The following is a 103,498-nucleotide window of genomic DNA, read 5'->3' on the forward strand; positions in this document are numbered from 1 at the left end:
AACTGTCCAACAATAGGACAATTTTCGGCTTGATGAGATGGGTCGGAGCAAAATGAGCATGCATTATGTGGTGTGTGTGTGTGTATATGAGATGCGGTTGCAGGAACAAAACCAAATGCAAGTAATTGATCTAACTTTCTAGATAAAGCATCAATTTTGGCATTTAAGTCCAAAGGTTGGGATACCTTATAGAGAGTTTGGCTCTTAGCGTTTGTCCTACAACCAAATGATGAATGGTGTAAAGAGTTTTCTGACAAATTTTAAAAAAGTATCAATGCATCATCCTCACTCTTTAACATAAACGTAACCCCACATGAGGCATCTACCATCTGTTTACGATGCTCAGTCAAGCCATCGTAGAAAACACTGTACTAATTACCACTTGGGAACAGCATGATGTAGACACTTTCGTAAAAGGTCATTCATCCTCTCCCAAGTTTCATGAAATGGTTCTCCCTCTATTTGCGAAAAGCCAGTTATGGCTTTCGTATTTGATTTGTTTTCCCTATGGTTTTAAAGAACTCATGTTGCATCTGAGCCCAAGAAGTAATGGAATTAGTCTTTAGGGAATTGAACAAATACTTAGCTTTATCTTTCAGAGAGAACGGAAATAGACGCATCCTTAAAACATTCTCTGAAAAATTACGCAACCTTATGGTGGAGCAGATTTCAATAAATTCATCTAAATGCTTATAAGGGTCCTCAGTACTAAGTTCGTAAAATAATGGAAGCATTTGAATAAATTCGGACTTAATTTCAAAATGAGCTATCGCAATGTCCGACAACTGAAGGCTTGAAGTAGGTATGTATGTCGAGGGAACATAGTGGTCCCTCAACAGCACAGGCTTTGGTTCTTCAGCCATTGGTGATTTAGAACGGGCTCTTAGACGTGAGTTATGTTTGGATCTACTTCGTCTAGAAATCCGCTATAAGTTTGGGTCGTATGGAAAAATAGGCAATGATAAGGAACGACGACCAAACATGCACCAACAAAATTTAATCTATGTATTCTAGGTACAGAAAAGAAATAAAATGAAAAAAAAAAAACTAACCGGTTCTGCAGTGAGACAGTGCAACAGCAGCTGGAGTGCTACTGCAGGAAAAGTCGCTCGATCGACTTTTTGGTCGATCAATCGATTCTTTGCAGAAAAGAAAAATGCAAGAAAAATGCATAAAAAATAATTCAAAAACAAAATTATATACTAAATATGAACAAGATAGTAAGAAATTAAATGTAGGTTCGGTCAAGAGGCAGCAGAAAAGCAATGCTGCTCAAAAACAGAAGTCGATTGATCGAAAATTTTAGTTCACTGAAATCGATCGATAGATCTTTTCTACAGAAACAGAATTCTGCAGAAAATAGACATAACCGAATTTAAACCCCAAAAACCGCAAAAACAATTTACAAATAGAAATAAAATCGCTTATGGACAGAATTTACAATATATACTAAATCAAACTAAATACAATCCTAAATTTCCCATAAACAATCGTTACAATCCACAGCAACGGCGCCAAAAATTGGCACGTGTCTCAACAACACGATACATGAATTTTAAATTTATAAGTTTTACCACTTCGCAATAGTACGAATCAATTGTACTATAGTAAAGGTTATCAAACCACATAGATTGGGGGGTTGTTTTGCGTAACAGGATATTCAAAGAGCGTATTTAATCTAACTTTGAAAATGAAAACAAACTAAAGGTTGTAGAATTGAAGCTACAACGAGTAAAATAAAGAAAAACAGAAAATTAAACAAACTTAAAAGAAAACTTAGGGTAATAATCTTATCAAATCCTCAATCAATGGAATGCTTCACGTTTATATGGATCTTCCTAATATGCATGATATGAGCGCGTAATGGGCGTTAACCATTACGACGACCTTGACATGAAAATATTTTAGTTAAGACGTAATGATAAAGTACCTAGTTTCACATCAATCACTTACCATGTAAAGATTTAAACTACAATGAAAAGCAATTATACTACCAAATTTGTAGGGGATTGATGCTCCCTAACTTACTACTCTATAAAACATCCTAATAAGCATACACAATACATAAAAACCCTAATTAGGTCACAATGATAAGATATCTAATTTTACACCGATCACATCACGTAAAAGTTACACTATAATTGAAAAACGATTTAGACTACCAACGGTGTGAAACAACCGATGCTCCCTAGCATACTCTATAAGGTGACACTAATAAGTAAACATACATCATGTCAAATAGCATCATTGCAAAAGACATCGTTTTCTTTCAAGAATGTTGATTTTACTCAAGAAATCTAAGAAAACTCATAGACAAGCAAATCATTTTTTCATGACTAATTAGATTGGAATATTGATAACAAAACCTTTTAGCATTAGTTTTGATATCCTCTAGTCTTATACAATTATCAAAAATTTATCAAGAAAATCCTAAGAACATCAAGAACACTCTATGGCTTTTGAAAAATATTTTGATCAAAACCCTAAGGTAAGATTTAGCTAGACATAATCAAACTAATTTAAGCATAAAAACAGTAAAGAAATAAGATCAAAATGAACTAAAAACAATATATTTAAAGTATGGAATTCGGATTACACAAAAGAAATAAAAAGAAAAGACAAACCTAAGTTAGAAAATGAAGAACAAAGAAGAAAATACAAAGGGAACAAACTCTCTGGATTTCGGTCCATAGAGTGGTATCTAAGGAATGGAAAAACACAACGAAATTAAATGATACACCTGAGAAAATATGAAACCCTCAAAAGGTGCATAAAATAAACCTAAATCCTAATTCCATATACATAGGAAATTGAATTTACAAAAATACTACAAGAGTTAATTCTAGCCAAGTATTCAGAGTTGGTCGCTATCCATTTCTGTCCATAGAACTCAACTCTTGATTTGGATCGCACAAAGATTTAGAAATATTTGGATCTTCTGGAAGATGCGAAGTCGATCGATCGATTGTATCATGTTCTAAGAATTGATCAATCGCATTTAGATCAATTGAAGTTGGGTCGACTGAAAGTTGATCGATCGAATTATTGGTTGTACAAATAATCGATCGATCGAAATGTCTTGGACGATTTTCATTTTTTCAGGATCAACCTTGAACTCTGAAAATGACTAAATTGCCCTTGATGTATTTTCATGTCTAATTTAAGTGTTTTGAACTAGATTTCAACTAAGACCTGCAAATAAGACATAACACAAAACTACAACAAAACGTTATATATACAACACAAACTAGGTCTAACAAATGCAAATTAAGGGGTCTTGAATCGAATATTTCAAGACTTATCACGAGCAACAAGAGCAAAGGTCTCCTCATAATCCACACCATACTCCTAAGTAAAACTTCTGGCCACAAGTCTAGCCTTATATCTGTCAACAGTACCATCAGAACAAGTCTTAATTTTGTAGACCCACTGACACCCAACAATAGACTTCCTTAGAGTCAAGTTAACCAAATCTCATGTATGATTATTGTGTAAAGCATCAAGTTCATCTTTTATCGCGTCCTGCCAAAAGCAATGAAACCAATGAAAGTTATAGAGATAGGATGGAAGAGGCTTTACCTGAGTGGAACGACGAAGACCACATGACGGGAGATGCGAAGACGGTGTGACACAAGATCATAACACCGATAGCCCTTTTGTTCCACCCCATACCCAATAAAGCAACATAATCGAGAACGAGGCTCATATGGTTGGAGTAAAACAAAACAGACAGATCAAAAGACACGAAGTTGATGATAAGTGGGAAAAGTGCCAAACAAGCGCTCGTGAGGGTGCAATTGGCAAGAACAGGTGTAGGCAACATGTTGATAGTGTATACATCCGTAAGAGTGCTTCACCCCAAAAAGAAGTATGAACCAAAGAGGAAAGAAGGAGCACGAACAGTGTCTAGAATGTGCCTAAGTTTATGTTCACTCTTCCGTTATGCTGAGAGATGACCGAACAAGACAAGTTAGGAGCAGTGTCATAGTGTTTTAAGATGTTTTGAAAAGCATGTTGAATATATTCTAAGGCATTATTACAACGAGATGCTTTAATGCGTTTTGAAAACTAGATCTCAACCATTTCTCAAAATTGTGATAAATATCAAATAATTCAAAATGTGACTTCATTAAAAACACCCAGGTGTAATGTGAATAATCGTCAACAAAAATCACAAAATAACATGAGCCACTCATACTAGGGACAGGGAAAGCCCCTAAACATCAGAATGAATTAAATCAAAAGAAGCAAATGCAATAGACTCACTATTACTGAAAGACAAAGGTGGTTGTTTCCCAGTTGACAAGAAATACAATCAAAAGAACTAGTGGAAACCAAACCTAATAAACCTTTAGACGCTAAAACTTGTACCTGAGACACAAATGCATGACCAAGACGCAAATGCTAAAGAGCAATAGATGGTGGCGATGAAGAAGCAACAACAGAGACCCTAGAGGTGGAAAAGTGTAAGGGTGAAATCTCAAACAGTTGCCCAACTCTATGTTCGGTCCCAAGTATTTGGTCCGTCTGAGGACCCTGCACATACACATTAGAGGAGTAAAAAACAAGTCTATACCCCAATTTACACAGTTGTCCAACATATAGAAAGTTAAAAGACAATTTAGGCATATGAAAAACATCATGAGCAGAAAGTGAATGTGTATGGACAGTGCCTATTATTTGAATAGTCATAGTAGAGCCATTAACTGTGTGAATTAATGAGGTATGTGGTGAAGGGGCAGAGGTGGTAAACTAAGAGACATAGGATGTCATGTGATTGCAGCAAGCAGAATCAAAAAGCCAATAGGAATATTTACCTAGCAAGACGGAGATGACAGAGGAAGATGCATTATCAGAACAGGAGAGGACTTGGTTGACAGTTGCCTTAAAGTTAGCTGGAGATAAGGTGAAAGTAGATCCTGAAGACTTGCCAGAGGTAGCAGTCGGAGAAGAAACACTCTCAGTATTGGTAACAGCTACAGCAGATACATTAGATTTGGCATTGTGTCAACATTTGTCAATGGTATGCCCATGGCAATGACAATACTAACAATAATTGTTGTTGCGATTCTTGGAAGGAGGTCCACGACCTGACTTGTCAAAGCGCTCGTGCGGAGAAGATGAAGCACCAAAGAAGTGAGCAGTTAATACTAGATGAGTAGGTTAAGTGTGCTGATAGCATATAGTATGCAATCTAGTATCATCTCGGACAAGATCACATACAGCTTTGTCCAAAGTGGGAAGAGGAGTGCGATGTAGAAGTTGCCCACAAACAGGCTTAAAATCATCACGCAGAGCAATTAAAAACTGATAAAGACGATGTTGATCTCTGCGTTCAGCATACATCTGAGCATCGGTATGATCATTCCAAGCAGGATTAGAAAGAGCCAGCTGGTCCCATAAGAATTGCATGCGAGTAAAAAAATCATTAATAGTCTGTTATGGTTCTTGCTTCAGACGATAAAGATCAAGAATAAGCTAGTACTCTCGAGAACCATCGGCAGAAAAGAGAAATCTCTCTAAACTACTGCTTTCTAGATGTGTCAATTGCTCACTGTAACCTCATTGTTTTTCCTCAGATATTTGGTTGCACAAAAAAGTAAAGGAAGCTGAAATCACCGAGCAGCTGATACGCAAGAAGAGAAAATACTTTGTGCAAATATTTTTTTTCTCTTTCTCGCTCCAATTCTCAATTCTTATGTGAAAGCGTTGAAACCATGGTGAGCCGAGAAATCTCTCTAAACTACTGCTTTCTAGATGTGCCAATTGCTCACTGTAAACTCATCGTTTTTCCTCAGGTGGTTGGTTGCACAGAAAGGGAAGGAATCTAAAATTACCGAGTAGCTAATCTCAATGGGTGTGTGATGCAAAAACCCAAAAGCTTCAAACGGCACGTGGTAGTGCATCAAAGGTCTGTTACATTCTGGATGTTTCTAGATAGCTCGGTGAAGGATCTATGGAATGGAGCTGCAACCAGGTTGATTGGCTGACTGTGGCGACGCAAGGTGGGACGACAGATTCTTCAGGCGGCACGTGGGGGAGTGTGATGTCTCTGATGAAGTTGATCTTGGCGGCTTTGACACGGTCGTCTCCCAAGGTATCGAGTGGTGTAGTCATCAGCTCGAGATGATGAATGGAAGAGGAAGCACCGAAGAGGACAAAGCGATGGGATTTGGCGAAAGCAAAGGCGGCGCCATAAAACTTATTAGAAGATGCTGGAAATAAAGATAAAGGTGATTCAGAATCTGTGCTTTGATACTATGTTGAGAATAAAGTTGTATATTAAATTACATAAAATACTGTACATGAGGGGCCTATATATATACACATTAATAACTAATGTGGGACAAGGTACATACATATATATAATATAATCTAATAGTGAAAATATCAGCAATTTCATCTTTGCTAGAGATGAACTAAATATTCAAAGCTTTAGCACCCACCATGTAATAACACTGATCCTCTTTTGAGGGTAGGATGATCTATTGCTATCTATGAGAATGATTTAAAATATATATATATATATATATATATATATATATATATATATATATATATATATGATTATGCTAAATATCTTATTATTTTATTAAATACTTGCTTTTACATTTAATAATTTTTATGTTAAGATTGAATGTCCCCTTACACTTAATATTTTATATTAATACTTTATACCCAATTTTTAATTTTACTTGTAAAAGCCCTAAGTGAGAAAATCCTAACCCTATAAACACCCCCTCTTAGCCGTCACTCCCCTTACTCACCTCACAAAATATTTTCCTACCAGTCGCCTCTTCCATTTCGTTAACCACTGCAGGTATACTCTTTTACCCTTTGTTCTTCTTTCTTCCATTTTCTTGACTTAGCCGTAGAACATATGCGTTGTCCCTTTTCATTGCTTTCTTTGTTTGTTTCCCTTTCTATTAATTAGAGTGTACTGTTTTATTTCTTCTTTTCTTTTCCTGTTGGATCTAATCCGTAGCAGCCCACAATCTTGTCCTTTCTTTCTTCTTCTCTCCCAGCCATGAGCATAGGAGTAGCCCTCATTTTTTCTTCTTCTTTTCTTGTGGACAGCATGGTCCCACGTCTTTGTCCTGCTTTTGCTTCTTCTCCCCTTTCTTTTGTTCCTCCTTTGATAGCAAGACATATCTAGCTCTTTTGTCCTTTACTCTTCCTTTCAAAAATTGAGAACTTGCTTATTTTTATTTTTATTAAATGTTTTACTTTTGTTGTTTTCTTCTTTCTTTTTGGCCTTTCATTCTACAGATCTACTACAGGCCGTGTGGTTATTGCATTGTCCTTTTTACTGTTCGTTTCTTCTCCTTGCTGATTAGCCGTGATCCTTGTTGGTCCTTGTTTCTTCTTTTGCTTTATGTGTCTTGTTTCTTCACTGTATAGGCGCACCCTCTATCTTTTTCTGCCCTTTTCAGTTTTTCTTGTCTGACGTAGGAGTGCTTACACTTAATTATTTCCCATCTTTCTCCTTTGCTTTTACTCTAGGTGGCAGGTAGTAGTACCTTGTTTCTTCTCCCTTATAACCTCCTAAAACCGATATTTGCTTTTATTTTTGTTGACTTGTCTCCTCAAGTCCTATTGCTTACTCCTCTTTTATGCCTTTGCTTGTCTTCTTTTAATTTAGTTACAGCATGTTTCCACCCTAGTTGGTTCATTTATGATTTCTTTTTCTTTTCTATTCTAGCTGCACAGGTTCGAATGTCCAATTTTTGTTGTTGGTTTTCTTTGTCTGTTCCTTTCTCCTCTAGCCGTGGTACAGCCCTCTTGGTGGCCTTGTCATTTGTCTATTTACTTTGTTTTTTGGTTGCCTTCAATCTGTTCCATACAGAGATAAAACAATTTTAATTTAAGTGTTTCAAACCATCTTGTAAATTGCTTAAAATCACGAAGTTTTAATAATTTATTTTGAACATATGTATAATTTGTGAAACCTAAGTTTATAAAAATTTACAGTTGCTAGCACTTATTAATACTTTATTTAATATATGTTATTGCGTGTACACAAAACGTAAATGGCTGGTATCGATAGGTCCTATTATATATTAATAAAATTACTTTAACAACTTATAATATTTCGGTAACTTATATTTATTTATATAACGAACTCTGCTTTTACAACACATGTAGCTCTTTCTTATTTTATGGGATAATTGTACTGTTGGTCCCTGTGGTATGCCATAATTATTTTTCACTCCCTATGGTTTAAAAAGTCCATGGGAGGTCCTTGTGCTATGCAATAATTACAAATCGATCTTTAGCGTCAAATTCTGTTAAATTTTTTAATAGATTCCGTCAAATGCCACGTCAGCGCCACGTGTTGCCAATAAGATGGCGACACGTGTTCATCTTAATAAAAAATATAAATTTATTAAAAAATAAATAAATAAACTTATTTTTTTAAAAAAAATTAAAATTAAAAAAAAAAACAAAAAAAAACAAAAAAAAAAAACAGCAAGGGGTGGCTGCGCGCCACCCCCATTGGCTGGGGGCGGCCAGGCCACCCCTTGCTTCACGTTTTTCTTTTTTTTGTTTTCTTTTTTTTTTTAAAAAAAAAAATAAGTATTTTTATTTATTTTTTAATAAATTTATTTTTTTTATTAAGATGGCCACGTGTCGCCATCTTATTGGCGACACGTGGTGCTGACGTGTATAGCTAACAGATTCCGTCAAAATGGTGGACGGAAAATCGACCCAGGGAGTAAAACGTAATTATTGCATAGCACAGGGACCTCCTATGAATTTTTTAAACCATAGGGAGTAAAAAATAATTATGGCATACCACAGGGACCAACGGTGCAATTATCCTTTATTTTATTAACCACATGAGACTTCATCAAATTATATGACTCCAATATAGAATGTTTCTTATGATATTTGCCTTTATTGAATCATATTTCTATTAATAAAAAAAAATGTCATTTCTTATTTAATGATTTAATTATTATACGGTTAATGTTGTTAAACGTACCCCGGGAATCCATTTTCAATAAGCTAGCAAGCGAACCGTAGTAGTGTCTGGACATTTTCTAGTGACGAGTATGCAGTATTAATTTGTTGGAACCTGTACTCAGGTGACTAGCTAGCTGTCAATGAATTTGTCTTAGCTGCTTTCGGAGAGGTAAGTAGATCATCTACCCCTTCTAAAATTGTTTCACGTCATGTTATTTCATCAATTATCCTTTAGCATAATTGTGAACAATTGTTTTATTTATGCATTGCAAATTTACCTTACGTACATAAAGATTTCTAAAGAGTGTTGAAATGAAAAGTTGTTTGTGGAAAAATGATACTTTTGAAATCCAAAATTTGTGGAGAAAAGTATTAGTATGAAATACATTCCAATATAGTAAATTATTTATTTTCTTAAAGTTCCCAATATGGGGAAATCACTTTTAGAAAGTGATGAAAAAAAAGAAAAGTATATAATTGTAAAACCCTTCTACACGTTGCCTCTAGATATACAAGAAAAGTGAAAGAATGAGAAAAGTTTTATGAGATAAATAAAGTGAAAAGTTTTGTGAGATAAGGGCACGTGTGTGTGGAGGAGATTATTTTGGCCCCAGAGATATTGACAGAGATTCACAGAGGATTAAGCTCGGTACCGTTGCTTAAGATGGAAGCGCACCCGCTGAAGAACGTTGAGAAGACGGTAATCCATCTCTATGTCATGCTAAGTGCACTTTGATTAATTAGCTGACGGGGTAGGCCTAGGGCCACACTTACCTGCCATGGTCACAGCAAAAACCGCGCAACCCTAAGTATACAGGGCGAAATAGTGTACATGGGCCCTATTATGAGAAATCAGTTTTTCGCATATATGAATAATTATATATTTCAAATGAAAGAATATGCTTTAACTTGGTTTTATTGAGGATTGTATTGCATTTAATTAGCGATATGAGATAAAGAAGTGTATGAAGGATTTTCAAGAAATTCAATTTTTGAAAAAGGGTTTTAAAGAATAAGGTTTATCTTGTTTAGGTAGTGATGTGTTAATTGTGCCTTGGAATACTACAAAAAATAAATTGTTAAGTAAAGGGTTTTAAAGAAAATGAATTTAACCCAACTATTTTCTGGTTAGGGATTTACTTACTGAGCCTTTCGGCTCATTCAGTTTTACTTTTGTTTTCAGGTGATCATGAGTTCAGTCTAGGAGGCCGGAATGGGGGCGAGGTTAATTATTAAGTCCATTTAAGCTGCATACGTTTTCATTTTTATAATAAGTGCATGGGCACGATTTCAGGATGGTTACTTTTAATAAAGAATGATCGTTATATTTTTGGTTTACAACAAAACTTTTCCGCATTTTATGAAGTTTAAAATTTGATGTTTTTATTCTTTCATGCATTTAGTATTGCATGTAGCAATTGCTTTGGTAAACCTGTGAAATCTTTGCGCCTCTGAGAGAGTAAATTGACAATCCTACCCTTTTTGGGCCGGGGTTGTTACACACCATATATCTAACAAAATGAAAATCAGCTTAACATGCTTCGTGCGAACTTGAAATACAAGGTTTGAAGAGGTAAGTTGCATTAATATTATCACACCAAAAGATAATAGGTTTCAAAATAGACACTGAATTCTTGTAGTAATGATTTTAACCAAGATAGTTTGGCTGCAATATTCACAAGGGACTTGTATTCCACTTCAATACTTGAAAGTGCCATTAGGGATTGTTTTCTACGGCTCAAAGATATGAGATTTCCTCCTAGAAAGACACAATAGCCATTAGTACATCGTCTATCATACCAAGAAACAACCCGATCAGCATTAGAAAATGCTTGCAATTGAGTATAATTGAATTGTTGGATTTGGACTCCAAAATGTGCTGTTTGTTTGAGATTCTCATAAACCGCTCAACACTTTGCTAGTGAATTAGAGAAGGCTTGTGTATAAATTGTGAGAGTTTGTTCAATGTTAAGCCAATATTAGGCCTAGTGAATTTAAGGCTGACAAAGCGAGTTGGTGCGTCGGGTTTGAGTTGGCCCACTTGACCTGCCATCTCGTTAGGGTCAACCAAAAACCAACATGTTTAGCTAAACGAGTCAAACTAATATACCCAAATATGACATGCTAATTTATCGAGTAACACGACACGACTAGCCCGTTTAGCTAATGGGTCGTGTCAGGTTGACTCCGTTTGACCTAAACTGTTTTTATTTTTTTTTCTTGTTCTTCTTTGTTTCTTCAATTCATTCCAACAATTTTATCAATTATTCTTCCAAAAAGTAGCTAAAAAACTTCACTTAAGAACAATATAAGAATCAACAAGCAACCCAGGAACTAAACTCTAAAACCAAACAAATTTACATTGATTAAACCCACCAAACTTGATGTTACATCACAAACATCTAATTCCTTTTTTTGGTGAAGCCTGACAATCTGGCCTATCATTTAGTATTATTCGTTTAGAATCTATGATTATTGATGCATAGTGATTGCATATTCACGTCAACAGACAAATGAGACTCGTTCTATGGAGTAATATGGGTGTGTGTGGAGACGTGTTATGATTGGGCAATGTTCCTCATTTTTTCTTCAACTTATAATTTTTTGATTTGTTTAGCTAGATGTGCATAGCCACTTCATCAATTCTAATATATGTAAAATACTCTACTCCATCACTTTTATTATTAACAACGAAAGTCAAATAATGTAGATGGACAATCATTATCATTCCATAAAGGGCATGAACTATTTCATCGATGAAACTCATGAAATGTGTGGATTTGAGATTTTGATAAGAGAGAGAGAATAAGAAAACTTTTAGGCTTTATGTTGTTTTTTTTTTAAGATCCGCGTTGACCCGAACTCGTTTAATATAAACCCAAACCATATAGCTTCGTGTTGTGTTTATCTCAAATTAGTAGGTCGTGCCAAAAATTGCTAGCTAGTGATAAATAAATACTAGAGAGCACCATTTATAGTTCTAACCAGAGTATGATCAGAAAATGATTCGCCATCAAAGGCATACAACTCAGTGGTGGCGGCCACGGGAGTAGGGACATGCTTTGCCTCCAACATCTTGGTGTGTTTCATTATATCAAAAATATACATTTTATGAGACGATATAACCCTATTTCAATGTGAGAGCACTTCAATGCCAAAAAAAAAAAAAAAAAAAAAAATCGAATAAAGGAGATGAAGCAATTCATCAATTGCTTCTAATTGTGAACTTGTGATGAGTATATTATCCACATATATGGGGATGTACATAGCGAACGACTTATAATTCTAAATGAATATTGAGGCATCCGACCGTGAGCACTTAAAACCAATATCAACTCATTTGGAGCTTGACCTTGAGAACAAAGCTCTTGGAGCCTTATCGGTGTCGGAAACGGAAACGGAAACGGAAACGGGCTCGTAATTTTTTTTTATTTTTTTTTTCCAATTTTGATTAGTTAAGATTTTTTGTAAAATCATATCAAAATTCATAAAATACCCATATTTTTTTAAAAAATAAAAATAAAAAATTTCAAAGGTTCAAACATGAGTATTTTTACAAATTCCGTTAAATCTTGAACAATGCTTAAATCATTGCATTTTTTTTTTAAAATCCTAACGAATGAGTGAAATTGAAAAAATTGAAAGATGAATACACTAAATTGAGATTTTTTTTTTTTTTTTTTTGTTTAGTGGTAATTGTAAAAACGCCGACAATTCAGAAGGAGTTAAGTGAAGTTTTCCCACAATTTTTTGGGCTTAAGGTTTGGGCCTTGTCAACCTTAGGTGATCGCATTGAGCCTATTTAAAATAGTGGGCCTGGCCGCCTGCTCGGCCCACTTTTCAACTCTTAATATTTTTGTTTGGGAAAACAAGAAATAATAGAAAAAAAAGAAAAATATTATTAAACAAAGCCTTTATGCCGGACCTTTAATTTTTTTTATGTTGGCCACTATCTTATTCTCCTCAATATTTTACTATATTTTCTCCATTTTAGTGTACTGTCTATGTTTTAACACGTGGGCTGTTTTATCATGCACAAATGCAGATATACATTGTCCAAAGCTTTATTGAAAGAAATGATTGCATGAACTCCACCATTAATACGGAATCAGGATATTCAAGAGCCTTTAGTGCATCACTTTGCAGGTAACGCTCCCAGCCTTCCAATTCCTCCATGTTCGAAGAGGATTAATTACCTTATTATAATTGTTCTACAGCACATGCCTATCAAATATTATAATAATCTTAATAAGGACATCTACATATTAGTGTCCAAAATGGCTCGACTATCCTCACATGTATATTTTTTTAACATGTTTTTGAAGTAGTTGAACTACCATTAAAATTGGGTGCTTTTCAAATATTCTAAAGAATATAATTATTATTATTATTATTTTTTAATTCAATTTAAAAGAATTTTCTGTCCATTCAATAAAGGTGAATTATTCTTTAAGCCCACGGAAAAAGGTTAATTATTTAAGTGACCATTCAATAAGCTGTAAAGGCCAACTCCGCAACAAATATTCGCCGCAGAAATGACATCTGGGTGACTGGGTCAAGCTCGAAAATTGCCGAACCCTCTCTTCGATCAAGATTGTCTGAAGTTGTAAGCAATTATATTTTGTAAAACTTTTCAATTTTTTATAATTATTTTGTAAATTAAACAATTCAGTTTTTATGAATTTAATATTTTATCTCATTTTAATATAATAATATTAAAATAATAAAATCCGCACTATTTAATTTAAAATAATAGTTTTCAATTGGCATACATTATTAAGATTGTTATCTGGCTTGAATTGCATGTTTCACGCATTTTCCATCTGTAAAAACAATACTCACCATTGTTTATGAGTACTTTTAACTCACAAAATAATTAAAATATCATTAAATTCGTCCTCTTTCTCAATTTTTTTTTTCTCCCACACAGCCCCTTCTCTTTGGTCGTCTTCCTTCTCTGCTGTTGGTGTTTTGGTTTTTTTCCACGGTTCCACCGGTTGATGGCTGATTGTGCTTGTTTCGATTTTCTGATATGTGGATTCATTTTTGGATTTCTGGGTTGATTTTCAGGTCCTTGGCTGGGTTGGTTTTGGGAAACGGGTTCGTGGGTATGCGGTGAAGATGGGTTTTGGTATGTGGGTCTTTGTGGGGAGTAGTCTGGTTGATATATAAGGGAAATGTGAGATCGTGGAGGATGCAATGAAGGTGTTTGATGGAACACCTGAAAGGCTGATGCTATAGGAAAAGAAAAATGCTTAAAAATGTGAAGGTTGGAAAAAGAATAAAAAAATTTATGAAAAAAAATATTTAAATAGAATAATGAAAGTGGAAGGTTAAATGGTGAAGGAGTGGTGAGTGCTTTAAAAAGTGAATGGGTAACATAAAGAAAAATAATTTTTAAATATTTTGTTTAGTAAAATTTGGTAAGATTAAAGTGTTGACATTAACTTTGTTTGTTAAAAGTCTCTTCTTTTGTTTCCTATATAAAATAAAAATATTAGCAAATAACTCAAAATATAAAATACTCATAAATTACTTAAAATTATTTTTATATTTATATTGCATAAAAAATTTAACAAAAATATAAAAAATATCCTCCACAACATATTTTGAAAAAAGGAAAACAAAAATGCAAAATCAGTCATGCGATTGCGATTAGCTTATTTTACAAATCACTCATTGTGATATAGAAATTAACTGAGAGGTTTTTGTGGTAGCGAAATTAACAAATTACTCATTGAAGTCAATTTCCATCCACTACTTGATAGAAACCGTTAGGTTGTCACTTCAGGTCCAATAAAAATGCGATACGTGTCACTCTTAATAATAATAAAAATTAATCTATTAAAAATAAAAACATAAAAAATTAAAAACTTAATTTTTTTTTTTTTTAGGGAAAAGTCTATATGCCTCCTCAAACTACCACCAAATTGGCAATGTCTTCTCAAACTTTCAATTGGGACAATGTCCCTCCAAACTACCAAAAAATTATCAGTGTACTCCAAGGCCAGCAAAAAAACAAAAATGACCTTACAAATTTTCAATAAAACAAAAATAGCCTTATAAATTCAAAAAAAAAGGAAAATATGAAAAATGTTTAAATTCTTTTTTAAAAAACAAAAATTTCAATTTAAAAAAAATGAAAAATTCTTAATTTTTCTTTTAATTTTTAAATTTGGCCACCCTTGATTTTTTTTTTTTTTTTTTTTTTTGTGTGTGTGTGTGTATATATATATATATATTTTAATTTTTAGTTTTTTAGTATTTTATTAAGGGTATTTTCTTCATCGGAGAAACATCGACAATTTTTAATTGTTTGAAGGATAAATTGTTTAAATTGAAAGTTTGAGAAATTCATTATCAATTGGATAGTAATTTAAGGAGATACGTGAACTTTGAGGGGTTTGGCCACCCTCTCCAGGGAAGGGAGTGGCTCACCAGCCACCCCCAAACCCCCCTCTTTTTTCTTGGTTAAATTTTTAATATATATATATATATATATATATATATTATTAAAAGTGCGTGTGTCGTGTTTTATTGAGTATGACATGGTAATCTAATAGTTTTTGGAGTACTTTGTCAATTTCACCTACCACATGGACTTTTTATTTAATTTTTATACTACATGGAATAATTTAAAAATTAGGCCAACTATATGGACCAATTTTACATTGATCTAAAAAAAAAAAAAAATTAATAATAAAAAAAAACTAAACCATTATATTAATTAATTTGGATTACTTGTAAGTTTGGACTTCGGCGTTCTAAAAAATAGCCTGGCGTCGTTGTTTGAACTTTGAACGATGGCATCATGTGCCATCTGTCTTATCACAAACCCGAATACGGACATCGAATGATGAAAACGCTATAAGAAGAAATCTGAAGCTACTTACAAAAGAAGAAGAAAAAAAAAAATAAAAAAATGAGCACACCTACTTACAAAAAAAAAAGAAAAAAAAGAAAAAGAGAAAAAAGCGCACGCCACCTGTTGGCTATTGCCACCAAATTTCCTCGGATGCTCTTCCAATCAATTGTGAATTGTGAATTGTCTGACTTCGACTCCCCAAAAAATCCAGTATTATTACTTTATATATAATAATAAAAAAAATCCAGTTTTATTGGAGCCATTTCATATCATCGTCCCGTTGACAACGATCTCCCAGACTCCCACCCCCCAACTTTCCTGCACACGTAACCACCTTACGCTAACCAAAAGCCGCGTGTTCTCTACGGCGCGTGGTATAGCACCCTCACACAAACTATTCATGTCGCCACAATTACCTCATTTTTTTCCTCAACAAGAACCCCCGTCTGAAGTTCCGAACTGGCCTGGTCACAAAGAGAAAAAACGAAACCCAGTCTAGACTTACAAGTCTCCACTACACCAACCGACCAACCAACCCAACCAACCTAACCGACCGGCCCAGCTGGCTGACCCACGGCTTTACCTTCTTTTCTCCGCCAAACTACAACTCCAACCACCGCCACCTCACCAACGCCTTTTGAATTTAGCGTGAGGGGGGTTCAGTGAATTATGGAATCCCCGCCACTCGCAGAGCCACAATCGCCACAACCTAGGGTTTCGGAGGACATGGAGGCGGTGCACACACCGGTGACGGAAGAGGACCTCTCCTCGGATCTCTGGGACTTCGGGGCCCTCCTGGACTTCACCGTAGACGAGCACTTCTCTATCTCCCTAGACCCCGATCACCCACCACCGCCTATAGCTCACGAGCCTCTTGAGCCTCCACAGGAGGAGGATCCGGGCGGTCCGGATTCCAACCGGATTCGAAAAAGGGATCCGAGGCTGATCTGCTCCAATTTCCTGGCGGGTCGGATCCCGTGCGCGTGCCCGGAGCTGGACGAGAAGATGGAGGCCGTGTCCCGGAAGAAGCGGGCCCGGACCACGACCCGGACGGCTCGGGGCTTGGCGCAGTGCCAGGTCCCCGGGTGCGAGGCCGATATCAGCGAACTCAAAGGGTATCACCGCCGGCACAGGGTCTGCCTGCGATGCGCGCACGCGAGCGCGGTCGTTCTCGAAGGAGAGACCAAGAGATATTGCCAGCAGTGTGGCAAGTAAGCTCGATTCTACGTGTTCTCTGAAATTTCAGATGGATTCTATGAGTCAAACCTGTGACTTTCTTTCTTCTTTATTTGTTAGAGTTTGTTTTGACGGAGTTAGATGCAAGAGTTGTGTTTAATGCGGCTTCAAGTTCGTTTTGGAAGTGAATCTTAGATTATAGTTATTAATTTGTCACTTTTATAGGCATTAGATGCACATTTATGGTCTGGTTCCTGCTTATGAAAGGGGTTGTGAACTTCGATGACGGTTTGTGCGTTTGTGTGAACTTGTGCATGTATATCGGAGCTATTTGAATCCAAGGTCAATTGTTTTAGTTGCTTATTTTTGAGTTGTGATGCTGCTTAAAGTGTTGTTTAATCGAGGAGATGCGAATGTGATTCACAAGTGAAACTTGTGTGAGATTCATTGGTTTTGTGTTTTTGGTGATGATACTTTCTGATTGGGTATGAAATGTATGCCAGGTTTCATGTGATATCGGATTTTGATGAAGGTAAACGTAGTTGTCGAAGAAAATTAGAGCGCCACAACAATAGACGGCGAAGAAAACCTGGTGATTCTAGAGCTGTAGTGTATAGTGAATCTCAAGGGGTTGTGCAGAACAAAGACGTCTCTTGTGATGGGGAAGCAGTACAAGGTATCGTAAATTTGAATGGATGGTACTAATTTTTGTATATGTGATGGACAGAGTATTTGTATCCATTTGTGGAGACTGAGCAGAGAAATTGCATATACCTCCTCGATAAAATGCTCACGGCTCTTATATATTTGTCTATGGTATAGATGGTTTATGCTTGAGCAGCCCAATAGCTGAAACGGAAGCAGTCTTGGAGTCTGAAGATGGACAAGTTACTACACTCTGCTCAGATCCTGGTTCCCAGAATATCCCTAGTGATACTGTTGCATCTTTAGCAGCCTCTGGCGAAACCCGAATGGATGGAGGAAAAGCTAATTCCAAAGGTTCTCCCTCTCCATTGTACCATGACAACAAGACTGCTTACTCATCTATGGTGGGTCTCCGCTGAATGTTATGGTAGCTGCATTGCCATTTTTCTTTTGTTCAAGTGATGAGATATCCTGGAGATATACTGATTCCGTATATGAATGTAGTGTCCAACAGGTCGGATCTCTTTCAAGCTTTATGATTGGAACCCAGCAGAATTCCCCAGAAGACTACGGCACCAAGTATTTAAAGCATTATTATGACAGTTTAGTAATTAAGAAGATAACAGTTCTGTTTGTGGTCAGATATGTGGGGAATTTATTAACATCTGTTCAAATGTATTTGCAGATATTCCAATGGTTGGCCAGTATGCCAGTTGAGTTAGAGGGGTATATTCGCCCTGGATGTACAATATTAACTGTCTTCATTACGATGCCAAAATTTATGTGGGCGAAGGTAGTGAATTACTGGATGTTTTTATTTATTTTTATTTTTTATTTTATGATCGTTTTTACAGTTATGATGAGGTAGCGTTGTTGACTAGACACATTTCTGTCACAGTTCCATATATTTATTCTGCTTGTTCATGTTGTCACTGGAGAATACAAGATAGATTACACTTGGTGTGATGCATTTGTCATAGACTATTCTGTGAGGTGATCATTAACTAATGAATCAAGAACATATAACTTTACACATTTTTCATAGACTGTCTTGTTAGGTACTCATTAATTAATGAAGATATAACTTTATATTTAATTTTCTTATTTGGACTCTCTGCATATGTTTTAACCATTAAAGCAGATACATATATTCATATACATTTTCTAATGGGTCATAAAATTCTGTCTGTTCTGTCAGTATGTTGCCCTTTATACACAGATTTACTTGTAAACCTTGAATTTCAACATTCCCAAACTGCCATATCTGTGGTAAAATATTTCTTAGCCTGAATAGTTGGTTCTGACATTTAAAGATTTTTCTGCAGGTAAGATTTAGATACAATTTTCTCCAAATTTAAGTAGATTGGCAAGGCCAATTTCTGAAGACATTGCTATAGTATGAACATGATTATGACTTTGATGGTTTGATCAATAGTTTATCTTCTACTGAATTCAGGGGCCTCATTCCCATTAGGATTCGGCTGACTTCATCTAATTTTGTGTTCAGTTATAAAGCCCAGATTTTTATTTGAATTGATTTGTGTGTACACGGTGATTGTGATAAACACACCTTGATACCCACAATCATATCCACACAGAGAGTTTTGTGAACGTTTGATCTTTGATCTCTCATCCTTATAGCTCGATCTTCTGTAAATAGTTTTGGTTTATGTTCTCCTGCTTGTCCTTCTTCCCTCTCCCCAAAGAAAAAAGAATCTTTCAAGTTTGAAGCTCTATCATTGCTCAAATTTATCAATTGTCATTTGGGGACTAACTTATGGTCCCGTTTACTTCTTAAACCAAACGTGCTGCTACCATTTTTTCTCATCAGCTTGACCATTAAAATGGGAGGCTTGATTTTGTCATGCACAATTCTTAAATGTTCTTTATATCATTTTTTGATATTACAGTATGATATGTCGTGTACTCATCCATCTTATGAAAATTCATATCCAACACAAAATAACATTATCAGGTGCCTTTTTCATTTATTGCTAGGGAAATATATTTCCTTCATCATGTGAAAACTAAATGTCTCATGCTACATGGATAAGGAAATTTATGTGCCCTATAATTGTTTGTAGTATTTAATTTTATTTGATCAATAAAAGTTTCTGTTCACAAGTTATATCAAGTACACTAACAGGACAATTTTGGTCAAGCTGTCACAAATTATTTCTACTTGTCTGTATAATTCTGTTCTTTTTCCATTAGACATTCCAATTATCAGCAAAATTTTATAAGATTAGAGCTAATGTTTCTTTAATGCATCCAACAGTTACTTGAAGATCCCATATCATATCTCAATGACTTTGTTGCCGCCCCTGGAAGAATGCTATCTGGAAGAGGCACAATACTCGTTTTTGTCAACGACATGATTTTTCGGGTTATGAAAGGTAAGTTGGAGCATATCATATCTCAATAACTTTGTTGTTGCCCCTGTGATGGATGAGGACCTGAGTTTCTAATTTTGACATGACAATGAAGGATTTGATATTTGACCATATGACAATTAAGTCCTTCCATCAAATTTTTCCTCATATTTCTAATGGTTGAAGTGCTAGCTGCCATCTTTTCCATGTAAGACCAATAAAATTGCATCACGTGTATTAAAACGAAATCATGCTATGTATGCCTGTAAATAATAATAAAAAACAAAAAAAAAAAGATGAAAAGAAAAGAAGAGAAGGGCGGAGGGGTGGCCACACGAGCCAGAATCGGATCCTCTCCATTTCAAATGAAATGGAGAAGAGCCGGTACATGGTTAGGATTTCTTTTAAAAAGATCGAAGGTGTAAAAACTGCCACGTCATCAAGCTACTGCTAACGACATCTAAAACTTTAATGTCAAATCCCTTGTTCCATTGCTCAGAAAAATAAAATAAAAAAATCCCTTCTATTCAAAGTTTCAAACCTAAATCCCCTCTTCCATACCCACTTCAACCGGCAGCCCTTTGTCCATGTTGGGTTGCTCCACCACCACCCCCTCTGTTGCTGGCTTTTGGTGTTCCTCGGCAATGATCAAAGAACAAGGAAGAAGGCTCTCTTTGTGTAAACTAGAAAAGTTAAGGGCTTAGAGATGAAAAATAATGAAATAAGGAAGCTTCTCCAAAAGAAAGAAAAGCTGTAGATTAAAAAGAATGTCAAAAGACAGGTCACCCCCTCTTTTCCTTCTGGCACTTGCAAAGAGAGATAAATGGCGAGAGAGAGTTTTAGGGTTGGGTTTTTGTTTTGGTCCCTCCAGATATAGATCGAGAGAGGAATCGTGAGAGAGAGAGAAATGCAAACAAAGAAGAAGCAGACTGTTTCTCTGTCGAGGAAGAAGCGATTTGATGTTAAAGTTTTAAATGCTGTTAGTATTTGCTTGATAACGTGGTAATTTTTACGCCTTGGATCTTTTTAAATATATCTGGACCGTCAACTGGCTCTTCTCCATTTCAAATGAAATGGAGAGGATCCGATTCCGCCCGAGCCACCCCTTCTGCTGGGAGGTGGCTGTGCAAGCGTCCCTCCACCTTTTTTTTCAGCCTTTTTTTTTTAATATAAAAAAAAAAAATTAATGGCATACGTGACATGATGACATCGCTTTTGATACGTGTGGCGAGATTTTATTGGTCTTACGTGGAGAAGATGTCAGCTGGCTGGCACTTCAATCTTTAAAAACTTGACGGAAAATTAACAGAATGGTCTATTTGTCACATGGTCAAAACTTATATCCTTAATTGTCAAAAATAGAAACTCAGGTCCTTATATCACAAGTCCAAAACTCACGGGGGTATGGGGCAATCTCTCTCTCTCTCTCTCAACTACTCATGGGCTCCTTCTTTCCTTTCTCTTTCATTTGCTTGCTTTCCCGTCTTGAATGACTCACAGAAGGCCATAAAAGTTGAGCTCTACACATGATTTCGCTAACCTAGCCAATTCTATTTTTCTTTCCTAGTTCTATTTTTAGGTGCAAATGGATTGAGGACTCGTTTATGTCTTCTTCTTCCTAGTTCCTTCTGGTGTGAGGTTGGCAGCCATCATCATTAGTGCATTTTGTTAAATGATGCACTCTAGACATTGGATGGAAGACTGACTTTTGATTTTCATGATTCAACTGGTTGTGTTGCATTGACTTGGTGCATGTTTCATGTATGGGATGTATTGGCATGTAATTGATGTATCTCTAAATTTAAGAATGTTTAGAAATGGTTGATTCATTTGAGGCTCCGCTTGTTTTGATGTAAAATATTTTGGAAAATGTTTTCTGCATTTGCCAGTGTTTGATGGAATCAAATATTGTTGGTCAAAGGGGAAGTTTATTGTGGTCGACAGAAATTTATACCTAAAGAGGCTGAAAACAGCTCACCTTTACTGATGCCTTTGTCATTTTTTTCTGGACCAAGCCTATGACCCTTCCCACCTCCCTCTCTCCCTCTCCCTCCTGCCCCTCGTGCTGCCGACACCAACCCCCTCCTCCATTTCACCACACCACCACCTTCCTCCCCCCTTAACTCCTGTGGCCACCACCACCACCATCCCTACCCTCACTCCTTTGCGCTGCCACCACCACCTCCTACCTCCCTCCACACTGCCAACTCCCCAACCTCTCCCATACTTTGCCCCCCAACCACTGTTCTTCAGTTTCTATATGGATTGATATGTTACAATTTGTTTGACGTTTTCAATATTTTCACCCTTTTAACATGAATTGAACATCTTAATGGGTATAGGTGAAACTTCTGTGATGAAAGTTAAGGTGAAGGTGCAAGCCCCAAGGATTCACTATGTTCATCCTATATGTTTTGAGGCTGGCAAGCCCCTGGAGTTTGTTGCTTGTGGAAGTAATTTGCTACAATCTAAATTTCGGTATGGCATTGGCAGCAGGGGGCTTTATATTTTATCCTAATTATTTATTTGCTCAATGGTTCATTGCTGTATTCGTTAATGGACAATTAGTATGGATAAATCTTTTCTTTCGGCGCTGGGGCATGGGATGTTTTCCATCTAGCCTCTCTGTCCCATAATGAGTGTTCTCAGTTGCTGAATGCACAATTTTTAAGGAAAATAAGCCATTTTAGACTTAACTTTCCAAATTTGCCCTTTTGCCAGTAGCAAAAAAAATAGATGTGATCCGCATCTCTTAAATATGTCAGGCCCAAGATGTGTATCTCCATGCTAATTTATGTACTTTTATACTTTTTTTGGAAGTGTTCCTATGAGTAAGAAAAAAATTATTGAACTCCTAAAGACAGACATGTTCGCTACAACTACAGGCTGAGGAATGAACAAGCCTAGCCTTCAAGTTCATTTAACAAATGATCCTGAGCCTGGGTTGTGTTGATCAGTTACAACCGAGACTTCAAGCTCAGCTTGAGATTAAGTTAAAACCATAGCTTTTTCTATATTATGGAGCCTGGCGAGCTGCCTAACAAGTGACCCTGAGCTGCTTAGCACATCTGCAGCTTCTAGTACAATTGGAAGAACATAATAAGTGATGCTCTTTGGACTCACTTTTTGATGTCATCCCTCTGTGTTTATTCGGTGTCATTTAGTTTTAACTTGCCATAATATGTATATATTTTAGTGGTAGTTGGTTTCCTTAACACTTGGGGTGATATTCTTGTTTAACTATTTGATTCACTTATTTTTTGTACTTCTATTCCTAACTGTAAAATGTATTTATTTAATAGAACATTGAATTTTGAGGCTTAAGGAGGTTTTGGTGTCAGGTTTCTTGTATCTTTTGCTGGAAAGTATCTTGCGCATGATTATTGTGTTGCGTCTCTGCATGGTAAGACTGAGGGGGATACTGCTTCTAGTTGTAACCATCAGATGTACAAGATATATGTTCCACAGACTGAACCAGCTCTTTTTGGCCCTGCCTTTGTTGAGGTAGGTGTTCTGGTTAACTTTTAGATTATTCCTTCCCCCCCTTTTGTCTGTATCTCATTTTATACAGATTGTCTTGTCCATACTGACATACTTTCGCGAAGACACATTTGATGTTTCATTAAGACTTGATAACACAAAAGTTGGTTTTTTCTTGCATTGTTTGTAACAAAAGTTACCGCCATGAAACTCCTTATCAAAGAAACTATCATTCTGGAGCATAGCAATTGTATATATGGTCCCGTCTGTATACTTTTACTGGATGTGTTATTTCTTGGATATATTCATGTGGTCGTATATTTTTAATTTTGAAAATGCTTTGGTTTTTCATGGGGTATATGTGAGTGATGTTTTGTGCATGTTGTGTAATCTTGTTATGGCATATGGAATTGTCTTAGTGTACACATGATTTGCTAGAAATCATCTCTCTCTGCATGGCGCTACTTAGAATAAATGCTTTGTGGAATTGCTTCTGCATCTGTAGTTAATTCGATGGTGAGGATTATTCTTGTCTTGGGACTTGGTACCAGCATTAACTATTTTGCACTATCACTTCCTGGTTGTTGTGGTAGCATCAGTACATGATTGTTGATCACCATAATCTGCAAATAAATGTAATAAACAGTTACAGAAAATGGTAGATTTATATTATTACAGATAAATTTTGTTGTCTACATGAACACTGCAAATCGTGATGGAATTTTCTTTTTAACTGGTAACATTTTTCTTTCCATAAATCTATTTTGTAGGTTGAGAATGAGTCTGGCTTATCGAACTTCATTCCAATACTAATCGGTGACAAAGACATTTGTGCTGAAATGGATATATTACAGCAGAGATTTTATGCATCTCATTTTCTGAAAGGATCAGAGATTCCAGATATTGGTTCTCTGTCAGACTCATTTGAGATTTCTGCAATGAGACGGTCAACGTTTTCTGAATTTCTTTTAGACGTAGCATGGTTACTTAAGGAGCCTGCATCAGAAAATTTTCAACAGTCTATCACTGCTTCACAGATTCAAAGATTTAATAGTCTTTTGAACTTTCTGATATGCTATGACTCGACCACGATTTTGCATAAACTGTTAGAGAAACTAAAGATTGTGATAAGCGACATGAAATTTAACAGCACGGTTAATGGCAGTGATGCTGATTTGAGTTTACTACAGAAACACATTGACATTGCGAGATGTATTCTTCATAAGAAATATAATAAAAGTGAAAGTTCAGTGCTGAAATCAGGATCTGCGTCAAGAGGGAATTCTGTTTCTGAAAGCTGCTCTCAAGATAATGTGCTCTCGGTTCCAATCAACAGCCAGGTGAGGACTAAACTTTTTTTTCTACCTCAGCTTTTGTTGATTGTGAATCTGGTTTGCAAGTTCAAGATTGAGGAGCTTATCTAATCTTCTTCATTTATTTTTCTTTGTTTATATATTTACTTGTTAATGCATGAACACCCACTGTTGTTTCATGGCATTTTATCCCTGACTATTTGGGTTTTCAATTTTTCCAGTCACACTCCTTGTGATTCTTGATTGTTTTAATCTGCTTCTTCTGTCTTAACAACCGTTACTCACTTGAACATAACATGTTATGGACTAATAAAATCATGTCACCTGTTAAAGTATTTATCTTTTTCTTTTTCTTTTTAGCACTATCTCATTATTTTAATTTATTAACATTTTAATGAAAAAAAATATAAGGAAAAAAAGAGAATTGGTGAAGACCGGCCTAGTAAATGCCACTGGTAGGGTAATTGATGCTAACTGGTGGTGGTGGAACTACCTTGACTGTACGAACAGGGAAAATCTCTTTGGCGAAACTCCATGCAACACAACACTACATAAAATCATCCAATGTGTCCTTATGGCAACAAATACTCTGCCCAAAAACCAGCTTCCTCCCTCTCTCTAAACATAAACATCCAAACTCAAATATGAAGCATTAGAGAAAGGCTTTGACAAGTGCTGGTGAAATCACCGACATAAAGTTCTCTGAGCCAAAAGTGGCAAAGCATCTCCTCAAAAAGCCCTTGCCCTTCTAACCTTTGTACTCTTGTCTTGCTACGACCAAAATTCTCGTTCTGATTTCTCAAACCACTGGTCATGTTTAACTGATTTTCCTCCCATTGCAATCTTCCTCTTTATCTCCAGGCCATATAGAAAGAGAATTGGGCTGTCTGTTGTTGACAGCAAGCCAATGGGGATGGGGTAAGGGGTAAGGGGCTGGTCCTCTGGCAGCGCGTTCTCTGGAGGTTCTCTCTCTAACCCCTTCCCTCTCTTTCAAACCCTTGTTATTTTTATTTTTTTTTAATATTCTCTATATTAATAAGATGTGAAAGTTTATTAGCTTGACTTGTGGAGTGATTTTATTGGTCCTTAAGTTCATGAGTAATGACTCTTACCAATATATGGACGGAATTAAGGACCTGATTAGAACAATCAGAAATGACTAGGGATGTGAATAAAAAAATTGAAATCAAAGGGATTGCAATAAAATACCATCAAACCACAAGGGCTGTATAAAAATTACAGCAGTGTGGTTAATAACTGGCTCAAATGGCACCTCCTTCCCCTTTAAGAACAGGTAGGAGGGTGAAGTTTGTATAACACTCATTGGGCGCATAACTTACCAACAAAAAATGTCACAATAGTGCGGTGACACATCTAGTAAACGAACATGTTAGTTTGGCATTTTTGATAGATGTTTTGATCTTGGGGAAAGGAAAAGGCATGGCCAATATGCTGCTTTATTTATGTATAAGAAGTAACCTTACAAGAAGCATAAGAAGTAAGAAGTAACCTTGTGGTATTAGTATAAGAAGTAACCTTAAAAGTCTCGGTTTATGTATGTTATCCGTCAGTATAAATATGCTGCTTTATTTTTTTTTTTTTGGCAATTTCCTTAAATGTTGAGCCTTTCTGGGACCAATAGCTTTTTTTTTTTAAATTCACTATTTCTGACTAGTTTAAGCTTTTTGGATAATTGGTGATTTAACATGGTATCAGAGCAGAGGTCTTAAATTTAAACCCTAACTCTGCAGTTTACCCAATTTCAGCTAAATATGATTGCAGCACATATGCTGTTGATCTTACGATATGCGTGTGTGTGTGTGTGTATATATATTGCTGTGGAAACCATTTTAAATCTCTTATTCTTGGCAAGAGATCTACAATCTATTTACGTATTAGAGCTTTCTAGTTATCTCATTTCACGATATCAGAAAACTTGAGATATCGTTCTATAATATCTGCTTTTCAGACCGGCATGTATTTATTTGCTCAAACAATTAATTGATATTTCATTTGCAGGATACGGGGATAAAATCAAATTCTAAGTTAGAAGAAGTGACATGCTCAACTTGTAGTGATAGAAGTGAAACTGTTCCCCTGTTGAATAGAGAGGTTATCATGAATGTTAACCATGTAAAGGAATGGCCAAGAAAGTCGTGTGGTGGCATTGTTTCTAGGACAATCTTCAGCTCTCGCCCTAGCGTATTTCTGATCTCCATTGCCACGGTTTGTCTAGGGATATGCGCCGTTCTTCTCCATCCTCACAAGGTTAGCGAATTTGCAGTATCCATTCGCAGATGTTTGTTTGACAGAATCTAGCAGTGGATTGAGCCAAAAAGAAAAGCGCTGCCGTTCATCTGTAAGTAATTATTGTACACCAACTCTAGATTAAGAAAAGCTGTTTAAAGCGTTGGCTTGTGATTGTACTCAACTCATTGCTTGAATTGGAAGCTTGATATTGGAGTGCTAATTGCCACTGCTGCATTGGTTAAAAATCCTTATCCTTTGCAAGGGCGGATTGGGGGTGGGAGACAGTGGGGTCAATTATGCCCTTTGAGAGTGAAGAAAGTTGGGAATAATGTAACATGTATCTTTCTTTTTTTTTTTTGATGGTTGCGAGCTAATGTGTAACATGTATCTAATAGTTAATTTATAGTTTTGAAATTCTTTTAGATTATCTTTCTGGTGCAATTTTGAATAGTTTAGTTATCAGTTCAATTTTTAATATATTGTAATGTTCAAATTTTGTTCTCCGACAATTCTTAGACTACTTATAATCGGGTTATATTAAACTAGTAAACATAGTTCGGATTTATTCTAAAGAAAGAACTTAAAAGGGTAAGTGTAAATGTCTAAGTAAACCTTTTCTTTTTTTCCCCTTAAAACGATTAATATCTCTCTCTCTCTCTCTCTCTCTCTCTCTCTCTCTCTCTTTTCTTCTTTTTTATTTTTTTATTTTATTTTTTATTTTTTAGGCAATATATGGGAAGAAGGATTACATGAACATATCCGGATTAAAAAGGGTTTTGGGTGGTCGACTTTGGTGGAAACCCAAAATAAGTGGGTGATGTAGGTTTATAAAGAGAGACTAACCCCCCAATGTCGAATCAGGTTTCCAAGGGTCGAGGAATAGATGATGGACTCTAACGTTCCAAGAAGAGCTATCCAAGTATTTTTATCAAAACGCTCTGTTTTCTTTCCCGAAGACAACCAAAGAATCCCCCATGGCTGCCAAGGAAGAGGAAGGGAAACCCACTCCCTCCTCCCCCTTACCCTCTTCTGCTCTCCTCCTTCTCTTCCCTCCCTTTCTCGCCTCTCTTGAGGCTTGAACTATCTCTTCGGAAGCCCTATCTATCTCTTTTGAGGTCTTATCCATCGCCTTTGCCAATTTATTGCTTTACACCAACTCTGTCGGGCCCTCTTCCACTGCCAACCGCTTAGATTCGCCGTTTCCATCCGCGGATCAGCCACTTCTTTTAAGTTTTTGGTTTTGTGGTTTTCAAACTCAGGTCTGTTAACTTCAAGAAGTTCTACCCTTAGACACGTCACTACATCTTGCCTCCTGTCGCCTCCTCTGCTCTCTTCTACCACTGCTATGGATCTCCTACACTGGTTTTCTCTCTTCCGGCCATTTTGTGCCGAAGCATGACCACCACGCGTCGGAGCGCGTCTTCCATGCGCCGATGCATGGTATCAAAGAAAGCAGCCTCAATGCTGGTCTTGCTGTGTTGCTTCTGTTTTTTTTTTCCTGGGTTTTTTGTTGTAGTATTGTTGTTCTTAAATTTTTGTATTTCTTTTTGTTTCCCTCTGTTGGCTCCAATTTTACATTCATCATTGTTTTCTCTAGTGTGGTGGTTTCCCTTAAGATACGCTGCTACGGTTGTTTCTTTGCTAGGTTACAATTTGGATTATTGGACCTTTCGAGGTTTGTAGCACTTCTTGTGCATTTTGGCTATGCTATTCCCGATGTGCATCGTCAAAGTGCCTTAATTGGCTCGTGCTAAAAATTTATAGGGCCGAGTCATTCATTTGATGCATTCCTTTGTATTTTTTGTTTACTTGCACTGATAAGGTTATTTCTTAGCTCTTTGTTGAGTTGCTCGGCCCTTTGTTGTTCTTTATTGAAATTCCTTTGTTGATGTACTTCAAAAAAAAAAAAAAAAAAAAAAAAAACCCTAGGAATTTCTTGAGGGGTTTAAAAGGTGAACAGAAAACTATTAGGTTCCACATCTTCAATTATGAGAGTTGTGAGGAACCTCCAAGCATGTTGCATGGTAGCCTTAACAGTGGATTTTGGTATGGGTTCAAGGGATATGATTTTGCCTTATATCGTTTTTAACCAAAATCCATTAAGCACAAAAGATATTTCTCTAAATAATGCTAACACCGGTGGAAATTGATATGCTACTCACCAAAACATATTAAGCAAAAGCAATCGACAATTGATTTTGCTTTACACACGACCCCATATTTTTATTTTTTATTTTATTTTATAAAAAAATTTGTAGGGGTGGCTGAAGATTTTCTTCTTAGAACAAATAATAAAGCTGTCAAAGATCTCTTTACTAATAAAAGGAATATTATTGAAGGAAGAAGATTAAAATGGTATAATACTAATTCAAATTATTCCTTTGAAGTTGAATTTATTAAAGATAGTAATAATTTTATTGCAGACTATCTTATCAGGTACCATTGTGAAGAACTGCTAAACATGCAGTCAAACAATATTAATTTTTATGCAAGAATCCATATTCTTAAACAATGAGATGGATATCTATATATAGCCAAAAAAAAAGCTCCAAAAGCAGCTAACGATCGAGCACCTAAACAAGGTGTATGTTGCGTTCAAAGGATTCCAACCAGGAATATTTACATCATGGAGATAATGGAAATTAATGGCTTTAAAGGTGCCCGTTAATACAAGACTTACAATAGGTTGGAGGAAGCTAAACAAGCTTTCTTTAACGGAACTGGATCCTCTCCGGTTGAGAGGAACTGGTTTCTGCATAACTAACTGTCTCTTCTCCGGTTAAAACTTAACTGGAGAGGATTTTGTTGCTTCTTTAACACTACGGAATTGACTAAACCCTCTAAGTGAGAGCCTAACATTCCACTCTTGAAAAGTCTAAACAAGACTATTTGAAAATTAAATATATTTATAATTCTAGAATCCTCAGAGACGTGTACAATGAACTCAATGGTGTTTGGAAATCTCAAAATTTAAATAAAAAATGGAGGTTCAGACAATATATGAGTTGTTTGACAGAAAAAATAGCTGACCAAACAGCAAAACTACAAAAATTTGCATCTCTGTATCAATCTTGTCAAATAGACAAATTGGGATGAGCCCAGCTGACATTTTCAAGAAATAAAAATAATTTCCTTTCTCTTTCTAATCTATTAGAAAATGAGCTTTTAGATCCAGAATTTTTAGGGAGGGCATATGTGTATTTTTTCCTAAATTTAATAAACTAAACATTGAATTGAATAAGATACTAAATAACAAAGTGATAAAGATTAGAGAGTAAAAATAGGGGAGTAATGTAAATAACCATATTTTTATCTTTTTAAAGTTGATGTGACTTTTAAAATCATTATTGAATCAAAATCTAATAATAATCTATGTCAAATCCAATAGTAATTTTAAAAGCTACATCAACTTTGGGGGATAAAAAAATGATACAAAGATGGTCCCTCCTCCCCAAGGTTTTATTAAACTGAATTGGGTTTCAACAGTCAATGGCCTGGATGGTTGGATAGGGTTGGGGATTGTGGCTCGTGATTGCCTTGGGAGATTTATGGGGGCTAGAAGCATTCCTTTTCAATTGCAGGTGGCTCCTAAGATGGCTGAGACAATGGTGGCCTATTATGTAGTCCAGTTTTGTCGAGAGGTTGGTTTTTTTGATGTTATTTTTTAGGGTGATGCTAGTCAAGTAGTCCAAGAGATCAATCAGAGTTCACCCAACTACACCATTGCCGGCCATTTTATTGAGAGTATTCAACAAGAAATTATTTTCTTTTGTGCTACAAAGTTTGTTCAAGAGCCTAGAGTTTGTAACATAGAGCTCATGAGTTAGCAAAATAGGCGATACGTAATAAGTTTGAGTGTGTTTGGTTGGAAGAAATTCCACCAAGTATTTTTTCCATTGTTTGAAGGGAGCTTTCCGGCCCCTAGATCTTGTATTGGGTCACTATTTTTCCCATTTTATATGCAAGATGTAGTTTCTGTTAAAAAGAAAAAGAAAAAGAAAAAACCTAATTACTTCAAGAATTTAATCTCTATTTATTGAGCCTTATCCTAACTTTGAACTTCAACTTTCTATTTGTACATCAAGAAAAGAACAAAGAAGAAATCATCATTAAAACAGTCTAACATGCGTGGACACCCACCAAGCTTTAACACCCATTGCCAAGTATTTTCTCAGCCGTTTGATCACAAACTTGGACTTTTACCCAAACTCCATGGCCAATTTAGCCCTCCTATCACGGCGAGACTATACGACGGTTTTTTTTTTTTTTTTTTTTTTTTTTTTTTTTTTTTTAAAAAAAGAAAATTATTAAGGGAAAGGGTTACAACTTAACCAAGAAAGATTGAAGTGAGTAATTATTATTATTATTATTATTATTATTATTATTATTATTATTATTATTATTATTATTTTTGGGTTAATTACGTTTTTGTCTCTTGAGTTTTGAAGGCTTTATTTTTTGCTTTATGTAGTTCATTTCGTATTGTAAATGGTACTTTGTTTATGGCTAAAGATGGAGATGATACATTCGTCCAAAAATTAATGGAAGTCTATGTCAACACCTTTAAGAAGCTAACACGTGTCCAATTCCTAATTAAAAATAAAAAAAATAAAAAAACTGAAAATGATAAAAACTTTAAAAAATTGAAAGCTTTAAAAAATTAAAAAAAAAAAATTGAAAAAAAAAAGAGGGGTAGCTCGAGCCATTCTGATGGCCTTTGTGGTGGTTCAGTCATCCATTCTTGCCAGATGGAGGTGGATCAGTCACCCACTTGACCAAATGAGTGTGTCTGAACCAATTCAAAAGGGTTTGGGGACGGTTTCTCAGGGACAGATTTAGGGGGAGCTGGTATAGACTATGGCCTCCCCTCAATTTTAAAAAAGAAAAAAAAAGGTAAAAAAAAATTATAAAGGTACACTGAATCCCTAGTTTCGACTATCCCATTTTGCCTCTTCTGGTCACCCCATTTGGCCTCTTGGATATATATATATATATATATTAACACTTTCTACAATTGTTATTTATTTTTCTTAGCACATGAATTATTACTTGGTCTTTGTCTCTGTGGTCCATGCTATGCTACAACTCATTAACACTTTCTACAATTGTTGTTTATTTTTCTTAGCACATGAATTATTACTTGGTCTTTGTCTCTGTGGTCCATGCTATGCTACAACTCATTAAGTTGGGTTGAGGCCTGAGCACATCAATAAAGTAGTGGATGACATGAAAATGTACATGAAACACGTGGAAAGAGGAGAAAAAAATAAAAAATAAAAAATCAAGGATCAATTATTATTCAGTGGAATCGGTACAATATGTGGTGGTTAGGTGTCTAGTTGAAGGAGTTTGGGATGAAAACAGATCCTTTCCATTTCACTTGAATTGAAGAGGAGTCGGTCACTTGTTTTATAAGAGGCCAAATTGTTGTTGGTCTCCAGTTGAAGGAGTTTGGGGCGGAAACGGATCCTCCTCATTTCACTTGAATTGGAGACAAGACCGGCTCCTCTCCATTTCAAGTGAAATGGAGAGGAACTTATTCCGTTTGAGACAAGCTAAGGGTGCGATACAAAGTTTTGTCGATGGTACAAATTATGAATAATTACATCATTGGTCCCTGAGGTTAGCCTAAATTACAAATCACTCCCTGTAGTTCAAAAAGTTCATGGAGAGTTCTTGTGGTAAACTATAATTACAAATCAGTCCCTGAACACGTTTTCCATCCACCAAGTTAATAGATTCCGTTAGTCAGTCACGTCACACACAATAGAAAGTCGACATGTGTTCATTACAATAAAAAAAATATAAATAAATAAAACAAAAAAATATATAGTTTTTTAAATATTTTTGTTTTATTTATTTATATTTTTATTAGATTTTGTATTTTGTTTATTGTAATGGACACGTGTCGGCTTCTTATTGGGTGTGACGTGGCTGACTAACAGAATCTGTTAACTTGGCGGATGAAAAACGTTTTCAATGACTGATTTATAATTATAGTTTACTATAAGAACCCTCCATAAACTTTTTAAACTACAATGATTGATTTATAATTTAAGCCAATCTCAGGGACCAATGGTGCAATTATCTATACAAATTATTGGACGTCGTGACACGTAGCACCCGTAGACAATCTTTTTGAACACCACTATCTTACATCTTACGGTCATGGTTGAGTACTCAAGACGTAACCATCTCACTCGCCCCTTATCTGCTTTTTCTAGTGCTTGTTTCTTAATTTTTCCTTCACTTTCGTCTTCTTGTTACACTCTCTCCTCTTTCTCTGATCTCTTCCTCTCACATATTCACCGATCAATCTGAACATATCAACTTGAAGTCGCTTTCACGACGGAAGCCGCGACTGATCACGACTGTCATTGCCACCATGCATATTTGTAGTGAGTTCAACTTGGTAACTTCACCATATCTCGTTGTTTTTACTTTTTTACTCATTGATTATTCCGTTTACTCAGGATGTTTGAGCTTTTTCTCGATCTCATGTTGTTGTTGGCGTTTATCTGTAAAAAATTCATAATGGTTTAGGATGCAGGTTTTAAAGCACTAGCAGCAGCTTTCCTAAATATTATTAATAAAAATACACATGAATCAGATTCCTTTATTGTTTTCTAAACTAAGAAAATACTAAGGGAACCAAAAGTTGTACTTTACATCTATCGAAGCAAAAATAGTTCCCTTGGCATTATTTTAATATAAAAAACTTTATCTTTCCTCTAGCATTTATTTGAAACAATATTTAAATAATTTTTTTTTCTTAACATTTAATTCAATAATATTTAATTGGTATAAGAAAATGATAAGAGAAGCTATTGTGAACTGCATTTAAATAGGGAAATAAAAAGTAGTTTAATTATTTAAATTGATGAAATATTTAAAAGAAGCTGCTAGTGCTCTTAGGAGTTATTTTTGGGTGCCCTGATACAGAGAGTTTGATGCTAGTTCGGATAGGCTGCTGCCTTAGCTTTTGGTGCTGGTGTTAGGCTTTCTATATTATTATGTTCTTTTTCATTAAAATATGTCAAAGGCTCCTAACATACATACTTTGGGTCATCACGAGTTGTCATGAGAGTAAGCTAATGGTACTATTTGGAGTATGTGCTTGGAATTAGATGAGCAAATTATTCGACGTAATTAAGTAATATGAACAATACTTATAGTTTCCTAGCTATAGACAGCCAACAAAAATTTTGTTTTCATCTGATCAATTATGCTATATCTATCTTAGAATATTAATTAAATAATTAAATCAATCATTTTTTTTATTTGTTTAACCTTTTAGGATATTTAGTATGATTTAATATGTTATTAGAGCAAAATGTCCAAAGTTTGAACTTTGTTTATGTTACCCCACCTCTAAGTTTAATTAAAATATTTTACATATTTGGCTTCACTTATTCATGCAGAGTTTGAGCCCACATATTAATTAAATAAAGTGAGAGTTTGAGTTCACATGTGATGATGAGTATTGAAATATTAATTAAATTATTAAATAGATTATTTTTTTATCAACTTAAGTTTTTGTGATAATCGGTAATTTGACCATTTACCTTTACAACAAGGAAATGACATGTTAATTTTCATGCACTTTTCCATTTTAAAATTCCTTGAATTGTTGTTTTGAGTTCCATTAGACCTTATGAATGTGTAATTCATGATATTTTGTTGAAGTGCAGATCAAAGAGTATACGGTGAGGCATAGAAACTATTAAACCAAGGACCATATTGTGTTTAGAAATATTTATAGGAGTCGGTAAAAAGATGGATCCCTCCAGTTCATCTGAATCTCAGGTATTTGTTAGTGCTAATAAGCCCGATCGCGAGCAAACAGAAACAAGCACTTGCATGGATTGTGATTCCTACAATGCTGCAGCAGAAGGCAAAATCAAGGTCTTTAAAGATATCATTGATCAACAGTCTCTTGACCTCCTACTAACCCCAAATAAAAATACAGTCCTCCATATTTACATCACATCCCTCAAATCAACAACCCTCATAGCAGGATCGGAATCAACAACCAACTTTATGGAAGAAATTCTTAAAATGTGTCCCTCATTGTTACTCCATATTTACATGAGATCCCTCAATTCTGGATCCAAATCACCAACTCCCATTGCAGGTTCGGAATCAACAACAACCCTCAATGTAGGATCGGAATCAACAACCAACTTTGTGGAAGAAATTCTTGAAATGTGTTCGCCGTTGTTACAACAAGCCAATGTCAAAGGTGAAACCCCATTGCACATTGCGGCAAGGTACGGGCATGATGACATAGTGGAAGTTCTAATCAAATATTGTGCCCAAACTCTCCATCAAGACCTTGAAGGTGAGATTGAACCAGTAAAGGAAATGCTCAGGACGACTAACAAAGAAAAAGACACGGCTTTGCACGAGGCTGTACGTTATAATCACCTTAAGGTTGTAAAATTGTTGATTGAAAAAGACCCAAATTTTTCATATTCTGCTAATGATGCTGGTGGGACTCCACTTTACATAACTGCCGAGAGAGGATTTGAAGATGTGGTGATCGAAATTTTAGACAAATACAAATCACCAATGCATGGGGCCCCCCTGGTAGGACGGCTTTGCATGCTGCCATAATAAGGAATCATGGAGGTACTACCTACTTATTTTAATGGTTTATTAATTTAGTAACGAGTAATGCAGCTTTAATTCTTTAAAGTTTATTATAATTTTTAAACAAAATTATGTGGTGGACCACGAATAATAATTTCATGAAAATAAGGACGCTTGATATGGGTGGTATGACAATTAACAATCTTCAATTCTTATAAGTTTCTAACTAAATTATAAATTAGATTGAGATTCAATTATGATCATAAAGTAGGACGCCTTTTCAATCTTCTAACAAGTACTCTTGCTTAATTGTGTTGTTACATTTAACATATTTTAATTATTTTAGGTATAACCACAAGAATTCTGGATAAAATTGAAGGTATAAGTAAAATAGCCGACGATGACGGTTGGACTCCGCTTCACTTGGCTACATACTTTGATCATTATAACGTAATAGATTTGTTGTTGGATAAAGATATAGACGTAGTATACATGAAAGACACAAAGGGAAGGACAGCTCTTCATATTGCAGCTCAATGTGGTTGGCTTGGTGTTGTGAAGAGCATTGTATCAAGGTGTCCAGATTTTTGTGAACTGGTTGATAACAGAAGTTGGAATCTACTCCATTTTGCTTTCAAAGGAATTGAAATAACTCCGTTCTTTTAGAGAGGATCATTGAAAATTCGTGTCTTGGCAACCTTTTGAATGAGAAGGATGGCGATGGGGATACACCTTTTCATTACTATTACAATTCTTTGGGATCAGCAAAGAATTTCGTTGGTCACGCTCGAGTCGACAAGATGGCTTTCAACAAAAAAAACCTCACAGCATGGGACATTGCTTTTGCTAATATTGGAAAATTCCCAAAAGAAAAGGTAACGCATAATTTTATTTTGCATTTGATAAAAAAATTTATGCCATTGTATAAAAAAAATAATGCCACATTATTCATAGATGGACACAAAAATGACACAAGAGTCAGCATGAAAACTGTAAAAGTGTAAAGGTTATAAGGTTAAATAATAATGCCATTGTATATTTAAACTTTCATATAAAAAATTATTTCAATAAAAAATGAGATATGTTTCATTTTCTTCTTTTTCTTTCTATCACTGGCTGCAAATATTTTTTTTCTTTTTCTTGTTTTAAATTCCAACTTTCTCTTTAAGCAATTTGAGTGATTTAATTTGATCACGGTTATAATATATATATATATATATATATATATATTTCTTACATGGCATGCGAATTACATGTTGGTCTTAGAAAATAAAAATCTATGAAAACAAATGACAATGTACGTTAATTAGGGGCTATAATAGTTTCTACTTTTTTTATTACTTTTTTATATGTATTAAATAACATGTTTCTGCATATTCTCATTTTCTATAATAACAGTAAGGGTATGGCCTCATTCACTACATGAACATTACAAAAGAATATATATATATATACCACATCAGCAATTAACGTTTTAAAACTCCAATTCAGCAACAAAATTACGATAAATAAGAAAGAAATTAAAATCTGACACATATAATTCAGCAACAAAATTCATACTTTGACAAAAAAAAATAAAAAAAAAAATTGAACGTGAGGCATATGAAAATCAATGGTAAATCATCATTAGAAAATTCAACCTAATAAAAAATCCATATTAACTCCCTTCTGAAATAAAAAATATTATACGATTTCTTTTTCTTACAAGCTATATAAAAAAATTCAAGAAAAATCTACATATCTCTTTCAAACTATTGTCACATTGTTAATGTCCCATCCAAATTATAAAAAAATATCAATATTGTTCCTCTAAATTAAGCTAGCAAAAAGATAGAAATGACATAATTTTTTTTTTTTTAAAAAAAAATATATGTAAATTTTTTAAAATTTTTATGAAGATTACTTTTGTCATTGGGGTAATGTTTTCAATTTTTTGTAGTTTGGGGGAGGACATTGAACATTGACAATAGAATAGTAATTAATGTTTAAAGGGGGTACGTCATATGTGGACTTTTTTTCTCTCCTTAAAATCCCTAATAATACCGATACAAATATTACACAGCAAGAAGAGATTTGGGAGAAATGTTCGTATCGACGACCTCAACGAGTAATAGCTTACGAAGATGATGATACCACAAAACTAGAGGAGTGGAAGAAGAAGGAGACGAGGGACAAAGAGAGGAGATCAATATTGAAGAATGCATCCGAAGCTCATTTGGTAGCAGGTGCACTCATTACAACCGTGACGTTTGCTGTATGTATTACGATGCCTAGGGGATTCGTGGGTAGTGGAGAAGGTTCATCACACCCAGGCTCTGCACTTCTTAGAAAAAATGCTGCTTTCATAGCATTCATTATTACAGATACCATATCCATGGTGTTGTCAAATTCTGCTTTCTTTATCCACCTATTGATGCCATTTCTTTTCAACAAGAATTACGATGAAGAATTCCAAACATATTTCAATGAAGAGCGTCGTGATAGTCTTCTCTATATGGCCTTCAGGTTCATTTTGAGGGCCATGATAGCAATGGTGCTGGCATTTGTGACGGGCACATATGTTGTGTTAGTGCCTTCCTTGGGTCTTGCCATTGCCAATTGTATCATTGGCTTAACCTTTTTCGCTATCCTCTTTTTTTTTTGTTTCGAAAATTTATTCGCTACCCCACTTTGGAAATCCTCCTTTTTTCACTTGGACAAAAAGATTGGAATTAAATATATGTAAAGAGTCATTTTAGGGGAATAACAGGCCAGTGAAAGTTTGTTTAGTTTTCTTTCATTTAATTTAATTTTTTTTCTCCGAATCTTTTAACCATAACTTTGCATATGTGGCATGATGATACACCTGGCAAATTCATACTGGACTTACATGAAGAAATGTCAATTGGCATTTCTACCGTTAAGGCCTCGTTTGGTTTGCGGATTAGACCCATGGAAAGGAATAACTATTCCTACTGAATAGCTATTCCTTTGTTTGGTTGTATATTATTTAAGGGAATAGTTATTCCCACGGAATAGCTATTCCCTTACGAAGAGGAATAGGTATTCCACTCAAAAAGGAGTGGAATACCTATTCCTTTCCTGTGGGAATAAATAAAATTCGTCTTTTGCCCAAAAACTCCAACTCTCTCAACATCCAAGTCTCTTATCCCTCTCTCTCTCTGTTTCTCAACTCAGGGTGTATTTCGATACGAAATTTTGAAAATAAAATATAATTCTAATTCTACTTTTTTCAAAAATAAATCATATTTTATTCAATTTTTTCAAAAACAAATCATATTTTATTCAACTTTTTATAAACAAATCATATTTTATTCAATTTTTTTTATTTTTTATTTTTCTAAAAAGTCAAATCTCAAAATTCGCAAACAGAATAAGAATTTAATTCTGATTTCAAAAATTCATTACTCAAATGCACCATCAATATCTCTCTCCATCTCTGCAATTATATTCTCATCCCCCTCTCTCTGTTTCTCAATCCAACTTAATTTGTTGTGGGTTAGTCTTTTTTTTTTTTTTTTCCTCCTATGATTTAGCCTACAGAATGCACTTAAACGTAGCAAAACGAGTACCTCTTAATATCGAATGTTTGTTGCTGAAAAACAAATAAAAAATAATAAAATAAAAAGGGCATTGCAGATGAATTTTTTTTTTTTTTTTTTTTTTTTTTCATATAAATCATTTTACTTTGTAAGCAAAGAATGAATGTTTGTTGCTGGAAAACAAATAAAAAAGAATAAAATAAAAAGGGCTTTGCAGATGATCTATTTTTTTTTCTTTTTATTTTTTTATGATGGTGATATGATGATTATGTGTGTGTGTGTGTGTTTTTTTTTTTTTTCCTTACAAATCATTTTGTAGCGTAATTGTATATGAAAAAAAAAAAAAAAAAAGCCATGAACTCTATGAAATTAAAAAAAAAAAAAAAAAACAAAACAAAAAAAAAAAAGGTCATAGTATGATTGTTTATGTTTCTAAAATAAAGAAAAAATGTCCTTAAGAATATAAATTATATTTTTATTATAAGGGTGTTTTAGGAAATTTGATTATAATATGATTCCATTCACCAATGTATTGCACTGTACCAAACAAAAAAATACATATGCAATGTTCTATTCCACCGTTACAACCAAACAAAAGAATAGGAATAGTTATTCCATTCCACCTTCATCTATTCCCAGGAATAGTTATTCCTTTTCCTAATGGAATAGACATTCCGCAAACCAAACGAGGCCTTAATTAAAATTTGGACAAAAAACATAACAAAATGACTTATTTGTTACTAAATTTTTTATCCTTTCAAAACTAAGAACATAGGCCCTATTTGTCTTACAATTAAAACTCATGTACTTTTAAGATAATTTCCTCTAGATTTATGGAACGAGCCGAGTTTTGCAACATAATATCTAGAATTAACATTCAATCCAAAAGTTACCTTTCAATATTGAGTTTTGAGAGGAATTAATAAATCTCGCTCATTGTATATTATTTTAAAAATAATAATGAAGAAACAACGATGACAAATAAGAATGGTTATAATAACAATACATACAACAAAACCAAAAACATGTAATTGAGGCATATATCATTATCACACATTGCTACTCCCTCTCCTAGGAGGCTTACACACACACACACAATTATATATGTGTATGGGCTTGTAAAATCTGTTGTTAAAGTCCCCAAGCAACTATCTATGGTAAGACCGGAGATGATAAAAGACTCACAGCAATGATAAGACCGTATCATGAGTTAGAGTCTTACGACATTTATCTATCTATCTACACTAATTAATGAAACTGTATAAAAAAAGTGTTAATAAGACTATGCATATGAATTCATCATACAGCATGTTATAGTATTGTGTATTGTTAGATGAATCATTATATCATTATATTGTGGGATGCAGTTGACTCACTGTTTTTACAGTACGACCACAATCACATGCGAGTTTTTGCAGGAAGAAAGGAAGAACGGAGTTACTAGGATTATTATGCTAGTATTTATGATTAAGGATAAAACCATTTGATATGTAATGATTTTATACGTATTGGTTTAAAACAAATGATTTTGTTATTAGTGCCGCATGTTGCACATATGTTATTGTTTTGAGTGTATTTATTATATTATAACATATGATTCGTATTTTAATACAATGGGTTAATTCGGCCAGCTTTGTTTTGTTATGTTCCCTAATTGTTAAGAAAAAAATATATATTCTGCTGCTAATATTTAACTTTGATAATGTTGTAATGTCACATAAAAATCAAAATTTTTACTTATGCATTTTTTGTAAAAGGCGAGGCATTACATGCTATATATGCAATGAGCATTAATTACTTGAAACATGTAAATATGAATTTATTAGCGTGTGTATATATATATATATTAATCATAAATTTTTTCATATGGTTTACTTGAGATTTTAACCCCTTGTCAAAAGAGTTGGCACTGTTTCATAGGACATGTAGTACAACATCGGTGCCCCAGATATTGCTACATACCATCCATCAAAAGTGGCCCGACCGAGTCTGACCACAAGTAATTCACACCACTAATGGTGTTTGTCCATAATGACAAACATTAATCAAACATGGATGTGTTTGTCACACTATAAACCATTTGTACTAAAGCAACTTTGAATTGTACTTGACCATAGAATAAAGTGCATATACCGTACCGATGCTCGTCATCCATATATGAAGATCCATCGTATATTGTACAATTATCCAAAATACAGTTGTCATAAGCAATTATAATTGTCTTAACAAAAAAGGTAAGACTCATAACATCAATCGTTCAAGTCATCATCACATTTTATTGGAAAACATCGCATTTGCATAATTTAAGAATTTATCCATTTCGTAAGCATTTAATAACCTTGATCGATCATCCACATTCTCGGACATCTTAACTCCACGACACTATAAGTCATGTAGTAGTATTATACATATCCTATTCTGACATCCTTAAACTTACTCATGGTACCCTAATCATGCAACGTAAACCTTAATCCATGCATTAATGCCCTAATTTACATTCTATATCTTTCGTCGATCGTTCGACTAGACCAAAATACATAAATAACCTAAAAATCCTATCCAAATCTATTACCCAACTTAATCACAACTCCTAATAATCCTAGAAGGTCTAACAAACATTATAAACATAGTATAATGTGCAAAACACAAATAAGCTTAATCATTTTCAAAAATATTTCTAACCCCATGACACTATAAGTCATATGGTAGTATTATACATATCCCATTTTGACATCCTTAAACTTACTCATGGTACCCTAATCATGCAACATAAACCTTAATCCATGCATTAATGCCCTAATTTACATTCTATATCTTTCGTCGATCGTTCGACTAGACCAAAATACATAAATAACCTAAAAATCCTATCCAAATCTATTACCCAACTTAATCACAACTCCTAATAATCCTAGAAGGTCTAACAAACATTATAAACATAGTATAATGTGTAAAACACAAATAAGCTTAATCATTTTCAAAAATATTTCTAACCCCACAACACTATAAGTCATATGGTAGTATTATACATATCCCATTTTGACATCCTTAAACTTACTCATGGTATCCTAATCATGCGACATAAACCTTAATCCATGCATTAATGCCCTAATCTACATTCTATATCTTTCGTCGATCGTTCGACTAGACCAAAATACATAAATAACCTAAAAATCCTATCCAAATCTATTACCCAACTTAATCACAACTCCTAATGATCCTAGAAGGTCTAACAAACATTATAAACATAGTATAATGTGCAAAATACAAACAAGCTTAATCCTTTTCAAAAATATTCCTAACCCATGCACAATTCAACATAAATCCTAATATAGTAAATCTAGATGTTTTAAATCCACAACATGCATGCAAAATCATGAAAACAGTAGCTTAACAATAACATAGAAAGCCAGTTTTGGGAATGGTCGAAATAGCAGCATATGCAAATAGCCAAAACACAACATAACGCATATTTTTTTTTCTTTTTTTTTTGATGAATAATAACACATAAATATTATTTTATACCGCATCAATTATTTTTGTAATATTTAGAGGGTAAGATGAGAAAGAAAGAAAGAGAGAGAAATGGTAGATAAACAGTCATTGAAAACCTAAACATTTTTCATAGAATTTAAACTAACAAAGGATATTTTAATTTTTTAGTATATATATTCGGGTTGGGGTCAGATTTTCAATTTATATTTTTTTTTAGATTTTTAAATCTAACTTTTAATTCTTTAATTTTTTATTGGTTACAGAATAGACATGATAAAGGGGGGATTCATGAAAAATGATAAACAAAGGAACTTTATGATAATTTTTTCTTTTTTTTCTTAGAAAATCAAGAATAGCCATTACTGTGGTATGGATCAGCCAAATACAAAAGCAAAATTTTGTCCTTTGTTTATAAAGAGGCTTCCAAAGATAATAATATTCCTTTATCTTTAAAAAAAGAAGAAAAAAGAAAGAAAGAAAGTAGATATAAATAGCTACAAAAATAGTCAACTTGCTGAGTGACATGGGTCTTCGAGAGTAGGGGCCGGAAGATGATTACTGATTAGAGGTCTATTGCTTGCTGGGTTTCATGGGATCCCATTTCTGCCAATTGAAAGCATCCGAATCATCATTCATTAGGAATAAAGTGAATCAAAGAATTTCTATTTCTATTTTAAATATAACCAATCTTCAAACAAAATTGAAGTGGGGGGAAATGGATGTGAGAACACATAACAAAGTTTAATTTGTCTTTGGGTTATTAATCCGAAAGATTTATTACTGGCTAGCCACGACAATTGCACCTATCAAAGTAGCTAAAAGTTATCGAAATAAGTTCAAATGAAAGAAAAAACTTTGTTGATAAATGAATTCTAATTTGTTGACAGTTACTTATCAAATCTTGATCTCTCTCCGGTTGAACCATATAGCCAAAAGAAACCATGAACCAGAATAGAAGATCTTGCCCCGCTCGCGCTCATGAGTAAATATGTCATAATAGCCTCATTAGACCGTACATATTTCTTGCGTATATCCAGATAATAGGTAGGAGTATAAAATGAAACATTTTGGAGCTACAAAGATAGTTATTAAATCGTTAGCACCATACCGCATAAAGCCATTCATCCTAGAGTAGATGTTAATACGAATAACAGAAACTCTGTTATAAACATTTTTATACATTCAATATACTCTATGGATAGAAGAATACATAATGTTGAACATAGTAAAATAAGAAATTGAAAGATTTCATTGAAATTGTTCATTTGGAAATTTCCTGAAAGATTTTGTCGAAGTCTTTGTTAATGATTTTTCGGGCATCTTATGCTTCCTCAAGGATCCTTTCATTCGTCATGTTAGATACGAAGGAAAATCAATTCTAGCTCCAAAAGATACGCCTCTTCTGATGAATAAATGGGAATATATATTACCTTGTCAGTTTATGGCAATGTCATTTTTATGTATGGCTCACCCAAAAAAGATCTATATAAACCAATTATCCAAGCATTCCTTCGACTTTTGGGATTATTTTTTGAGTGTACCGCTAAATTCTTCAAATTTTCTTGGTTTATTATATTATTGACTATTTGTTTATTTATTTTTTTGACATATTCATACAAGAAGAAGAAGTGAGAATTTAAACTAGTTAATTTCGCTTGATGATGTATGATCATCAGCTGATTGAGCTATCCCTTAAAAATGACTATTTATTTATTTTGGTGTGAAGAACTTATCCTGACTCCATTGATTTCTGCCACTTTCATTATTGCTGCCCCGTTAGCCATCGGTTTTGCCTTTATTGAACTTTGGGTTGGTCAAGGTACTAATGCGTGCCAAGCTGTAGAAGGAATCGAAATATTTAACTGTAATTTACTAATTTTGTTTTAAATTCAGATTGCCGATGGTATCGAAAATTATCTGGCGTTACAATCTGCTGTCATTTTCATTAAGTGAAAAAGTCGTACACGTTTGCCGCCCTTTTTTAGTTCTTTTATTACGTACCCGACGGTCCAAGTAAGGGCCACGTATGTACAGGTTATTAAATTAATTAAAAAAGATCAATAATATATTCCATCCAGAAAATTCACATGCTCATTGATTGATACAGTTCCAACTAGATTCCTTAATTATAGTCACTTCCAAAATTCTGAATTGGCCACGTCAGAGACAGCTAGGCAAAGTGCAGTCCAATGCAACTTTCTATATATATATTTGTTTTTTAAAAAAAATATATCCTATTTCTCAATCAATGCAATCAGACAAAATCATTAATTGTCTATAAATATCTAGCTAGTTGCATGTTGCAGCACTCTTGCATGTATAAATACCTTGGCACAACCCATATCTTTTCTCACACGCATAGTACTCCTAGGTCTTCTTTCTTCCACTCCTCTAGGGCTGTTGAACTGTTGGAGATCAGAGTCAGTGAGAGATGACAATTGGGGAAGTTAAGGATGTTGAAAATGGTGAAGTTAATGGCCTTGAGGATTTGGAAGAGCCGTTCATCCGCCCAGAAAACATAGTTTCCTATGAATATGATGAATCCAAAGATCATAAGAGTGTTCCAAGCGGATCCATTGGGATCGTTTTGCTTAGCACGTTTGTTGCTGTTTGTGGCTCTTTCGAGTTTGGATCATGTGTAAGTGTATTATTTAGCTTAATTATGATCCATCTTCCTTGTCTGTAAAACGGGCAGCTTAGCAAATACATTGTTTCACAAAGGTTGATCTGCGTTTACTAAATATATTGTTTTGTTTAGCTTAATTAAGTTACTATTTTGGCAGGTGGGCTATTCAGCACCCACTCAGTCTGCTATCAGGGAAGATCTTAAACTCTCTCTAGCCGAGGTTGGACTTCCTTCTTCTTTAAGGAATTACAGTATGAATTTATATGAATTGCTACCAATTCTGTGCGGTGATCATATGACAGTACTCCATGTTTGGCTCCATATTAACGATCGGTGCAATGCTTGGTGCCATCACAAGTGGTCGAATTGCAGACTTCATTGGTCGAAAAGGGGTATGTTAGCTTTGAAACTGTGGGTCTCATGTACTGAACTTTTTGAAAATTTGATTGAAGTACGAAATTAAATCACTATTTATTTTAAAAGCTTAAATCAGTAAAAATGAATGAATTTGATTATTTAATTTATAATATAACATTCTCTTTATATATAGTCTCAAACTCCTCCTTAATAAATGAGACACAGTATATAAAATATTTAATTGAAATGGAAGGTAAATAACAGAGACAAGGCTCAACACTCTTTTTTTTATAAGTAATGCTCAATATATAAAATTCTTAATTGAAATGGGAGGTAAATGACGAAGAAAAGATTCGAAATCATGACATTTTCTCTGATGCTATATTAAATTACCACTTATCTAATATAAATGGATAAATTTAATGATTTAATTTATATTCTAACACAGGCAATGAAGATTTCAGCTGGTTTTTGCATTATTGGATGGCTTGCTATATATTTCTCCAAGGTATGTGTTATTTGCACATTTTGGCTCTTATTGTAAGAAACTAAACGTTTTCATCTTGCTGAGATTGCTTGCTCTTATGGTTTTTTGCTATGGCTTTAATATAGGGAGCTTTTCCACTTGACATGGGAAGGCTATTCACAGGATACGGAATTGGAGTTTTCTCTTATGTGGTAGTTATTTGACACCTATATGGCTATATCTTTTGTATTTTGGTACATCTGAGCAAGGCTGTTTAATCAAATGATTTTATTTTTTTTTGGCACCAAATGATCATATTTCAAAATTTAAACAATAATTAGCAAAGTGGATAAACAGGTGCCAATTTTTATTGCTGAAATATCTCCAAAGAATCTCCGTGGAGGGCTCACAACATTGAATCAGGTTGAGAATATGAAGATCATTTTCTGCATATATGAATCTTGCTCACTGGTTGAAGATTGATTGGTTAATATCTTAATTCTCTCCCCCTTCTTGTACGTGCTTGTTCTGCAGCTCATGATTGTCATTGGATCATCAGTAGCATTCTTAATAGGAACAGTCATAACATGGAGGACACTTGCTCTGACTGGTAAGTTCTAAATTTTAAGTGTTTTATTATATAGTTGAACTCGATTACAAAAGAATGAAAAAAAATTTATATAAAAAAGAAAGAAAGAAAAAGCATATATAAAACTTCACTCAAGGAGTGAGTGTTGGGTTTTGATTTGAAGGACTTGTGCCATGCATTTTCCTGCTTGTGGGTCTATGCTTTATCCCGGAGTCTCCCAGATGGCTGGTAAGCATTTAAATAAAATCTAAGCACTCACATATTTTGTTTTCAAATAAGATATGAGATTGAGGGAGAAATTTGACTTTAAGTCATACTTTGTAGGCAAAGGTTGGCCATGAGAAAGAATTTCAAGTTGCATTAAAAAGACTTCGTGGCAAATATGCTGATATTACTTGTGAAGCTGCTGAAATTCGGGTACTTCCCTTCAGCTGAACGCCCATTTGAAGCTTCCTAATATAAATTTGGAATGCCTGAGGAATTGCCCCAGTCTATTTCTTGGCAGGATTACAATAAAACTCTTCAGACTCTTCCAAAAGCTAAACTGATTGATCTGTTCCAGAGCAAACATATTCGCCCTGTGATTGTAAGCAACTTTCTCATGTTTGCAGAAATTCAGTCTCTATGTTTAGGGTGGCCATCCAAAAAGCCTTTCCTGTTGTGTAGTACTTTTACATTGCTTTTTGGTGACCATTTTTAGATTGGAATTGGATTGATGATATTTCAACAATTTGGAGGAATAAACGGAATAGGTTTCTATGCAAGTGAAACCTTTGAATCAGCTGGTAATTCAGGGTTTCTAAATACTTCATTCCTTATGTTTTTTGTCACTAGTCTTTTTCTTGAAACTTCTCTTTGATATCCTTTTATTTTTTAGGACTTTCTTCAGGAAAAATTGGAACCATAGCTTATGCTTGTGTTCAGGTATTCAATTTCTACCACAGCCCTCAAATTCATATCATCAGATTTTAAAATCAAACTCATATTATCTAAAATTGATTCACAGGTTCCAATAACTTTACTGGGAGCAATATTAATGGACAAATCTGGAAGAAGGCCACTTATAATGGTAGATAATGTTATAGCATTTATTTCTAGAACTTGTGAAAGTTATATTGGATGCAGAGTAGTATTTTCACTATTTTGATGCCTTATGAGTAATGCAAAATGGTTTTGAATATGTAGATTTCTGCAACCGGGACATTTCTAGGCTGCTTTCTAGCAGGAACTTCATTCATTCTTAAGGTAAGTCATCAAAATTATCCTTGTGTTTGGAAATACTATTTTATCTGATTGTTTCTGTCACATTATGGTCTGGAAAACCTGATTTTGTGGTCTTTATGAATCAGAGCCACAGCTTGTTGCTGGAGTGGGTACCAATATTTGCTGTTGCTGGAGTGCTGGTAAATGAACTATTATTACTGCAAAGTTTTGTAGTGAAAATAACAACCTTTCAGACTACCCCAAATTCAAAATGGATTTTTATTTTATTGATTTTTTTCTTCTTCTTTTGTTCTATTGAAATTAGATTTACATAGCATCTTTCTCTATTGGAATGGGAGCAGTCCCTTGGGTGATCATGTCTGAGGTAACTTTCAGCATTTCAAAGTGAATTTGTGCATTTGTTGGACAGCTTAGGACTCTATAGTGTCCCCATTTCTTGTACTTTATTCTCTTGGATACCAAAAAGAGAGCAGATTAATTATTGAGTTTATCTGGAACTTGTTCTCTGCCAGATTTTCCCAATAAATGTGAAGGGGGCTGCTGGGAGTTTGGTGGTGCTGGTGAATTGGTTGGGTGCTTGGGCAGTTTCCTATACCTTCAACTTTCTCATGAGCTGGAGTGCTTCAGGTAAAGAAAACTTCCCAACTGAGCACAAAGCAAGTGCATTGTTTGCATTGTTCTACAACTGACTCTATCACTTGCTCAGTTGCTTGTTTGATTTTCTTTTTCTGTTCTTTTCCAGGAACTTTTTTCATCTACTCTGCATTCTCTGTGATGACTGTTCTATTTGTGGCGAAGTTAGTCCCAGAAACCAAAGGAAAAACACTCGAAGAAATTCAGGCATGCATCAACTCATAGAGAGGGAGGAGGCTACAAAATATTTGAATGGACAATAGCTGGAGAAGATCTTAGACAGTTTAATGTGATTTTTGCTCAAGTATCATCAATGTTTGGGGCTGAAAATTTCAAGTCTGACCACGGCAAGAAGGATAATAAACTATCTATTTTATTGTGTACCAAATTCTTTTTCGTTTTTTGTGGGGCAAGTATTGTGTACCAAATTCTTTGGCCACCAAATGGATGAAATGTATGGCCAAAAGAAGGATTATTAGATGAGAGTTGACATGAGACAAATTATTTTTGGGTTGGAGAAAAGACAGCAGAGCCTGTCATTGTGAATTGTGAGAAGTACACATGTATGCTTGTCTAAAACAAAACGGGGATTACTACTTTAAACGAGTCTATGAAGAGGATTTGTTGTCATTGCTGTTCAAGTCTAATATAAAGTTGGGACTTTTTGCCCCACGTGGTTTAACGACTTTATTTTTTACCTTTTATGGTTCATTTCATAACATAGATGGTGCCTCGATTATGACTAGAAACGGAAATGATACCTCCGTATAGCTTCCGTCAAAAAATTGACAAAAGTTCACGTCACATGCCTTAAAAAACCGACACATATTTATATGCATAATTTTTTTATTTTTTTAAAAAAAACACAACTACAAAAAAAAAAAAAAAAAAAAAAAAAAAAAAAGAGAAGAAGAGGAAGAAGAAGAAAGAGGGGTGGTACCTCATGGCCTTTGGGGGTGGTTCGGCCACCCCCAAAGAGTAAAATGGGGGTGGCCGAAACCCTGTTTGGCCTGGGGTGGGTTCATCCACCTCAGACTAGTCTATTTTTTTTTTTTTTTGGGGGGGGTGGGGGGGGGGGGGGGGGGGTGGCTTATGGGGCTAGTTCAACCATCTCCAAATGCCAAATCCTAACTCAAGTTATTTTGTTTTTGTTTTTTTGTTTTTTGTTTTTTTTCTTATGGGGGTAGCCGAACCACCCCCAAAGGCCATAGAGGTGGTTCGGACACCCCCAAACCGGCATGGGGATAGCTCCAGAGACCCCTCTTTCTTTTTTATAGTTCTTTTTTTTTTGTAATTTTTAAAGTTTTTTATTTTTAAAAGTTTTTATTATTTTTAGTTTTTTAGTGTTTTAATTTTTAATTGTACATAGGGACACGTGTCGATTTTTTAAGGCATCTGACATGGACTTTCGTAAATTTTTTGACGCAAATTGGACAAATGTACCATTTACGATACACAATGAATCATAGGGGAAAAAAAATAAAGGCGCTAAACCACGAAGGGGGTTAGACTTATTTAACCCTGTAAAGTTTGTGTAAGGACTAGTAGGAGTGAAAAGTGGTAAAAAAAAAAAAGAATGAAATATTGTACCATTAGTCTCTACAGTTGACCTAAATTACAAATCGCTCCCTATGGTATCAAAATTAATTTAGAGATCCCTATAGTTGGCCTAATTTACAAATCGCTCCCTCGAGTCAAATTCTGTTAAATTTTTCGACAGATTCTGTTAAGCCATAGGTCAAAGTCAATAAGATGGCGACACGTGTTGATCTTAATAAAAAAACATTAAATATATAAAATTATGAACTTAATCTTTTAAAAATAAAAATAAAAAATAAAACGAATCGACAGCTACCCTCAAAGGAATCTAGGGGTGGCGTGTGGCCACCTCAGGGGCTGGGGGTAGCCGCGCAGCCACCTGTAATGGCCGGGGGTGGCAACGTGCAACTCGCGGCCCCTAGGGGTGGCCATGCGCCACGCCCCGGCCCCTGGGGCTGGCCCGCTGGCTCCCGGGGGTGGCCCTTTTTCTCTTTTCAATTTTTTTTTTCAAGTTTTATATATTTAATAATTTTTTATTTTTTATTAACATCAACACGTGTCGCTATCTTATAAGCACTGACGTGACACCTAATGGAATGTGTCAACATTTTTAACGGAATTTGATTCGAGAGAGCGATTTGTAAATTAGGCCAACCATATGGATCTATGAATTAATTTTGATACCACATGGAACGATTTGTAATTTATGCCAATCATAGAGACTAATGGTACAATTTTTCACAAATAAAATGTGGAGTTTGGGGCATTTTCAAAAAATAGAAGTGCAGCAAGAACCCCTTTGGTTGACCAAGTGATGTGCATGATCGACTGAGCTTGAGACAGAAAGTTCCAGAGAACCTTGGTCAAAGCTCGATCAAGTGAGATTGAGACAAAATGTTCCAGTAAGGACACGGTTGATGCTCGATCGACCGAGTCCAGTTAATATTGTGAAAATATGATTTTTACAAGGAGCTTTTTTTATTTTTTGAAGGATCATAGGATTCATTAACGGTCTTAGGGTTTAAAGAAGGGTTAGATCCTAACCGTTAGATGCGATGTGAATGCAAAGGATAAATGGTCTCGGACCAAGGAGGATATAATCTTGGAGATAAGTAAAAGTTGTAAGTACAAACTTACTGACCAAACACTTAAAATGTTTTATATATTGCATGATATTATGTATAGATATGAGCATGTTTATTTGTGATATTAAGCCCTTCAGGTTTAAATATGTTCATGAATATGAAGTTAAGTTACCATGTGATTTACATATTTTGAATGAAAAATAATTTTGAAAGAAAAGGTTTTCAAATGAAAGAGGTTTGGAAAGAAAAGTGGGATTTTACAAAATAGGTTGTGAAAATGAGAGTTAACAAATTTGGCGGTTAAGTAGGGGTGATACACTTAACACCTCGATGCTAGAAAGGAGGAAAAAAAGACTAACAACCTAGTGGTTTCTGTGGGGTTTATACACTCAACACCCCTATGTTAGGAATGGAGAGAAAAAACTAGCAACCCAACAATTAAGTGTGGTGAAACACTTAACAAGATCCAACAGTTAAGTGAGGTTGATACACTTAGCACCCTGATGCTAGAAAGATGAGAAAATGATTAAAAACCCCAATGATTAAGAGGCAGTGGTAACTTAACAAAACAAAGAAAGAGATTATTAAATGGTTATTTTCCATATGCATGCCTAGGGAGTTAATTATAATATGTAGCACGTTTTCATTGTAATTTAACTATTGTTCTACATTACTACAAGTTATCAACTGCCTTTATTCGCATTATATTATGAGTATGAGGCTATAAAACACTAAGAAAAGAAAATGCAAAGCAAAATAGAAGTTTTTGTTTTACTATAATGAAACATCTTTCTCTAAGGCGTATGATTTACAAAACAGTTCCAACACTTGATAAACAATTTTTTATGGAAAACTATGCATCTTCTTTTAGAAACATTGTGATCTTGATAGCCACTTTACAAAAGAAATAGATTTGTTTTTTAAAAATGAGGCTCACATCAAACACAAAATTGTCAATCTGTTTATGCTTGTTGAGTTGTAGATTGGACTATTACTCATGAGGTTAGCAGGTGGCCTTATTTTTTGTTGGGCTGGTTGTTGTCCATGCAGCCTTAGTATAAATGCCTTATGTGGCACTTTTTATATTTTACAAAGACAATTGTAGCATAAGGTTATGTAATGACATTAAGTTTCATATATATATATATATATATATATATATATATATATATATATATATAATGTTATTTTCAGTTAGAAGCTTTGATATATTATGTCATTGGTGGAAAGAAAAAAAGAAAAGAAAAGAGAAGAATGCATGAAATCTTTTGCTGCAAGTATAAAAGAAAGTAGTAGTGCCACATGAATTATTGGAATATTCCATTTATTGACTTATATAAAGTCGATGTGTTACAACAACTCAAGCCTTGATACCATATGTAAAACAAATTTACATAATATTCACTAAAATTCAATATATTAACTATCAAAATTTTCACAATAATACCAAATAAAAGTAATAATATATACTACACCCCCATCCCACCTTTATTTCACTGGGCTGATGTGTCAGTGCCCATCAGCTATTGAATTCTCTATTTTATTTTTTTAATTATTTTAAGAAGGGTTGATGAGAACTGTCATACAGTTCAATGAGATGCGGGTATAGTATATAGTATTACTTTACAACTAAAGGAACATATATACTAGAATCTATAGCAACAAAATCTCCTTTAAATCTCTATCTGAAAGTGTAACCTTTTACATTACACCAAACTGAAGGATAGTGTAAATTTCCAAAGGGAGAGGACTGGTTTCCTTATTCAATTATAACTCCATTTTCCATCGAAGTAGGAGTACAATAAGAAACTAGTTCTTTTATTTGAGCAATAATTTAATAGGATTACGATTAGATAACTTTATAATATTAGGAGTCTAAGAGTTTTCATATGTGCCATGTAATTTGGCTTTAATCTTTAATGCAATTTTAATCTCTGATTGCTAAGTGAGTGGTCAACAAATCCTTCTTTATTTCATATTGTAATTCTTATTAGTAACGGGCAATGAATTGCCTTTCTATTTCAGTGACTTGAGTTTGGATTCTCAATTCATGAAACTTGTTAGTGTAGTCATCCACAAAGGAGTTTCTTTGTTATGTGTGTGCCAACAATTCTTCAAAACAATTTATTCATAATCTACTGGTAGATATAGTGTCCTTTGAGTTTAGGCTTCATTTCCTCCCAAAAAATTACATGAGGTAATCGAAGCCGATGTAGTTGTTCTTCCACGCTATGACACCAAACTCGGGCTTATCCATTTAAATTTGTTCATTCTTACAAAACCACACTTTTCGACCGTTTGTCATACCAAACCAATCAAAATAATCTTTAAGAGACATAATCCAATCTTAAAATGCATGGGGATCTAATTTCCTAAATAAATCAGGAGCATCAACACGTACCCACTTTAATTTGTTGATTCATCCATATAATTCAATAAATTTATAATGAAATGAAAATTAGATAGAAGAGAGAGAGAGAGTAGGCAACGATTTATAGGTGGTTCGATATTAGACACTTACGTCCACTACTAGGAAAGAGCCCAAAATGGATACATCTTGCTCTGACTTTACTTAATATGATTTTGTATAAGGCTCTATTTATGGAGCTTACAAATAATTTGAATTTACTCAAATATAATCTAATCCTAATCTAAGGATTTTTACTTAGGGTAATCTAATCTTCATTTATGATGAAATCCTTATCATACACTAACATCCCCCCTTAAACTCAAGGTGATAGTTTGTGGAACTTGAGGTTAAAAAGAGAAGTGATTTATTTATTTATTTGTTTTTGACGGTGGTGGCTAGAAAAATGGTTGGAGGTTGTTACGACGACTAGAGATGGTTGCGGAAAAATGCTTGGAGATTGTGGCTGGAAATCGCAGGAGTTGGTGGCGGCCGACAACGATGACTAGAGATAGTGGTTGTAGGCAACAGTGGCCGGAGATGGATCTTTAGCAATAATAGGCCGAACGACTTGGGCCAAATAATGAGCTTAAACAAGGCTAACTACGGGTCAAATATTAGGACCAACTTCGGCGGATAAATGAGCATTAAATGAGTTTAGGTCATTAAACTAGACTAACAAAGGTCAAATGATTGGGCCAACAAAGGGCCAAAAGATGGACCGCATGGGCCAAATATAGACCAATTGGCTTCTTCTTTTTTTTTTTCTCGATTTATTGTTTTAAACAACCTATCTTTTAGGGTCATATTAGTTGAACCAGCTAAATGACATGTCGTTTAGAACAGAGAACGTTTTATTTTATTTTATGTGTGTGTTAAACAACATGTTGTTTAGGGGTCATATATTTTGACCCACCTAAATGACATGTTGTTTAGAACTATGAAAAATGAAAGTACCAGTGCGTGGAGGCATATGGCATGACTAACAGAAGCTTCTAATGGCGTGTGTGAGCGCGTTCAACGTCGAAATTGGTTGATTTTTGTGGCGTTGTATAAATCGGCCGACGAGCTTTTGACTGATGTGGTCAAAATCTTGATAGGATTCTAGGGAGACAAGAATCTGAGGCAAAAGGATTATTGAACAGCGGTGAGGAATCTTGAGAAGGAGGCACCATCGGGAAAATATAGAAAACAAGAATCCATAGGGATATCAGGGATCGAATACTGGCATTAGTCAAAGGCTCTTATTCCATGAAGAAATTTATAATGAAATGGAAATTAAATAGAAAAGCGAAAGAAAGAGAGAAAACATATGCAAAGATTTACAAGTGGTTCGGTGTTAGATGCCTACGTCCACTACTAAGAAAGACAAAAAATGGCTATATCTTACTCTTATTTTACTTAATATTGTTGGGATACAATGTCACTTCCTGTGACCGCTCTAACAACAGGCCCATTGGATGCGATGTCGAGGTCCATAAGAGACTTGAGAATTTGCCTCAACACCAATTGGTTTTAGGTGGAATGACAATTCACGGTCCGACAAATATAATTTCTACAAGGCTCTATTCATAGAGCTTAGAAATCATTTGAATTTATACAAATGTGTTAGGGAGATTGATACCTTGAGTAGAGTCTTTTAGTGATCCCATAATATAACATATTGAGACACTACTCAATCCAAAAGTTTAAGCCTATGGGTTTTGGCCCAACTATGTCATATTAATCACTTAAACTTGTTTTACTTTTCCATTGTAGGAGTCAATCCTTTTACACTCATACATGTAAACTCAACGATCTCCCCCTTACGTGTGATTCCAACACTAAATTGCTACACTTCCCCTCAAACAAAAGCTTTTTATGAATCTTATGAGCACTATCCAAGATCACTTGTGGGCTATGTGGGTTTACCTACGCAACCCAAATTTGTTCCTACTCCAGAGACTCTCGTTTGTGCATGTGCCATGAACCTTTTTTCCCTTACTCAAAGGGTTCTCGTCGTCCATGTTCACATCTTCCACCTTTGTCTCTATTACTGGAACCTTTATACAAGCCCATGCCATGAATCTTTACCTCTTAGTCAAAGGGCTCTCGTCCATGCTTGCTCCTTTGTCCCTACTCCAAGAGTTCTTGTTTGTGCTTGTGCTACTCTACCACGCCGCACACTACCATCGGTTCTGATACTACTTGTTGGGAGATTGATACGTTGGAGACTATTTTAGTGAGCCCATAATATAACACGTTGAGACACCACTCAACCTAAAAGTTTAAGTAAATGAGTTTGAGTCTAACTATGTCATATTAACCACTCAAACTTATAACACTTTTCCAATGTGAGACTCAATCTTTTTACACTCACACATGTAAACTTAACAAAATGTAACTTAATCCTATTCCAATCCCTTCACTTAGGGTAATCTAATCCTCATTTATGTTAATTCTTATCATATACTTTAACAATGATCATCGTGTCCTCCCACTCATTCTAATAAAGGTGCTTCCTCGCGGTTGATAGGATGAATGTAATGTGTGAGAGTGTTGTGCCTCGGCCTCGTGGCTGGTCTTTGTTTAATTAGGTTAAATACGGTTGTTGTTACGAGTCTACAGTCATATGGAAAGATATGTTATTTATCTATTGAGAGTATTATTTCTAATAAGATTCTAGTAGTAGATAATAGTAGAGAATAAAGAGTAAGTATATTATCCCTAAGTAGTTGTGTATTATTTTTATTATACTGTTTATTAATAGTTGTTAGTTATGGGATACATCTCTATGAGAGTAGTTTATGTTTATCACATTTCTTTGTAACTATAAATAAACCTATTGGGTTGAAATAAAGTAAGCAAAAATTATTAATATTTACCTCTTGAATTGATTTGAGAAATATTAGGGTTCCTCGAACTATTTCACGAGGCAGCCCATTCATCTCCACTTCACCATCCGTGCGGCCAATTGCAGTATTAACCGGTTGGGTAGCACATACGTGATTCCATAGGTATCCATTCTCACTGAATAAGAGTTAGAAATCTGACTAACAACTTCCCAGCAAGAGATCATCGATCTCTTTGAGCTTGAGACAATCTTCCAGTCCCATAGGATCGACCATTACTCCTCGTATTCATGTTGTTAATGCACCCAAATATTATTCACAAACAACAACTTGCTCTAATACCAAAACTTTGGCGCACAAAAACGCAAGATAAGAGAATACTTGGGCTCCATTGTAAGCCCAAGCCCACTCAAACGATAACGTATTCGGCCAGACCAAATGGGCGGCCCGCCCGGCCATGTCTGTGGCCGGTATCAGACGATGGCGTCGGATGGGACCCCCATTTCCTGTTTAGAGGCTTTCTGGTACCCTTGGCCCAGACGCAATGACGCGGGCGTGACTTCACTTGGCCATAATAATATATAATGAAACTGAATCTTTTTCAAATTGGTTTTCCTTGTTTTTTCTATGCGACACACGGGAAAGGGGGAATTGGTTTTCTTTGAATGAATCTCTAGGGCTGTAAGTTCGATGAAGAGGTAATAGGATACGAAATTTTCCCTCTTGGATTTACTTTTTCCACTCTTGTTTGGTTCCCGAGAAAATGGAGGAAATAGAAACGTAGCTGAATTCTGCGACTCGTGCTCTCTTTTCAAAGAAATTATGTTCTAGTTATTGGCAATTTGTTTTCTTTTTTTCCTACATTTTTCTCAGCAACCAAACAGCGGTCTAAGTACTGAGAGTCGTGTGGTTGTCAAATTTTGTAAGGTAAACTGTTTTGTTTGGGAGCAAATAGTGCGACTATAGAGGATCCAAAGTTCGAATATTTCTCTCTTTCCTTGCATCTTGAAGCAATTAAACAGCACACTAGGTCAACGAGTGATGGTTTTTCCGAATATTGGTTTGTGATATGTAGTTAATTGTGGTCCGAATGATCAAAACTTGAGCTTTTGGTCGAAATGGAGGTACAGTCTATGTGAATTGTCTAGGTGAAATGCTTACTTCTGCCTGATCATTTGCTTCATAACTTGCGAGTCTGCTCATTGTGTCTAGAACTCTGTGTTCAAGATCTTTAGTAGTTGCTTTCAGTCATTTGTGGTTTGATTAACATGATTTCATGTGGAGGTTCTCTCTTTTGGGTTCTCTATATAGTTGCCTGTATAATTATTCGATAGAATAGAAATGCTGCCTAAATTCTAAAGCATGTCTTGTGTGTAGGATCAAAATGGTCATTACTGAGTTATATGATGAGTAGTCAGTGAAATGAAGGCCCATACGGTTGGTAAGCATTGGTAGTCAGTTAATTTCGAAATAAGTTATATGATGAGTAGGTCTGGCAAAGATACCAGTGGTTGTGATGGTGAGAGTGCCACCCATGGATCTTCCGCAACTGGAGGACCCAGTAAACCATCAAATTACCTTGATCATGAAATTGCCCAACTCACAGAGCTTAGCTCCAGGCCCCAAGGACTTTTAAGCCAGGGGGGACCTGGCAGATTGAGGTTACCCGTTTCAACAGTCAAAATGTTGGTTGGACGAGAAGGTAACCACTCAGGTCGGGGAAGATTCTCATCTGCGGATGGCTGTCATATATTAAGCCGGTATTTGCCCGTCAATGGAGCTGTTAGGGTTGACCGGAGGAAAAGCCGCGCTTATGTTTCTCAATTTTCAGCTGATGGTTCTCTTTTTGTTGCTGCATTTCAGGTATTCTATATGATTTGCCAAGCTAGAAATGAATTAGTGATATTAAAAGAATCGACTTTAGCTCGTGTAAATTTTGAATTGTTCTGTACTTAATACACTACAGAAGTGTATGGAATTTTATCTGTATGGTCATTTTCCACTGTTTTTGTATAACAGGAAAGCCACATTAGGATATATAATGTGGACAGGGGATGGAAAGTTCAGAAGGACATTCTAGCAAAAAGTTTGAGATGGACCATTACAGATACATCTCTGTCACCAGATCAGCGTTACCTTGTAAGTTTGCAATGATTATTAAAATATGCAGCACTTTCTTATACTATTGATAGGATGTAAAAATTAATTATTTGTGCGAGTTTAAAGCTTGACTTTTTGGTTGTTGGTGTCGGATGGAGGTTTGCCTTTTCTTCTATTGATGCGGCAGAAAAACTTTTCTGTGACCTCTTACTTGGTTAAGTAAAATAGAAATGGCAGATGGTCGTATGCCAACTATGTTCTCATCTCTGGCTTAACTTTTACTAGTTTTTTCTTTTCATGCAATGCCCAAGTTTGTGCAAATCATGTACTTCTTGCCTTTCTTTGGAGTAGCTTTAGATGTTGTTTATGGGATAGTAAAGATAACATTACCAAAATCTAATCGATTCTTGGTTTGTCTGTCTTATCTATACTCGTGATTTGGTTGTTATATTTTCTTCCTGGCCTTCTAGATCAAATGTGTTGTAAGATATTGATATTTTTGGAATCATGTTTATTTCATGCCCATGCATAATTGTTTTGTTGACTAGTGTTAGTCTGATCCTTTTTTATTCTATCCTGAATGCAAATCTGCAGGTCTACGCAAGTATGTCACCCATTGTACATGTTGTTAATGTTGGATCTGCTGCAACAGAATCAATTGCAAACATCACAGTATGTACTAGCAATTCCCTAATTCTTTTAAGTGTCCCTCTTAATTCTCTCTCTCCCCCCCCTTTTTTGTTTCTTAGGGAATTGGTGTTATTTGAATTACCTAAGATTAGCCTTTTAGCTCATCTACGAAGTGTTGCTTCACATCTAAAAGAACCCTTTAATTTGCAGGAAATTCATGATGGCTTGGATTTTTCTGTTGATGTCTATGATCCTGAGTTTACGATTTTCTCTGTAAAATTTTCGAATGATGGGCGAGAGCTTGTAGCTGCAAGCAGCAATAATTCAATATATGTTTATGATCTCGAGGCAAGGAAACTTAGCCTCCGAATTCCAGCACACATGGTATGATATTTTATTGTTATTATAAGACATTGGTTATTCAACACTTTGAAATTTTTTAAATGTGCCAGGACATTAATGGGAAGCATATTGATGAAATTAGGGTGGGAATTCACTGAATGAGGATGAGTTTAATATATTTAACCCTTCTTCACCGACCTAAAAAAAAAAAAAACAAAGTTTTTGGATGTGAAACTGTATATATATATATTTTGTAAGTAAAAAAAAAAAAAAAAAAAAATTCCAAATACAGTTACACATCCAATTTTTTTTTTTTTTTTTTTGGAATATTTGAAACCATTATTAAGCTAAAGCCATGGTTATGTTTGTGCAATTTTGGCAATATTGCATAGATCACTATACCAAATACAATACTTTAAGACCTAAAGCAGTTATGGATTTATATTTCCTTCACAAATAACTTGTCATGCGTTTATTTTCAATCTGGACTTTCAAAAGCAAACCAATGCCGGATGAATTGTTTATAAATTTTGAGTTTTTGCTTCTTTCTGACAAAAACTGAAGATAAGATTGAGCTGTTTATTTTAGCTTTTGGATGCAATATCTTTTTCTGGTCAGGGCAGTTGATAAACTCATCACAAGTTGCGGAACACTAATATTTGTCAGAGCAACTCAGTGTGACTATGATGTAAACTTCATACCAAATTTCTTGCTTTCCCAATAAAGAAAGTTGTAACCAATTTTTTCTGAAGAAAAGATTTGAAAGTGAGATTGTTTGGTGCCTTGTGGATTAGAACTTCATACTAATGGAGCCATTGCATGTTCAAAGTTTTTAGTTCAACCTACTTTTTTTTCCCTCTCAAATTTCGCATGCAATGAACCATGATGCTTTCCTTGGGATGAGCTTTGGCAATTGTCATGTGCAAGTGGGGAAAAATTATATGATTACTGCGCTTCAAATACCTTGTACCTGCTTCTGGAATTAGACACATTAACATGTGATTTTTATTTCCTGTTGCAGTCTGATGTTAACACAGTATGCTTTGCGGATGAAACTGGCCATCTCTTATATTCTGGAAGTGATGATAATCTCTGTAAGGTAGATTTTTCTATTGTTTTTGTGTTTTTTTTTTGTTTTTTTTTTCTCTTTCTGATAACATATCATTAAAAACGTAAGGTGCCCCTAAGTAAACTGGAAATATACAAAAGGAAATACCTAGCTAGAAGAAACTAAAAGAACAACTAAATCACTATAACTAAGTGGCTTAGGTGCTTTCTCTAACAAATAATAATGAGGACCAGCAGCTTCTTAGAGAAGCCTAATTCCATCCATTCTGCTGTTTTGTTTATGAGTTTGCAAGCACTTAATTGCAAATGCAAATTTCTATTTTAAGGGTCACTTGGTGTTGTGTTTGTCTGTCCTCTTATGATGAACATGAAAGAAATTGACGATTCACTTATCTCTTAGGAGGTCATTCGAATGATTTTTTGATCCAAGTATCATTGCATTCTCTGAATTGTATTAATTTTATGTGGGTGATATTTCGAGTTTTGTTCACTCTGAGTTCGATTATTAAACTTCTGCATGTGAGTTTGTTGGGTGCTGGCTGAGATTGATAAAGCAGTAGTTTTACCCTCACCTAATGACCTTAATTGGTGAAGAAGTTTTGGGCTTATATATTACCTTGTACAGGTGTGGGACAAGCGCTGCTTTATCACGAAAGGACAAGCAGCTGGAGTATTGATGGGACATCTTGAAGGCATAACATTCATTGACAGTCGTGGAGATGGCCGTTATCTTATTTCAAATGGGAAAGACCAGACCATCAAACTCTGGGATATACGAAAAATGTCCTCTAATGCCATGTAGTATGTCTGAATTCCTGGTTCTCCTCTGCCTAAGTTTACTTGTTCTTTTTCATGTTTACTTTTAGTTTATGGTTTAATCTTCCCTTGATGCTTTGTTACTTTTTCCCTCCTTGACTGCTAATATTGCTTACATAATATAAGAAAGGAGTTGAGTCCCATATCCAATAACCTCTATGGTTTTCAGCATTAGCTAGTCAACTTAATTTACTTAATACTTACATAATGCATCGCTCATGTTGTTTTTATGAAGAAATTAGCTATTAGCTAGGTCATGTGGTCAATGTAATCCGATAGCAAGAACATCTTTTTGAGAGTGATGGTTTCTCAGTGGTAGCAACCCTGAGGCTACCACTGGCTAGCTATGCCATTTTCATCCATGCATCGTCACCTGATCTTGGTATGATTAGAAGTCTGTTACGCACCTATACTAGACGGAACAAAACCCTAGCAGTAAATCAGGGTGGCGGCTGAGATATGTATGGAATGTAAGGGAGGAGATCGTGTACTTGGGAAGCACGATTTCAGGTTTGGAAGTTCCTAGAAATAAGGGATGATAATGCCCATTAGCAGCCTAAGAATAAGGGATTATATTTCCCATTTAGTAGTAGATTTGCAGCAGGCTTTTAGGAGATCAAATAAGGGAATGATACTTTCCCCAGAATAGGTTATTTCTGTACTCTTTCTATAATTATTTGTACCCTATTTATAGGGGTTATTGAGGAGGAATAAGACATGCAGAAAATTAACCAACAACAACTTCTAAGTTGTAGGAGGCAGGGGTACCTCGAATACCCCATATCCAATCCGCAATTCCACCATAGGCAACCCTAGGAAAACCAACCCGGCGGCTCTGCCCCTCTCCAAATCCCTCACAAGATCACAAACACAATCCCTAAACCAGGCCCATAACATCTTGGTATCAGAGCCAAGTTGCGAGATGTCGGAAAACCGAATCGAAAGATTGGAGAAGGAACTGGGATCAATGGAAGAGAGACTCAGGAAACAGATGGAGGAGATGATGGCAGTCCTGGTCGACCGACTCCAGGCAAACCGAACAGAAGATCATGACAAGTCCGCAAGTTCCTCTGGGACTAACAAGACAGCGGGTCGTTCGGAATCAAGCAACTCCTTCCCAAAGGTTGCTAAACTGAACTTCCCAAAGTTTGACGGCACGGAAGACCCAACCAGTTGGGTATGTCGGGTAGAGCAGTTTTTCGAATTCCAAGAGACGGCAGAGGAAGACAAAGTAGCCCTGGCTGCCTACCATCTTGAGGGTGAGGCGCAACTGTGGTACCAGCTCTTTAAAGAGACCGAGGAGGGCGCGTCGTGGGAGCAACTGAAGGAGGGGCTACATGTGAGATATGGCCCTACGCAGTTTGATGACTTCTTCGGGGACCTCACCAAATTACGGCAAACAGGGACTGTTCGAGAATACCAGGGACAATATGAGCGCTTGCTAAGCAGGGCTGGAAGACTGTCGGTAGCCCAACAAGTCGGGGGGTTCATCAGCGGCCTCAAGGAGAGTATTAGGCCAGAAGTTCAAGCCTCCAGGCCTAGCACCCTCACTGCTGCCGTAGGACTTGCAAGATTGTATGAGGTACGACTACTGTCACAGCGAAGAGGACCAAATCTGTTCGACTCAAGAAAAGGCATAGGACCACCCAATGCACCGCCCCTGCCATCCGCAAATTTGGTACGAAATCGAGGCCCAGCAATCCGGAAATTAAGCCCAGCCGAATTGAAGGAACGAAGGGATAAGGGTCTCTGCTTTAATTGTGATGACAAATTTTCACCTGGGCACAGGTGTAAGAAGCTTTTCTTGATTGAAGGGGTTTATGAAGGGGAGATTGGGGAGCCAAGCCAGGAAGAAGAAAGGGAAGCAGGAGAAGAGAATGATTTCGAAATTCCAGAAATATCACTCCACGCCATCTCAGGGGTGCCCAACCCCCAAACAATGCGCATCTCGGGTATGATCAAGGAGGCTCGAGTGATCCTGTTGGCTGACACCGGAAGCACGCACAATTTCCTCAACACGAAGCTGGCAGAAAAATTGGGCTTGGTACCCGACAAGCACACAGCTTTTGAAGTAATGGTGGCCAATGGAGAGCGGCTGTCCAGCAGGGGGAAGTGCTCGGCAGTGCCAGTACTGCTTGAAGGTACATTATTCATTTTGGAATTTGTCCTCATCGATCTCCAGGGGTATGACGCAGTCCTCGGGGCCCAATGGCTGAAGACCCTCGGTCCAATTCTCTGGAACTTTGCTTCTCTGCACATGAGTTTCATATGGCAAGGGCGGAAGGTGACACTGTTAGGAGTAAACTCGCCTAGGAACAGGGTGCTTGAGGGACCAAAGATGCAAAGGGAGCTCCGTCGCTGTCCGGAGGGTATACTGCTCCAACTTATGGCAGTAGAATTGGGTGTGGAACAGCAGTGCCCGGGAGTAGGTAACCCTGACCTACAGCGGGTCTTGGACGGATTCCAGCAAGTGTTTGAAGAGCCACGCGGCCTTCCACCGGTACGCAGCCATGACCATCACATCCCTTTAATCCAGGGCTCTTCTCCAGTAAAGGTACGTCCCTATAGGTATCCCCATTACCAGAAAAATGAAATAGAGAAAATTGTCGTGGAAATGTTGAACACAGGGGTGATCCGAGCCAGCACCAGCCCGTATTCCTCTCCGGTATTGTTGGTAAAGAAACAAGATGGTTCTTGGAGGCTATGTGTGGACTACCGAGCCCTCAATCGAGTGACCATCAAAGACAAGTTCCCCATCCCCGTGATCGTCGAGCTGCTGGACGAGCTGCAGGGAGCCCAATACTTTTCCAAATTGGATCTCCGCTCAGGCTATCACCAAATCCGAATGCAGGAGAAAGACATAGAGAAAACAGCTTTTCGCACGCATCATGGACACTTTGAGTTCCTGGTCATGCCGTTTGGGCTCACGAATGCCCCCTCGACCTTCCAATCATTAATGAACGACATCTTTGGAAACTTCTTACGTAAGTTTGTCCTTGTTTTTTTTTATGATATACTTATCTACAGTCGTTCTTGGGGGGATCACTTGCAGCACCTAACAACGGTTTTTGAGGTTTTAAGGGCTAACCAACTTTATGTGAGACAAGATAAGTGCAGTTTCGGGCAGCAACGGGTGAAATATTTGGGTCATGTTATTGAACGGGATGGAGTGGCAGTAGACCTTGACAAAATTCAGGTGATGTTGGCTTGGCCGAAACCACAAACGTTGAAGGCACTTCGGGGCTTCCTAGGCCTCACCGGCTACTACCGAAAGTTTATCCAAAATTATGGCACCATAGCCCGGTCGCTAACCCAGCTCCTCAAAAAAGACGCCTTTGGATGGAACGACGAGGCCGAAGAATCTTTCTCTCGGCTTAAGGAAGCAATGACCAAGGCACCGGTTTTGGCTTTACCGGATTTCTCCCAGCAATTCATCATCGAGTGTGATGCTTCCGGCTTGGGCATTGTTGCGGTCTTGATGCAAGGCAAGCGGCCCATCGCCTATTTCAGCCAAGCACTCCACGGCCGTAATCTCACTCTCTCTGCGTATGAGAAGGAAATGCTAGCCCTGGTCACCTCAGTAAAAAAATGGCGACCCTACCTTTTGGGTCATCGTTTTGTGATTCGGACGGACCACCGCAGCCTTAAATTCCTATGGGACCAGGCCATAGCCACGGAGGCACAGCAGAAGTGGCTTCTCAAGCTCATGGGGTATGATTTCCTCATTGAGTATAAGAAGGGACAGGACAACCGAGCAGCGGACGCTCTCTCTCGACAAACGGAAGGGACTCTCTCAGCCCTTTCCGCTCCGGTTCCCCACTGGATTGAACCCATTCAGCAGGAAGTTCAACAAAATCCTGATCTGATTGCCTTGACCGAAAGGATCCAGCAGCAAGAGCTCCAGGGGCCGTGGCACTTGCAGAATGGGCTTATATATTTTAAGGGCCGGATCTACCTCAATTCCACCTCACCCATCACAGCAGCCATCCTCAGTGAGTTCCACAACAGAACCCATGAAGGTTACCAAAAGGGGCTCAAGCGAATCAGGTCGGTTTTTTATTGGTCAAAGATGAAGCCACAACTCCGCCATTTTATCAAAAATTGCGACATCTGCCAGCGCCACAAGGCAGATAATACCAAACCAGCAGGGCTGCTGCAGCCCCTGCCCATTCTAGAACTCGTTTGGTCAGATATCTCCATGGATTTCATCGATGGACTACCTGCCTCCTATGGCCGAACCACTATTTTTGTGGTTGTTGATCGCCTTTCCAAATATGGACACTTCACTCCCCTGAAGCACCCCTATACAGCAGCACAAGTGGCGCAGGTCTTTTTTGAGACCATTTTCCGTCTTCATGGAATTCCTTCCTCCATTGTTTGTGATCGGGATCCAGTCTTTACGGGGAATTTCTGGCGCGAACTCTTTCGTCTCCATGGAACTAAGTTCAATTTTAGTTCCGCCTATCATCCCCAAACAGATGGGCAAACGGAGGTAGTAAACCGCACCATTGAAATGTACTTACGGTGCTTCACAAGTTCTTCACCAAAACAGTGGGCCAAGTGGCTTCCCTGGGTCGAGTATTGTTACAACACTGGATTTCATTCGGCCACTAAGAAAACCCCGTTTGAGATTGTTTACGGACGTCCTCCTCCTCCCTTGTTGCCTTACACCCCTGGTACTACCAGGTCTGCCGCTGTTGAAGAGACTTTGAAGACCCGAGATGTCATTCTCAAGGAGGTACGGCAGCAGCTGTTGGAAGCACAGAACCGGATGAAACAGGTGTATGATAAGGATCATAGGAGCGGGAGTTTTCCGAAGGGGAATGGGTCTACTTGAAGCTCCATGGGTACCGGCAAAACTCGGTACAGAGGCGCCAGCAACCGAAACTTGCTCCTAAGTTCTACGGACCTTACAGAATTGTCAAGCAAATCAGCCCTGTCGCCTATCGCCTTGCACTTCCACCCAAGGCCAAAATCCATGATGTCTTTCATGTTTCCGTTCTCAAGAAATGGGTAGGTGTTGGGGTCCCAATCCAAGATGATCTTCCCCCTATTTCAGAAGACCGACAGTTAACTCCACAAGCCATCCTGGATCAGCGACTCCAGCAGGGAAATCCAGAAATATTGGTATATTGGAAGGAGCTTTCCCCCGCAGATGCCACGTGGGAACTTCTCTCAGACTTCAAGCTACGCTTTCCCACTTTTACCCTTGGGGACAAGGGTCATTTTAAGCGCGGAGGAGTGTTACGCACCTATACTAGACGGAACAAAACCCTAGCAGTAAATCAGGGTGGCGGCTGAGATATGTATGGAATGTAAGGGAGGAGATCGTGTACTTGGGAAGCACGATTTCAGGTTTGGAAGTTCCTAGAAATAAGGGATGATAATGCCCATTAGCAGCCTAAGAATAAGGGATTATATTTCCCATTTAGTAGCAGATTTGCAGCAGACGTTTAGGAGATCAAATAAGGGAATGATACTTTCCCCAGAATAGGTTATTTCTGTACTCTTTCTATAATTATTTGTACCCTATTTATAGGGGTTATTGAGGAGGAATAAAACATGCAGAAAATTAACCAACAACAACTTCTAAGTTGTAGGAGGCAGGGGTACCTCGAATACCCCATATCCAATCTGCAATTCCACCATAGGCAACCCTAGGAAAACCAACCCGGCGGCTCTGCCCCTCTCCAAACCCCTCACACGATCACAAACACAATCCCTAAACCAGGCCCATAACAAAGTCTAATGAAACTTTTAGCCACTGCACCAGCGTGATCGTGAATAAATTCTTGAATGTTTAACTATGATCCTAAAACTCTTCTCATATGTCGGATTTGATGTCGGAAACTTGCAGATACAGCAATCATGTCCACCCATGTTCAACTCTTGTTGCAATGTAATTCTCCATCTTTTTGGCTCAACTAGCACAAAGTTCTGAGGTTATTTAGCAGTTTTTTCAAAAAAAAAAATTGTCTACTTCTTTTTTTTTTATCATAATTAATTTATCCATGTTTGATTCTTATACATAGAACAATGTCGAAAACAGAGATAAATACATATGCTGTCATATAGTCAAGAAGACATGTTTGGTGTTGAGACACGACACTTGTTCTTTTCCACAAATCACAGACATTCGGATCCTCTGCCATTCCTGTTGCTCTTGACACTATTTACTTCAATTTTGTTTCTGTTGTAATTCCATGTGAAAGGATGGATGTATATGTGCATTCCGCTAACATGTGGAAAAGACATGACTGGTCTCGTTGCGATAAGACTTCAAGATGGCATGCAGGATATAAATACTTGGCCATTGTAAGACACTCATCTGTCCATCAAGGATTGATTTTTTGAAAAACCCTCAATTCATGGTATTTAATTAATGCATTGGCACTTTACCCATATCAGGTTTGTTTTTCATATTGTTCTCCCACTGTTTGAGGCTCTCTAATGTGGGAAGAGGAATTATATAAATTCTGGAATCATGGCAAGGGATAATGGGATTTAGGGAGAAAACTTCATGCCTTGGCTTCTATAATAGGCAAACATTATGGGACAAGAAAAGTGGAAGAGGACCATCTTTGTGGGTCAAAAGGATTATAGTTCCTGTAGTTTGTCCGTGGTGGAATATATTATTTCATTTGTATTGAATCTTTTCAACATTTTATCATGTTTATGACATTTTGAGAGCATGTGGTTCTATGCTACATTTTTTTTTTCCCTTTCTTTTGTGCATGCAATCCACTTGTTTTATGATTCTTTTGAGTCAGAATTATCATGTTATGTGAAATGACTTAGTTATGCCACACTCAGAGCAAGTCTAAATTAATAAGTATTACGTATCAATGCTAACTTGTATCCTTCAATTGGCAGCCCTAGGCTTAGAGATGATGAATGGGATTACAGATGGATGGAGTACCCACCTAGTGCAAGAACTTTGAAACATCCTCATGATCAGTCATTGGCAACATATAGAGGACATTCAGTCTTACGCACTCTAATTCGTTGTTATTTCTCACCCGTGTATAGGTAATCTAATACTGGTGTATTCTAGTAGTATTATTTTGCTTTATTTGACATGTTTATTTATAGTGACCCGCAAGATGTGTATTGATTTTGCTGAAACTTTTAGAGTGAGTGAGTTTGTTAGGCTGGAAAAGTGGGGGGAGGGAACAGCAGACCTTGATGTTATACCCACACTGCTGAATCTATTAGCTGTTACAATTTGTCATGACTTGACTGGGCTATAAGCTCATGTATGACTTTCTGAATTTCTATAGTTTGGGTATATGTTTCACTGTCACTTTTTTGTAAATTTGTTTATTCTATCTCCTGGTTTCTCGCTATCTCTGGAAACAAAGCTTGATCTTGGTCAAATGTTTTAATCCAGGATGCCGCCATCTCCATGGTCTGGGTTTACTGTTCTTCCCTAAGTTTAGTTGAGCTGGAAACCTGAGTGGCTTGTCCTCGCCAAAGTTGAGAGTGGTTGAAATTGATCCAACCTGTTATCAACTTAAACTGTTTTAGAATTCTGTGAAGTCAATATTTCAGATTATGTTTAGTTTCTAGTCAGCAAAGGATTTGACCAGCCCACTTCAACAATTGGTCTGGCGTTAGGGCATTAGTTTCACCCTGATAATGATATCTAGTTTTAGGGCATTCTATATCCAACTTACAGTACTGATAGTAACTGGAATTTTGAATAATATTTCTCATTATGTGTTTTGGCTTTTTTGCAGCACTGGTCAGAAGTACATCTACACTGGATCTAGTGATTCTTCTGTTTATATTTATGATCTGGTATGTACATTATTTCTTTCTATTCCCCCCTCCTTTATCATGATTCGCTTGTGACATTCCATTTAGAGGTTATGCTGTGGTTGAGGGAATTGAAAAATGTCATCCTTCTTTTTTAGTCTTGTCCATCAGATACATTCAAAGGATAGAGTTCTGTTGTTATATCTTTGGTGTTTTTGGAGATTTTTTTTATAACAAGATTTACTCCTTGAAAGTTAAAAGTAGATGATGATCTGCCTTTGATGGGTAGGAGATATTAGCTGACAGTTATTGCATTGTGACCATGTACAAAGTGTGGATGCATTTGTGGATAGCCAGTGGAAAACATGGTAAAAAACTGGTGAAATGAGTCTTGAGTTGTTCAGGTAATGATTGTTATATGCAATCCCCTTGTGCATAAATAAAATTGCCCTCAGTCTTCCTGTGTATACCACGTGAAATTAGCATGTGGGCAGTTTTTGGAATGCCTCTCATAATGTCCGATTATGAAAGAACTATCCAGTGAGAGTTTTTGGTGGCAGGGAAATTATTGTAGCTGCATAGGTCAATGAAGAAGGCAGGTCTCTTCATTTGCAAGAAACACTTTTTGTTCTGCAACATAATTTTTCTTGGCCAAGCCTCTCTTTTTTTCTTTGAGAGAGATGTGTTGATTTGACATAGCTTAGCCATGGTGAGAAAAGAAGGGCTGAACTGCAGCAGTATACAGTGTCATTTGGCACAAGCAATGGGGGTTTCATCATCACTGATAACCTCAGAGAAGCTCGGGGTGTGCATCATGCTGTTCTTGGCCAAGCCATACAAGCTAAAACCTACAGATGGGAAAAACCTTTCTCCCTGGACTCCTGCATTTTCCAAGATTAGATCCTGAGAAATCTATCATGAGTGCAATGCTAATTATTCACATTTTACCCAACTTTAGGTTGTCCACTTGTACCCGTTTCAAAGTACGGTAACGGGTCAAGTAATAATCCAGCAGATTATCTTGTTCACATTCTATTTTATGCCATACCTTTTTTCCCATGTTGGTTAAGAACAACATGCTACCTTAAATCACTGGTAAGTTTATTGTTCTTTATAGGTGAGTGGAGCTCAAGTTGCGAGACTCGACTATCATGAAGCACCTGTAAGAGATTGTAGTTGGCACCCTTTATACCCTACGATCATCAGCTCTTCTTGGGATGGTGACATTGCCAAATGGGAGTTTCCAGGAAGCGGTAGACAGACTCGGTCAAAGCATAGGAGATGTCCATGGAGAAATTTCTATTGAAAATAGCTCATAGTTTTACACGCACAAGTTACTTTTTATATTTTGGTTAGTATGGAAGTTTCACTGCTGTAGAAAGAGTGCAGTCACTGCAATATAATTACAGTTATTTGTTGTATATGCTTTTATTATGGCTGTACAGAAGTCTTAATAAATGTGTAAAATCTTTTTGTTGGGCATGCCAGGGTAGCTTAGTCCAACACAATGTAATTGTAAGAATTGGACATATTATGAACTAGTTGCTTATTCAAAGGTGGTCCTCCTAATGAGCATTTAAGCTGTATTGGAAATAATTACTAGAGGTAAAGGAGCCTATTTGTTGTAAACGGATTGGAATCTTTTGCTATTAGGCTGCTCGAATTTTACAGTTTAAGAGAGGGGGTTGCAACTTATAAGGCTTACTTGCCCCAGACAGGTGATTTTGCATTCAAGGCTGTCCAAAAATCCTCAACCATTGACAACAAAGTTGAAGCTGATAAATTATCAATTGAATCCTCCCAGTGTTTGATGATGATAGCTGAGCAGATTTGGTTGGATTGGCAGTGGCAGTGGCACAAAGCTTCCAGGGCCTCGAATCGTGCAATCCCATCGTTGAAACTCATAATTAAGCACTTTAAAGTTAAAACCCCAACAGTTGAAGTTTTATTATTATTATTATTATTATTTTGGATGAATAAATTAAAAAAAAAAAAAGTAAAAAAAAAAAGAAGTAAATATTGTATATAATATCATTTGCATATATTTTTTTTTATATTGTAATATTAACGATATAAACATTAACTATTTAAAAAACAGTACCCTTATTTAATCGATTACACCATTTATCTTTTTGCCTTTTTTTTTTTTTCTCCTCCACCAAAATAATTTTAAACGTTATTTCTCGACAAGAACGTGCCAACATGTAGTGGGATGATGTACGAAAAATACACCACACATAACTGACATTTGTCTCGCTCTCTCTGTCTCTCTCAAATCCCAAGGCTCAAACCTCACACAGTCACACGCACAAACACACAACACAAATCTCCCCTTCTCGCTCTGCTCCCACACGAAACAGAGAGAGAAGCCAATTGCGGAGAATGGCATCGGCAATAGCTAGGGTTTCGTTCCGAATAATCATGGCGGTCCTCTTACTCCTCGTCCTCTTCTACGTCGGCCGCCCTCTCTACTGGAAGGTCTCCGCCACCATCCACGACATCCGCAACAACAAACAGACCGTCAAGCAAGGTATGCAATCTCTTCCCCTTTCGATTTTAACCAGCATTTCCCCTTTGTCTTGCCTAAAACGCTTCGTTTTGGTGGTGCTTGGTCCCAGGTCTTTCCCAGATCGTTCTGGAAGCCCAGAAAACCGTCGGATGGTACCACGACGAGTCGGACTCGGGCGCCGCCACGACTCGTCGTTTACTGCGTAAGGTTTTGTAAAAAATATCTAATTCGTTTGTGTTATAACACGGTAGATCTGGTGGTAACACTAGGAGGGCTCTTAAAAGTACTGTAATATTTATGATATTTGTAATAGTAGAATTTGTAACGGTGAACATGGATCAAGAGCACATTTTTAAAATTTTGTAGAATGGAAAGGGTCTATAAAATTATAAATTAATGATGTGATCACTGATATGAAAAGCTGGTGATTTTTTTTTTTTAATTTGTCGAAAATTTCACCTGATCTGGTCGTGAAAATAGTTGTTCATTTAAGAGATATATGTTATATTAGCCACTGTTGCTTGCTTTGTGGCAAATTAAGTTTACGATTCTTATTTATTGAGAAAAGAGATATGAAGGAGTTAATTGAACTTTATAACAACACCTGAATCTGACCCACAAAAAAACGAGGCCCGTGACACTGTTTTCCAGTCTGGTAAAAGTACTGCTTGCTTGATGAATGAAAACTAACGAGTCTTGTTGCTCTCATATGTTTGTATAAGAAGGTGTAAATCACTGACTCAGGCTTGCTTAGATTTTTGAGGTAATTCATGGAGTTCTTAACCTTGCTTTTAAGACAATGGTTGCATTGAATTTGGTCGTTTAGATTTTGCCATATTAGCAATTTCGGATCATTAATGTTTCTTTAATTCATTTACTACCAGTAGATGATTTTTGTAGGTATTAGTACCTAATCAGAAAGCACTTGACCCTTAAATCCATTGGAGATTATAGTGTACTTTGTACCCTTGCTTTGTTATCATGGCCTTCAGAAATTATTCTCTCTTTTCACATCTATAAAGCAATTTGCTCAGGAGATTTACTTCCAATGTTGGAGAAGATTTCTCCATCTTTGCTGGCGTGGTTGAGGGACGAATCCTTCTTAATTTACTAGGCTAGGTTCTGTATGCATTATTTTGCTGCTGAAGAAGCACAGAAGCCATTGAATACATCTTGGTTGTGATATTTTGTTATATTCCAAAAATTATGATTGGCATTTGTTTTCATGCAATCGGGTCAAGTCTTATATTTAAAAAAGTTTTTAAGGATGTACTGAGATTGACAGAATTCTACAATTAAGTGGGAAGTGTTTAGATGGATTTGTAGTTCCCGGTTCGTAATTCTCATTTCACATTTTACGGCATGTTTTAAGTGGCTTTTACTTTGTTTCTTTTTAAGTGACTGAGGTGGAAAACCACTTAAAACACGTTATCCCAACCGGTGTGATAAATGAGTGTGAATAGTAGTAATACTCAATATTAAATATCTCAGAAGAAAGAATAATTTTACTTTTCACACCGGCTGATATGACGTGTTTTGAGTGGTTTTTCATGTTAGTCATTTAAAAAAAAAAATCATTTAAAACACATCACGTCCGCCAGTATAAAATGGGTGTGGAGAATAGTATTATTCCAAAAGAAATAGATACTACTGGGCTTGCTCATCGGTCTCTTCTACATGGAGACGGTTTCTAGGCCATTCATGAAGATGCTACTTTCTAAGCCACCCTAAAGATTGTCACATAATGTTATCCTGGATTATTTGTGACTCTAATTATGTACTTTATTTATCTTTTGCTGTTTATCATTCACGAGGTGTTCTTGTGGATCTTCTTTAAAAGGGGAGATGGTTCTTAACTATGCCCTAATCAATCAAATACTGTACCTAAGCTTTAGTATTAGAGAAGAGAGATCCAGCTGTGCATAGCAGTGAAAAAGAGAAGTGCTTGGTTGTACACTCTCATCCAACTCATGTATCACCCTTGTCTACATGGACCAATAATATTATTAAAAAAATCAGGGTCTCACTACACTCTGTATATTATCTCTCACATTATTGGTCCACGTAAATAAGGGTGGGATAGTGGTGAGATGTGAGTGTACAACTTAGCATTTTTCAGTGAAAAAGACTTAAGAGGAACACACTCGGAAGTATAGCATGCTCCAGATGAAGAGGAGATTATGGAATCCGTAAGTCAGATGAAGAGGAGATTAAGGAAATAAGGCCTCTAGGCCGCTTCAATAGTTTCTGAAATCGTTCCCATATGCTCCCTTCCCCAGTGATACTGGTAACCTAAGTATCATAGGGGCGTATGGAGCCACGATTAGCGGTTATTGTCTCTAACTACTAATAACATCATTTTAGGTAGTTAGCGGTTTTTAAATAACCGTCAGTTAGTAGTTATTGAAGCTCAAACCGCACTGCGTAACTGTCTGTGAGGTATGAGCATATTTTGGTGCTTTGGGCATTCTTTGAGCCTCTTTTAGATTGTTCTAGGGTTGTGTTTTAGTGTTTTGGGTCAGGATTTTTTTTTATTTTTTATTTATTATTTTTTTTTTTAAGCTTTGGTGTTTTAGATGAAAAAAAAAATCAATTAATAAATTGTATAGTAACTCGACAGTTCTTTTCTATACAAATTATGCATTAGAAAAGCACATTTTTTGATTTATAAATTCTGCAAGCCGGTTAATTAGAACAACACAAATGTAATCAAAAGGACGTCGTTTTGGTATATAATTTTATTTATTTATATAATATATAAGAGTATGCAGTTAGCAGTTTTAGAGGCGGTTAATAACCGTTAATAGCATTGCCCATCAAAGCAATTATGCGGTTAGAGAATTTTCTCAACTAGCCACCAAAGCGGTTATGTAGTTAGCAATTATTAGTGGTTAACGGTTATTAGCGATTAATAACCGCCGGCTTGTATAGTCCTAGTAAGTGATGTGAGGCCGCCGCATATGCAAACATGGGTACAATATTGGAAAGGGAAAAGCACAATATTGGTCATAGTGATTGGCTTAAATTACAAATCGTTTACTCTGGTATTAAAATTAATTCAGAGATCCTTTTGATTGGTTTAATTTACAATTCGCTCCCTAGAGTCGAATTTTGTTAAAAATTTTGACAGATTTTGCTAAGCGTCACGTTAACTCCAATAAGATGGCGACACGTATTGATCATAATAAAAAAAATATAAATTTGGGGGTGGCTATCTATTTTCTCTTTTCAAATAATTTTTTTTTAAGTTTTATTTATATATATTTTTTATTATAATTAACACGTATCGCCATCTTATTGGCGCCTAACGGAATATGTCAAAATTTTTAACGGAATTTACTACAGAGAGCGATTTGTAAATTAAGTCAACCACAGAATCTCTAAGTTAATTTTGATACCAAAGGCAGCAATTAATTTGTAATTTAGACCAACCACAATAATCAATTGTACAATTTTTCCTAATGGAAAAGACAAGTAGGAAAATAGAAGTTTTGGGCTGGGCCTATTAATTAGCCAAGTTTAGTGGGAATATGACTTGGGCCTTAGACTAGGTGTTTAGTTTACAGTCCATAGCAGCTTCAGCCAAGAAAACACAACTGATTAGGCTTCATATATTACACATGCCTCCCTTTCTTCAGTAGCATTTGAAGGAATAGGAAATTTCTCGAGGTGTCCGTTACCATTCGATTGAGATTTTAGGCTCTTTGGCTCAAAATATCCTGCCGACATGCCTAGGGATGTCTTTTCATACCACAAGGAGTGTGAGAAAGAAGCCTCTTTACTCCAATTATGAAGGTCAAAGTCAGAAGCCAAATTATGGACCCTCAGAAGGGCTAACACTAATGGCTATGGCTTGCCAATTGGAATTAGGATCCTCTCCAACTAAACCCTTTCTTGTTGGAGGAGGAAATATCCAATTATTCCTATAAACTATCTGTATAACCCAAAGTAATATGATAATATTAAATTCTTAACTATTTCAGTTTCTTCTTTATCAAACTTTAATATTATAAATTATAATGGACATGACTGTGATCCTCTTTCTTTTATGTTGTTTTCTGATATTTTTGTAATTGGTTTTATTGAAAGAATGGAAAAAGATATCTGACATTAATTAATCAAGAAGATGACTTTTCATTTATGATTTTATGAGAAGATATTTTTTTTGAACTCTTTGTTATAGGGCATAAGACACGTAGACAGCCCACCCTTCATCCTAGCCCGAGCACATACAAAAAAACAAATTAGAAGTTTGGTGGAGAGATGTCTACCGCCTCCTAAAGTAGAGGGTGGGGTTTTCGCCGCTTATAATTGGAATTGAAAGTAAGAAGGAGAAATAAGTAGAAATGTTATCAGAAAATTATCTGATTACGACCTAATGTGCCACATGGTAGGCATAGACGTTTGCATTTATTAAAATTTTTGTAACTTTTCAAAAGAAAGAAGCTGAGATGAATCTAATTGTTTTCAAAATAAGGGATGAGATCCTTCAATCTTGAGTAACAGTAGAATGTTAGAGAGCGGAGATAATTACTTGTGAATCGTCTTCTAGAATATAGTAAATAAGATGAAGTGACGTTACCAAAGATATTGTTAACTTGACTTACCAACAAGGTCTTTCTCATAGTTTAAATTAAATAAATAAATAATAATAATAATAATAATAATAGAGGTGGTTATACATCTTTCAACGCAGCATGATGGCGTGATAGTCAGATTTGATAATGATATTCTCCATTCACCAATTTTGATAGGGATAGATGGGTTTTATGTCATTCAAATTCTTGACCATATCATATGTGGTAGTCAATCGAGAAAGAGGAAGATAACCGTTTAAAAATAATATAATAAAAGAATATCAGTATTTAATATTTGTGGTCGTCCCATGATCATTGCCTCCATAATGCACACCATGCTCTTCATTCACCAATGGGCAATGAGGAGGACAAAGCTCTTCTTGTATCACTACGGCACCACCCCCAATTTTCTAACTCTATCTTTTGTCCTCCTTAATTAAACTAATCAATCAATCAATGATCTCAACCACTACGTACGTACGTACGTACCAGCATTTGTCCTAAGTGCTTTCACTTCTCCTTATTTGTTCCGAACAAAGCTTTCTTTATTGATACTATTTACGATACGGTTTGAACGACGCGTCATCGCTACAGTTTACAATACGGTTTGAATGGTATTACAGAACAACTAAAATTAAGAAATATTTATTGAAGTTTCGTTCTTTATTTATAGCCAAGATGTGAAGTCAAACCTGAATTAGATTTTTACTCTCACATAACTTAGGATTGCTTAGAATTTGATTTAGTCTATGAGTTCTATTCTCATTTAATTGAGAGTTTAACCGTCGACTAAATTCTTCAAATAGCCATTATTGAATTCGGAACTACTACCTCAATTTGATTTGAAGTAAGATTATTCTCAACACTCTTTATATACAATTAACCACTTGCATGCCCCTCCCCCAATATTCCAATATATTGATTTTTCTTATTATGTTTTATTATAATTGTTATTATTATAAGATATTGATCATTATGAATAACCAACCTAACATCACCATAAACGCTTGCTTTGATGTAGTGGCAAAATTGGGACCTAATCCTCATGATTCCTTTCACTGAAAATAAAGAAACCATTTCTCTTGCTTTCTTCTTCAACCCACTAATCTTGTGTATAGAGACAGATGCAAGGATCACTTCCCTTAAATTCTTTATCTATAAGGTCTAATTTATAGATTTTGGACTGTTTAGCCGCCCTATGGCCACTAACCATTAAAACCTAAAACTGTATATTCCCTAGTACAGTATGCAACCAAGTGAGAATTTGACGTTTGCTTTGATTTTTCTATCTTAATAAATTTTTCGTTCATATTTTGGCTCCGTCTCATAAAAGGTTTTGGTTCCGTCCACACTTGTGTATATTCCTTTGGAGCTACTTGAGTGGAGCACCACCACGCTATTGAACAAAAGAGACGGTGCAAAAGGATTTGAGATTCTCTCTAAACAAAATTAGGGTACCAATTAGAAAAATTCACTAGGAAAATAGAGATGAATCGAAACCCTCTCTTTTTTCTTTTCTAATTATAATATAAAATTACGGGCTCCACTCATTTTACATATAACACTCGTGTCAATTCCCTTAATCAATTTATTTTTCATGAGTATGGTGTATGGGACCCGTAACAGTCTATATCTTATTCCCTGATATTTTAGTTGCTAAAAGATATTCGAAATTATGTTCAGAGTAGTTTTAGACCCATATGATTCTACTTGCTAATATGTTTTGGAAAGAGCTTTCTGTTTTTGGTTTGGAAAAGTTGTTCTTAATTATCTAAATCTGTTTTTGTGTTTTTAATAGTATTTTATGTTTCGGTTGTTTGTTTACATTTTAATTTTGAGAATAAAAAATAAAAATTTTAACAAACAAATTAAAACAACATTTATTTTTCTTTGATATTAAGCGCTAATCCGTTTGGGGTATGTGGTTAGGGATCCCACCTATCTTTCCTATTTTAATTCCAAGTAACTTTTTTTTTTTATTTGCTTAAAAAAAATTAAAAATTAAAAATTAAAAAAAAATAAATAAATAAATAAATAAAAAATCTATGGTACTCGAGGAGCTGTTACGTGTCGAAACACTCCATTGGCAAAGAAAAGGCGAGCTTTGACCAAAAGTAAATAAATTGCATCAATGGCAGAAAGGAAAGCACCTTTTGTTGCGCAACACAAAATGGGATTAGAAAATTTATTTATATATTCGTAAAGAGTAAAAAGCTTCTAATCCCTTTTTGCTTTGCCTTTAATTATTCATTTTAAACAATTTTATTATCCAATACGTTTAAGCATGCACTTTTTTATCCTCCACCATTGAGAAGAGGGAAGCATGTGTAGGGTTCGATCACTCCCCTCCTAAAAAGAGCCGATGCTCATTCAATGGTTGGGAAACAGGATCTTTACATGGTGGGCACCTTTTTAAGAGTTAATTAATTGGATAAATAGGGGAAAATGTATTGAGCCCAAATATAGGTTCATAGGTCGAGTTCATAATAAGTTGAGTAGCTAGCTAGGCAGAAGGCACTTTATTCCTATCATGTAATTAAATATAGTATTATTAACAAAGAAGTTATTAGGAGTAATTATATAATAAAACTTAAAGGTGAAAATAGTTTTGAATGTTTTGTGATTTAGATTATTTGTTAAAGTTTATGTTTTGAGAATTAAAAAACTAAAGGAAGAAGAAGAAAAGCTTTAACATACAAAGCCAATCTATGTAGATTTTTGTAACTTAATTAACATAGACACTCAAATTTGTATCAATTTTGAGATCTTGTGATAGACATTGTTATAATTAAAATAGAACAAGGTTTTTTTTTCTTTTTTCTTTTTTCTTTCTTTTTTTTTTTTTTTCTAAATTAGTTTGGAGGAATTCTTTTAACATAGTCTACTAAAATGAGATGGGTACAAAAGAACAAACACTCATGAATACGCAGCTGCCGGCAGAATTTACTATAGAAGAGATCACTAGAGCTTTGGGTCAACCTCTAAAGCACCAAATCCATATGCGTTTGCAGCTTGCTTCTATCAACAAAATTGGGCGACAATTAGAGGGGAGGTATTCAATATTGTTCTTAGTTTTCTAAACTCATGATAGATGAGAAGATAAATGCTACTAATATTGCCCTTTGTTCCTAAAATTAAAAATCCTATTAGAGAATCATAATTTAGGCCTATCAATCTTTACAATGTTTTGTATAAAATTATTTTCAATGTGCTTGCAAACAGATTAAAAGATGTGCTCCCCCACATTACTTCATACAATCAGAGTGCATTTATCCCAGGCAGACTGATTACTGATAATATATTGGCTGCCTATGAGACTTTGCATTCCATGCATACCGGAATTTGGGGTAAGGTTGGATTTATGGGGCTAAATTTAGATATGAGCAAAGCATGTGACAAGGTGGAGTGAATTTTTTTGGAGGCCGTCATGCGGCGTTTGTGGTTTTCCACTCGATGGATAAGGTTTATTATGGTTTGTATCTAGACGGTATCCTATGCTATTGTGGTGAATGCGCAACTTGTGGGAATAATTAAACCAACGAGAGGAATACGACAAGGGGACCCATTATCCCCATACCTTTTCCTCATTTTTCTGGAGGCACTTAGCTCTCTTCTCCACCATGCCGAGAGTTCACGAATTATCACAGGAGTACCAACCTCTAAAAAAGGCCCACATCTTAGTCATTTGCTTTTTGCTGATGATAACTTATTATTTTGCAAGGAAAATTCTATGGACTGGTACAGGTTGACGAGGTTGTCGGAGAAATATGAAATTGCATCAAGTGAGAAGCTCAACAAGGATAAAACCTCCATTTCTTTTAGCATGAATTCAAGAAATAATTCGACGTCAGGGCTCCAAGCTATGCAAAGGTATGATAAATACCTTGGACTACAGGCGCTTGTTGGTAAGTTTAGATCACAAGCTTTTAAAAGTATAAAAGATAAAGTGTGGAATCATTTGCACAGCTGGAAGTTCAAATTCCTCTCACAAGCAGGGAATGAGGCCTAAAGTTGTGATTCAAGCAATCCCAACCTCCTGTATGAGTGTCTTCCAGCTCCCAAACATTTTGTGTAAGGAAATTAATAGAATGATGCAGAAGTTCTGGTGGGGGGAATCAATAGAATGACTCCAAAATTCACTGGATGAGTTCGAAATGGATGGGTCTTTCAAAGGCTCAAACTGGGATGGGTTTTAGAGATTTGGAGATTTTCAATAAAGCTCTCCTGTCTCCTGGCCAAACAATGTTGGTGGCTTTTGCAGAATCCCGATTTCTTGGCAACAAGTATCATCAAAGCAAAAAAATGAGATTCTATGGAGAGTAGGTGATGGAAGAGATATACGGGTATGGGGTGACAAGTGGCTTATGACCCCAATATCTTTTTCTATCCAATCCCCAAGGTGAATTTTAGACGAGGACGCAAAGGTGGCAGAGCTCATTGACCAAGACACAAAATGGTGGAACTCCAATTTGATTATGGGGGTATTCCAAGAAGAGGAGGCACAAGTCATATTCCAGATTCCATTGAGCTCATTACAACCTAATGATCTTTTAATTTAGAGATGCACCGCTAATGGGGATTCTTCAATCTGAATTCCCTATCATATGGAAAAGGAGTTACAGTTGATGCGACGTGGTGGGAGGTCAAGGCCACAAGAGGGAGATTCAGTTGGGAAGGCAATATGGAATTTCAAAATTCTAAATGCTGTTAAAATGTTTATGTGGAGAGCTTGTAACAACCATCTACTAACGAAAACAAATTTACTTCGTAGACGTGTAGTTTTTGATTCCCAGTGCCCTATTTGTGGAATAGACGAAGAAACTGTAAAACATGTACTCTGGAATTATCCATCCACGAGAAATATTTGGGGAGTGTGCCACGAAGTTACAAAAAGGTACCGGAGAGGGGCTTACTTTTCTCCACGTGGTTGAAGAGATGTTGGGACGATGTGACTTGGCATAACTTGAGTTAATGGTGATTGTGGTACAAAAAATATGGTTTCAAAGGAATTCAGTAGTACATGGAAGAGTCTTCATTCACCCAAACCAAGTATTTCGAGAAGCCACTCTCTATTGATGAATTTAGGAGAATAAATGCACAAGAGCTTGATGCGCAAAGTCCTACCCAGCAGTAAGCTAATACAATGGAAGAAGCCCCCCCCCCCCCCCCCCCCCCCCCCCAAAACAGGTATGGTCAAAATTAATTAGGATGCAGTTAATACAAATAAGGGGTGTATAGGGTTTGACACTATTGCTTAGGATTATGAAAGTTACTTTTGGCTGCATGGAGCACCATTAAAATATTGTTGTAAAACCAATCGTGGCAAAAGCATTGGCAGCAGTAGATGCAATGGAGTTTAGCAGGGAGATGTGTTTTTATGATATACTTTTAGAAGTTGATGCTTTGCAGATTGTCATTGCGGTCAAATTGGAGGGCAGAAATTGTAGTAGATTTGGACATCTTGTGGACAGAATCAAAGAGTATTTGCGTCACTTATGGTCTTGGAGAATTGAGCATCTGAAGAGGGACCCAAATTCAGCTGCTCATGGATTTTTTTTCAGATGTATTTTAAATACATATCAGTTTAATAGACTAGATTACAGAAAATTCCTCCAACTCGATTCGAAGAAAAAATGGTCCATTAAAATATTAGGGTTAAATTTAAAAATTGAAGTCAATATTCCGCCAAAAAGGCATAGAGTTCTAAACGCTCTCTTCTCTCTCCTGTTTCCCCTTCCCCTGAACCCCCAAAAAATCCCATCGCCATGGGAGGGAAGCTCTGGGCTTCCCTCCCTCTTCTCTCCCTTTACTTTTTCCCCTCTTCCTTTTTCCCCCTTATCCCCCTATGCCGCCGCCTCCGTTGTGGCTCTTGCTTCTTCCTCTGAAGAAGCCTTTATCCTGCACCAACATGCTCTAGCCTTTCTCTTGCTGGATCTTGTTTTTGCCTTATGTTTCTTGCTTTTCTGCTCCTCAACACCTCATCTACCGGTCTTTTCCTCCATCCATAGTGCTCACTGTGTCTTTTGGTTAGGTTCTTGGATTAGAAATTTTGTTTCCCGATCTACGATCCTCCACCTTGATTTGCAGGGCACGCGCCTCTCCATCAGCTTCGCCGCCACCATCCGACTCCATCGACATCAGAAGCGGTTCCACCGGCCTCCCGTGACCCGGAGCGTGATTTGCACGCGCCAGGGACTAAACCGGTTTTCCCCCTTCCCCCGCCTCTGCTGTTGGTGGTCTCGCGCCGTGCGTGGTGTTAGCCGATGGCGAGAGGTCCTCTGGTGTAGGCGCGTGGACTCCACGCGCTGTCTCAGGGGACTCCCAGCCCACACCCCACTGCCGACCGGTTGCTGCTGTGTTGTTGTGTTTTTTTCCTTTTTGTATTTCTGGGCAGTTATGTTTATGTGTGTTTTTTGTATTTTTTTGTTATGTAGGATTTTCTGTTGTATATTCTACTGTAATCTCTGTAATGGTTACCATAGTGGTGTTTGGATCCTTGTGATTCTGCATCCACCCTTTACCACCTTTATTGGTGGCCCAGGTTCTTGGCATCCGTGTCAAGGCCCAATAGGCCCGCATCTTGGGAAGCATTGCCTCCGCGTACTTTCATTCATAGGTTTTAATGTTTTTTTCTTACCGTTATGGGTTGCCCAGCCCTAGTTTAATGTAATTTCTTCTTAACGTACCTATATAAAAAAAAAAAAAAAAAAATTGAAGTCAAAACTTGGAATTTTATTACATGAGCACTCTCCGATAAAATAATATTTAAAGTTATCTCTCTCATACGCCATTGTGAAACCCTTCAATGAAGTCTTGAAAATTTGAAGGCCGGGTGATTAATTAATTAATTTTATTGCTTATTGAACAACACCTATCGACGTGGGTGAACCATATCCAATTATTAAGATGACCAAGACAAAATAGTAGTCTAGTTCCGTTTCTTTATTTTCAACTGCCTTGTCCATATCACATACGCATGTAAACGTTTTCTTTAGACTCGATCGCGTGATTCATGAAGAAGTCACATATTTATTTATTTAGTTATTTATTTTTTATAAGTTAAGTCACATATTTATTATTCAATGGCCACAAATATCCAAAAAAGAAAGAATCCAATTAATTGTTAATTATTCCACAATATCAAAAACCACGTAAGCTGAACCTTAAAATATGTTCTAGTTTTAAATTAGGTGTACCCTGAACCATGCACTAGATTCCACCAATTATTTCACAAGCCAATTATTTTATTTTTTAATATTAGGTTTTAGGGTCCATTTAAGTTTGCAATTTCAAAAACTAATATTTAAAACATGCGATTTTAAAATGTGCTTTTTAAAAACGAAGTTAAATGTTCGGTCAAATCGCAATTTGATATTTAAAATCACAATTTTCGCCTTTAAAAACACGTACACCTCTTTGACTATGATTCCTAAAGGCAATTCTTTCTATGTTTTCAAATCGCAATTTTTTATATGATTTGATTTAGAATCACACTTTTTATTTATGAAATCGCAATGCCAAACGCACTTATAGTTAAGAACGGAATCAAGATTTTTTATCAAAAGATCAACGCATTTGGGATGTTAAACAATCACTTATTCGAAAAAGTTTAAGTTTATAAAAAGAGATGAATTTAATTTATCTTATAACACTCCCCTCACTTGTGCCCAAATTCCTTAAGAAGATCTAATATGTGAGATATTTAATTGAAATGGAGGTGAATAACAGATATAATGTTCGAACTCAAAAAATTTGCTCTAATATCATATTAAACCACAATTTATTCCAAAAGCTTAATTAAGCTTATTGGAATAAATGAATTTAATTATTTAATTTATATTCTAACAAGAAAAAATCAACTAACTTTGAGTTTGAGTGGCATTTTTTGCTTCACATTGAAAGAAACATGAAGCTAAAACAGCATAAATGATGAGTCAAATCCAATTTTGATAATTGCAAGGGACTATGAAGGCCAAGTGACTACAGCCAAATGCCAAACTTTATGTGTAAGGTAGGATCCGATAGTGGCAGAAGCCCAAGTTACATTGTGTGTTGTGGAGTTTAATCGTGATATGGGACTCCAAAACATTATTTTAAAAGGTGACTCACTGCAGGTGGTTAATGCCCTAAAAGTGAAGTGCCCAACAACCCAAATTGGCATAGATATGAGCAATTGGTGGCCGATGCATAAGTTGTCCTTACTACTAGACGTTGTTGGCAAAGTTGTCATAATAGAAGAGTGAAAAATTATGTGGCCTATGACCTCACTAAGGCAGCCGTAAAACAAATCATAAATAGAGCGTGAATCGAAATTTTTGTTTGCCATTGCTACATAGATCTTTAGGCTCTTGTTTGCTCTAGATTTTTACACTCTAGCTTAGACGTTTGGAATTGGGATGAATAAAGAACAAATTTTGAAAAATAAAATAAAATCCAATTTTGGTAAGGGCTAAACTTAAATTTTAAGTCCATTTATTCTCGATCACGTGGCCACGTGGGTAATGTAACTCCCAATTGTATCTTTAAGTTTTGTGTTAACTGTTAAGTATACGTTGGATTTAGCTTTGGTGCAGTAATAAAAAAAATAAAAAAAAAAATTGAAATTAAAAAACAAATCGTTGAAAATTCCTTCTCACGTACGTCATGCCACGTTCACATGCATAATGTTAACCGTATGCTAAGTCACATGCGGTACTCCTCCACGCTCCCGCAAAATCCAACCGCCAAATATAAAAAAGGATGGCCGATTGGAGGGACAATCCACGTGTGAAAACCATAATAGAATTACTGATTACATACGTAGGAACGCACAAAGACAAACGTTTTTACAGACATTATGGGGCGGACAAGTCCTTTCGAAGTGATTGGGTCCCACGACGTGCATCCCTATCCAATCAACTTCCGGGACACCTCCCTGTGGACTGACCGAAGCTCTCCAATAGTTTTTCCCTTATTGGCTTATACAAATGTTACGTCTACTAAATTTTTTTTTACCTAAAAAGTAATAAAAATGAGGTGATGCTTATTTATTAATATTTGTAATTTTTTTTTTATTAATTTTTTAAATTCTGTCAAATAAATAAGTTTTACATTATTTTAATACTCATGTTATGAGAAAAAAATTTAGGTCTTGTTTGGTAATCGGATCAAGATCCTCTCAAATTATTTGTCAAAATTTGAAAAAATTCAAGCAAGTAATTATAAGAGATCACTTATAAGATCTACCTGACCAAATAAAAATTGGACTACTCAACTACTTATTCAGTCAGGTGAGTTCCATAAATGGTCTCTCACAATCACCTCTTCGAATTCTTTTAAATTCAGACAGATAATTTGAGAGATCCTAATCCAGGGCAACCCCCCTCCCTCCCATTCTCTTATTTTCACTTCTCCAAGAAAAAACATCAATTTTAAAATATTTTAAACTTCTTTCACTTTTTATATTACATCAACAATTTTTTTTATTACTAGTTAAATAAAAAAAATTATTTTTTTTTACTTTTTCAATTACTTTTTATTACCATTAAAAAAAAATAATTCCCCTCCAATATGAAGGGAAGGGGTTACCAAACCGGAATGTACGGGTACCTTTAACATTTCTCATTCCTTAGCTCTCTCTGAAGAGTCACTTTCCTTGGACTAGGGTTCTCCAGCCCACGAGATAAATTTTGCCTGTCTTCCTCTTTGTCGGTCTTTTGTCTTCACGTTTGTTTCCATTCAAAGCAGTTTTCCAACTTTGAAAAATCACTTTACAAGGAGAATCTTTTGTAAGAAACTTTTACCGGCTTACTTAGGCAATAAAAGTCACCATAATAATGGTCTATTTTGCCAAATTATTTCTTTTTTGTATTTTTTATTAAAAGTTGTTCGTAAATTAACGTCGCAATTCTCATATTTCTTATTATATCAACCATTAAATAATTAAATTTTTTCATTAGTTCATCCTATCGAACTCGAATATAGGATGTGGGAAACACGCCGTAAAAGTTAAGACAAATCTTTAGAGACAAATTTAAACATATATCCTATCTTGAATATGTCATTAATTCCTTGGAATATTATCTTATTGATATATAGAATATGTAAAATGAAAAACGTCACTGGCACTTGATTAGTAAAAGTTCATTAACGTCATATCATGGACAGATATGGAATGAAATAATTATCTTTATATCTGATGGGATGATCTTCCAAAAGATTAAAAGTTAATATATAGATAGTGATGGAATTAATCCTGGCCATACCATGTGCCAAAGATTTAAACTGTTTGAACCCTCATTAATTACGACAACCAGATCATGAAGACGTTCCATCATTAGATAGAAATGATTCATTAAATCTACACATGATCTTATATATAAGACATTCATTCAACACATTATATTGACCAATCATATATATATAGATACGTGCATGATGACCTTTAAGGAAGCTTTATAAAATGCAGCAGGAATTGTCAAAACCAAAGCATTATTGGAGGGAGAGAGGTCGAAACATGCGCTATTGCGGTGTCCGATGAAAAAGATCGAGGTGACCTTGCAATTGTCTTCTGCCTCTATTTTCAAACTGTATTTCGTATTTACAAAGCTAATTTTTCTTTTTCTTTTTTGCTTTTGATAACTAATTAAACGGGTTTTTAATGCTTAAATTTTAATCATTTGTGCACAAAAGGCGTGACACATTTTTTGGGTTTATCATATGATAATCATGTACCATTATCACAAAAAAAAAAAAATGATAATCATGTAATTAATGTCAGTCTGAATTGGTCAAAGAAGTTGAGCAATATTAAGGAGTTGGTTTGTGTAATTTGTATTAAAAATCTTCACACACACCCATGGTTTGACCTGTATATATATATACATATATATATAGAAATTAAAGCGCTTAAAATTATTCCCATATATAGATGCCGATACTCTTCAAACCAATGAAAAAGGAGAAGAAGAAAGCTAATCCTTATAACTTGTCTATACTCTCTCTCTCTCTCTCTCTCTCTCTCTCTAGATCTCTCTCTATCCTTCAAAAGCCAAAAGTCGAAGAATCTAGCAAGTACTGGCTATGAAGACGTAGAATTTGCATCACTTTGTCTGCCTCACGCCGCACGCTACTAGCGCTAACCGGCAGTTGTTGCGCTCTTTCACGTGCTTGCTCTTTCTCAACATTTCACCCTGTTCTTCTCCTTCTCTCCCAACCGGCCACCTCTGTACTTTTTCAATCCCCTGTTCCATTTCTTTTATACTTTTGCCTACGATTTTGCTCGGAGTTTGATTTTTTTTTTTTTTTTTTTTTTTTTTTTTTTTTTTTGTAGTTTGGAGGGAAGACTTACAATTTCTGGGTTGTGATTGAAACCATGAGAATGTCGCTGCAGAGGAATTTCTGGGCTGTCGTGTTATTGTTTATAGGAGTTGTTGGAGCTAATCTTTATATTGTGGAGGGTCGCCCTCGCCCACATCGAATTCTTTTGGATACAGATGTTGATACCGATGATTTATTTGCTCTCTTGTACCTCTTGAAGCAAAACAGATCAGAGTTTGAGTTGGAGGTAAGTCTGTGCATGATTAATCTTTTTCTTTTCTTTTCTTTTCTTGGCATTTTACTTGAATTCATGTTCTTTGCCTAAATTTATATTTGATGAGTGAATTAAATCGTCGGCAGTCGAATACGGCGAATTTTCTTGTTATTTTGATGAAAGTTGCTTTTAGTTCTTTATGAATGATGGGTTGAGTCAAATACAAACCCAATTGGTTTGACTTTTCACGTTACTTAAGCATTTCTAGGACTCAGTGCCGTGTTTGTTTAGAAGTTTAATTTTAATTGTCAAGCTGAAGTCAGATGAGATGTCTATAATTTACTTTTGGTCACGGATAGATTACTGTTACTTGGTTAATTTATTTATATTTGTTCCTTCCGTGTCTCGTTACATAAAGTTCCTTTATAAGCCGTGATTTTTAATTATAGTCGGAGTGGTTACAAGGTTAATTAAATAATTAAATTAATTGTTTTTTTATAAATTTAAATTTTTAGAATAGGTTATAATTTAAAATTGTAAAAAAATAAAAATCTTTGAGTTCGAACTTTGTTTCGTCAATTTACTCTTATTTCAGTTAAATATTTTACGTGTTGGATTATACTTATTAAGGAGGAGATTGAACAAGATGGGAATGTTAGAATATTAATTAATGATTAAATCAATCATGTAAGAACACATAATTTAGGAAAGACATGAGAACAAAAAAAAAGAGACAGAGAATTAAAGTGGTTTGGTCTATGGCATACATCCACACGTCAAAGCCTTTTCTTTAGTTAAATCTTTCCTTGATTCATTTGATTGTATATAATATTTTATTTATAGAGAAAGAGTCGGAACATTATAAGTTGCTTCTACTTTTACATTAACAACAATAAATTTAATTTATCATCTTGTAAATTTTGTCTCTTGAATGCTTATAACTCTTGCATCTTGAGTTCTTGTAACTCTTGTCTCAATACGCCCCCGCAAACCTAACGGTAGATCATGGACGTTAAGGTTTGATCTTGAACATCAAAGAGTTAGAAAAAGAAATGGCTATTATGGTTTGGATTGGAACATCGATTTTTATGACCGGAACTTAGACTTCAGCAACTCTGATAGGCATCGGCTACTATGGCCGGAATTTGTACATCAACAACTTAGGCCGAAAGCAGCTACTATGGCTAGAATTGGGCCAGCTATGGGCATAAAACCTTTTTGGTTTTTTCTTCTTTTTTTTTTTTCTTCAACAAGAGAGAATTGGGTGGGTGGTATTTGTTGGTAAAGGAAACAATGGCAGTGCAACATGTCATCTTGACAAAGGGAGAAACTCACATGAGTTTAGGAAAAGAAATAGCTCAGGTAGAATATGAGAAAATGTGGAAGGATGAGAAAACTCAAGAAAAAAAAAAAAGGCACATGATGGATATTTGTGGGCATTTTGGTTTTGGTTATCATTGAAGATGCAAAAGGATGAGTGAACAAAAAAAAAAAAATGGCATATGATCAAATATTAGCGTTAGCCTATAGCTCCGATACTATGTAAAATCACCACTTGTCTTAAAAGTTTAAGCTAATAGAAAGAAGTAAACTTTAATAATTTAATCAATATTTTAACACTCCCTCTCACGTGTGGGCTCAAACTCACTTCTAATAGGTGGGGCCTAACACAAGTAGAATATTTAATTGAAATGAAAAGTAAACGAAGGAGACATGGTTCGAACTCAATACTCTTTATTATAAGCTTAAGCTTTTGGAATAAATGAAGATAGTAAATCTGATATTAACTTGTTGCAGGCAGTCACTATCAATACAAATGCATGGACTGATGCTGGACATGCTGTGAATCAAATCTATGACATTCTTTACATGATGGACCGTGACGACATTGCTGTTGGAGTGGGAGGGGAGGGTGGAATACTGGAAGATGGTACAATACTCCCAAATGTTGGAGGATATCTTCCTATTATTGAACAGGTGTGAACATTTTAAACTACATATTTTATAATTCATCTGAACTTATTAGAATGCAATATTGTGTGAAGAGCAATGCCACATACCACACAAAAATCTCACAAATCTAATGCGGCAAAGTCTAGTAGTCATTGAATCTGTTAAATCATCATTTATCCAATAAGTTTAAGATGATAGGAAGAAATTAATTTGATCATTTAATAATCTCTTTAACACCCCCTCCCCCTCACGCGTGGGCTCAAACTCCATTTTAATAGGTGAAACTCAACATGTAAAACATTTAATTAAATTAGAGGTAAATGACTGAGACATGGTTCAAACTCAAGATCACTGCTCTAATACTATGTTAAATTAGCACTACTCTTGTGTGACTGGTTCAAATTCTGTTTCAAAAGCATAATAAACCCACACATTAGTGATGTTTAGTATTATTCTTTTTATTGTGTATTGTAACTAATCTTGAGTTTAATATATCAGGGGACTACAACTATAGGATATTGTAGATATAAACAAGCTATTCCTTTAGGTCAAGGAGGGCGATTAGATATTGATGCCAATTATGGACTCCGAAAAGCTTTCCTCCCACAGGTATGAATTTGTGCAATAATTTCAATATTGAATGAAATCTTTGTTGCTTGTACTTAGTGGGTTTGCAATTATAGTATGTTGGTGTATTTTCATAATGACACATTATTTGAACTTCTTATCTCCATAAGTTAGCAATTGTCTATCATTTTTTGATATCACCAACAGTTAGAATTCATGGTCTTGCTTAAGTATTTTCTCAACAATATTATATTAACGACTTATTTTTCCATGTTTATTTATTTGAAACATGTTGACTAATCTTTCATATTTTGCATAGAAGGCTAGAATTGATGGATCAATTGTTTCATGGTTTGTTCTTTCGATAACTATTTGCTCTACATCTATATTTGCTATATTTTAGTTTAAAACTTTGATACTAATAAGTAGAGAAACATTTATGGTATAGCCCAAACTAGATCTCTTAACTTTTTGTTTGCAAATATCATATATGATCCTCAATATCGGTTCAATTAATTCATATGCCAAAACTAAAGATTTGATTTTTACTAGATTTTTGACATTTATATCATCTAAGTATCCCACTCACATGTAATTTGTGATGTAATTAGGGGAGAAGGAAGTATGCTCCTCTTCGACAACCTGCTGCTCAGCAAGTAATGATTGACAAAATATCAGCTGGTCCCATAACTATATTTGTTATAGGAGCACATACGAATTTAGCTATTTTCCTTATGAACAACCCACATCTAAGGAAAAATATCAAGCATATTTTTGTCATGGGAGGTGGTGTGAGGTCAAAGAACCCGACCGGTTGTTGCCCACAAAGTGCTAGCTCATCTTGTGTGCCTCATCAGTGTGGTGACCATGGTAACTTGTTCACGGACTACACCAGTAATCCTTATGCAGAGTTCAATGTGTTTGGAGATCCTTTTGCTGCATACCAGGTAATGAAGTTTCTAGAAAAAGTATAACAAACTATTTTGTTGATAGATTAACATAACATATAAATTGTACTTAAAAGAAGAATATATCCTTCTTTGTTGATGTATCAAATGAAGCTAAACATAGATGTATTTGAAAAATGATTCATTATCTTTCAGGTTTTTCATTCTGGTATTCCCATCACCCTGGTTCCTTTGGATGCAACAAACACCATCCCAATCAATGAGAATTTCTTTGACACATTTGAACAGAGTCAAAATACATATGAGGCACAATACTGCTTCAAGTCATTGAAAATAACTCGTGATACATGGTTTGACAACCAATTCTATACGGTAATTTATTGAAGGTGCTTATCATTGAGTTCCAATCAATGTGTGTTATCACGATCGTACACTTTTCAAGACATTTTCTTTGACTGCCAATTATGAATTCGCATTATTTTAGCTATCAAGTGAGTTAATGCAATGAAGTTTATTTATTTGCAGAGTTATTTTATGTGGGATTCCTTCACATCTGGTGTGGCAACTTCAATCATGCGTAACTCACACAATCATGATGGGGAAAATGATTTTGCTGAAATGGAGTATATGAATATAACTGTAGTTACTTCAAACAAACCTTATGGGGTGCATGATGGCTCCAATCCACTCTTTAATGGCCGTGTAGTTCCAAAATTTAATTTACAGAAAGGTGGAGTACATAGTGGTCATGTTCAGACTGGACTTCGAGATCCATTTTGCCTTGTGAAGAATGGGAAGGGAAAATGCAAGGTAGTAGCTTGCTTAGTCTTTTAACATTCCATACATACATACATAAATTACTTTAAGACGATTGTATGTAAAGAATTAATAATATTGATTCAAGTTATATTTTTTCTTGTCACATGTTCATGCACCATCTTTTGCATCAATTCGATAGGATGGCTATACAGCAGAGGTAACTGGTCCAGAGGCAGTACACGTGCTAGTTGCTACAAAAGCAAAATCTAACCGGGATATGAACAGCCCCTTAAACAGAGAATTTTATAAAAGCTTTTTGGATGTAAGTTTATCTATGTATCTTTTGCTTCAGAAATTCTTGTATTTTCATGTTCTCATTGTGGTTTGTCTTTCATCCTTACAATGAAGTATACATTTATGAGATTATAACACACTTTCTTACAGGCTCTAAACCGCCCTCAAAATGCAGGAAGATTTAATTTTACGACACAATTTCCTCATTACAAAGAAATTCTTTACAAACCAGATTTTGGATCTAAAACACTTGGGAAACCAGTTGTTTTTGACATGGATATGAGTGCCGGAGATTTTCTAGCTCTATTTTACCTCCTCAAAATACCTGTGGAAGTGATCAACCTCAAGGTAGAGTAGTCTATATTTATAATGATTAACATATTGCACAAAATAGGTTTCATCCAAATGTTGTTGGGAAATCTCAATTATATCAAGAAACAACAGTTTTGATGTGCATTGTCTTTCTTCTTTCATCTAGGCAATTATAGTAAGCCCAACTGGTTGGGTAAATGCTGCTACAATAGATGTCGTTTATGATTTACTTCATATGATGGGTCGTGATGACATTCCAGTTGGTCTTGGAGACATGTTTGCAATGAACCAATCTGATCCAACCTTCTCAGCAGTTGGAGACTGCAAATACATTAAGGCTATCCCGCATGGGAGTGGTGGACTTATTGACTCTGACACTCTCTATGGTCTTGCTCGTACTTTGCCACGGAGCCCTAGAAGGTATTTGAAATTACTAATTTTCCTATAACCACTGAATAATGATGTCATGGGAAAGCACTATTATACAGTTGTTTCTTCATGCAACAAAGTAGTGGGAGCTTAATATACTATTGATTTGACACTGGTTAATATAAAATTCACATCAATTTTGTAATCTACTTTATTTGGGTGTTGAGTAGTCTGGGACTAAAATATTGAATTTTGTACCAGGTACACAGCTGAGAACTCTGTAAAGTATGGAGCTCCTCGGGACACTGATCACCCTAAGCTCAGACAGCTACTAGCATTGGAAGTTTGGGAGTCTGTAGTGGAAACACTTGAACCAGGATCTAAGATTACCATACTGACCAATGGACCCCTCACTAATCTAGCCAAGATCATTCTAACAAAGAAAAATACCACCTCTCTAATTCAGGTAATTGGATTTATACTTGTTAATCTCTTATGCAAATCAAGTGCGAAAAATGAATGGGATGTAGACGAGCAAGCTAAAGGTTATGAATTTTATGCTACAATATGATCAGTTACACATATAAACATATGATCCAATATATTGTAAACTATAAGTTATCTTAAAAGCTTAAGCTCATTGAAAAATGGTAAATTTAATCATTTAATTAGCGCTTTAACACCCTCCCTCATGTTTGGACTCAAACAATCCTTCAACAAGTAAGGCTCAACACGTGAAATATTTAATTGAAATAGAAGGTAAATTATAAAGTCAAAGATCGAAATTAAGCCTTCTACTCTAATACCAAGTAGAAACTTATAATACAAGTAAAATATGAAGAGAATAGGAAGTAAGAACAAAGAGATAACATATAAATTTGGTGTGGTTTGGCCTTAGAGGCCTATATACACCACTAGAAAGACACCAATAAGACCACATCTTTATTAAATGACTTGAATATAATTTTGGGAGGGGGACCTATTCGTAAGGAAAATATATTAGGTGAGGTGAGTTAAGAAATGTGATATAGAAAATACATCAAACCTACTATAGAAAATATGGTATATATTTTAATATCCCTCCAAGCTCAAGATGGAAGCAAAAAATAAATTTGACATTTTCCTTTATTTATTTTTTTGAAACCGGTGTTCTCCCTGGGTTGACTCAAACTGACTCGAGCTAGTGGACTTGGCGAGTTCACTCAGTCGAGTTAACTCAGAGGTTGACTCACTCGTCAAAGTGAAACGAAGGACGGCAATGGAGGTGGCGAGTGACTACTACAACGGTGGTTGGTGGCGGCAATGACTATGGCCAAAGGTGGCAAGATATAGTGGCCTAAGACGATGATTATGGTGGGCCGGTGGCTATAGATTATGGCAATAGTGGCTGAAGATTGTGGAGACAGTGGCCAGAGGCCACGTAGACGTCGATGAACAATTGTTGATGAGAAGGCCAACGGTGAACTGTTGAAACTGGGCCGATACTAGACTAGACCACTTATGGGCCGTTGAATTGAACCGACTACAGGCCGCTTAACTGGTCAACAATGAACAACTAACTAGGTTGATGATGGGCCGCTATTTTATTGGGCTGACAATGGGCCACTAAATGGGCATAAAATGGACTGTTGAGACTAGGCATCATTCCCCCAAAAACAAAGAAGAAAAAAAGATAATCACTTTTGTCAATACTGAACTTACATACATGAAAAATGTGACGAATAGGCAGTTTCAAAAATGTCGTCGTTGTTCATGACACAACATGTTACAGTCGTGTTGTGGAGATAGATGTTTCACACCATGTAAAGGTTTAGTTGTGGACTCAGTGGTTGGAGTGTTTTTTTAACTCGGAATGTGTCAGATCACCTTTTGACCTTGACAATTGTTTCTTTTTCATACACATGATACCAAATAGAAGTAACTTTGTTTACATTTATCATACACATTTTTTCTTTTTCTTTTTTCAACATATATTTTTAAAATGTGTTTGTGAAGTGTTCTGTCCACACAAGTGTTGTATTGCTGAACTTGAAGAAAATAGCTCAAAATTTTCCTTCTCATTTTGTTAGAATAAATTTTGGATAATATGCATATGATATTAACATCATGAAATGATTTCAAATCTCACTGCAGGATGTGTATATAGTTGGAGGGCACATCAGCCGTGGTCACACGGACAAAGGAAATGTCTTTTCTGTTCCCTCCAATGAATATGCAGAATTCAACATGTTTCTTGACCCTCTGGCTGCAAAGACAGTCTTTGATTCGGAACTTGATATCACACTCATTCCACTTGGCATCCAGCGTAGAGTTGGTTCATTTCCAAGGATCTTGGAAAGGTTGCAGGAGATAAAAACGACACCTGAAGCCAAGTTCACCCACCGTTTGCTGTCAAGGCTACACCGCTTGCAACAAATGCACATTAGATATAAACATATGGTAAAGTTTTCACTCTATGAATTTAAGCATGATTCTCATAGTAATTGTATATCTATATGTATATTCACACATTTTTTTATACAACGCATTTTAAAGCCGTGATGACCATAATGTGTGGATTTTGAAAAGCTTGGTTCGAAAGAGCCAAAAGCGAACAATATTGTGTCGTTGGGGGTCGTTACAGTAATGGTAGTATTTTCCCAAAAAACATAATAGCATTCTCATGCACATACAATGTTCTACATGGTATAAGATGGTTTTGATGAAAGGCTCTTGGTCTATTCCATTTTCTGCAGCCATCTCTCTCCCTTTCTCTCTAATTTTCTGCAGAGGATTTGAAAGATTGTATCATTAGAATGATTTTGTAGACTCTTTAACTCTTTTAAAAAGCTCAAAGTTTGGCAAATGGTTAAAAATAGGATACTTGGGTATGTTGGATTTCCCTGAAATGAAGAATCTTGGATGGTCCACCTGTGGTTTCCACTGCTTTAGCTGCTACTAATGGATGTTTCTCTGCGGCAGGATACATTCTCCGGGGAAATTCTTGGCGCAGTAGTCCTGGCTGGTGATCATTCCCCTCTGAAGCCAACTTTGCAAGTGAAGCCCATCAGAGTCTTTGCTGAAGGTGTTGAATCCAACGATGGGCAAACCGTGATCGATGAAAAACATGGAAAACTGATCAAAATATTGGAAAATGTGAACCCTGCAGCGTATTATGATCTTTTTGCAAGTCAGCTCCGAGATGAGAAGCAGTCTGCTGTGGTAGGCAGTTTTAATGACCAGAGAAGAATGTGGAACACACCAAAGATCTGAGTTTCTTTAAGGCAATGGGTTAAATATTCTTTTTTTGATAAGTACAATGGGTTAAATATTCTTTGACAACAGGAATTGATTTTTTTTTCTTCTTCTACTTGATTGATATACAGCTGTTCCATTTGTATTGCTGATGTCCTTCACACAGAAATTCTCATAAGACCATGTTTCATTAGGAAGTGGTCACTATGCTTTGTAGTTACCTCGATGAAAGCCAAAAAAATAAAAATAAAATAAAAGGTGTACAGGATAGATGACACGAAAACACCATTCATAGTTGTTCTTTTTCTTAATCTTTGTTGAAGCAAATTCTTTATTGTCTTTAGTTTTTATTTTACCTCCATCCTATCAAGTTTGTAATTGTAAAAGTAGTCAACAATAAATCTAAAGCTGGTAGAAGAATTGTCTGCCTTCTCTTCTATCATCAGAAACACCAACATTATGAATCTATAGCCTCATATTTCTATCCATTTTTTCCTCTTCAGCCCACTACAATTTCGGGTTTTTCTCGTCATTTGACATTGGTCTCTGTTGGGTAGTCAAGAAAGTTTTCCATTTCCTCTTTCTTAGCCAACAAACAAGAATTATTTCCACCAAAAAACAACCAAGGATGATGATTTCAGCCAGAGACAAAAGTGCTTGGATGGTGATTGGTGTTTTCCTGTTCTCTTACCATACCTTTTCTTCAACAAACAACAGAAGATGGGGCATCCTATTCTGCCACTAATTTCCACGTTTCTGTCCACCCTTTGTAGCAGACAAAGACAACTCCTCCAATATCAGGAATTGACCTCAGAGAATCATATCTTTGCAAATGGAATCATATTTCCGGAGTCCCTCTAATTTTAATGAAGTATTTGGCTGTCCATTTGAATTTAATTTACTACTTTAAAGGTTTCGTTTCCGTCAATGAAGGATGCCAACTAAAGAACTACAGTGAGTCACGCATAGACAAACAACAATAACACCACCACCCACAACAATTAACATATCATCATGAGAACAGAAGATAATTAAAGAAACGCACAAAACTGAGCTCCGAGTCTCATCGTGAGAATTGGCACTAGATTGAAAGCTCTATTTTCATTCATACAAGCAAAGGCTCATCAGTTAAAGAGAACCATAAAGTGACAAAAGTGGGTCACATAAATTCATATAAAAGCTTCTCTACAACAAACCCTCCCCAATTAGACTTGCTCCTCTGCAATTTAGAAGCTGGATTCTATCATAGGAACTGACCCACCAGCTGCCACAATTTGTTGTTCAAGCTGCAATCATTTTTGAAAAACAATAAATACAACAAGCAATAGCTATTCAACAAATAATAATCTTGCAACGACAATGACTATTCTTGAAGCAAGTGTCTATTCTATTCTACTCACCCTGAATAGGGTCTCAAGCTTGTTCTTCACAAGATAGTACTCTTGTTTTACTTGTTGCAGACATCTCAGGCACCTGCAATCCAACATCCTCTTTGATACAAAAATATTTTTGTCTTCCAAATTTCAGATTCAATTGCTGATAAAGAAAGAGAAAAAGGTAAGAGTATAATAACTCACCCTTCAGCGCTCTGTTCCTCACAGAAGTTGCGGAAAGCAACACAGGCATTTTTGACTCTCTGAGCACCCACGCTGTTAACCAGAAAACACATTTGTTTCTCAAGTCAAAGAAGATTAAAAAAAAAAAAGGTTCTACATGACTGAAGAGTACTCTTTTGTTTTTATTTACATACTAAATCATATTTTCTTAAGAATTCGAGGGTGTAAAAGTGGGGTTCAAACAGAGTTGGAGAAACATTAGAAGAGCAGAATTACTTGGGTAGAAACCAAAGATTCGAACGCAGACAAGGGAGTTTGTCTTTTGTTTTTGTTTTATTTTTCGTTTTCATCCTTCATTTTTTTTTCTCTTAAAAACAAAAGGAAAAACAAAGCTAGTGGTGGATAAAATAACAGAAATTTATGTATACCTGGCGCTGCTACCCTTGAACTGGTGAACATGAGCATCAATCTTTTTGAAATCAACGCTTTGCTGATCTCTGTAGAAAGAAAAAGGAAAAGGAAAACCCCAAGAACAAAGAAATAACTTTTATGCTCAACTTAAAAGTATCCAAAAGCAAACCATCTCAGAAAAAAGGAAATCCAAGAGGATTATATGAGAGAGAGCTTGGATCCTCACAGAGCTCTGGTGATATCATTGAGAAGCTTCTCAGAATCTTCAAAGAAAAGAGAGACCACTTCAACAACAAAATCTGGGTTGCTCTCATCTTGAAGTTGCTGAAGCTGTAAGAACTGAGCATCCAGGATCCCCTTCTCTCACCAACAAAACAAAGCCCCACAAAATCAGAACCAACACATAGAAAACAAAAACAACCCAACAGATCAGAAACACCAGACCAACAAAACAAACCCAAATGAGATTTGCTCCTATATTTTACATTTTCTCTGGCTTACCTCCATAAACAAGGACTTTGTGTAGTCAGCCAACCGTCTCTGCATCTGACCCACCTCCATGCTCTGCCTTTGCTCCTCTCTACACAGACACACCTCTCTGTGACCCAATAAAGACTGGTGGCTTAAATCTTGCAGATCTTGAGGAATTATTGCGCAATTAAAAGACTATAAATGCTTTGGTATCCTTGAAAGTTGAAAGGGATTTGATGATTTAATATGCACAGAGCAGAATCCAAAGGTGTCTTTCTTTTGGATACGTGTCTACTGTCTAGTACTGGTAAAGTCTAGCCCCCACCTTTTTATCCCTCCTTGGAATTGTGCTCTGCTTTTGAGTGCTTTCTCACATAAGCACAGCCCCCACATCTTCTATCTCTCCTTGCATCATTTATTAGCATTTATTTGTTAAACCCCTTCTTTACCTTGACTCATTTTTTAAGATAATGATAGTTGTACAACACATATACAACAATTTCATAACTTCCTTCACATGGGTGTTGTGAAGTTGTACCGGTATAGTATAAGAATCAATCATCTTTCATCTTTTTCTTTTACGTTTGTTTTGATAAGCGGAATAGACTACGAAATAGGAGTAAGATCCTCAATAATTATTTTTGAGAAATATAAAAAATTAAGGGGTAATTACCTTTTTTCCCCTATCAATTACTAGTCATTGTCAACATGCCCCCATGAACTGACACTTCGACTACAAAAAAGCATCAAACTACCAGCTTTACCACTTTGGCCCCTTCCGTCAAGGAATTCCATTCATTTGGATGGAATATGCCATTTTTTAGCGTTAATTTTAGTTTAAAGACCAAAATGCCCTCTACAGTAATTAATAAAAAAATATTAAAATTAATATATATTTTTTTAAAAAAAAAACAAACAAACAAAAAAAAACAAATCTAAGGGGGTGGCGCGCGAGCCACCTCTGGGGGTGGCTCGCAGGCCACCGGCCACCTCAAGGGTGGCTGCCGCCACCCCCTTTTCCTTTAATTTTTTTTTTTAAGATGAGGGCATTTACGTCATTTTTTAAATTGAGTTAGGGTATTTAAGTCTTTGCATGAATTAGACTGACGGAAGGGGCCAAAGTGTGTAAAGATGGTAGTTTAATGCTCTTTTTTGGTCGAAGTGTCAGTTCATGGGGGCATGTTGACAATGGCTAGTAGTTGATGGAGGGAAAATGTAATTACCCCAAAAATTAACGTTAATAAATAACGCCATGTGTTATTTTTCATAAATAAATATAAATTTATTAAACTAAAAAAATTATAATTATTTTATAAAAATAATAAAAAAAAAAAAAAAAAAGAAAAAAAAAAAAAGAGTGGCTACCGAACCCATGGCCACCCTCGACCATCTTTGAGAGTGGTTGCCCAACCAGCAGCCACCTAATGTGAACCAACTAATACAAAGCACAGGAAAATGAAAAGATAAATTGGTTGTTTCGAGTATGTCAATAACACCTAAAAACAAATAAAATTGTATTTGACTTAATAATATTCAACATACTTTATTCATCATCAAACTTCTTTAAATAATACAAATGATACGAAGAAGTGAAAAGCAAATAGATGTTTGAAAACAACTAGATAACATCCTATCACTTGAACAGATCACTATATCTACTACGTACTCTTGAGAGCCTTACTCTAATACTACCATTATACTCTTCTCATATAGATAAGAGCCTTATTCCAATCCTACTGCTAGTATCTTATCTAAATAGTATTCCTTAATAATAGGAATACATCATTCCTTTTCCCTAACAATTTTCTTGTCCTCAAGAAATAATTATAAAAACTAAAGAGGAAACTTCACAAAAGGGTATCAAACTATCGGCGTTTTCAATTAAGGGTACCGATGTAGCAAAACGTTCAATTGAGTGTATGTATTTATCAAAACCATTCAATGTCAAGTATTCCGTCAGGCTTCGGTGTTAAATCCTGACGGAAGTGGAGTCACGTGACTTCCACGTGATTTTTAATGGCGTTCTTCCAGTTATGCTCCTTAAGAAAATGCTCAAATACACATAAATGACAAAACTTATAAAATGCTCCAAGATTACACTGTATTACTAGCATGCTTATTAATTTGATTTTTTAAGTAAAATGCTCACTCTTTTTTCTTTTCTTTTCTTTTCTTTTTTAATTTCCACCATGCTTATTGAAAACAACTACCGCATGGTCCGCATACAACACCATGCACCATCTCCGGAACAATATTTCTACCCGTTGAGATTTGAATATGCCCCTGGGCCTTCCATGGCAAGAGTTCTCGATCATGGCACTCAACTCATGGGACTCAACTCCACCCAATGACGTCGACGTGAAGGATGGCTTTGTACATAGCACCGAAGAGGAACCCAATTGCAGAGATTCCAGAACCACTATAAGATTTGAATCGTAGCGTTTGCTATCATCTTTTTCCAGTTTCTAGTTTCTAGTTTCTGGTTTAGTGTGTATAAAGTCGAGAGAGATGGGCAGGCCACAAGGTACGGGGCGAAGGAAGATCGACATTAAGAGAATAGAGAAGAAGCAAAGCCGGTTAGTGACCTTCTCGAAGCGCCGGCATGGGTTATTCAACAAGGCGGCCCAGCTTTGCTCGTCCTCCGGTGCCCACATAGCCGTCATCGTATTCTCTCCACACGACAGGCCCTACGCGTTTGGTCACCCATCCGCGGACGCGATAATTGAGCGTTCCTTGGCCTCCAAGAAGACTTGAAAGATGTTGGGGCAGTAAAGAAGGTGAAGCAGGTGCAAGATCGCGTCGAGGGAAAGGGAAACATATGGATTTGCTTGGACATATCGATAGAGAATTTGGGGTTGGATGAGCTCGAGAGGGAGGAGGCGTTCTTCAAAGAGTTGAGGAACAAAGTTGGCCGTGCGGGTGGACGAGATGGGGACGCAGAGGATCGCTACCAGAGAGTTTTTTCCCCTTAATCCCGTGGCTGTGGTTACTTGAGGAAGAGGTATTGGCTGTGGTTACATTAAAGATGAGGATGACTCTGTTAGATAAAACAGAGTGTAACATAGTACAAGATGAGGATAATAGTTACTGCTTATTAACAGTTAACTCCTATAAAACACTTTTTCTATTAAAAGTCGGTGTTATTAATAAATTAATTTTATTTGACAAGACTAGAGGCTGCAACTTGCCGGTGGGATATGTGAAGTATATATACCTGTAACAAGTACTCCTCGTCAAAGAAGCTCCAAACAACTCTCTGGTGTTGCATTTCAAAGACGAATGAACCCAAAATAATTAGGCTCCTAAGTATCCTCCTCTGGGTATGCGCGTACCTCTCTCGATCTCATCCTCTTTATTGTCTTTTATTAATTACTTGCTCCTTTCTATATATTTTTTGTTATGTTTTTATAAATGACTAGATTACACATCAATAAACTTGCATGTCAAAGCTTAACTACTCTCATTTATATTTAAGTTATAAGCCTTTTAAAGATATGATCGCTATGTCTTAGAAGGAAACTTTTAATTGATCGAATTTTCACTCATGCATGTGCGTGCGTGTGAATATCTTTAAGTTATTAAAACTACAACTGCATGCATGTAATGATGTAAAACTGACATACAAGTTGCATGTCAATCTCCTTCTTCTTGTCAAGGTTCTTAAATGTCTCATTCACAACATGATCAACATCTGAGCGCCAAAGCCCAATCCCAAGTTTCCAAATAAACTGCATTCGACGACCCAGTGCACCGCGGCAATGGGCATGAGAAACTGCCCACTGGGGCACATGGGGTTCATACCTTTTCGTCCTTTACAGCTAAGTTTACATCACATTGTCCACGTATTTGACGAAACCAATCTAGGCTATGGACAGCCAAGATCTCATCGGCGGCACCACTAACAATACTCAAGAGGCTGGCCCCCCAACTATTGTTGAATGACACTCAGCATAGCCTCATACGCAGCTCTCGTCTCCTTCATCTTCGGCTGGTATACACCTTCCTCGGATGAAGTCAATACGCTCTCTTCTTGAAGGCGACGCCGCTTGCTCCGACGGCCAGGTTGGGGTTCAGCAAGCGGGTCACGTTCCTTCTTCTTCCTCTTGGCTTTCTAAAGCTTCTCATCCAGTTAAGGGGGTTTCTCACGAAAGGCCCTATCGCCGAAGCTCTTGGGATCGATCTTGCCCCAAAGAGACTCGAGCTCGCCGGTGGTTTCGTGTGTGTCTCGTGGGTGACAGTCGGTGGTCAGAACCAAATAGAAGGGCGTGCATTTTATAAGTTTTGTCATTTATGGGTATTTGAGCACTTTCTTAAGGGGCATAATAGGAAGAACGCCATTAAAAATCACGTGGAAGTCACGTGACTCCACTTCCGTTAGGATTTAACACCGAAGCCTGAAAGAATACCTAACATTGAACGGTTTTGATAAATGCATACACTCAATTGAACGTTTTGCTACATCGGTACCCTTAATTGAAAATACGCGATAGTTTGATACCCTTTTGTGAAGTTTACCCAAAACTAAAATACTGACAATAAAAACCAATTAACACTTTTAAAACTATCACTTAACAACTATTAAAATAACAAATATTAAAAATCACTAAGATCAAGGCGCGTTCTCCACTACTGTACATGTCAGACAATCAAATGACCTCTTACTTTTCAATTACATGACCTTTTTATTTCCCTTCTATTTTTTTTTCCCTTTTTCCAGCAAAGGTCATCATGTGACTTTTTCTCCCTAATTTCTTTTTTTCTTTTTTCTTTTTCCTCTAAGAAGCACATCTGACGTCTTTTTTTTTTTTTTCCTCTTCTTATTAGTTTGACTTGTTGACCAAGACTTTATTTTTTTTCGTTTTCTGCACCAAACAAAGGAAACATATATCTTTTTCTTCTTT

At 36.0% G+C, this 103,498-nt stretch overlaps 6 protein-coding genes, 1 non-coding gene and 1 pseudogene across 11 annotated transcripts; 6 read left to right on the forward strand and 2 right to left on the reverse strand.

Annotated features, from left to right (window-relative positions):
- The first annotated feature begins 16,255 nt into the window (after positions 1–16,255).
- Positions 16,256–27,495, forward strand: LOC133881513 (squamosa promoter-binding-like protein 7). Its single transcript, XM_062320453.1, has 10 exons — positions 16,256–17,043; positions 17,512–17,684; positions 17,831–18,057; positions 18,158–18,232; positions 18,339–18,446; positions 19,932–20,049; positions 22,368–22,503; positions 23,367–23,529; positions 24,276–24,845; positions 26,838–27,495. The coding sequence occupies exons 1-10, from the start codon at positions 16,502–16,504 to the stop codon at positions 27,135–27,137; spliced, it is 2,412 nt and encodes an 803-aa protein (XP_062176437.1). The 5' UTR covers positions 16,256–16,501; the 3' UTR covers positions 27,138–27,495.
- A 7,433-nt stretch (positions 27,496–34,928) lies between these two features.
- Positions 34,929–40,646, forward strand: LOC133860157 (ankyrin repeat-containing protein At5g02620-like; annotated as a pseudogene).
- A 4,369-nt stretch (positions 40,647–45,015) lies between these two features.
- LOC133881524 (sugar transporter ERD6-like 16) lies at positions 45,016–49,192 on the forward strand. Its single transcript, XM_062320463.1, has 18 exons — positions 45,016–45,332; positions 45,478–45,540; positions 45,623–45,712; positions 46,126–46,185; positions 46,290–46,355; positions 46,501–46,566; positions 46,678–46,753; positions 46,896–46,960; positions 47,057–47,149; positions 47,238–47,318; positions 47,433–47,517; positions 47,610–47,656; positions 47,739–47,801; positions 47,918–47,977; positions 48,082–48,135; positions 48,261–48,320; positions 48,469–48,583; positions 48,699–49,192. Exons 1-18 carry the CDS (start codon positions 45,126–45,128, stop codon positions 48,812–48,814), a joined length of 1,467 nt encoding a protein of 488 aa, XP_062176447.1. The 5' UTR covers positions 45,016–45,125; the 3' UTR covers positions 48,815–49,192.
- Positions 49,193–57,060: 7,868 nt separating this feature from the next.
- LOC133881537 (LEC14B homolog) lies at positions 57,061–70,720 on the forward strand. Its single transcript, XM_062320485.1, has 10 exons — positions 57,061–57,149; positions 57,829–58,314; positions 58,471–58,590; positions 59,146–59,223; positions 59,392–59,565; positions 60,545–60,622; positions 61,217–61,392; positions 68,281–68,436; positions 69,147–69,207; positions 70,283–70,720. Exons 2-10 carry the CDS (start codon positions 57,931–57,933, stop codon positions 70,469–70,471), a joined length of 1,416 nt encoding a protein of 471 aa, XP_062176469.1. The 5' UTR covers positions 57,061–57,149; positions 57,829–57,930; the 3' UTR covers positions 70,472–70,720.
- On the reverse strand, positions 69,844–69,985 carry LOC133859039 (small nucleolar RNA snoR134). The gene has a single exon (XR_009898704.1). It is a non-coding gene; the product is annotated as a small nucleolar RNA snoR134 (small nucleolar RNA).
- Positions 70,721–71,410: 690 nt separating the features above from the next.
- On the forward strand, positions 71,411–72,071 carry LOC133881544 (uncharacterized). Its single transcript, XM_062320494.1, has 2 exons — positions 71,411–71,695; positions 71,784–72,071. Exons 1-2 carry the CDS (start codon positions 71,548–71,550, stop codon positions 71,888–71,890), a joined length of 255 nt encoding a protein of 84 aa, XP_062176478.1. The 5' UTR covers positions 71,411–71,547; the 3' UTR covers positions 71,891–72,071.
- A 15,084-nt stretch (positions 72,072–87,155) lies between these two features.
- LOC133881555 (nucleoside hydrolase 3-like) lies at positions 87,156–96,529 on the forward strand. 5 transcript variants are annotated; one of them, XM_062320504.1, is made up of 13 exons: positions 87,167–87,457; positions 87,563–87,796; positions 89,561–89,740; positions 90,215–90,325; positions 90,895–91,230; positions 91,387–91,563; positions 91,717–92,001; positions 92,150–92,272; positions 92,395–92,592; positions 92,723–92,976; positions 93,187–93,391; positions 95,059–95,364; positions 95,887–96,529. In XM_062320504.1, the coding sequence occupies exons 2-13, from the start codon at positions 87,605–87,607 to the stop codon at positions 96,175–96,177; spliced, it is 2,658 nt and encodes an 885-aa protein (XP_062176488.1). In that variant the 5' UTR covers positions 87,167–87,457; positions 87,563–87,604; the 3' UTR covers positions 96,178–96,529. The 5 variants fall into 5 exon arrangements, 4 of the variants coding, with proteins under 4 accessions (XP_062176506.1, XP_062176512.1, XP_062176488.1 ...); XM_062320513.1 differs by lacking the exon at positions 91,387–91,563; XR_009902549.1 differs by lacking the exons at positions 93,187–93,391; positions 95,059–95,364; positions 95,887–96,529 and having other exon boundaries at positions 87,156–87,457; positions 92,420–92,592; positions 92,723–92,860.
- Positions 96,530–97,209: 680 nt separating this feature from the next.
- On the reverse strand, positions 97,210–98,962 carry LOC133881584 (histidine-containing phosphotransfer protein 1). The gene is made up of 6 exons (XM_062320538.1): positions 98,628–98,962; positions 98,353–98,483; positions 98,144–98,212; positions 97,737–97,808; positions 97,560–97,632; positions 97,210–97,445 (listed from the first exon to the last, which is right to left on the reverse strand). Exons 1-6 carry the CDS (start codon positions 98,685–98,687, stop codon positions 97,386–97,388), a joined length of 465 nt encoding a protein of 154 aa, XP_062176522.1. The 5' UTR covers positions 98,688–98,962; the 3' UTR covers positions 97,210–97,385.
- Positions 98,963–103,498: the final 4,536 nt, after the last annotated feature.

This window comes from Alnus glutinosa, chromosome 1 (assembly GCF_958979055.1).
Source record: "Alnus glutinosa chromosome 1, dhAlnGlut1.1, whole genome shotgun sequence".
NCBI classification, from domain to species: Eukaryota; Viridiplantae; Streptophyta; class Magnoliopsida; order Fagales; family Betulaceae; genus Alnus; species Alnus glutinosa.

Coding starts and splice junctions, on each gene's coding strand:
- LOC133881524 (XM_062320463.1), top strand. CDS start 45,126: ATGACAATTGGGGAAGTTAAGGATGTTGAAAATGGTGAAGTTAATGGC. Junction 47,518..47,609: donor TGAAACCTTTGAATCAGCTG/GTAATTCAGGGT, acceptor TTTATTTTTTAG/GACTTTCTTCAGGAAAAATT. Junction 47,978..48,081: donor GAACTTCATTCATTCTTAAG/GTAAGTCATCAA, acceptor TTTATGAATCAG/AGCCACAGCTTGTTGCTGGA.
- LOC133881555 (XM_062320504.1), top strand. CDS start 87,605: ATGAGAATGTCGCTGCAGAGGAATTTCTGGGCTGTCGTGTTATTGTTT. Junction 91,231..91,386: donor ATCCTTTTGCTGCATACCAG/GTAATGAAGTTT, acceptor ATTATCTTTCAG/GTTTTTCATTCTGGTATTCC. Junction 92,593..92,722: donor TGGAAGTGATCAACCTCAAG/GTAGAGTAGTCT, acceptor TCTTTCATCTAG/GCAATTATAGTAAGCCCAAC.
- LOC133881513 (XM_062320453.1), top strand. CDS start 16,502: ATGGAATCCCCGCCACTCGCAGAGCCACAATCGCCACAACCTAGGGTT. Junction 22,504..23,366: donor TTGCTACAATCTAAATTTCG/GTATGGCATTGG, acceptor TTTTGGTGTCAG/GTTTCTTGTATCTTTTGCTG. Junction 24,846..26,837: donor CGGTTCCAATCAACAGCCAG/GTGAGGACTAAA, acceptor TTTCATTTGCAG/GATACGGGGATAAAATCAAA.
- LOC133881544 (XM_062320494.1), top strand. CDS start 71,548: ATGGCATCGGCAATAGCTAGGGTTTCGTTCCGAATAATCATGGCGGTC. Junction 71,696..71,783: donor CAAACAGACCGTCAAGCAAG/GTATGCAATCTC, acceptor GCTTGGTCCCAG/GTCTTTCCCAGATCGTTCTG.
- LOC133881537 (XM_062320485.1), top strand. CDS start 57,931: ATGATGAGTAGGTCTGGCAAAGATACCAGTGGTTGTGATGGTGAGAGT. Junction 59,566..60,544: donor TCCGAATTCCAGCACACATG/GTATGATATTTT, acceptor TTCCTGTTGCAG/TCTGATGTTAACACAGTATG. Junction 61,393..68,280: donor ATGTCCTCTAATGCCATGTA/GTATGTCTGAAT, acceptor TTCAATTGGCAG/CCCTAGGCTTAGAGATGATG.
- LOC133881584 (XM_062320538.1), bottom strand. CDS start 98,687: ATGGAGGTGGGTCAGATGCAGAGACGGTTGGCTGACTACACAAAGTCC. Junction 97,633..97,736: donor GAGGAACAGAGCGCTGAAGG/GTGAGTTATTAT, acceptor GTTGGATTGCAG/GTGCCTGAGATGTCTGCAAC. Junction 97,446..97,559: donor AGCTTGAGACCCTATTCAGG/GTGAGTAGAATA, acceptor AAATGATTGCAG/CTTGAACAACAAATTGTGGC.